Below are 112,059 nucleotides of genomic sequence, written 5' to 3'. Positions count from 1 at the left end.
ACAATTAAAATAGGCCTAACTTATTCGATTTCGAAATTGGACTTCTTTAATTCTATTCCCCCTCCGCCCAAACGATTAAATATAGAATTGGGCTATAGATTTAATTTCATAAGAAAGACATCAATTAACAGCCCAATTGGGAGGCCCAAAACAAGACCTAGCCCATGATATTACTTGTCAGCCCTTCTTCATTCTCCACACTCCATAAATTCACAGCCCAATTCGTAGGCCCAAAATTAGATATCGCATCAATTGTATACTTAACTCCTCCATCATTAGAAGCCATTCAAAATATATGTGTATTGTATTTTCAGCATATGCCATTTTTACAATAATACATAAACTAAATCATCCCTTCTTTTCATAAAAAAAATTCACATCATAGACCATTCGAGTAAATTAAAACTTTTTTCAACATATTTTCTATATTAGGTATTACTCCCTATGTCCCACAAGGGTATGCACTCTTTCCTTTAGTCCGTCCTAGAAGAGTATGCACTTTCTAATTTTGTAATGTATTTTCTCTTTAATAAGGTGAGACTCATTCTCCACTAATGTAGCACCCCGAAAAATTATGACTTTTTTATTATTTTTATTTGATGGCTTATTTTATTTTAAATAATGTGAATGTTTAATGAGAATTTCTTTTTGTGGAAATTGAGTCTCTATGTGTTTGAGTTAATTATGTTAAATTAGTTGTGGTGAGTTATGTGAGTTAATGTGATTAAGCTTCCAATGTGTGAATTAAATTAAATGAGATCATGCATAATCATTCTAGCCATTTATTTGAAATTTTCGGTCCTCCTATTTATTGGAAATAATACTTTTTTTCTTGGATTTAATTAATTGCTTGGGGATATTTATCCAAATTAAATTCAAACCAAATTATCCCAATGCTATTCTACATGATTTTCGACCCCTTGGCCATCCCTTGAGATTTTCGAAATCTCCTATTAATTAGGAGGGAGAATTATTTTTGTAGATTTAATTGGTATCTTGTTTATCTCTTTCCTTGAATTAAGTCCAATTAAATCTTACCATATCTTGCCAAATCTCTCCATATCCTATGTTAATTAGGATTTGATTCTTTCTTTCCTTAAAACCTCATAATTTTCGCTCATATGTCTTTCAATTACTTGTGAGATTAATTTATTTGTTACCTATTTTGTGGGAGTCTTTTCATACAAGAAATTATCAAATTTAAATCCTATTCCTATTTGATTTGAGGATTTAAGTATTTTTCCTTGATTTTTTCCATTATACACGCCCTTTTTTATTTCCCTAATTGGAGATGCTTGAATTATTTTGTTACCTTATTTATGAGATACTCAATATCTTTTTACCTATTTTGTGAGTATCTTTCTTTCCAAGTAAATACCAAATAAATATCTATGCTAATTAAATAGCAATTTTTGAAAATTACTCCCCAACATACTACACGCCTATTTTCCTTTTAATGGTGGGATTTATTCATTGACCTCTATTTTATTATTCCACAATTTTAATTGCTTTATTGTGGGATTTATCCAATACTATAAATTAAAAGAACCATAACCCTAACCCTCATATTTTCGCCTCCCTCTTCTCTCCATACCACACGTCTCTCTCTTCCTCTCCTTCTCCACCAATCCTTCACCAATTCCTTGTTCTTGCATCATTGTGGAGTTAGAAATTCAAGATTCATCGAAGAATCGCATTATTCGTCATTCCTACCGATTGTTTTTCAAGAGAAAGGGTTGTTGTACGTACGTGGGTACCAAGAGCAAAGGGTTGCGTTAAAGTTGTGATTTATGTGGTATAAGCAAGCGAGGTGGGCTTTCTTTACTAAAACTCTTTTACGTTTCAAAATTATGATATTGGAGATATAAATGTGGTTTAAAGTGTTATGTCATGCCATGATTGTTTTGATGTTGAGATTGTTGTCTGATGCCTAGTTCGTTTGAGCTTGCTCCGTTAGGTTATAGGGCTGTAGGCCGCAAACCCTATCAGGCTGTGTACATAGGTGGGATCGGGAGCCGTCCTTGCTAGTCGGCCGGTCTCGTGGGCGAATAGTGTGGCCACACTTTCGTCGCACTATGGTAAGAGGATGTGATTGATTGATTGTGGAGAAAGTGGGGAGATTGTTTTGACTGGCCAGTCTACGAAAATGTTTTGTGATACTCGATGATATTCTTTTCTAAAATGTTAAAACTCGAGTTCACTATGGTATGAATGACATAACTTTTATCAAATATTTTGGCGTGTGTCCACTGAGTATGTCAAGTACTCAGCCATGCATATGTTTTCTTTATGTGCAGGTTGAGCGGTGATGTTGCGGCGGATGTTGAGTCGAGCCTTAAGAAATTCCGGATGCGTCGTGTCTTCATGCATAGGAGTCTCCCTATGACTCTCTAGACACATTTATTCCGCTGCCTTGTTTCTAATCGTTCTTGATAAAGTCTTTCGTTTTGCTCTACACTACTTTATGACATTAATTACCTTGAGATATTAACCCGTTGCTTAATTGTTAACCGATTAAAACTTTTCTTTTGAAGCTTTGTTTAAGATGTTGTCTTTCATTGTTTTTCCCTTCTTCTTCCCCGCTCCTTAGTCCCTTCCATAGTCACGATTTCCCCGTCTTTACTATCCTTAGTAAACAAAACAGATTATACACAGAACAAATTGTCTAAAAAATCAATATTTAGTCAAATTCTGGTCGTGTCCCAACTTTATTAATTACTCCGTTAAAAAAATCATAAAACAAACGACATCGTTTAACTCATCATCGCCGATGATGATTTCTTAATGAACAAACAAAATTGTTTGACTTGCTGGTAATGAAGCATACGATGATTTTCATCACGCGATGATTGAGACAAATCCAAACTTTGGCTAATTTTGGAAATTGTGAGATAAACAAGAATTTCCGCAATTTGCCCTTTATTTATTTATTTGCAGTAGAAGTTTCTATTCTTGATCATAGAAGTTTCTTTAGATTGTATCCATAAGAGCATCCACAATAGCGCCTAGCGCACCACCTAGCCGAGCGCCGGCGCTAGGCGGTCTATTGCAACCACCCAGCCATTTCCGGATTTAAAAACCGCCTAGCGCTCGGCGGTCCCGTGGCGCTAGGCAGTGCGCTGGGCGATCCGCTCGACGCTATTGCAGCGTCCGGATCGCCTAGCGTGATTTTTTTTTGAAACACTATATATACGCGCTTTGCACGTCATTTTCATTCGCACCACTTGTTTTAACGAGTACCCTCTCTATCTTAATTTTTGTACAAGATCAACACCTAGAAATGAGTAACGCCGGTGGTAGTAGTGGTGGGGATGCTGAGGAGTACGAGCGTTTAATGAACAAAGCGCTAGAGACCTATACGAACCGTGAGATTGATCAATGGATGCAGAGGGCCTTGTAGCCGGCGGTATCTTGACCTCGCCCAGTGGTACACCGCCAAGCGGTGATTGATCGTGATCACGTAGCTGCACATCAGCGCCTATACGAAGACTACTTCGCACAAGAGCCGCGGTTCAACGCCAACCTTTTCAGGCGCCGTTTTAGGATGAGCAGGTCCCTGTTTATGCGTATTATTAACGATTTGGAGCAACGATATCTGTATTTCCGCTTCAGGCACGATGCGTCTGGCAGACCCGGCCACACACCTATTCAAAAGTGCACTGCGGCAATCCGGCAATCGGCCTACGGAGGCGCGACAGACATGTGGGACGAGTACCTCCACATCGGTGAGACGACTGCCCTGGATCGTATGAAGTATTTCTGTGTGATTGTTAATTATTTGTTTTATATAATTTTGAGTGATGTGGCTATTGATGTAGTTGGGCTATTTATGATGTGGCTAGGCTATGACTGGGCTATTTATGATATGACAGGAGGATTTTTAGTGTTGATGATGTGGCAGAAGGAGTTTGTGGCTAGGCTATGACTGGGCTATTCCTATTGTGGATGCTCTAAAGTTATGGGTGTTAGATGACGCAAGATACTTTTATACTTTTGACTTCGCTTTTCTCAAATTAAGTTTAGAGAACAAAACACGAGCAAAATAAAGAATAGTTGGTTAAAAAATTTAATAAAATATGAAGTCCACTTTTTTATATTTATTTTATAATAAAATGTGAGGAAAGTGAGATAGTGGAATATGAAACCTACTTTATTTATGTTAAAAAGTGAATTATGGTAAAAAGTGAAATGTGAGATAGGGTAATAAATAAAGACACATATACTAATAAACAAATATTTAAAGAATAATACTCATCATAAGATGCAATGCATATAATGACAAATTATCTTAAATTACAATTTTGAAATAATTGTTTGTGCTTCTTATCACGAAAATAGAGAAATTTATATTATCGTCGAAATTTCAAAGCACACACGGCTTCTCGTGTCCCTCTAATAATATCACCACCTATGTACTTCAATTTGTCGACTGACTTTTGTTCTTAAAACTAATTATTTCGTGATTATGATAAATAATTGTAACTATCATTACTCTATAAAAAAAAGAATTTTGTAGGTGAAATTATACAATCTCTTTCTCTCTATCTCTAAATTATACATGGAGCAAAGTGATGAAATCCCGATACAGTCCACCAATCTTTCAAGAAAAATCGTTGCGATTTATGCTGGAGAAGCACACACTCTCGCTCTAACTGGTCAGCTCTCTCTCTCTCTCTCTCTCTCTCTCTCTCTCTCTCTCTCTCTCTCTCTCTCTCTCTCTCTCTCTCTCTCTCTCTCGTTCTCACGCAGTTGAGTGGGTAAAGTGTGAATTTTGGATATAATGTTGTGTAGGTGATGGAAAGGTGTATTCTTGGGGGAGAGGGACATTCGGCCGGCTCGGCACCGGTTCGGAGGAGGACCGGAACCTTCCGGTTCTGGTCACATTCTTCGGTTCCGCTGATGAAAGGGAAGAGAAGCTCAAGATTGTTGCAATTGCTGCTGGGGCTTATCATAGTCTTGCTCTTGCAGGTTCAATTTCTTTGCTCTTTTTACTTCAATCATAGTATTTGGTTGATGTTTTGGGTGTTATTGATATTTGGGACTCTTTTGATTTGGTAAAGATTAGATTTTTGAGAGTTGGTTTCAGCTGTCAAGAATTAGTGGTGGCAATGGCATTACCATTTAGTGGAACTAATTGAATTTTGTTTTTTTGATGTTTTTTTTTCACTTGGGTTTTTGTTTATGTTGAATGGTTGCTATATTAAGATTCTTTACAACGATAAAACTGGACTATCTGAAACAAGTAACAATCAAGTTGCAGCTATGAAATTTGATTGATTTGTTTAATGATTCTCTTTGTTGCCAATAGTTTTCTAACCTTGAATGAAATTTACCTTGTTTAATTGCAGTAGTTTTGTTGAATTTGGAATTGTTCGTGGTTTGTATTGTGATTAGTAGAATATAGTGGTATGTAAATGTTTGCTTTCCACTAACTTGTTGCTATGGCAGATGATGGATCAGTGTGGGGATGGGGTTATGGCTCATGTATCCTTCATTACAAGTTCTTAATACGTGTTCCGATACTTGTCTATATGTCGTCTTGAATATTTTCATTTCATTCCCAAAGTGTGTTCCTTGACCTCGATACGGATGGCCAAATTGGTGCTTCCGGAGAAAACTCTATGGTGCCTCGCTTATTAGACGGTTTCTTTGGACTGGGGTCCCCGAGTTCTTCAGCACAAGATTATGAAACAAAGAGAGGGAAGCCACTTAAGGTGTGATCTAGGTGTGGTTTTCAATTATCACCGTGCGTTTCTCTGAAGTAATTGTTGAGCTTTTCACTTAACCTTGCAGATTTCATCTGTCAAAGCTGGGGGAATGATGTCACTGGCGATAGACGATATTGGGTCGCTTTGGATGTGGGGGAACTGTCCCCATCCTCCTCAGACTGGATCATCGGAAGGAGACCTTGAACATGAAAGTATCTCAGCGCCAGCTCCGGTCTGGGATTTCCATGGACACACTGTTGTTAAGGTGGCGTGTGGTGACGAGCACGTTGTTGCATTAGTCAGTGCTGGTGAAGCATATGAAGGCGGCGACCTGTTGTGCTACTCATGGGGAAGTAACAGCAACGGCCAATTAGGATTGGGCGATACGGAAAGCAGGTGGCAACCGGCAATGGTGGAAACGTTCAACTTTGAGTCCCCGTGGGAGGTCTACGATATAGCTTGTGGTAAGTCGCATACGGCTCTACTGGCTCAGAGGAAGAGACCTAGTGACACTTTAGAGAGTGTTTGCTGGACGTTCGGCTTGGGGGACAACGGGCAGCTTGGTCACGGAACCACCCAAAATCTAACGTCCCCTGAACTCGTAAAGGGATTGCCGGAGACTGTGTTCCTGGTATCGGTAGATTGTGGCTTGTTCCACACGAGTGTCGTCTCGTCTGCTGGAGAGGTGTGGGCTTGGGGAATGGAGAGGGGCCTAGGTCTATGCCCCGATGCTAGGTATTTTGGGGCGGACGCGGGAGATGCTCTTTCTCCGTTATTGATTCCTTGCAATGGGGTATACGACCCCCGATTCCCGGAGCCTTTGCAGGTTGCGTGCGGTGCGGCCCACACGGTTCTTGTTGCAGACTCCGGGTATAAGCTCTGGTCGTGGGGTAGGGGACGTAGTGGTGTCCTTGGAAATGGTAGGACGGACGATTGCTACGTCCCCACCTTAGCACTATGGCCTCTTCTCTCCGAGGATTTCAAAGAAGAGAAAGCAAACAATGTGGAGCAAACCGAGCCTGTCGGAGAAAAAGCTCCCGAAGGAAGTGTGGAAGCAGATAAAAAACTGTCCGCGGCAATGGCTGATATGCAGCTTCTCCAATCAAAACTTTCGGTAGTGAAAAGATACGCAAGCATGCTTCATGGATCGATTTTTGGGAGGCCTCTCCAAGACCACGAGATAGCCTCTCTCCAGGAGAACACTAAATTTGATATTGCAAAGGAGTGGGAGGCTATGCTGGAATCATCGGATCAGAGGAAACTCGCACACCTAGAAATGTTCTACCGTAACATGCTTGCCGGTGTGAAAGATAAGCTGATGAAGAAAAGGATACAGGAGATCGTGAAGGAGTGCCTTAAATCACAGGCTACCACCCGAACTGAATGAATGCAGTCGTGATTTGCAAATAACGGGTACAGATGCCAACGACTCAGGTTATTACGTTCCAAGTATCTTTGTGTACAACGTGTAGCATTTAATAACTTCGGAGTCAAGTTTGTTCTCACATGCATGCTTGATTAGATCCCACGTTATCGGCTTTGTATTCATGTCGAAAAAGCTATAGTCCAACAGAATGTGATTGTACTAGTTTGTAGTCCCCGTAATTCAATTCGTGGTTTGTTGTCCAGCATTTCTTGCATTAAATTGAATAGGAATGCTTTTCCTTTACTTTTATATAAACATATTTGTCCATTTCCTGTATTGTTTGCTTTCGATTCTTTTTTTATGTCTCGGATTTTTTTATGTGCAAGTAGTGTAGAGTTCCGATCTGATCACTGAAAATAGGAGACGAGTAAGCATAGCTCCGATGGAGGAAAGAAACGGACGTTAAATCCAATATAGAATTTGTTACATTAACAAGATAACTTCTTGTAGCACAGGAACACGGTTAAGCTGGAATCGATCAAAGGAGATCGGATTCAAGGTACATACTTTCTATTAGTTTCACAGATTACACAAATGGGATAAACATGATTTCATGTTATATTATTCATGGGAGTAATAGGATATAAAGCTTATTTTTTGTGGATATGATACTATGTTATTATATTTTTATGGCATGATAACATTTAGTGGCCTCAAATAGTGTCGATGAAACTGACTTATCTCTTGCACACCACTCCACGGCTGTCAAGGCCGTTTGCACAGTTTAAGCTTGCATGCTGAAAATTGTTCGAAGAACTCATGAGCTGCGTCCCCTTGAACCTAGCGACGTCGCAGTCCGTGGAGAAGAGGTTCGAAGATGCGAATTCTCTCTGTCCTCCCAAAACAGGCATGCTGATTCCCATCTTCACCCTGCTGACGTAGTTACTTGCGTATGTCTGTCCCAGGACTCCCTTCACTTCACCGCTCAACGAGTAAAACTTGAACCCGAGATCAAGGTGGGCGAAGCAGTCCTCGTCTGTGATCCCGTAGTTGTGAATCATGGAATCCTTCTTGGTGATGGGAACAACTGCTGCTTTGATCTGGAAGTTGCCTTCCACCTCGATCACCACTGCGTTCGTGTCGAGGGACCTGGTGATGCTTATCCCGGGCGCGAATTCCGGTTGCCATCTTGCGCCCTCGCCCTTGCCGAGGAAGACAGGTGATGCATCAAACGAGAGTTCCAAGCGGTCGACAGCATCGTCCCAGGTAGCTGTCTTCTTGGCGCCAATCGAGATCTGATGGTCGTCGAAGAGGATCCCGAGCGACTGGACCCAGGTGAAGTCCCTTCCCATGTTCTCATTTCTCCTACCGATGAAATGAGCGTTGATGTGCAGGTTGGTGTCGGAGACGATGCAGAAATCTTGGTCCTTTTTGCCGTGGAAGTAGAACGTGATCCCGTCAGCGCCAACGAATCTCGGGTCTTGGCACACTGTTCCCGGCCTGTCACAGCCTATTTAAGTTGCAAAAAAAATGTTAAACACCAACATGAATGTGTTTGTGAGAGAGATGGGAGAGAGAGCTTACTGCAAACCGGGCTGCAAGTGACACAATCAACCTCACAAGTTCCGGGGCAATCTTCTGGACACGGGTGCTCCTGGAGGTAGCAGTCCGGGTAATTCCTGTTTCTGCAACGAGCTCTCTTAACTCCGGCAACAACTGGAGGAGGGCTGGGAGTCACCTCCGGTGGCAAAGGAGTTGGGCTAGGAGGAGTCGCCTCCGGTGGCGGAGGAGTTAGGCTAGGAGGAGTCACCTCCGGTGGCGGAGGAGTTGGGCTAGGAGGAGTCGCCTCCTGTGGGGGAGGAGTTGGGCTAGGAGGAGTCACCACCGGTGGTGATGAAGGAGGTGGGCTAGGAGGAGTCACGGGTGGGGGAGACGGGCTGTAGCCTGGAGTCGGAGGAACTGCGGGGCAAACGGCCTTGCACGAGACACAGTCAGCCACGCACGTGGAGGGACAAGCGTCGGGGCAGAGGAGCTGCTGGCTGCAAGTCTTCTTGTAGTTCTTGTCCTTGCACTTGACTTTGCTCACTTTAGGGGGCGGAATAGGAGGCGAGGGCGGGCAGACGGGCTGGCACGACTTGCAGTCGACGAGGCAGTCGCGAGCACACGTAGTGGGGCAGTAGAGATCCTTGTTGAGACAAGAAGGGTAGTTCTTGTTTTTGCACTTGACCTTCTTGGGCTTTGGCCCGGCAGCGGCTGCCCCCTGCGGAGTAGCGAGCAGGAGGAGGACGACGCCCGACAAGACGAGGCGGAGCATGGCTTCTGGTGTGTGATCCCTCAATGTAGTAGTGTGTGTTGTTGGTGTGTGTGGTGGTGTTGGGGGCATGAGGTTCTTGTTTTATAGAGGTAGAGAAATGGTGGGATCATGTGGCCTTGAATCTAGGCAGGCATTAGCTGTTTCAGATGTAATAATACGTTATCTTGTTTTGTAAATCAAGTTTTCTGCTTTGAGGAATTTGTGGGGAGTTTTGTTTTGTTTTACAAGTTTTTATTTTTACGTAAATATGGGAGAAGTAGAGTTGTTTTTGTTTTATTATCTACTACTATTAGTCTAATACTACTCCCTCCGTTCGCCATTAGAAGTTCTATCTGAGTTCGGTACAGATTTTAATACATATATGTAAAAAAAAGTGGGTGAAAAAAGATAATGGAACGTGAGATCCATTTTTATATATTAGTTTCATCATAAATGTGACTGAAATGAGTTAGTGAAAAGTTGAGTCTACCTACTATTTATAGTCTAAGTGAACCGAGACTCCTAATGGCGGACGGACTAAAATGGTTAATCGGGACTCTTAGTGACGGACGGAGGGAGTAGTATTCTTCAATTTGTGACATTACATGGTTGAATGTAATGTTTTATTTTTCTTTTTTTTAATGAGACGATTACAATTTTTTTGGATCATTTTTCCTATGTTGTCTTTTTCAGTGCCATTTTTTTGTTTAGGTATATTTTCTACCATTTTTTTTATTGTAATGTCAAGAATACATCTGACATATTCTAGCGAAACTAATTAATCCAAAAATATACTCCACAACATTATGGTTATAAATGGATATTAATAAGATATTTTATAGTAGTTTATAATGTTAACATGTTTTCTAGAGATACTTTCTGCATACATGAAATTCACATCAAATATGTATTATTCTGTGCCAAAACAATTTAAAACTTTGATCAACATCATTTTCATTCTTTTGATTGTGTTTACAAATATACTCATTTTTGTAGGAAAAAGAAACAAAAATGGAAATTGTCGATAGTAGTATTTTACTTTTAATAGTAGGTGGAGAGGGAGGTTAAGGTGGCCATAATCAATAGGGAAAGCCGGAAAGGTAAATATACTTGCCTGTAGGTTAAGTAAATCATTAATCTTTGGATAATTTTATATTTTAAAGTAAAAAGTTTAATTCGTTACTAAGGAAAAAAGTCAGCAAAAATAATGTCAACGGCTTAGGTTCAAGGAATTGTAGGTAGTCAAGTCGAAGCAAAGGCGTGAACAAAGCCAAGAATCTAACAATAAATGTGAGTGTAGAAAAATTCAGACTCGTTAATTCAGCGTATAATAATACATCACAAAACACCAATTTCATATATAGACAAACACAAAAAAACAACCATTAAAGAACAAATGAATATAGGTTCAATTCAATCAATCAATATTGCAGTCAATCTAATGCCTAAATATATAATTTCAATAGATATGTAGATGAATACATGCAATCTCACAGCAAACCTTGGAATATTCATCCTTCCAACTTTTTTCTAGGACTCCAAATCTGTACAAGAGAATGATGCAACCTTAGGTATTCGAGTTGCACCAGGGTGAAGGTTGCAGACAACTCAGACACGAACGCGTGCTTGCACCTTTGACCGAGCTGATCTTCAACCCGGTAATGGCAGATTTGATGGTGTCTGTGACAGCTTACAGCTTCTTGGGCAGATTGTAGGTTTTCTTGAGAAACCTTGTTGCAGCTTCGTCGTTCCTGTAGCACAGAACTCGTAGCAAAGTGTTGGGTTCGGTCGGGCTCCATTGCCCCGACGTTGCAGGTAGAGGGAGCCGAGCTTTGGCAGAGGAGCCGTATGCTTCCAAGGTCAGGCGTTTGAACCGATCAATGAGGCTCTCTGTGTCTGTTCGGAGAAGTGGGATGATGCTTCGCACCGTGGCTGAGAATTTATCGATTATATCATCAGGCAAACCATCCCCATCAGCCGAGAAAAGATCTGTGAGGGCCTTGAAATCATCCTCTATTACCGCTGAGTCTTGCTTGGTGAAGGCGCGTGATGGGCCTCCAGCGAGCAGCACCAACAAAAACCCATCGAAGGAAGCTCTCATTACATCGGCTATGATGCGTGTACGGACTCTCTCATTAACAGTGTCAGCCACGATGGTCAGATTCCGCTCAAGTTCGTGAAGGAAAGGCTCGATTCTTGATGATGAAACATCGCCAACATATAAAGAATCCCATAAAACATGGCTTAGATCATGGAAGACGACTTTATAAGCCAGGCCCTCGGACAACTGTTGTACTGCATCAATGCAAGTAGGCGGGGTGAGCTCAAACTTTTTCCCCACCCCGTTCGAGAAATCTTCTACATGGGCTGAATCCGAGTTCCTCAACAGGGTAATTATTCTTTTCTCAACAACTTCCAACTCTGATCTTATTTTATGCAACGAGTTTATACGTACACATAGCTGTGGTACCCCAGTGGAGCTATCTCCGTTGACAGTAGCCACCTGAGGATTTCTCTTCTGCAAGGTGGCCGACTTCTCTTTCTTCTTCCAGTTGAAAGATGATCCTACAGTGCATCTTGTTAAGGCTGGCATTGTAGGGATATACACGTTTCTTGATCCTGCACATGGACAGTTAGTTATATTTCATTCATTGATAGCTAAAAAATACTTTATATATCAGGAAAGAGATTTTCATGTAGATCAAAGCAATGTTACCACAGCCTGATTTTGCTTTAGTTGCATAATATTGAAGACATTTATCGAGGCCAGCCACTAAGTCCGGAAGTATTGCAGGATGCATCGGTATTGGCAGCTCAAAGAACGCCTCCAATGTCTCATCGACTATCCGGAGAACCTCTACTGCTGAAGGAGCAAATCCCTCTTGATTTGCTCGGGGATTCCAATCCTATCAAGAAGAAAAGTAATAGATTCAAATAGTGTTCATATTTGTATCGTACACCTCTAGCTCGATGCATAAACTGGATTTTGAGTTTATACCTCTTGTTGAAGATTTCTATCAACCCATTCCTTTAGCCTGTCTAATCTCGTCTTTATCCATGCTTTTACCAAATTGGCTATCACGGCTTCAGCTTCATAAGGAGGCATCTCACGAATAATGGCCTTCCCACCATCATCACTATCGACCGAGTCTTCAACTGCAATTTGGACCAGATCTTTTTCCAACTTATCTGCAGCTCTCAAAATTTGTACTGCATCAGGTGTCAATTCTGTAATGCCCGAAATGAATTGCTTCAGCTCGTTCCCGTAGCAAACGTGTAGAGTGGCAACAGCAACCCCTGCAGCAAAGGGGTGCCATATCTTCAATATAGGACTAAACGTGTCCTTCTCTTTCACTGCAAGCTCGCCAACATCCTTGGCCAGGATGGCAAGGACAGGAAGGGAATTCAGCTGGTTTCTTGATGCTCTCCTGCTAGAGTCAGCCTTTTCCATCATCTGTACATCAAATATAAAACATGTTAGTGAAGTCACTATCGTGCATAACTAAAGAAACTGGGAAATGAGAACTGCAAAGAAGTATTGAAGTTCAGGTAACATCAGATAAAAGAGATTATCAGTCTTTAGAGCATAATGCATGGTGGTTTTGTATAATGCAGTAATCATTAAGATAGTTTCATGGAAGTGATGATGGTTTGGATTGAATTTCATGCAAACTACACCTCAAATTACTAATCATATCTTCAACTTGCCTGAGCAAATGCAGTGCGAAGGGATGACCTAATGTAAGTGTCAATCCTGCTAAGAGCCACATCCACTTCATTTTTCCTTCTTCGGCGATACTCATTTGAGATGTCTTCAACCAATATTTTAGCAGCCACTACCCCAATGGACACAATGCTTTGCATAGAATCAATATTCCCACTGTCAAATGTTTCATGATAAGCCAAGAGTCTTTTCTCGGCCCAACCCAACATGGCTGTCAATGCAGAACTCAATATCTTAGCATAAGCTGGATCTTTAGTCATTTTGGCATCTTTGGAGACATCAGCAAGTTGACTGTCGGCAGCACATAATAGATCATTTTCGACTTGCCCGGTTGCAACATACCTATTGAACAAAACCCATGTAAAGCATAGATTGTGCAGCATTTGATTCAGCGCTAGGACTCCCCATGTTTTCTTTATGAGCTCCATGAGCTCATCAACTTCCTCTACAAAGGATGTCTCCTCATTAAGATCAAAACATGCTTCTAGAAGCATTTCATAAAGACAGAGATTCAGCGGGAAGCCATCTGCCCAGTGGCTAGATTCAAGTGGGGCACCATCAGACATCCTATTTGCCAGCGCCATTACTGTAGTACGCAGAACTTGCATGGACTCATTGTTTCTCCCAGTTTCTATCGGCCGATCCAAGGCTGCCTGAATTATCTGTCGCAGTCGTTGAGCAGCAGTATTACCCCTTTCAAGCGGCAAGTGAGGGTGCAGCAGAAGACCAGCCTCCAGCATTCTAAGGTTTCTCTTCTGCCATGCTTCGTATTCATCTTGATCAGTAAAATCAGAAGCTTTGAATTGCTGTAATAGCTCCAGTGGAAGAATCATCGACTCATTTCTCCTCCCAACCTACACAATAAGGGCAAATTTTCATTTAAATACATTTCTCAAAATATTGTAGAGAAAAGTTAAGAAAATTCAAATACGACTCCAGATATCAGCCTAACTTCTAGGTCACACTGACATCTAGAACTTTGGCAGGTTCCATGCAGCAGTACATATCATTTAATGCATAGTAAGACATCAGTAAAGGTTAGGTTGAAAGTCAGCATCGCAGAAGTGTAAAAGTTAAGATATGTGTCACTGTTAGAAAGCAATTAGAAATTATTTAATCAGTAGTTAGCAATAATTTGCAATAGTCCAACCAGTAGATAGTAAAAAAACAAATAAAACACCTTCTGCTGCTGCATAATAAAATGCAAGCAATGAGGCTAATTCACCGATCACTTCAAACCCCATAAGTTTACTAAAATCAGGTCTGTGATAAGCTTTGAAACAAAGTTGGATTTTTCCAGCTTAGAATCTCACTTTACAGCAAAAACCCAGCCTCTTCAAAAAACAAAGACTTTGGACTAAACAAACCAAGATTTACACTGCAGAGAAGACAAAATCGAGTAAACATATACCAAAACAGGAAGAATAACAACAAATCAGTAAACATTAACTGAATATCCACTTTATTTCACCAAGCACATTAAGTAGATCGCAGTAGCACACGAATCCAATTCTCACATGCATTAAACACACTGAAATCTCTATTTAACTCCTAAAAAGCAAATTTCTCAATGTTTGGATACTGCACACCCTAGATCGATACACAAAATTCAGTGAAAAACGACAATCACTGCAGTCCAAATAAATAAGTAGTCCAAACGGTAAAATAAAATCTAGTTTCCCCCAATTTGGGAATGAAAACGCGTTTTCCTAACCTGCCCAGCGGAAATCCTCAGCAAACCCCTACGAATCCTCGAATCAGCAGCCTCGGAGATCCTCATCTGAATCCTCATCAGCTCTCCAACAGTCACCGGCTTCTTCACCTTCCCTCCGGAGCCCGAATTCCCCGAATCGGAGCTCCGCTTCGAGCTGGTGGATCTCATCCCCAGCGCCTTCTTCATCTTCGACGCCGCCGCCGACGTGAGCGACCTCTGCAGATTAGCATTCGAGCCGGCGCCGCTGGGGCTGTTGTTGTTGGGGGAATTGGTGTGGCCGTTGCTAGGAGTGTAGGTGAGTGGTCTGGAGGAGGAGGCGCGGTTGGCGGAGACGAAGATCTCGTAGGCTGTGGCGCGGAGGTCGGCATCTGAGAGAGTGGGGGTTAGGTCGCCGAATGGGAAGGGGAGAGCGGTTAGAGCGGTGGAATTGGCGGCGGCGGTGAAGCGGGAGGTGGCGGAGGAAGGAGAGGCGGTGGCGGCGGTGTTGGTAATTGAGGAGGAGGAAGAGAAGGAGTCTCTCTTGGAATGGCCGAAGGTTCGGTCTCTGAAGAGAGAAGCCATTGTCGCTCTGTGTAGAGAGAGAGAAGGTGAGTCACAAAAAGTAAACCAGAGAGAGAGTGAGTGTTTTGGAAGATAGATTTATTTCCCGTTCCAAATAAAACAACCATTTCTTTTTCAGAAAATCAAAATAAGAAGCACCTTCTTTTTTAAAGGTTTAAAAAAGCATTAATTTCTCTATATTTATTTATTTTTATTTTAACGAGTTAATAGTCTAAATTTTAAACAAAATTAACTACTCCTAATTAAGTTTGCATTTTTATTTGGGTTTTGTACTGATTTAATTAAGAAATCATTTAATTATATTTATAGTCATGTCAAAATTATGCTAATAGTTGTATTTTACCAAAATTATACTTGAAATGAGTATCAATTACTATAAACACGAGCCTATATAATTTGTCATTATCAAATTATCAATACTATCAGAATTACAAATACTCTCGGAATCACTGATGTTGTCAGAATCATGATTGTAAGGGTATCAATTTTCACGTACGATTCCAGCTAGTCTACGTTGGTGATTCGATGAAGAGTAATTACTTTTGTATAATTGGTCGTCGTCTTGTGTCTACTTTTAGCAATAAACGACAAATATTATTGCTTTGGCATAATTGTGACTATCATTAAATAATTTTTCAAAATTATGCTATGTACAAATTAAATTAAATTCTATAAACTCTAAATCTGCTAAAAATCATGCTATAAGTAAGTAATTATCATTAATTAATATTTCATGTACGTCTATAAGAATGCTGATTCATGTTATATGAGTATAAAGTATATAGAAAAATATTTAGTGTATTATAGTATACATTTTTATTATAAACTTATTTGCGTCGGTGTGAATCTAGTACAACTAGATTTTACGGTATGATTTATCAAATGTAACAAAATCATTTTGACTGCAAAATGGAGAAATAGACACATTGGTGACACATCCTTATCAACTTACATTGACACAAAATTACTATATTAAAAAAATCACTAATATTATACTAATAAAATTTCAATTATTATTTCTCTTAAATACAGGGCTTGGCCTTGGATAATTGGACATATGCTGCATGACTAAGATCCCATATTTAATTTGTTATAATTATAGTTCCAATTAATATATTACTACTACTTTTTTCTATTGTTACCTGTTTCACCATCAATGTTACATTTTAAATTTGTATCCACCACTAATTTTGACTCAGTATCAAATATTATTCGTGGATTGTAATTAGATATGCTGTCAAATTAAATATACATCTCAATTATTAGCCAAAATAACTAATTGAAGCAACAAAAACGTCGAGCACCCATGTGATAAGACACCGTAATAAAACTGAAATTGTAATTGTATTAAGCTCAGTCCTATAATGTTCTAATTTTTCACCCTAAATTCTAGTAATTTATTTTCACTCTAATTTTATTATAAAATTAATACTGTATAAAAGTATGATACTTATTCCACTAACATTTTCAATTTACTTTTTTATTAAATATCTTAAAATCTGTGTCAAATCAAAGTGGGACATATATTAAGGAATAGAGAGTAATATTATTGGTCTGGATATTAATTATTTTTTATTTCCACCGATAAAATATTCATAGTAAAAATATATATGAAAATATAAATAAAGCCACTCTAAAGTGGCAACGTTCATATTACTTATTAATTATTATGTAGCCAATTAAGATCTAGTTTTGAATGAATTTTCAAATGTGGATACATAGAATTAAGATTTGTGTGAAGTGAAAATATAAAAATGCAATACTTTTAAATTTTAATTACAGTTTCTTAATAAAAAGTCAACCTATTAAACCACTCGATTCTAATTTAATTGCAAAAGTGCATGATTAAAAATTTAGTTAACTAGTACTGTGAGGCACTAAATAAATAAGAAAGAATTGATTTAATGTGTATATGTCTGTTATTTTATTTATTGGGGTGATACATATAATTCATCATATATTTGAAGTTTCTTATTTGAGCACATATTTCATAACATTAATTCATGGAATGTAATTTTTTTGCTTTTCCTCCGTATTTATTAATTCATGGAAGCTGGAAAACATGGGAAATTGGCTGGACTTTAGTTGGCTGATAATATATCAAGTGTGGGGCTCACACCCATTAATAAATCAATAATTGGTTTGTTGGTTTTGCAACATTTTTAATTTGGTTTGTGCGCGTACTTAGTAATAAAAATTTAGTAGTGCGAACACATTATCGCATTGCATATCCAATAATTATAATTGACTGAACACACGTAATAATATATTTAAATCATTAAATTTTTACTTCGTACTCACGCTTAGAGCATCCACTATAAGGTGGACACTTCCAATAGCCCCGCAATTTTTTTTGTCCACAGCCACTTCTTATTTGCCCGCGCCCACAAAAAAAGTGTCCGCAGCAATAGAGGACACTTTTTTTAACCACTTTTGAGAGTGAATGAATGGATGGAGTGTGAAGTGTGCGTGAAGATGTGTGTGAGAAGGAGTGGTATTTATGATAAAATTTTCGAAAATAAAAAAAAGAAGAAAAGTGTCCGGTCACTGCCGGCTCGCCGATGACCGGCGCAGCGAAGCACGCCCGAGCGTCCTCGGCGCCTTCTAGCCGATGGGCCTTCCGCACCAAAAAAATGCGTCTGCCTCTGGGCGGACCCTTCCCACGCTATAGGTAGGCACGACGACGGCAGTTCGGGGGCGGCCGGCGCACCACCCCTATAGTGGATGCTCTTAGCACAACACCGCTCTTTCCTCGTTGTCGATCTTTCTATTGCCGGTCGGGCTAGCAAACATGTGTATTATATGACTCGGAGCTAGTTGGGGGCTTGGGGCTACCAATTACCATACATTCTTGGTTTTATGTTTTATACTATATTTTTATATTATATACCTATTTTGAATATTTATTACGCGTCTCTCTTAGTGATTTATGTATTGAATTTGAATACATCTCTTGACGCTGTAACAGAGTCTACAAACTTAACCTTTTGACAAATTAAAATTATATGTACAGAAGAAGCCACAATTTTTCCAATACTAATGAAACAGAGAGAGTAACTTATTATACTAAGATTTAATCAAAGCCTAAATATTTTCAGCTCAATATTGAAAAGAGGTACAATGATCGTGGTGGGATAAATTTTCACCAATTAAATGCTCGAAATGGGATAAATTTTACGCTACTTTTATTGTAGAATATCCTATTTATATCGCATATATTTTTATTTTGTAGCGGAATATTCATGAATATCATTTGTTTTGGAATATAATAAACCGACACCATAACTTTAAATACGCCCTAATTAATGGAAAAATGAAAAAAAGGAAAAAGAAAAAGCAGAATGGTTTTACGAATAAAAATTGATTGCTCAGGAACAGGAATTTTCACAATGATAAGAATTTTTGGCTTTGATTCTGATGGGGTGCGTACTAAACAAGCCCAACAGCAATGACGGCCCGTCAGCCTAAAGCCCAAGAAAGAGTATCAGTTCGGCATGACTAAAGAGTATCAGTCCGGCATGACTAAAGAGTTCAGTTCGGTCTCAGTAAGAGTTCGGCCTCAGCCTACAGCTCGGTAAAAGCCAACCAATCAAGCTCTGCTCTCAGGTCGGCATCAAGCTCTACTCTCAGATCGGCAACCAAAGCAGTTCGGTCTCAATATTCGACCGAACAAGGAGTTAGTGGACCCATACAGGATTTCCACAACTTCCAACACACCCACTACCTCGTGGTGTCAGCTCAGGCCACGATCGTAGGCCATGACCTACGCTACATGCAGGACCTCCACGACCTCCACGACATCCACAACCATCATTAGTGGTGATGCAAGCCACGATCTTAGTTCAATGTATAAATAGAACTTAGATCAGATAGAAAAGGGTTAAGCTCTCTAGAGATAAAACACCATATAGCAAGTTTGTATTTGTAAGCTGTAGAAAACAGATCAAGCAATACAACTCTGCCCTCTTTTCTTCCCGTGGACGTAGATTTACTTCAGTAAATCGAACCACGTAAATTCTTTGTGTCGTGATCTGTATTTTCCTGCATTCACTAACATCAGAAATTCGCGGATTCATCACTGGCGCCGTCTGTGGGAACCAGAGAACCAAATTTGTGATAAAGCGAATTTTTGACCATTTTTTCCACCAAAAAAATGCATACCAGATCGCAGAGTACCCGTATTCCTGCCCGTGAGAACCAGGAGGAAGCCAATCCATCCCATAGGTCTGGAAAACAGCCTAGGGATAAATCCACCACCAGTTCTCATGGCGGAGGAACAAGCCGCTCCAAAAATCGTCCCACTGAGTCTTCCCAGCAGCCCGATTTGAACGAGGCTGTCAAGCTGTTTTTGGCTGAAAAGCAGGAGGAATTCTTAACCTTCCTGCAAAAAAGCCAAAAGCAGCCGGAGACGAAAACGGCGGATTCTCCCTCTCCCTCCATACGAGACAGTCACTACCGCAGTAGTGTCATGTCTTCCAGGAGAAAGAATCCTCGGTACCGGAATCACAGGAGAACTCCATCTCCTCCATACCGAAGAAATGTCGGGTTCGCCACGTACGGAGCATTGAGGACTCCGTTCTCGGACGATATTACCCGAACTCCCCTACCACAGAACTACCGAACTCCGTCGATAACCTATGACGGACTCGTGGATCCTCATGATTTCTTGGGCCGCTATCAATATAACATGGCGAACCAGGGTCTCAACGAGGTCCACATGTGCAAGCTGTTTCCCGAGCTGCTCATCGGGAACGCAAGAAGGTGGTTCGATAGCCTCCCCCAAAGAAGCATTAGATCTTACCGAGATCTAATGGATGCCTTCCACAGGAGGTTCTTTCAGAAAGCGGAAGCCCGAATCACTTCGGCTCAGCTGCTTTCTATACGTCAAGGTCGCGATGAAAAGATCAGCGACTTTATGACGAGATTCCACAAGGAATGCCTACAAGTAGATGATCTCAATGATCTACTTGTCATTTCGGCATTCCAAAATGGAATCCTGCCCGGAGCTCTCTACAGAAAGCTCGTGGAATGCAGTCCGCAAACAGCTCAAGAGATGTGGGACATTGCGGACCAGTTTTCTCGTGCCGATGAGGCAGACCGTCGAAAACGGTCTTTAGACAGCTCATCTAGAGAAGACAAAAAGAAGCCCGGTCATAGCGATCAGAGGCATCCTCGCCGAACACCTTCCCCACTAAAGGAGGGATAGCGGTCATCCGAGGTGATCAAAAAAGAGCAAGAGTTTGCAGATTGCGCTTAAAAAAGTGCCGAGCAATCAGCTCGGCACCATCAAGCATAGCAATCACAGCAGCCGGAGTCAGAGACAGGCGAAATGACCGAAGTCACTCCAGAGCCGAACTCGATGGCGTACGGCACTGAAGCCGAGATTCCGGTTGAGATCGGCGTACCCAGTCCCCGAACTCAATTTCTCAGCAGAACTGAACGAGGACGGACTGAGAGCCGAGCTAGATCTTGCCGAAGAAAGAAGAGAATTGGCATGCATAAAAGCAGCCAAGTACAAGGAGCAAGTAGCCCGGTATTACAACCAAAGGGTGAAGAAGCTGCAATTTCAAGTGGGAGATCTCGTCTTGAGAAACAACGAAGTAAGCCGAGCAGAAAAGCTGGGCGAACTCGAACCCACATGGGAAGGTCCATATCGGGTGTCAGAAGTCCTCGGCAAAGGGTCTTACAAATCGACTCACGTGTCAGGAGCACAAGTACCCCGAACATGGTACGTTTCCAACCTCAAAAAGTTCCATTTGTAAGAGACAGTCCGGTCAGTCAGTCTTGTGTCCTGTTCGGTCAATGTGCTTTCTTTGGTTTGCTTGGTCTTTGTTCGTCTCTGTGCGTTTTGTCTGTGCGTTTTGTCTGTCTATGTGCGTGTCGTCTCTTACAAATGTTACTGAGGAATCTTGTTCTTCGAAGGCTGATCCCCTTCTTAGAACATATACAAGCCAACGATTGTGAGTCAAAGCTTCTAAAGAGGATACAAGACCACAATTCAGCTTAACAAGCAGTCCGTCTGAAACGAGCTGCAACAAGCCCACGATTGTGAGTCAAAGCTTCTGAAGAGGATACAAGACCACAATTCAGCTTAAACAAGCAGTTCGTCTGAAACGAACTGCAATAAGCCAACGATTGTGAAGTCCAAGCTTCTAAGGAAGATACAAGACCACAATTCGGCTTAAGAAATAAGCACTTCGTCTGAAACGAACTGCAATAAGGGAAAGTCCGATCCACGCGATAAACCTCGCCGAATTAGGACGACCAAGTTCGGTCAAAGAAGTTTACCTCATAAGACCGAGGACGACCATGTCTAGTCAAAGAGGTTTACTGCATAAGACCACTTCGGTTAACTGGGAAAGTCCGATCCACGCGATAAAACTCGCCGAATTAGGACAAGGGAAAGTTCGATCCCGGCGACAAAAATCACCAAATTAGAACACAAACCAAGTCCGGTCAAAGATGTTTATTTCATCAGACCAAAGACGAGTCCGGTCAAAGATGTTTATTTCATCAGACCAAAGACGAGTCCGGTCAAAGATGTTTATTTCATCAGACCAAAGACGAGTCCGGTCAAAGATGTTTATTTCATCAGACCAAAGACGAGTCCGGTCAAAGATGTTTATGTCATCAGACCAAAGACGAGTCCGGTCAAAGATGTTTATTTCATCAGACCAAAGACGAGTCCGGTCAAAGATGTTTATTTCATCAGACCAAAGACGAGTCCGATCAAAGATGTTTATTTCATCAGACCAAAGACGAGTCCGGTCAAAGATGTTTATTTCATCAGACCAAAGACGAGTCCGGTCAAAGATGTTTATTTCATCAGACCAAAGACGAGTCCGGTCAAAGATGTTTATTTCATCAGACCAAAGACGAGTCCGGTCAAAGATGTTTATTTCATCAGACCAAAGACGAGTCCGGTCAAAGATGTTTATTTCATCAGACCAAAGACGAGTCCGGTCAAAGATGTTTATTTCATCAGACCAAAGACGAGTCCGGTCAAAGATGTTTATTTCATCAGACCAAAGACGAGTCCGGTCAAAGATGTTTATTTCATCAGACCAAAGACGAGTCCGGTCAAAGATGTTTATTTCATCAGACCAAAGACAAGTCCGGTCAAAGAAGTTTACTTCATAAGACCGAGGACAAGTACGATGAAATTTTTTCGCTAAGCAGTAAATACAGTGTTAGAAGCGAAAACAAAATTTCATTTTTCAAATCTTGTTCGGCACACAACTCCGCTACCCTACAAGATGGCGTTACGCTATTACAAAGGACTATTCTACTGTCCAGGGTTGCTAAAGTTGAGCCATCTATTCACAAAATCCTCGTGAAGCTGAGTTCGGGCGTTCCAGGCAGCTGCAGAATAAGCAGGTCGACGAGATGCTCTAATCGACCTGCCACCTCTTCTCTGAGCCCGGGAAGCCCTAGCACCTCGGCGGCGAAGAGTCTCTTCACGAAGCATTTGTTGATCTTGCTCACTCATAATCACAGCTCCTCTACGAACTTCAGCCTGTTCTCGTCTTGACGTTTCCGGCTGTTCCAGAGTTCGTTGCTGACTTGGAGTACGGTTTTGAGCAAGTGAATCAAGGGTTTGAGCTGGAGTATGAACATCTGTTGGCGGGAAATGCCTAAGGAATCTCTCGATTGGAGGACGCCGGGAAAGAACGATGTCGTACCGAGAAGCCCAGCGCCGCAATGATTTCACAACTTGTTGGCAAGCCGAGCTCTCCAGCGCATTGTTCCTCCGGAGTACATGATATTCCTCCCACAGTTCGTCAACTCGTTCCTGAACTTCTGAGATGGTCATTCCCCCGCGCCTGCTGATGAAATCCTCATACGCAGTCCTCTCAGCCACGGCGGTATTCAGCTCGGCCTCCAGATCCTTCTTTTCGGACTCTAAGTCCCTATTATCGGCCTCCAGCTTCATTGAACGAGCCAAGAGTTCGTCATTCTTCATCTGGTCAGCTATAGCTCTTTTCTCAGCTTCGTCTAAAGCCGAAGAGTATAGCCGCTTCCAGTGAAGTACCTCCAGCTCCTTGAGAGTCAAGAATACAAAGCAGCTACGTCAGTTCGGCATTTCAGCTTACCGAGCAGGTAGTAAACCACAACAGGAGTAAGAGAGTACGAAAGGCTATACGAAGACACAAGAGCAGAAAGAAGAATTTTTTCATTCATAAGAAAAAAAATTTTCTATACAAGGAGGGCTTCAAGGCCATTTTACATAAAGGAAGAAACTAAACTAAGAGAAGGGAGACGAAATCATACTTCGCTAGCTTCGTCTCCGCCTTCTCGGTGAGGTTCAGCTTCCTTCTCCTTATCTGCTTCAGCTTCAGCCTCTGCCTCCTTGCTCTCCCCAGCCTGCTCGGCGCCACCGTAGCCGATCGGCTGCGCCTCCTGATCGGCCTGCTTATCACCGACCTCCTGCTCCAGCGGCTCGGCCTCACCCTCTCCGTTGTAAGTCGAAGCGGGTGAAAACGGGTCCCACGGAGGCAAAGATAGCCTCCAGGTTCTCGTCCCGATCAGCTCGACAACTCCGGACTCGGTCTGCAGAAAGCAGGACCGAGGATGAAGCGAGCTCCTCAAGGAGCGGCAGATTCTGAAGCCGAGCTGCTATCTCTCGGCTGTACAGAGGCAGCACGACGTCGGCCCCCTGCTCGCCCTTATCGGTAATTAGCCTTACCAGACTACCGACAAAGGCCGAGAACTGGCCGCTCAAAAAGAGTTTCTCCGTGTAAGCACGGAGACCCTCTCCTTGGGCAACCACGGCGGCAGCATCCCTCCGTTTCGTCTGCTCTCGCTGGATGACGAGCTGGTTTTTGGCAAACTGAGCTTCATCCTGGGCCGAAATCCTAGCAGCTCTGGCTTTCTCAAAGTTTGCCTCAGCCTGCTCGGCCCGGTGACAAGCAGCCGCCAATTTCCTCTGCATCTCAGCATAGTCGTTGGACGCTTTGGAGAGTTCGACGGCGACGAGCTTGGAGAGCATATCGTTCCTCTGAAAATGGATAAGCAAAAAAGTCAACAGAGGGCACCAAAAATACAGGACAGAAGCCAAGCCAAAGAATCAAGAAGACAATTCACCTCGGCGAAGTCCGTGGGCCATAAAAATGGCTCACAGATATGCTCCGAAGGAGGCGCCAAGACCACGTCTTTCTCTGGCGCTCTCGGGGGCTTCTGGGTCTTCCCCTTCCTACTTGCTGAAGTCGACTCCGGCTTCTTTGGACCCGAAGAGGTCTTTTGCCTCTTCGGATTCTTCTCGGCATCAGGCGCCGAGCTGGTAGCCTTCTCTTTCTCCGGCTCCTTAAGCTCGGAGGATTTGCGGCTAACCTTATTCAGCATGAACACTGCCAAAAAGCAAGAAAACAAGGTTAGTTTTCTTCGTTAAAGCAGTAGAGCATAAAGATAAAGAGAAATCCTCACCCCCGGCCTCTTCGTCCGAAGACGAGATGTCGAACACGACGTCGCCCTTGACGAGCTCAGACTCCGTGTATTGTTTCCTAACTATGGGAATCTTATTGAGCTCGCCATCGAGCTCGTCCAACGGTTCAGGCCGAGGATGACGGATAACGGACTTCGGCCCTCTCCAGGGAAAACTAGGAGCCGCGGTCCTATTATAAAAAAGAAGCGATTTTGCCATTTCGGCCATTTGGTTTTACAAAAGGCCCTAAAAGGCTGTAAAGGGACCAAGTAAAACCAAGATCCCTTCCTCTTAAACTGGAAAAAATTAAGGATTGCCCTCAGAGACAGATCCTTATCTAGCCTACGCAGTTCGGCAGCAAAAGCCGATAAGTGCCTCCAAGAGTTCGGAGTCACCTGACCTAAAGGGAGTTGAAAAAAATCTAGCAGCTCTACAAAGGCAGGGGGAAGAGGGAAACGAAGCCCGCATTCTAAGCAGGCCTCGTACACGGTGGCGTAACCCTCCGGCGGGGAGTCAGCCCTATGATCACCGTCAGGTACCACCGCCTTCCCCCCAGGAAAAAAGTATTTTTCGGGTAGGGATATCACAGTATCCTTACTCAAAATACTATGGAAATACTCTACGGTCTTCTCCCCGGACTCTTTCCGGCCAGAAGACCCCTTACCGCCTCTCCTACCGCTACCCGACTCCGAAGAAGAAGAAGAAGACATTTTTCTTACTTTTTGAAGGTGAAGAAAGTCTGAAGAGATTCTTGAAAGCGGAGAGAAATTTTTTCGCTAAAAAGAGAGAGTGCAGAAGAAGCAGTCGCAAAAGTGCTTCAATGATGAAGAAAGGAGATATTTATCAGATCCGGCGAAGATTTCAAAATCGTCGCACCGTTTCGAATCCCACCTTTTCAGGATTCAACGGCCGGATTTTACTGTCGCATTTAATGCAGTCACGTGCAAGGCACGTCCCCTGACATCAGCCTCCCCCTTGCCTTTATCCAGAATGCCGAAGTGACTCACTTCGCCGAAGTGATTCACTTCGCCCTTCGGGGGGGGTAGTGATGGGGTGCGTACTAAACAAGCCCAACAGCAATGACGGCCCGTCAGCCTAAAGCCCAAGAAAGAGTATCAGTTCGGCATGACTAAAGAGTATCAGTCCGGCATGACTAAAGAGTTCAGTTCGGTCTCAGTAAGAGTTCGGCCTCAGCCTACAGCTCGGTAAAAGCCAACCAATCAAGCTCTGCTCTCAGGTCGGCATCAAGCTCTACTCTCAGATCGGCAACCAAAGCAGTTCGGTCTCAATATTCGACCGAACAAGGAGTTAGTGGACCCATACAGGATTTCCACAACTTCCAACACACCCACTACCTCGTGGTGTCAGCTCAGGCCACGATCGTAGGCCATGACCTACGCTACATGCAGGACCTCCACGACCTCCACGACATCCACAACCATCATTAGTGGTGATGCAAGCCACGATCTTAGTTCAATGTATAAATAGAACTTAGATCAGATAGAAAAGGGTTAAGCTCTCTAGAGATAAAACACCATATAGCAAGTTTGTATTTGTAAGCTGTAGAAAACAGATCAAGCAATACAACTCTGCCCTCTTTTCTTCCCGTGGACGTAGATTTACTTCAGTAAATCGAACCACGTAAATTCTTTGTGTCGTGATCTGTATTTTCCTGCATTCACTAACATCAGAAATTCGCGGATTCATCAGATTCCACCTGAATATAGAAAAAAAATGTCGTCTTCAGCTGCAATCAGGGGTTTTGGTTCATTACTCACCAGATTTTCCAGTGGGGTTTGTGTTAAACCCCTGAGCTCCCTTAGTCCTCACAGTTAAAACCCTTCCGCTTTCTAGATATCGATTTTGCAGCGTATGTCGTATTTTAATTAACGAATTCAATTTATTATGGCACAGGAAATGGTTATTCGATAAGAAATTTGTCGTCAATTTCTAGGTACTCGTGTTCTGGAGATTGGGCTTCGTTTTTAGGGCTAAATTATGGAAGCTGTGAGAGGAAGATCTCAACTCGCGCGCCGCTGTGTATGGGCAGACGATCGAGTAAAATTGCCGGCAGAAAGGTATTTAATTTAACTCTGTGATTGTGTGTGGCAATGTGATTTTTGTAATTTATCATTTGGGATTAAAGCACATTGATTTCACAGAGCTCGTTCAAACAGACTTTTAGGTTATGATTTTTTATCCTTCAATTAATCTGGAAAAATAAAAGTTAAATGCGTATTTAGGTGAAATGGTCAATTACTCACCAGATTAAGTTTTGGATCTTTGTGAATGAAGGAGAACACTTAAGGTTTGAATATTTTAAACACTAGATTTTACTCTTTGTGAAAATAATTCACCTTATCATGTAGAAGCAGGTCATATTCATAATTGTGTGATGAGATTCGAATCGGTTAGATTGGAATTGGCTGCTCATCATTGCTCGAATGCTGAAATGTGAACCACAAAACATGTTTCAGAAAGGCAGCTGCTGATTCTTAGACTTATTAGAGTTTTGATTGCTATTCTTAGTGGATGTTCGCTGCTACAATATCCCTCTGTAGCAATGCATGATATTTGTGAGATCATAGTTATCAAGTAGGCAGTGCTGTTAAATGTGAACCCTAAACCCTTTGTAGCAATGCATGATAACTGAGGGAGAAGGAACTGACATCTAGAAACGTTTATCTCTGTTGATTTAGATTTGATTCAGTATCATATCATATCTGAAAAATCAAGGACAACTTGGTTCTATGATTGTTTTTCTATTCCTTCAATGTAGACTCAAAATGATCTCAAGAAGGGGAAGCTGTACGCTAGATTTGGGAAGGAAGTTGTATCTGCGTAAGTTTGTTGCTACATTTATCGGGCGACATGATATGGCACTTTTCATAACATATCAGCTATACTTCAAGTGAACTATGAAGAGCACTCATATACCTAGAAATTAACATAAGCTACTTATGCACATTATTTCAAATTTCATGCACAGTGTTTGCCAATTTATTTTCATTCATGTTTGTTGTTGATCATGACTGTTTTCACTGTCTTGTAACTCCCATTCTAACCCATGTACAAGAGCCAAGCCATCACAGCCTCATACTTTTGCATAATAGGCATCGTCTCCTCTATACCTCTTTGCACTTTTTCAAACAACTTCCAAGATTCTTGCTTTTCAGTATTTTAATTTAGACTATGGATTTTCTTTTGTGAATTCTGCAGGGTTAAGAAAGGTGGTGCTAGTCCAGTATCTAATACAGCTTTGGCTGCTCTGTTTGAGAAAGCAAAGGAGCTTGATATACCGAGGGATATATTAGATCGCAACATTAAGAGAGCTTCAGAGAAGGGCCAGGAATCCTACATTGAGAAATTCTATGAGGTGGTCTTGTGTACTACTTGCTGTAGCTGTTTTTCACTCTAGGCATGTCGGAATCATCTCTTACTCACTTTTTTGGAAGATTTGTAATCATAACAAATGAACAAATTTTACTCACAGGTCTATGGCTATGGTGGGGTAGGAATGATTGTTCAAGTGTTAACAGATAAAGTAACTAGATCTGTGGCTGCCATTAGGGAGGTCGCGAAGGACTGTGGTGGAAAGATGGCAGATTCTGGATCGATTATGTTCAAGTTTAGACGAGCTAGAGTTGCGACTGTAAAGGCTTCTGATGTTGAGAAAGACGAGCTTCTTATTATTGCCTTAGATGCTGGTGCGGAGGACATAATTGAGCCCTGGATGGATGTAGATAATTCGGAAGAAGATTCTGAAAGGTTTTAGAAACTTTTCTCTGCATACAATTTATGATCATCAATCTTTACATATTTGCTTTATGTGCCATCATTCCTCCCAGTATTGTTTACACATCACTAGGTATGTATAGTTGTTTCCTGATAGTAACAGATAACAACCAAATGCTCAATATCTTGTTAAACTACACTATTTTGTAGTCATAATTTATCTTTTACTGGTAGCAACGCTTTAGATTCACCCAAGAAGCAAGTCTGTGTCTTTCTCTCTCTCGTGCATTACATTTGAATCGTACTTACTAATTTTCAATGCATATACTGCGAGATTTATTTTAATCCATCTTGCTTTCTTTGTCATAGACACTATAAAATTGTAAGTTCGATGGAGAATTACGCTGCTATATTGGCAAAACTACGCGAGGAAGGAATTGCATTCGAAACTGATGGTGGGTTCGAGCTTATTCCCATAACGCCAGTTGAGGTATGCCAATAAAGGATTCCAAATTTGTAATGTATAAAACCCTCATTCAACATCTAATATTACTACTCTATGATATCTCTGCTGCTCTAGACCTGAAGACTTCTTTCTCGTAGTTTCAAGTGTCCGATCCCAGTGTAGGATAACAGTACTTATCGTTCTTGGTTGCAGGTTGATGATGAGGCTATGGAGTTAAACAAGGAGCTGGCGTCCAAACTGCTCGAGCTGGATGATGTCGATGCAGTATATACAGATCAGAAATGATTTTGACCTTCTAGGTATCTTTGAGCTGGTCCTTTTCTTCTCCTTCAGCTGCTCAGCATTCAAACTGAGATTTTGGGGCTGTGAGTTTTACGGGCTCGTCGTGTTTTCTCTCCGATGTGCAAATTCCGGTGGTTGCCAGATGAGTTTGCTATATCTGCCAGAATATTCAGTGAAGGCTCAATATTTCATGGTGATATTTTTACCGATTTGAGAAAAAAAGAATAAAATAAACAAATAATGGCATAACATTTTTGTTGCATCTTTATTTTTCACATTACTCAAAATTTTTGTTGTACGATAGTAGCTAATTATTATTTTTACTAATTTATCTCTTTTTCTATGAATATCTAATTACTAATTGGGCCTTTTGTGTTGAGAGTTGAAAAAGGCTCATTTTTATGTTGAGAGTTGGAAAATATAAAATGGCAGGAAAAATACGACTACTACTTTAGGAAAGTATTAAAATACCATAGCTACATAATTCTTTTATTTGAGGACTAAAACCAACTAATTAACAAATTCACCGTTTTATTTTGTCACCCTATTACTTTATTTCTTCTTTAACATTTATTCAGAGCCCAAATAGTTTAGATTGTGAAATATAGAACTTTTCAAACAACCAACTAGAAACAATTTCTTTTTCAGATGCTGTTTTTAGCAATAAATTTTACACTCAAAAGATTCCACAATTCCTAAATATTGAGAGCCTAGTTTATGATTTTATATTGAGGGTGTTACAAATCTGATAAGTATGTTGGACCATTTATCTCATTATAGTATTTCACGTATGTAATTAAAATAATTGAGAAAAAAGTGATGAATTACGAATTAAAATCTATAATCATGACTACAACTACAAACCATGATGATTAGTTTCATAAGGCATCAAATTTAAATCCAAGAACAAGTTGTCATATATAAGAGTATTTTTAAAACAAAAATCTATACATATCTCGTTAATATTTTATTATGTCAATACGTGAGTACCTCTCATACCACACAAAAATAATTAAAATAGCAATATCGATTCGACAAGATATTAGAAAAATAATGGACATAGCTCCAAAGAAAGAAAAAGAAGACAAAACCAAACCCATTTCTCTCTCTCTAAAAACAACAACATTATAATGTGCAACTGATCACTTTGAATGGCTTTTCATTTGTCTGCATTCTCAAAAGTCATCATATCTTTGCTGTAGGTTCCATATATCAAATCCAATCTCAAATATAATGGACAAAATTTGAATGCAAATTCAACAAGAAATAAAATTGAAAAAAAATGCAATGCAAATTCAACAAGAAATAAAATTGAAAAAAAATGCATAGATCGACTGTAATGATTCTGATAGATTTTGAGTCAGAAATCAAAAAGTTATGTGGTCCATTTTTTTTGCCACATTAATTCTACAATGATACCACTAAATATGTAAAAAAGTCGATCATAGTTGAATTTCAGTGGTGCATACGCACTATTTCTAGCGTAACACCTTTTTAGTTGAACTTTACACACACAGATTCAAAATCGAATTTGTACGTTTAAAATATGATATCCAAAGTCATGGTGCCGCCTGTAATGGTAACAAATACGCGACTCAATCTTGCTATCACAACAAGATCGATTCCGGAACAAGAAGAACAAACACTCGATATGAAAATGAATAAAGCTAAGAACAACTCTCGGAGAATTAATGGAAATCTTGTATTCAATTTCTTGTGGAAGATTACAAACTGATGGATGAAAAATCTTTTTCTCTCACCCTCCTTGCACAGCTCGGTTATTCACTCTATATAACACTAATCTAACAACCAAAACAAATCCAACGGCTGTCATTTAAGCTAACTAACTAATCGCATCCGACGGCTCACGTTTGTCTATGCATCAGTTAATAACAACGGCCAACACCGAACTCGACTAAGTTCGGCCAACACCGAACTCGACTAAGTTCGGCCAATACCGAGCACCAGCAAGCTCGGCTAATCACCGAGCACGATTAAGCTCGGCTAACACCGAGCTTGACTGATTGTGCAGTTTTGCCCCAATCCTCATAACAAATCTCCACCTTGGGACACAACTGGACAATCCACAGAGCATATCCATCTTCCACAATCACTCCAGCTGAATCAGATTCACCAAATCCATGCAATACTTCAACTTAAGTCCGGGTAACACCTTTGTTAGCATATCAGCAGCATTGTGCTCAGTAGCTACTTTCTCAATCTTTACTGAGCCCTTTTCAACTTCATCCCTCACAAAATGAAGCTTAACATCCACATGCTTGCTCCTCTCATGGAATGTCTGATGTTTTGATAGACATATGGCACTATTTGAATCACATAATACAGTCACAGCTTCTTGATCGACTCCAAAATCCGAGCAGATTCCTTTCAGCCACATGCTCTCCTTTACAGCCTCAGCCATGGAAATATATTCTGCCTCAGTTGTTGAGAGTGCCACCACAGATTGCAAACTCGATTTCCAACTTACAGCAGCTCCATACATGCAGAAAACATAGCCGGATTGGGACTTCCTTGTGTCAATGTTAGTTGCAAAATCAGAATCACAATATCCCAATAGAGGCTGTGTATCAAAATTCTTACTTCCATCAAACAGTATGCCATAATCCCGAGTGCCATTGAGATACCTTAATATCCATTTTAAAGCTTGCCAATGCTGTATACCCGGATCAGCCATGTACCTGCTCACAACACTTATTGCCTGGCTGATATCTGGCCTTGTACACACCATGGTGTACATGATACTCCCCACTATGTTTGCATATGGGACCTTATCCATTTCTCTTCTCTGTTCATCATCTTTAGGGCTTTGATTGCTGCTGAGCTTGAACTGTGAACTCAGGGGCATGCTCACTGGTTTGCTATGATCCATCTGGAATTTCTTGATCACACTACTGATATAATCCCTTTGAGTCAGCCATATCTGCTTGTGATCTCTATCTCTGATAATTTCCATCCCAAGAATCTTCTTGGCATCACCAAGATCTTTCATATCGAATTCAGATTTCAGATCAGCCTTCACTAACTCCACCTCTTCCTTATGCTCTGCAGAGATCAGCATATCATCTACATATAACAGTAGATATGCTACAGCAACTCCACCTCTTCTCTTGATGAACACACAGTGATCATACAAAGATTTTTCAAACCCAATCTTCTGCATGAACACATTGAACCTCAGGTACCACTGCCTTGAGCTTTGTTTGAGACCATAGAGACTTCTTTTTAGCAAACACACTTTCTTTTCATCTCCTGGCTTCACAAAACCAGGTGGTTGCTCCATGTATATTTTTTCTTCAAGTTCACCATGGAGAAAAGCAGTTTTAACATCAAGTTGTTGCAATTCCCAATCTCTTTGAGCAACTATAGCAAGTAATAGCCTGATGGAGCTGTGTTTGACAACAGGTGAGAAAATTTCATTGTAATCCACACCCTCCCTCTGTGTGAACCCCTTAGCCACCAACCTTGCTTTGAACCTGATATGGTTGTTGTTGAAGGCCTCAACCTTCTTTTTGTAAATCCATTTGCACCCTACTGTTTTCTGATCAGTAGGCCTCAGTACCAAGATCCATGTGTGGTTTTTATACAAGCTATCAATCTCCTCTTGCATAGCTAATAACCACTGATCCTTTTCAGGGCTTCTGATTGCTTCTTTATAAGATGAAGGTTCATGGTAATCCATCTGTTCAGCCACTGCCAGTGCATAGTGCATCATGTCATAATCATTAAATCTAGAAGGGAGCTTAATATTCCTCTTTGCTCTGTTTCTAGCAATCACTCTCTCTGGTGTTCTGATTTCAGCTTGCATTCCAGAAGCTCCACCACCACTGACATCAGATGTAGCATTTAGATCAGTCTGAGTTACATCTGTAGTTACTCTCTGGTTCTCCACCTCAAAATGAACTTTCTGATTATCCTTGTTGAGGAAAGGCATTTCAGATTCTTTGAAGATCACATCTCTGCTAACCACCACTTTCTTGTTTCCTTCCTCACAGCACCACAGCCTGTACCCACTGACTCCCATCTGATACCCAATCATTACACACCTGAGAGCTCTAGGTTCCAATTTACCTTGCTTTATGTGAGCATAAGCTCTACACCCAAATGGCCTCAGTTTTGAATAATCCCCATAAGATCCATACCATTTGCTGTCTGGGGTCTGATTTTCAATGGCAGCTGAAGGACATTTATTGATCAAAACAACAGCAGTAGAGGCTGCTTCACCCCAAAATGGTTTAGACATTCCAGACGCTATTAACATGCACCTCACCCTTTCAAGAATGGTTCTATTGATCCTCTCAGCAACCCCATTTTGTTGTGGGTTGTGAGGGACTGTTCTGTGCCTCTTTATCCCCTTATCTTTACAGAATCCATCAAATTCATGGGACAAGAACTCAAGCCCGTTGTCAGTCCTAAGACACCTCAATGGCTTTCCTTTCTCCAACTCAACACCTACACACCATTCTTGAAACCTCTGGAATGTTTCTGACTTGTCTTTCATTATTACTATCCAAACCTTCCTTGAAAAATCATCAACAAAGGATAAGAAATACCTGCCTCCTCCAAGGCTATTCACTGGTGCAGGTCCCCATATGTCACTGTGAACATATTGGAGAGGCTCTTTCGATGTGTGCTTGCCCACTCCATATGGCAGTTTTTTGCTCTTACCAAGTATGCACTCCTCACAAGATCCAATGTGTCTTTGTACATCAGACTCAGACATCTGAATTATGCCTTGTTTCACCAATTGCATCATCCCAGCAACTCCTACATGCCCGAGCCTTGTATGCCAATTGATGGTTTGTTGAGTTGAATTTGCAGAACCATCAATAGGCTCAGCTTGTAGATAATAGAGTACATTACTTCTGATAGCTCTCATAATCGTCTGGCCATCCTTTGTAACAAGCATTTCTCCACCATAAAGGGTCAATCTATAACCTATCTTCTCAAGAAGTCCCAATGAGATCAAATTTCTCTTGATGGATGGGATGTACCTTACATCAGTAAGCTTTCGCAGTGATCCATCTTCCATCCTCAAGCATATGTTCCCAACACCCCTTACATCACACACATGATCATCTCCTAGCAACACCGAGCCTTCAGATTCCTTTAAATCTTGGAACCAGTCAAGGTTGGAGGACATATGGAAACTGCAACCTGAATCCATGATCCACAGCCTTGATAATGGACTATCCTCCACCACATTGAGAGCTCTTGCCTCTTCAATTTCCTCAGTGATAGCTGCTGTACCATCTGCTTTGTGATTTTCAGCTTGTCTTTTCTTCCAAGCAAAGCAATTTTGCTTGATGTGTCCTGGTTTCTTACACCAAAAACAACTTCTTGACTCCTTCTGATCACCTTCCTTCGCACCCCGTGGTCTCCATTTATCAGATGAGGGTTTCTTGAATTTGAATTGTTTCTTTGATGCAGTCTTCACATTAAGGCTTTCAGCAGCTTGATCGATTTGCTTGCTGACAGATTTCTGCATTCCCTTCAGCTTTAATGCAGAATATACCTCCTCTAAAGTCACCTTCGAATCCCTTCCAAGAAGTATTGAGTCTTTGAATTGCTCAAAACTCTGAGGCAGAGCATTCAATAACATCAAAGCTTTATCCTCATCTTTCATGGCATCATCCACACTCTCAAGATCATCTATGCACTTGCGAAAATCTTCTAATTGATCTGCTAAGTTCTTGGAGTCAGAAAACTTGAAATTGAATAACCTTTGTTTGAGATGCAATCTATTTGAGATCGACTTCTCCATATAGATTTTCTCTAACTTCTCCCAAACTCCTGCGGCATCATCTTCCTTTTGAACCTCCCTCAAGACTCTATCGCTGAGGCACAAGACAATCGAGCTATACGCCTTGTATTCCAGTTCTTGAGATTTCGCCGCATCCATTCCTTGAATCTCCTTCTCATCCGCCTTGGATTTGACATAATCCCAGACTCCTTGCTGCATAAGAACAGCTTTCATTTTCAATCTCCACAGGCCGAAATCATTTTCGCCGGTGAACCGCTCAACGTCGAACTTCGTGGTAGACATTGTTGAATGCGTCGTCCTTCTTCGTTTTCCCACAGACGGCGCCAATTTGTAATGGTAACAAATACGCGACTCAATCTTGCTATCACAACAAGATCGATTCCGGAACAAGAAGAACAAACACTCGATATGAAAATGAATAAAGCTAAGAACAACTCTCGGAGAATTAATGGAAATCTTGTATTCAATTTCTTGTGGAAGATTACAAACTGATGGATGAAAAATCTTTTTCTCTCACCCTCCTTGCACAGCTCGGTTATTCACTCTATATAACACTAATCTAACAACCAAAACAAATCCAACGGCTGTCATTTAAGCTAACTAACTAATCGCATCCGACGGCTCACGTTTGTCTATGCATCAGTTAATAACAACGGCCAACACCGAACTCGACTAAGTTCGGCCAACACCGAACTCGACTAAGTTCGGCCAATACCGAGCACCAGCAAGCTCGGCTAATCACCGAGCACGATTAAGCTCGGCTAATCACCGAGCACGATTAAGCTCGGCTAACACCGAGCTTGACTGATTGTGCAGTTTTGCCCCAATCCTCATAACACCGCCGACAAGGGTAGACACAGAAAATTGTTTGTTATGAGCTATGTATTCTGATTTTATATTTGGAATTTTGTGACAATAAATTTATCATGTTTATTATTGTGACGATAGAGGTTTTTTCACTAAGAATATCATAAAATATCAAAAAGTTAAGATTTTAAACAAAGAAAAAATGATTTCTATAGCCAAAATTTTAATGTTGGAGGCCCGAGCCATTGTCAATAGTTGTGGGAGAGTCATAAGACTATCACGAGGGAGATTCGTTACTACAATAGTGTGCACTAATTTTCCAAAATAAATAGTACATAATCCATGCACTAAGACTTTGAGGGGGCTTAAGCCCCCATTAAGCCTCTTTTTTTAAAAAAATTTCTATTAATTATCATCATTTTTAGCATACAACTCTTGCTCAATGATTTTATTTTATCCTATAATGAACTCATACTCGAAAAAATCAAGACAAAACTGTCACATATATCTCTCTCTCAACATGGGCTTCATTTTGCATGTCTCTCTCAAGTTGAAGTTTTTACCCTCTCATTTCCGACAACTTAGCCTTATAGCACTATAACCTAATGTTTTTTTTTCTTGCAGACTGACACCACTCATCTTCAGTTGCTATCATTCATGCTAGTAGACAGTGAAATTTTAAATTTTCTCCAAGTTTTTGTGTTTTTTACCCCCACACATTGATGTTGAAAATTAGGGTTTTTTTTCGTTCACTCATACGCGTTGTCTGAAGACGCGTATTGATGATAGTGAAACGCGAGATGTAACACGATTTGCGTAGGGTTGATGTGTTGGGAAAAATATATTTTAATTTGTGAGGATTTGAATAGTGTGGAAAGATTGGACATTTGGGAAAACACACACATCACACACTGAAAAACAGTGAGAACATTTAATACTTTCATATTTTATGTTATAAGGGTGAAGAAGGGAGAATAGTAATAACTGAAGTTACCTATCTTTAGTAAATATAACTGAGCATGATGGGGATTTTTAATAATTGTGTCGTATTGTGCTGATCATATCAATAGGCTTCAATTCATCTTTGCACATACTATATCAATTTGTATAGTATATCAATATATCGTTCTAGCAATTTATCACTCGACCTATATCTACACTATATATATAGTATGTATGTTTAAAATCTTTAGACCACAAATCAAATTAATGCTATTAGTCTTGGTTATTACTCATATTTGAAATGTGATTATTATCTCAAATATGTAAACTTTCTTTTTACTACACATTTCAGCATTTTATTAAGTAATTTGCATTGCGTTTAGAGTTTCATTTGAAGACTCGAATTAACCCATTTCAAAATTACTATTGTTTTAGTTGAATTTTATTTTTACCGTTGTTGGACTTATTCGGACTTGTTATTTCTTCCAGATTTTTTTGTTTGAGGAAAAGCACGTGCGTGGAAACTGTAGAGTCACGTGCGAGTGTCGTTGAATAAATCATTAAATAAAGCCGCAATCGGGAAAGCGTTAAAATGACTGGGCGTTGCGTGAAAATCATGCGACAGAGATGCCCTACATTAGAAACGTGGCAGCATCACAATCCTCCAAAACCGTGTTACCGTCGTTAGTTTATCATACTCCAATATTTGTTCCTGTGCCGACATGGTTTATAATTTATGAACTAATTTTTGTAGTGTGTAAGTGCAACCCTTTCCATAGTTTTCAATTTCTTCTTTTTTGACTCGACGTTTTATAGTTCTACTATAAAACAAGACAAATTAACTTATAATGATCAAATCACTATTTATTGTATGTTTCTACTATTTATAAGCAGCGGTTATTAGTGATAAAGACAATATTATTTCAGATTTTACTAATCGGATTTTTTTTGATTCCGCATGTAATGTCAGAAGAAAAATAAGGAGTGATCGTCGATGCATAAATATGGAAGTACAATGAGCGGCTTATAGGGAGTGGACGCCGACGCATAGACACAAACAAAAAGCGGCTTAGCTTCTAGGGAGTGAATGTCAATGTATATGCACAGATAAAGAGCGACTCATACTTCCAAATGGAGAAGAACATGACTGAACCAAAACACATGAATGGAAAATTTAATATTGTTTCAGATACCATCAAATGACCCATGTTAGTGGATATAATAAAAACACCTCATAGGTTAATACGCTATCATATTAAAATTTACCAAGAACGAAAAGATTATAACTCAATTATCGAAAAACTATTTTTGCAGTTCACTCTAATATTTTGCATATAATATAGCACATCAACATAAGTCATGTAGATCATGCTCATGCATTTTTACAATTATACCAGTTGCCGATTTCAAAAAAAGCATCCTACCACATGTCATGAACCAAATAAACACAACAAATGATTAATTAAATCGACACTATATATTACTTAAGACACGAATACTAACACTAGACAACTCTATATAATGTATATATGAACACAAATTATACGTATACGAGTCAATCTATTATTTCTCCTTTTTAATTAATTAAAGTATTGAGGTCGGCAATAATATGATAGTAATATATATATAGTACTTTTATTTCGGTACTTTTGTAGTTTGTGGTTTTATATAGATCTGCATTTTATTGGGAAATTGTTCAACTTGTTTGACAATTTTGCACCCTATAAAGATGTCAAAATCGCATTACTACTTAATTGCTTCGACCTTTATGGCTTTATGTATAAATTTGATACAATAAGTTGTAAAGGCTCTTGGTAATGATTCGTTGCAGACGTAGTGGAAAATATCGACTCGACATCAATTTCAAATGAAAGAGAGACCAAAAAAGTAGTAAGAGATTTAAGACAAATGAAATCAATCAAGCAAACTCAATCTAATTGAAACAAAAAAAATAATAAAATCAAACAAAACTTGGCTTATTGCTATCCACAAATTATAAAATAATTAAATATTGGTCGTAGAAAGAATAATACCAGTATATAATAAAATTAAATTAATATTTGTGCAAATGGTGATTAAAATAAAATTAAAATGTCCAACTTGTAATAATACGACATAAAACATTAATTATCATAACCAACCTGTATACTTACATTTAATCGAATGTCGAGTTTGAGATGTATCATATTTTACAGTCAACAATCTCATATATAATCTGATTCTCTAAAGTCTGAACATATATATTAATAAGTTGATAATACATAACAATATATCCACAAAATGGCATGATTAAGCATCCCTAACTTTTCACTTTGAGAATAAATCTCATTAGTTACAACTGAACTAAAATATATTTTCTATTTAATTAGGGGCGTTTGCATGAAATATAATCAATTTTTCTATTCAAATAATCTGAAATTAACCTAATCCAATTGATCAATTACAAAACTTAAAATTCAAATCAAACCTTTTAATTAAAATATCGAGACAAACCCAAAAAAGAAAGGCCAATGTGGGCGAAGTGAAACTGACTCGAATCAAAATAAAGATACGAACAATATTTTTTAAAAATATTAAGTACTTACTATCCAAAATGTTTATGATTGGATAATAGACATTTATATCGCGAATTTGGTTGGCTCCATAACGTTTTATATCACGAAATTTTAATAGATCACCAAAAGATGTCATTTTATACTAAAATGAGACAACTAAGAAAAATTAAAATTTTATAATTGAATATTTAATCTTTAAATGTTTTATCACTTTATAATACTAATCACAATTTTTTCAAATTTCATATACTCCATATAACTATTATCTGGTTGCTGATATACAAAACGTATGTGTGACGTACCAGCATACCTTTAATTACTAGATTAATAGTCACTTGGGACTCTCTAACACTAGATTAGGGTTTTCCCTACAAAATTCCCCTGTTTCCTAATTTAGATAATGCTAATTGCTAGAAAACCCTAACTAGCTAGTGGAGGAATTATTATTTATGTAATAAACCCTACTTAGATTAATTTATAGGCCTACCAGCAATTAATAATTCTATTATTAGTATGGTGGTATTAAAGCGAATCTTAACTGAATCAAATTGGGTCACACATAATCATTTCTTAATTCCACTGTAAACGTAGGATTTTTGTACATATTCCCTAATTACTCATGCAAATACAAGAAATTATTGGGATTAGTTATTAATGTTTTTTTTTGTTAGTTTAAATACTTCATTCGTCTCATGTTACTCGCACTTTTCATTTTAGGCCGTAAATTTGAGATTGATTTTTTAGTGTAATTAAATTAGAATTTAAGTGTAATGAGACATCACTTTATAAAGAAGCTCTTAACTTAATCTAACATATTAATTAAATACATTAATTCTAATTTAAACTATAAATAATCTAAGTAGTTTGTGACGAGCTAAAATGAAAGAGTGCAAATAACATGGGACGGAGGGAGTACAATTTTCATAGCTTGAAGTTTAATAATAGTTTTTACTACACCGATTGGTCCCATTTGTCCTATACCAATTCTTGTTCACGACAATAATAATAATAATAATAATAATAATAATAATAATAATAATAATAATAATAATAATAATAATAAACAAAACATTTCAGTTTCGACGACGTCGGTTCGCATTTGCAATTATTTAACAACCTGTATTTTTTAAATACATTGTTTATTAGTATATTATAAACGTAGTCAATTCTACTAAAATATGTCTTGTTCAAATTTTATTGGCTTCTACCTAATAGTTTAGGGGTTTGTACAAATAATATCTTCAATTTTGTATACTTCTTGCCACGAATAATGTCAAATACATGTATGAATAAGTCACGTTTTGTGAAGGCGGTATAGCTAATTAATTTTTTAATAAAACCATTTAATCATTGAAGAACTTTGTAGATGGTATACATATAATCACTTAAAAACTATACAGTACATTTTTATTTTATTTTGAATAAGTTTTATTGCCGACGTGTGAGAGAGGTGGCATCTTTTTTTTCGGGAAACATTGCAAACTAACTTTTCAGATTAAATTGGCTGAAATAATATTTTGGTCAACTAATAAAATAGAAGAAATTTCGGCTACTCACTCATTAATTTACGAAAGTAAACAGAGAATATTTTTTCAAAAATATTTATAAAATTATTTGGTCAACCTCATGAATTCAATGAAAATCTGATATAGTAATAATATGTTTTCTTGGATTTCGGCTCGAAAAATTAGTCTTTATATTCCGCATTAAATGAAATAAAATGGATGATTTGCAGACAAAAAAGTGTGACATCCATTTTAGTCGGAAAATTTCAAACAAAATCCACTTTCCTCCTTTTTTTGTATACTCAAATAAAAAATAAACATAAAATAAATCATTAAAATATGTGCAGCAAGATTTGAATCTTGCTAAGAAACCCTAATTTTCAACTCATGTCCACGCTAACGACAAAGTGACTGGGCCATCCTTTCCTTTTCTCATAAATAATTTCCGGTGACAATTAATAAAAATATTATACATCTTCCTTTTGTTAATATAAGTATAACATACATATGGATGTAGTCAATAATTGTTTGCATGCCGAAGAAAAAAGGATTACATATGAAACAAAAATAATAATTAGTTGACATATTAAAATTCCTTATATGATTTGAAAATGATTACCGAAGTTATAAACAATTTAAATTAATGATTATGTAAAGTTATGAATACAATTTGAGAAGCGAATAAGACACATACATAGTATGTGTGTATTATCGGTGTCACATAATTTATTCAACCACAATATATAATCTCAATATATTAGTACAATTTAATGGCTCAAACGTCATCGAAATTTCTCCTTTCTTCTTCGTCATTATTAAACCCTTTGTCGTTTATATTACAATAAAAGAATCTAATCATCAAATCATGCATATATATAGAAGTAAAGAATATTATTATTAGAGAAATATTATAAAAACATATGAAAAAATAGGTATTTGTGGCCCCTAGGTAGGGTGGTGGAGTTCAATAATTTGTGTTGAATTAAAACTGACTTTGGAGGTCTCAAATTGCAACCAAAGAATGACCAACTCGTACTATTATTAATCCTAACATCGTCCCATCATTTTCATTTCGTTGTTTCTTCTCAAACAAAATAATATGAAGTCCTTACACAACTCATATAGCATTTAAGGATGCTGCCCCCTCTAAGTTTATTTTTTCAATAATTTATATATATACGGCATATCGTGGATGCTACACCGGGTTCGAATCCTACGAGAGGTGAAAATTCTATTTTCTTAATGTTGTTAATTTCACTTGAAGTGAAATTAAATGACTTCATATAATCAGTGCAATATATAAAACAATTCAAAATTTTAATATAGCAACAAAGAGTAACGAAATCAAAGAAATAAAAAAGTAACAGAGTAAGCGTTCTGTCTAAAATCACACAGAAACTAGAAAAGCAGAAGTAAATGAACAACACATATTTGGCTCATATCCGCATCATGAGGGCATATATGTGTATATGATGTAACATCATATCAAACACCAACCATATTTGAGAGTATATCTTTGATATTGAGTTGTCCAATTTTAATTATTGTAGTGCTTCTTGAAAATGAAAATATATTGAGATGGAAAATAAAATTGATGGGCAGTTTTCGTCCACCTCTCTTCCCCTCATCACTATTTCTTCTGCACATTATCGACAATTCTGTTCACTGTTGTCGGAAACATAATACATGCTCGATTTTGGCAGCCAAAAAAAAAAGGAAAATACTACTAGAAACGAAAAGAAAGAAAATGGGCTAAAGAAAAAAATACTAGTATTTCTTATAGAAAAAATAAGTAATATTGTAACAGAGCATATTACCTTTAGTAAAATGAATATAAATTAATAAAATTAATATACTGTATAGAGTTTTTCTTTTACCGTCTGGAAAAATTTAAAGGTCCACTGTAATACTAGTCATGACAACAATGACACCATTGGAATTAATCAATTAAAGTCTTCCACGTTTCAAGAAATTCAAGCCTTTTATTTCAGCATACATCCAAGCATTTTGGAAAACACATCAAATTTAATTAAGGTTTCCTAATTACAAGGATTTTCATCATTTTAACGAAAATATATCCTTCTAACAACCCTTTGATTACAAGACTTGCCCATTATTCATTTTATCATGTTATTCCAGTTTTCTTTTATCAAAACCAAAAGTTCCATTGTACGAATATTACAATATAATGGATAAATTACCATTAATTAATCATAGCCCAATATTAGTTTAATGAGAAAATTGTCAGTGTAATTTGATTAAATTCTCGTTTGTCCAGCAATTTTAAAATTTTGTCAAAAAAATTATGAAATTTGACTTTGTTCGCAATCCGACGACATAAAAAATTAGTTGCCTACGTGTAATATATTGTTTATGGTTTTCTAACTACAACGCCATTTCCTTTATAAATAGACGACATCGTTTAAATGATTGCCAATGATGTTTATGTATGATTTTTTAACAGTCATATCAATTGCAATTTTACCAAAGTTTAACACAACACCATAAATTTTATAGTTGATTTTTTTAAATTGCAGGACTAATTAAGATTTGATCAATTTTTATGATTTTTTAGCAACCTGTGCAATTATAATTGTGGGAATCCATGCAAAATATCACCTTTCGTGCTTTCACTATATCTAGTCAACATTTTATGCTCGGCAAACTCACGTGCTTGAGATTAAACTAATTAAACATAATTATTGCAAATAGCACATTGCTTTAGTGACAATTAAAATAATAAATTAATACTAATATTCTTTTGTCAACACAGCAATTGGTCGTTTACTAATCCTTTTTAAGTCACTTCTTGAAATAGATATTTGTGGATCAATGATTAGTTGGTTCATTCAATCGACTAATAGGATCTTATTATAAGAAATAATATATATTGAAGTATTAATCACGTGACTAACCCTAAATTAGTATCAGAAGCGTGTGAGAATGCCACCTTATTGGTTGCTTCCCCATGATTAACTAGAAAATAATACTATTAATCTGTCTTCGGAAATTTTCTATTCTATTTAACGGTGACTGTTAAGTACTATACGTAATTACTTAATTAACCGTATCTATAGCTCATTAAATAATTATATCATCTTTTTGTGTCATTTATTTCTTCTTATTGTTCTTTTCTTTTCATTCTATGTTTTATTTTTTATTTTTTATTTTTGTTAGCTTTCTCTTTTTTTTGTAAAGTTTTGTGATTAGCTAGCTAACAACTTCAAATGTGTGCAGAAGATAAATTACTAAGAAATTAATAAAAATAATAAATTAAACAGGTGGATCATGTCAAGTACTACTCTGAAAAAGATATGTCAATAATATTCTAATACTATCTATCTATATTATACTAATTTATTTATAACTTTTATTTAACATCCATGGACAAGCATATTGGTAGGTGTATAAAAGTATATATTTGCTGTTACACCATGAAAATCTGGGGGCCCCCTTTTTTACATAAATAATGTTAGTATTTCAGATTCAGATTATTTACCAGTTCGAATTTAATGATAAATGAAAGTATAAAACGTTCCTCATTGACGTATAGCAAAATACGACTATAGATTACTCCTTTTTATAGGTATTGGATAGTAAAAAGTAATAAAAATGAATTCCTGCAAAAAGGAAAAAATGTTTTATAAAAAGTGTAATTAATATCCGTCCCACTAATTATTGGGAAATAGTAATTTGTTTAATTCAAGGATTTTGGGATCGATATAAATAGTGGCTTCTAATTATATTTCTTACTAAAAAAACATGTTATCTAATTAATTACTATGTAGCTTGCTTTTTTAAGAATCTAAATATGTTCTATTTTGTGTCTATTGACATCTACTAAAAAATTTAATAACGGAGATGATTTAACTTGTATCTATGACGATGCATAAGATCGAGTTATTATCATATCTAATAGTGCGTTTTCTTCAAATTGGACCATAAAAAAAGGAGAAAATAACAAGACAAAAAAATTTATTACTACTAGTCTTATAAATAAGCCCTTTCAATTCGTGTGTTGAAGAGTTACAGTTGGCAGAGGCAGAATAGGCGCATATATACTTAAAATCAATTTTAGTTGTTTTGAAAGAGATATGCAATTAGCAATTAGGTGTATTTCATAATTTAATTCAACAAAACAGATACAGTATATAATAGATCTTATTTTAATAGTGACGTGTAGAGTTTTAATCATCATGTCATATATATAGAAAATTAAAATTTACAAGAAAAGGGTTGGTTTTTTTAATTTTTTTTTAATTTATAAAAAGGAGAACTAGAAATTATAACCATAAGTAAACAACTGTTATATTTTTCTACAAGCTAGGATTTAATTATTAGAATAACAAGCCAAAAAGATCCCTTTTCCTACAAGAAATTAATTGAATTGGGGCAACAAGAATCACACTCAACTATTATTATTATTATTATTGTTATTTTTTGGGCTGGATATTTTCTCTAAATAATTTTTCTCGAAACCTTAATTAAATGTGAAGTCACATACGTGAAAGTAGATGATTTGGGTGACTTGTTTCCTTCCCATAAATGGAAAGCTTGATTGATGACAGTGGTCAAATTAATTAACTAATAAATAAGAATATCGATATGCATTTGCTAGCTTTAAATATGTTAGGCGTAACGCTTTCAACTCTGTGCCTACTCAATAACAGAATTAATGAAACATCAGAACATGTATATATTATAGAAATAATAAATTATCTAGTACAAAAGACATAATTAATTTTCCCGGATTAATAACACAAAAAACATTTTCACAAATAAATGAGATTTAATTGTGAACAACTCTAGGCTTGTAGCTATATATACAACATTGAATTGCAATTGAATTTATATATGCTTAAAGTAGTACTAGTGTTTTTCAGGTTTCACTTAGTCAAGTAATCGAATTAATTTTTTGATTCACTCAACCTCTATAAATAATAATATAATTACTTTAATTACAACAATATATATGTGAATTGATCTTTTGAATTAACAAAAGAATATACTCCTACAAGACTATTCATGTAAAATTAGTCTCAATTAAACCAATGATTCAAATTTAATACAAGAATTAGTTAAGTTTCTGGGGTTGGGGCAATAGTAAAAGTGCAAAGAATTAAATTTATTGTTTTTTAATTTTCCCAAATTAAAATGCTAATTTTACCCTTTGCACATGGGAATCATATATTCAACAACTACCTAACAAAACAAGAATAAAACCAGTTAAATAGCATAGTTAGATCGAACTGTTTCTAAAATTTTCATTTAATTTATTTTTTGTGCATTTTTACCTAATAAAACAGACAAACACTACTGAACGGTTTTATTGCATGCGTCTAACTAATCACATTTTAATACACGTGATGTCATTTATTTATTTTCTCTATAACTAATACAAATAAAAAAACCAATATTCTCTGTAAAACATGTACTCCAATTTATCAAAAGGAATATTGCCAGCAGCGAGTTACATTGTTCTTGAACTGGCTAAGATGCCTACAATAAGCAATATTACTGCATAAAATAAACAAATAGTACTAGCAAGAAACAAAGATATTTTAAGTGTATCCAATTTCAAGAACAATAGCACGAGTTAAGAAAAGGTATTTTCAATTATTTAATTAATAAAGATGTCAAAATACAAAGAATGTGACAGAGAGGATTCGAAGGACTCGGTGGTTTCATTTAATTAATTAATAATGATGGTCAAAATAGAAATTATATGTACGTATCGATCAGCTAAGAAAGTGTAAATAGCTAGTCATGAGATGATTTAAATGATGGAGTATACTTTTTTTATATAATTGAGGTCTTGATTTTGTGGGTTTCAAGAGAACCCCAAAAAATAATTTATTTTTTATTTAATCTATAAAATTAGTAATGTCAATAATTTTTTTTAAAATTTAAAATTAAAGTAAATACATAAAAAAAATAATGCTAAATGTGGACTAAAAAAGAGTGATGTTCATGAAAATAACACTTGAACTATATCACTCGAGTATGATTAATGACAAAAGCCCTTTTCTCATAAATAAAAAACGTGTAGACACCTTTATTTTCCCAAAACAAAACCTACGCTATCTCAAACTAATTGAAAATCACATAATTCTAAAAAGTCATTCTCCTTTTTCCGTTAGAGCATCCGCAGCGGTGCTCGCTGGGACGGACGGCGTCCGTGCCGCTGGCGCGGTATTGCTGTCGCCACTGGTACGGCGCTGCTCGATGCATCGAGCACGTCCATGCCGCTGAGCTGGCTACGTGACGCGTTTCTATTGGCCAACGGATTATCCGTTGGAAATTCATTTTTTTTTAAAAATCGAAAATAATACCAAAACTTAAAAAAATATTTTCAGATTCCCAAAAATATGGCCGTTTTATTACCGTTTTTCTGATTTTTTTTTGATTTTTTAATAATTTTTTTATTCCCAAAATCATCTATAAATACACACATTCATCATCCATTTTTCACATCAAATCATCTCCCATTCATCTCTCATTCATATTTTTTCATACAACTCATCTACATCTTCTTTTCTCACTCAAACCCTCTCAAATGGATTTCACCGATATCATGGCGGAAGCGGAGCGCGAAGAACAAGAATACTATGAACAATATCGTGTCGCCTATGAAGCCTATGTCGCCGCCACTACCTCCGCCCCTCCTCCTCGACCATATAGATCAATTTGCCGCTACATCCCTCGTGACCGGGAGGGAGCCAATGAAAGGCTCATTGCCGACTATTTTTTCGACCAGCCGCAGTTTCCGGAAGATTACTTTCAGCGCCGTTTTCGCATATCAAAACGGTTGTTTATGAGTATTGTCAACACATTGTCCGCCCGTGTTGAATACTTTCAATCAAGTAGAGACGCAACCGGTTGGCAAAGTCTCTCGGCATTGCAGAAGTGTACTTGTGCCATCCGACAACTTGCTACTGGGCAAACAGCTGACCTCTTCGACGAGTATTTGCATGTCGGTGAGTCAACTGGAATCCTATGCCTTAAAATTTTTTGCGACGACGTTCGTTTAGCTTTCGGTGAGGAATTCGTTCGGGCACCCACCACCGATGATTGTCAACAGTTGCTTCGTCTTCCCGAAACAGTCCACGGTTTTCCCGGTATGCTTGGCAGCATTGACAGCATGCATTGGAAGTGGAAGAATTGCCCGACTGCTTGGAGAGGGCAACACTTATCCTTGAAGCGGTTGCTGACTACCACCTATGGATTTGGCATGCATATTTCGGTATTGCCGGATCTAACAACGACTTGAATGTGCTCTATTCTTCACCACTCTTCAATGATGTTTTGAATGGTGTAGCACCGGCGATCGACTTCACCGTCAAACGGAAATGCATACCACATTGGTTACTATCTCGCTGATGGTATCTACCCAAGGTGGTCGACTTTCGTGAAGACGTTCAGCAATCCGCAAGACCCGAGACATGTTCTTTTTGCGCAGGTCAAGAGTCTGCTCGGAAAGACATCGAAAGAGCTTTTGGGGTCATTCAAGGCCGATTCAACATTGTGAAGGCCCCGTCTCGGCTGTGGTACGTTAAGAATATCACCGACATCATGTACACATGTATTATCTTGCACAACATGATTATAGCTGACGAAGGACCGAGGGCGGCTAACTTTTACGACGAGGATGAAGCCGGAAGCTCAACCGCGAGGTCTCCCCCACGCCGAGGTGTGCATACGGCGGTGGGCGAGAGGATCGAAACAAGAAACACAATGCGCGATACCCGAGCCCACACTGAGCTACAAGAAGACCATCAAACACATTTAGGCGAAATTCGGCCACGAGTAGTGGTTTTTTTTAATTTTATGAATTTAATTATGTAATTTTTAAATTTTAGGATTTTAATTATGTAATTTTTTTTGTAATTTGTAATAGTATTCTGGGTATTTTTAATGCATTTTAATATTGTGACAATGTTTTTATTTAAATTGAATAATAGAATGGTGGGACCCTTGAGCATGTCCTTGCGGAAAAGCATGGATGTTGGTGTTGTGCTTTTGTCTAAGAGTAAAAAGTAATAAAAGTGGATCTAGACTCACATCCGTATTTTTTGGTAGGAACACGGATGGGGATGCTCTAGTAATATTTAAAAGGGACACCAGCTAAATTCCATTTCTATTTATAGAACGTGTAACGTTTGATACAATAGTGGCAAATAAGTCTCAATTTCCACAACGGCTCAAGAAATTTCCAAATCCGCTGTATATAAATCCAAAAATAAAAAAGCTACAAGGGGAAAAATTATCATAATTTCGGAATGTCGAAAGCTTGCTCTTTTTTTATGTGTATTTATGTTAGTGTGTAAAATTACAAATATGGTAATAGAAATCGAAGATAACGAAAGGAATACTGTTTGCCGTTATTGGAAAACTTGTCAGTTTCTTAGATTCTCTTTATCATCAATCTCCAACCAGTCAAAAAAGAAGAATATTAAAAAAACAGATAAATTTAACTCCCAACCAACCACCTCTGATAAGATGGAAATGCTTACTGTCCATAAATATTTATTGGCGCCGTAAATTTCACACCTGACCAATTTTATTGCTTGCAACTATTTCGATTTTTTTACTATTTAATAATTCATCCTATTTTTTTTTACTATGGTTGATCATATTTCTACTTTAATTTTTATCCATCGCAGTTTGCATTTACCGCATATAGAAACATTGAAGAATGAGTCTAATTTCTATTGTGAGCGGATTATTAAATAATTTTTATTTGTTTTGTTATGTTTGTGATTAATTATAGTGTTTATTTTCTGAAAAGTGAAGAAGAGTTGAGGAATTTTAATGAGGTGAAATTTGTACAAGATGGGATGAAAAAAGGGAAACTACACATGAATTTTAAAAATAAACCGCAAAAAAAAGGGAAAAGGAAAAAAAAAACACTTAAAATTGCGTCTCAGTAATTCCACAACGAAAAGAGTCCAGAAACCCCACCGTCGTCAGCGGCGCCGCAGCTCCAGGGCGGCGGCGGATCCAGCCACCCTTCGATCACGGCGTTATCGGCGTACACAAAATCACTCCCCATCTCCACCGAATCGAAGCACGATCCCAAGCTCGGCAGCTCCACGATCTCGCCCAGCTCCTCCGACGCCGCGGAGATATCGATCGACGACACCAGCGACGCCAGCGACGGCGGCGACGAAATCGACGACGAGGACGAGGACGGAGACGACGTCGCCGGCGATAGAATCTCGAATTTATCCATCGCCGCCGCCTTCGCCGCCGCTGCCTGGACGTCGCGGGGGCTGAGGGAGGCGGGGCGGGGCAGCGCCGCCGCGAGCTCGGGGAAATTGAGCGTGGCGGAGGCGCCCTTGATGCTCAGCGCGGCGACGTCGTGCGCACGCGCCGCCATCTCCGGCGTCGGGAACGTCCCGAGCCAGATCCTCGATTTCTTCCGCGGCTCCCTGATTTCCGACACCCATTTCCCCCAATTCCGCATCCGCACGCCGCGGTAGACCGGGTGCTTGCTGCTCCCCTCCCGAATCCGCTTCGCCTTCGGCGGAGGAGCAGACTGCTCCTCCGCCGCCAAAGTGTGTTGTTTTGGTGAAGCCATGATTTTTATCCTTTTTTAGTAATTTTAGTGAGTGTGTGGGATTTGGCAATTCAAATTCACTTTCCTAGTTAAGAAAATGTACAAATTATGAGATGAAGGAGGAGAGGGAATTTGATTTGAAGAGAGAAAAATGGAATGAATATATATGCAATAGAAAAAGGAGTGACACCCTATTTTATTTTATTTTATTTTATTTTTAATTTTGTTCACAAATGGGTGATTCTGGTGGATGACCCGACCCTGTTTGTGAAGTGGGGCCCCATTCAATGATAAACCACGCAACCATTTTGATTGTTTATTCAATTTCAATGTGTTACTGATTTTCACCTATGTTGACACTGTGGATTTAATCATTTAATACTGCTATAATGATCAAACACGTATTGTAAATATATGTCATCAATCATCCACAAGATTATGGAGAGAGATCTCTATCAAATTCGTACATAAAGCCTTTCTCTCACATGCATGGCTTCACGTACTCTCTCTCCCTTTCCATCCTTCAAAAGTAAATTTAGTTACCAAGAGACATGCCTCGTGAAATTGTTGTAATTTGGTAACTTGACATATGAGAGCGATCGATATGTGAAAAAGGAAGAATACTAACATGTTTTATGTTTTGTGTGATAATCTTTTGCGGACGTAATGAAAGATTTTATCCCATAACACTACTTACACTACCATTTATTTCTCTTTGATCTTAACTTACCAATTACGGAGTATACATTAAAATCTGTGCTGAACCTAACGCATGTTCATACTTTTTAGGGACGGAGTAAGCATTAAAATTAACATGTACTACTATATACTAGTGACAAACCAAAACTGAATTTCAATTTCATGGAAATAATATTTATATTGTGAGATATTATATATTGTGGCCTATGTTTGCTTTGGTCCCTAGCAAATATGACAAGTTGAAGATTTCAGCAAATGGGTCCATTTCCATGGAGGGGGGAAAATTGTAAAAGTCCTAACTTTTTAATAAAAGAATTTAATATATCTTTTTTGGTTGCTTGTATATATCTTCCCCTTTGAGACACGATATGTTTTGTCTTTCTGTGTAAAAAAAACCAAAATGAATAAAAAAAATAATTATTGATATTTTCGATAACTACCCATTTTAGACATCAGATTTCAGACATGAAGCAGTCTTGTGAGAGATTGAGGTTCTACAGTTTAAACTATTTAGCATAATTTAATTATACATGTATATAGTTTGCTAAATAAATAAGAAAGTTTGTTTTGACCATCAATTAGTCAATTAATATCAATACAACCTGTCAACACACACTAATCCATCATAAGTAAAATAGCTTCATTCAATGTTTTTGTATTTCCAAATTGATTTCTTGTACAAATTTTAGGTTGTCTATAACCTAATTTGGTTGATGAAAAACAAGAACATATAGCTGTTTGTTTTGCTGAATTATACCCTAATACAGTAATACTACTTACTATAGTGTAGTGGCAAAATCAAATATGGCATGATAATCAAAACAACGTCGTTTCAATCAAAACTGTGTCTCTTTATATTTTGATTAATCAAAACGAGACAATTATTTAACATTTGGTTAACCAAATGCCTAACTATAAATAAATTTTAGTCATTTTCAATTTGTAAATTCATGGGATATTCATCACACTATTAGTCTATTACTTAGTGCACTCCCATAACCAATCCAAAATAGTGACAGAACGTTGCATATTTTCTTGCATACAAAAGAACGTTGTATATTTATTGTTCAATAAATTGTAACTTTAAATGAGTGACCAATCACTATGTAACGGTGGATACACAATTTCATTAAAAAATCATATATTTTCCATACCAATTTATTTGGACCTCATATTCTTTGTTATTTTGTTTTGGGGTGGGAGGTAGGGGTCCTAGGGTTTGGTTTGGTAGCAGTTGCATTGATCTTAATTAGTCACATCTCAATTGGGTCAAGTCCCCTACCCTTTCATTTGTGCACCCCAATTTAACATTTTGTGGACCAACTATTTCCCCTTCCCTATGTGCATAATTATTATCTACTTTTATTGCTCCATTTTTTTGATATAATGAATATATACATATATTAAAACGTTGGAAATTATATATGGATGCAGTTAGAATTGATGGATTTTTTTGAACTCGAACCCTGTCCAAGTATTTTGGAATGAAGTATCAAGCTAGGACCTTACTTAATTAGTTGTGAAAACTCAGTCATGGCAAATTATACTTAGATCTTTGATTATTTTCTTGCTCATAAAAAAAATATATGGCAAAAATTACTTTGATTTTTTTAGATTAAACATGTGTACAAATGAAATTATATATAAAAAGAAGTGAAAAACATGATACCTAATAAAAATTATGTTAAGAGTTATCTTCATTTAATTCCAATAAAAAAGATAAAACGAATGTGATAGTAACTTTCATTTATAATAAGATTGGAGTTGAGCAGTAGTGTAGATTAATGCAACTTCAACAACATGCCGAAAATCACTTTCAATTACAAAAATATAAACTTGAGGGCCCCCTAACTTATGTTCTTTTAAATCATATCATTGCAAATATATGTAAATGGTGTCATTATCAATGTGTATTAATTGAGATTTGAGAACGATATGATTTTTAATCATTATACTAAGACAAATGACAAATAAGTTAATTAATTCCTGTTTTGTCGATCAAGCTTAGATTAATAGATCCACTCAAAAACTTTTTTTTATATAATAGATTTAATCTCACGATTATATTTGTCTTAATTTTTGCACTCAAATCAAATCTAGTCCCGGCCCATAAAAATATCTGACCGTGATACTTTTGGCATCAATAATGCATCAATATAATAGTATACTTATATTTGATTAAATAATTAATATTATCAGTCCATTTATCTTTGCTTCCCCATTTAAAGAACCCATGTGTAACACCTATGGACACGATTAATGTTCTTAGAATATCGAGATGAACGAAATTAATTGGTGGGATATTTTCGTTTTGATTAATTAATAGTAAGAGTTACTACTAGTTATTTTGGGTCTTAATTATGTGGTGAATATTACATAAAAGAAATTAAGTATAAAAAATCCACATTTCATTTTTGGGCCAACTTAGACAACCCCTTAACTATCTTATAAAGATAAATATGGCTATTTGAAACTAACCTTATTGAAAAAGACTATGATGTAGTGTAGTTATCAAATCTCAACTTCCGATATTATTATCGTCTTTATTTAGCACACTTTGTTTTTTTCTTCTTTTCTCCATTATATTATGAAGTGTGCTTCCAAACATGGTTTTGTCATATGACAAGTGACTCATTGTGTGAAAAAAAAAACTTAGTAATATGAAAACTAAGTTCTTAGAAACAAAATTCATTATATTCATAAGAATTTTGTATATATTGTTAAAAAGTCGGGATCGGTAAAGAAGGGCTTCTATTATTCGATGATATATTCATTATACATTAGGCACTATTATATAGGACTAAGATAGATTATACAAGGAAAAAGCTCATTAATTACATTGATTGATATCTCCAATGTTTGGTAGGATATTATATCGCATATATTCCATGATCTTCTCCAACACTCCCCCTCAAGTTAAGTAACAGGATTCCCGATACTCAACTTGCACAATACTTCTCGAAATGACTTCGAGTCCACTGCCTTTGTCAATATGTCCGCCAGCTGGTCTTCGGATTTGACATAAGGCATCTCAACTATCTTTGCTTCAATATTGTCCATTGGAGTTTCCTTCAAGAATCTCCGACGAATCGCCTTGTTCTTCGCTTCTACCGATTGGTTTTTGTCAAAGGAAGGTATAATTGCTCACTTCTACTCCTCTTCCGTTTTGAACCATGTTTTGAGTCCTACATGCATGTAGAGAGCGTAGGTTCGATAGATCGAAAGTTTTAACGGGAGGGAATTGTATGTTCGTATGAACTTGTTTGGTTTTGCGTTGTTGGTTGAATTCACATGTGATTGGATCGAAATAACTGTGAAAAATATGAGTTGGTATGCAAATATGTGTTTGAGGAATGTGTAAGCATGATGATGTGTTTTCGAGCATGAAGAATCGGTGTTTTCGTTGTGGAAATTTAAAAACCCTATTTTCGGATTTGAACCAGAATTCTGTGATGCTCGACCAGTGACTTATGATCTGTAGTCGACGCATCAAACGAACGAATTTTGCTACGAAATTTTTACTGAGTAAACTTCAAGATGTTTTCGGTGTCTCGTGTGAATTTCAGCCTGTTTTATCGAAAAATGAATTTTTAATAAATGTTTGAAGTCGACTGCGCAAATCTGCCAGAAACGCGAGTTCTCGTCATGAATGTTTCGTATTCTGTTTGACTAACCAAATGAACTCCGATTGATGTAATTCTTGAACGTTATGAATATTTGATGTGTCTTCTGTATTGTGTAAAATTTTCAGCCTTTTTGGGCATCGTATGAATTTATGGTGAATTTTTCAAATGAACTGCGAAATACTGTCAGAGATTGTATGTTCTGACCAGAGAGTTCAATATGTGATATGACTGACTAAATGACGTGATTTCGATATGAAAATTTTCATGGATTAACTTGAATGTGTCTTCTGTATCGTGACCAAAATTTAGCATGTTTTGAGGTCGGGTGAATTTAAAGTGATTTTTACAAAACGGTCGCGCATTTCTGCCAGTTTTCTGCCTTGATTAAATGACACTTAGTTTCAAGTTTAAAAGTGCTATATGATGCATGTATGTGCAAGGAACGTGTTTAAATGTTGAAATCACTTGCGATAAGTTGAAATGTGTTACGTGTGTTTTATACCCTTGTGATGTATGTTGGGCTTTGGGATTGATGAGAACAATGAGAGTGAAGCGATAGGACATGCATAGTAGTATGTTTTTGTGTGAGGCTGACTTGTGTTGTCGTTGACAAGGGTGTTGTGTTTTCGTGAACTCGAGGATCGAGAGTTGCTAAGTTGGGTTGTGATTTTGCTAAGAGAACGAGGTGGGCTTTCTTTCAAACCTCTTTACTTTTCTGAAAATATTATGTGGAGATATAAGGGTGGTTTAACTGTTATGTCATGCCATGGACTGTTTTGTTATGAGATTGTGTGCCTGATGCCTAGTTCGTATGAGTTTACTCCGTTAGGCTATATGGCTGTATATGTGAAACGAATTCGGGTCCGAGTAGGGCCGTAAACCCTATCGGGCTGTGTACACTGGTGGGATCGTGAGCCGTCCTTGCAAGTCGGCCGGTCTCGTGGGCGAATAGTGTGGCCACACTTTCGTCGCACTGTGATTGTGATTGTTGGATTGATGTGAAAAGTGGGGAGATTATTTGACTGGCCAGTCTATGAAACTTTTTGTGTTCTCGTGATATTTTTCTTTACTGCGTATAAAACTCGAGATCACTGGTATGGATGACATAACTTGATAAATATTTTCGGCATGAGCCCATTGAGTACAACAAGTACTCAGCCCTGCAATTTCTTTTTAAAATTTTGCAGGTTGAGCGGGATGTTGCGGTGGATGTTGAGCTGGCTAGAGAACTTAGGATACGTTGTGTCGTCATACATAGGCGTGATCCTTGACTCTCCTTGAACCCTTTTATCCGCTGCTATGTTTTAATTTATGTCTTAAGATCTTAAGCTTTTCGTTTTGGTGTTGGAACATGTATGGTGGTGTTAGGTTTTAAACATGCATCTACGTTGTCTTTTGAAAATGGTTTTCTCTGAGATTTAAGTTTAATGCGGGTTTTACTTAAACTTTTAATTGATGTATTTCTTAAGTCTAACTTTTCCGTTGTCCTCTTTTTTTAAAAGTATTCTTTTATCTTATGTCCTTTCAAAAAAATAATAACGTTAAAATCTTTAAACTAAGTTGTTTTCCTTTCTTCAAAATTAATTAAGTTTTTTTTTTAATTGAAATCCATGCATGTCGGTCACGATCGCCGCGTTTGTGGTACCCCTTGTATGGGCGGTCGTGACAGAGTGGTATCAGAGCTTTGTTCTTTCGCTCTGGTCCGAGAGTCTTCTTTCACTTTAAGTCTAAGTTAGTGAACCCTTATTTGACTAGAAGTGTCATGAAGGCTCAACATCCAGGCATCACGCTCAACCGATGAAAGTGAGGTGTGTTTAAATTGTTGGAAGTATGGAAGAGTAGTGCATGAAAATGTATGATGATATGATATGACATTGACAAGTTTATGCATGGGAGTGAATGATATGCATGAGGATGAGTTGTAATGGAATGGTTATACGAGCATGATTGACATAATACCTTGAGCATGTGCTATGTTTATGATTATGATGTTGTAATAGCATGGTTTCGTGGAAGTACAAGTATGATTGGCATGATAATTGAGACATGTATTTTATGTGCAAAGGTGATACCGATATGGCATGAATACTTGTGTGTATGAACTAAGTGATGTTGCTAAATGTGTTTTATGCGCGAAAATACTACAACGATAGCATGCAAAGATATGAAACGTTAAGACAACGACAAACTTTCGAACTACGCGACAAACTTAACAACTTTTTCAAACAATTATACAATTTGGTGTTTTAAAAGAAATTTTCGTCTCCGCGTAGATGGTACGAACGAAACAAACCGCGCTTAAGAGCAGTCAGTATAGTGCTAGAATGCGACAAGCGATTTACGATTACGACCACTATGAGAGAGAGGAAGGCAAGGCTTTGAGAGAGGTTGTCGCCCGTTTTGAGACCCTATGGCGAGATGTCTACGGGTACCATGTAACGGCTTATGGTGGCATAAGAAGACTAATTGAGTTGATGCCCGACAATTGGGAGTCTTGGTTGGAAACAACAGCCAGTCGGTTCACGTGGTACGAACCAAGAAACCAGATGATGGCCGGCGACATGAAAGGTTTTCTAAAGGCCTTAACCTGTGCTTTGATTGACTCATGTTCCGAGCGACCACCATCGACAGAGAAAGAAGAAGATGAGACCTTTTGGGAAGACAAAGATGTGATCGAGGTTAAACCAACGGCAGTAAGAGAAGCCGTACCACAAGAAGGCATGGTCCCGGGTTTTGAAGATGACTACGTGGATGTTAACACGGATGATAGTATGGATGACGAAGAAGATCTCCGTATGATTGATGAGTACCACGTAGAAGAGGAAGAGGACCCGGAAGAGGAAGAAGACCCGGAAGAGGATATTAGCACTAGATAGATGTGTGATGTTGTTTTCTTTTCCTTAAGTTGTTAAGACAGTGGAAGTAGCACCTTTTTGTTTTCCGAACGAATGCTTTTGTTTTTCCTTTCCACGTTGTTTATGGAAGTTTCCCTCTTCACGTGCTTTTAAGTAATTGTGTTTTATCGTATCGTACGCGTGCATGAAAGCGATGATGTTTTAATAACGATGTACTCACAACGGTGCTAACCTGTGTTTTAGATCAACATGCCCCCGAGACGTAGACGTGGTCCGCGTGTGGAGAACAATGTGGGGGAGCAGACGGAAGGAAGTGTCGGCAATCCACCCCCGCCTCCACCACCACCTCTACCCCAACCAAACGAAAGGGAGTACATCAAAGCCTTTCGGAAAGAGAACCCACCTAAGTTTGATGGATTGGGAGAGCCCCCGAAGGCGGAGGCATGGGTGCGCGATATTGAGCGTATCTTTGAGTTCATGGGATGCACGGACAGAGAACGCCTGGCCTGCGTGACTTATCAGCTGACAGGACCCGCTGACTTTTGGTGGGAAACAAAGAAGAGAACCATGGACCCCGCTCGCCGTGAGGCGCTTACTTGGGAGGATTTTAAGGAAGAGGTGTACAACAAGTATGTTCCGGAAAGTTATCGGCGGGCGAAGGTAGTGGAGTTCCACACGTTGAAGCAAGGAAGTATGACGGTCACAGAGTACGACCGCGCCCTATGTGAGATGACTCGCTATGCGCCAGAATTGGTGGATACAGACGAGAAGATGGCCGCGAAGTTCCGTTCTGGCCTTAGGACAGAGATAAGGGTCGCAGTGGCTAGTCGGAGGGGAATTCCTTATTCCGAGGTGCTGGGCTGTGCCTTAGATGTGGAGGAAGCACTGCCCAAGAATGAGAGGACAACAAACCCTACCCCATCTGCACCCCAAGCGAACTTTAGAGAAAAGAGGAAATGGGAGGGAAACCGAGCTTCTTTTGACAACAAGAGGCGTTTCTCCACTTTTCGGCAACCACAGAATCATGGGCGCCAAATTGTGCCACAACAGAGGGGAAACCCACAGAGAACACCCTACTGTAATCGGTGCTCCAAGCATCATGTTGGGGAGTGCCGAGTTGGAGGCATTCGGTGTTATGCCTGCGGTGGAAACGGGCACATGTCTCGAGAATGCCCAAACAATAACAAAAGTGGAGTGAAGAATGGGCAAGGACAGAGACCACCACAGCAGCCTCAACCAATCCGACAAGTGACCCCACGGCAAGCAAGGGCATATGCACTCAAAGGGAATCAAGGACAGGAACCCCAAGCCAGCAAGGGCAAAGAGAATTTGGCAGGTATGGGAAAGCTCCAACAACTGCCTATTATTGTGCTGTTTGATACGGGTGCTTCGCATTCTTTTATTTCCATGTCATGTGTGAATGCCTTAGAACTCCCTACTGCTATGCTTGAATCGAGTTTGAATGTGTCCTCACCGGTTGGAGGATTGATTGATATTGTGAGAACTTGCCCGAACATAGAGTTTGTGTTAGGAGAACTAGAAGTAGTGGCTCAACTCTTGCACGTTATGCCTTTGGAGAACGTAGACATAATCTTGGGAATGGATTGGCTTACCGAGAACCACGCAACGATTTACTGTAAAGAGAGACAGATTTCCTTTCAAGCCCCGGGCGAAGAGCCGACTATCTTGTATGGGATCTCCATGAACCGACGAACCTCCATAATCTCCGCATTGCAAGCAACTACGATGATAAGGAAAGGACGTCCGGCGTATCTGGTATACTTGAATGGGGAAGAAAAGAAAGAATTGAGGGTGGAAGACGTGGCAGTGGTGCGAGATTTTCCCGAGGTGTTCCCCGAAGCTTTACCAGGACCGCCACCCGACAGACAGGTGGAGTTCATCATTGATTTAGAACCAGGATCAGCGCCAGTATCAAAGGCGCCATACCGAATGGCCCCTAAGGAGTTGGCCGAGTTGAAGGTCCAGTTGCAGGAACTGTTGGACTTGGGTTTCATTCGACCCAGTGTGTCACCATGGGGAGCGCCAGTTCTGTTCGTTAAGAAGAAGGACGGAACGATGAGAATGTGCATCGACTATCGTGAACTAAACAAGATGACTTTGAAGAATAAGTACCCACTGCCAAGGATTGACGACTTGTTTGACCAACTTCGAGGAGCGGGCGTATTCTCGAAAATGGATTTGAGATCAGGGTATCATCAACTAAAGGTCCGACGAGAGGATGTGCCTAAGACTGCTTTTCGCACTCGTTATGGCCATTATGAGTTCGTCGTGATGCCGTTTGGTCTGACCAACGCCCCAGCCGTTTTTATGGACTTGATGAACCGAGTTTTCCACGAGTATCTTGACAAGTTTGTGTTAGTCTTCATCGACGACGTGTTGGTATACTCGAAGAACGAGGAGGAGCATGGACAGCACCTACGAACAGTGTTGGAAACGTTGCAAAGAGAGAAACTTTATGCCAAGTTTAGTAAGTGTGAGTTTTGGCTGACTCGAGTGAACTTCCTTGGCCATATTGTGACGGCAAATGGGATTCAAGTAGACCCAGCAAAGGTCGAGGCCGTACAGAATTGGAAATCGCCGAAAACGCCAAGTGAAATCCGCAGTTTCTTGGGATTGGCGGGATATTATCGACGCTTCATTGAAGGATTCTCTAAGATTGCGAGACCGATGACGCAACTACTAAAGAAGGGAATCAAGGTAGTTTGGACGCCAGAGTGCGAGGCGAGTTTCCAACTGTTGAAGGAGAAATTGACTACAGCACCAGTCCTAGCGGTACCAGAACCCGACAAGGACTTCGCCGTCTACACGGACGCGTCAAAAGTAGGACTAGGATGCGTGTTGATGCAGGATGGGAAGGTGATAGCATATGCTTCCCGACAGTTGAGACCAAATGAGTTGAATTTTCCGACGCATGATTTGGAGTTAGCAGCAGTGGTGCACGCGCTGAAAATTTGGAGACATCATCTCTATGGAGTGAGATGCGAAATCTATACGGATCACAAGAGTCTCAAGTACTTCTTCGAGCAGAAGGAGCTAAACATGCGACAACGGCGTTGGTTAGAGGTCGTGAAGGACTATGACTGCGGTATTAATTACCATCCGGGCAAGGCGAACGTGGTCGCCGATGCCTTGAGTAGGAAGAACCAACCTCAACTAGCTTATTTCCTAACGCAAGAGGAAGCGTTGATTCACGAGTTCGACAAGATGAGTTTGGAGATAGTAAAAGCGCCCGAGACAGTAGGTGCAAGTTTGGCGACGCTAGTGATTGAGCCAGATTTGAGGACCAAGCTCATAGAAGCCCAGCGACGTGATGGAAAGTTGGAGGAGTTACGTGCGAAGGTGCGAGCCGAGGAGCTTGATCATTACCGTGAGGAGGCGGATAATGCCTTGACGTACGATGGACGATTGTGTGTGCCGAGCGATGAGGTGCTAAAAGAGGAGATTTTGAGTGAAGCGCACGACACGCCTTACACCGCACACCCCGGAAGCACGAAGATGTATCGGGATTTGAAACAACGGTTTTGGTGGAATGGAATGAAAGGAGACGTAGCGTCTTTTGTGGAACGATGTCTAGCATGCCAACAAGTGAAGGCCTTACACCAACGGCCATATGGGAAGTTGCAACCGCTCGAAATTCCTGAATGGAAGTGGGAGCATCTAGCTATGGATTTCGTGACGGGTTTGCCAAGGTCACCGAAGGGCAACACTGCGATCTGGGTGATCATTGATCGACTTACTAAAAGCGCGCACTTCTTACCGATTAAGATTACTTATGGCGCGGACAAACTAGCAAAGCTCTACGTGAACGAGATTGTGCGATTGCATGGAGTGCCAAAGACCATTGTATCCGACCGCGATACGAAGTTCACATCAAAGTTTTGGATGAGTTTGCAACGCGAATTGGGCACACAGTTGAATTTTAGTACTGCTTATCACCCGCAATCGGACGGGCAATCAGAGAGGACGATTCAGACACTTGAAGATATGTTGCGAGCTGTCGTCTTAGATCGAGGGGAAAGTTGGGAAACGGTTCTACCTTTGGTTGAATTCGCCTACAACAATAGCTATCAAGCGACGATCGATATGGCCCCGTACGAAGCCTTGTATGGCAGGAAGTGTCAATCCCCACTTTACTGGGATGAAGTCGGCGAGAGAAAGATGTTAGGGCCCGATGCTATAAAGGAGATGACTGAAATTGTGCATCAAATCCGCGCAAGGATCAAGGAAGCTCAAGATAGACAGAAGTCGTATGTGGACGTACGTCGAACGGAAATCAAATTCGACGTTGGTGACAAAGTGTTCTTGAAAGTGTCCCCGACGAGAGGAGTTGTGAGATTTGGAGTGAAGGGCAAGCTGAAACCGCGTTTTGTGGGACCGTACGAGATCATCGACGAAGTAGGTCCTGTAGCGTATCGTTTGGCGTTACCTCCCAGCTTTGGAAACGTGCATAACGTGTTCCACGTGTCGCAGTTGCGCAAGTACGTGTTTGACCCCAAACATGTGATTCACCAAGAGGAAGTGATCCTAACCCCCGACATGAGCTACGAGGAAAGGCCCGAAGCAATCCTAGATCGAAAGGTACAAGAGCTACGAAACAAGTCGATAGCGTCCGTGAAGGTGTTGTGGAAGCACCATGGCCCCGAAGAAGCTACGTGGGAGTTAGAAGATAAGATGAAAGAAAAGTTTCCCGAGCTGTTTATGTGAGACGATTAAATTTCGGGACGAAATTTCTGTTTAGAGGGGAAGGATGTAACATCCCAAACTTTTGTGACCCTTTTTATTATGTTATTGGAATTTTGGAATTTTGAAACGTTTGATTTTATGTGATTAGGTGCTTTGCGTGAAATAAATTGTCGTGGTTAATGTGAATGATGAGCTTGAGACTTTATGTCATTCCAATATGGGGAAATAATTAATAGGATCATGCATTTATTCTTTCTCAAGTCAATTTATTGAAATATTCGGCCCTTCCTAATTATTGAGATAGTACTTCTTTTGTGGATTTAATTAAATTATTTTGGGACTTTAATCCAAATTAAATCCAAACCCATGGACCGTAAATTATACTACAAGAAATTCGAACTCCATTTTATTTTTCCTTGGGAGTTTTCGAAAATCTCCTATAGGAGAATGAATTAATCCCTTGATTAATTGGTGCTTTATTGACTCCCTTCCTTTGAATTTAATCCAATTAAATCATGGGATAATTTATTTCTTCACCCAAAATAAATAGAGAGTTGGGATATTTCCTTGGCTATTTGAGCCTAGCAATTTTCGGCCCCTCCACTAAATTTTGGGGGATATTTTATTTGTTTCCTAATTTGTGGGATCCCCTTTTTATTCAAATAAATTCCTATGTCATTTTAATTGGGGATGTGAATATTTTTCTACTACTTCCCTTCCAAGTCACACGTCCCATACTATTATTTTCCTTGTGGGAATTTAATTAATTGATGCCTATTTTATGGGAGCCTTTTTCCATAAAGAAATTACCTAATTTAAATCCTATTCTATTTAATTGGGGATTTAAATAATTTTTGTACAAATTCCTCTTGAAATTTTCGGCCCCCAATATATTAATTCCTACTTGGAGATTTAATTTATTTTTGTTCCCTTGTTTATGGAATATTCACCTTTATTTCCTAATTTATGAATATTCTCTCCAAGTAAATAATTGCTATATTTCCTTATTAAATTTTCAGCCAATTTTCGAAAATGTGGCTCTTTAAAATTGTGGGATTCTTATTCATTGGTCTATATATTTAATTCCCCACAATTTATTCATTTAATTCATGGATTTTAACCTAAACTATAAATATTAAAAGCTAAAACCCTAGCCCCCATTCTTCAAAAAAAAACGCCACCCTTTCTTCTCTCCTCTCCCACACGGTTTCTCCCATTCTCCCACTCTCCCATCTCCAAAAACCTCCATTCAAGCTTATTCTTGCATCCATTGGAGTTTCCTTCAAGAATCTCCGACGAATCGCCTTGTTCTTCGCTTCTACCGATTGGTTTTTGTCAAAGGAAGGTATAATTGCTCACTTCTACTCCTCTTCCGTTTTTGAACCATGTTTTGAGTCCTACATGCATGTAGAGAGCGTAGGTTCGATAGATCGAAAGTTTTAACGGGAGGGAATTGTATGTTCGTATGAACTTGTTTGGTTTTGCGTTGTTGGTTGAATTCACATGTGATTGGATCGAAATAACTGTGAAAAATATGAGTTGGTATGCAAATATGTGTTTGAGGAATGTGTAAGCATGATGATGTGTTTTCGAGCATGAAGAATCGGTGTTTTCGTTGTGGAAATTTAAAAACCCTATTTTCGGATTTGAACCAGAATTCTGTGATGCTCGACCAGTGACTTATGATCTGTAGTCGACGCATCAAACGAACGAATTTTGCTACGAAATTTTTACTGAGTAAACTTCAAGATGTTTTCGGTGTCTCGTGTGAATTTCAGCCTGTTTTATCGAAAAATGAATTTTTAATAAATGTTTGAAGTCGACTGCGCAAATCTGCCAGAAACGCGAGTTCTCGTCATGAATGTTTCGTATTCTGTTTGACTAACCAAATGAACTCCGATTGATGTAATTCTTGAACTTTATGAATATTTGATGTGTCTTCTGTATTGTGTAAAATTTTCAGCCTTTTTGGGCATCGTATGAATTTATGGTGAATTTTTCAAATGAACTGCGAAATACTGTCAGAGATTGTATGTTCTGACCAGAGAGTTCAATATGTGATATGACTGACTAAATGACGTGATTTCGATATGAAAATTTTCATGGATTAACTTGAATGTGTCTTCTGTATCGTGACCAAAATTTAGCATGTTTTGAGGTCGGGTGAATTTAAAGTGATTTTTACAAAACGGTCGCGCATTTCTGCCAGTTTTCTGCCTTGATTAAATGACACTTAGTTTCAAGTTTAAAAGTGCTATATGATGCATGTATGTGCAAGGAACGTGTTTAAATGTTGAAATCACTTGCGATAAGTTGAAATGTGTTACGTGTGTTTTATACCCTTGTGATGTATGTTGGGCTTTGGGATTGATGAGAACAATGAGAGTGAAGCGATAGGACATGCATAGTAGTATGTTTTTGTGTGAGGCTGACTTGTGTTGTCGTTGACAAGGGTGTTGTGTTTTCGTGAACTCGAGGATCGAGAGTTGCTAAGTTGGGTTGTGATTTTGCTAAGAGAACGAGGTGGGCTTTCTTTCAAACCTCTTTACTTTTCTGAAAATATTATGTGGAGATATAAGGGTGGTTTAACTGTTATGTCATGCCATGGACTGTTTTGTTATGAGATTGTGTGCCTGATGCCTAGTTCGTATGAGTTTACTCCGTTAGGCTATATGGCTGTATATGTGAAACGAATTCGGGTCCGAGTAGGGCCGTAAACCCTATCGGGCTGTGTACACTGGTGGGATCGTGAGCCGTCCTTGCAAGTCGGCCGGTCTCGTGGGCGAATAGTGTGGCCACACTTTCGTCGCACTGTGATTGTGATTGTTGGATTGATGTGAAAAGTGGGGAGATTATTTGACTGGCCAGTCTATGAAACTTTTTGTGTTCTCGTGATATTTTTCTTTACTGCGTATAAAACTCGAGATCACTGGTATGGATGACATAACTTGATAAATATTTTCGGCATGAGCCCATTGAGTACAACAAGTACTCAGCCCTGCAATTTCTTTTTAAAATTTTGCAGGTTGAGCGGGATGTTGCGGTGGATGTTGAGCTGGCTAGAGAACTTAGGATACGTTGTGTCGTCATACATAGGCGTGATCCTTGACTCTCCTTGAACCCTTTTATCCGCTGCTATGTTTTAATTTATGTCTTAAGATCTTAAGCTTTTCGTTTTGGTGTTGGAACATGTATGGTGGTGTTAGGTTTTAAACGTGCATCTACGTTGTCTTTTGAAAATGGTTTTCTCTGAGATTTAAGTTTAATGCGGGTTTTACTTAAACTTTTAATTGATGTATTTCTTAAGTCTAACTTTTCCGTTGTCCTTTTTTTTTAAAAGTATTCTTTTATCTTATGTCCTTTCAAAAAAATAATAACGTTAAAATCTTTAAACTAAGTTGTTTTCCTTTCTTCAAAATTAATTAAGTTTTTTTTTTTAATTGAAATCCATGCATGTCGGTCACGATCGCCGCGTTTGTGGTACCCCTTGTATGGGCGGTCGTGACAGCATTGGAATAAAATAAATGCAACGCCAACGTACTGGACTAATTTTTGTGACTTTTAATGGCGCAGATTAATTACTTATATTTGTTGGATCCTTTAAAACTATCAAATTCTTTTTAATGGTATTTGGTTGTTTGTACATCTTTTATGTAACCTGTCAGCACAAAATAAATTACAAGATGAAATAAAGAATCCGTATGCATATATATAATTAATATAACACCTTGATCTCTCTAGCTAGCTAGCTCTCTCTCCCACATTTGTTCTTTTAAATAATAATTATTGCTACTATTATTTTAAATCCAGGGAGCCTTGTAACTACTGATGTACAAGATTAGTAATGAAAAATTAAATCTGAAAAATACATATGAACGGGATAACTTGATATCTCTTTGTTAAATACTATATTTATTTCATGTCAGAAATTAGTACAACAATGTGTCACATGTGTTAAACATATGAAACTGAACTATCACATTTCTTAAAAATATCAATGCAACTTGAAAAACGAAATCAGTTTAAATATTCATTTTTTAAAATGAAATTATTTTTAAAAATAGTACTATATAATTAAAATTATTTTAGTTCTGTGATTTTTTTTAAAACATTGATAATATAAAAAGAATTAGAAAATGAAAAAAGAGAAAAAAGATTTGGGACAGGAATTGAACTCTCCTCTCTCTCTCTCTCTAGTATTCTAAGGTAAGGTTCTAGATTTCTATCAACATTGTTTCTTGAATTATTGGTCCTCTCTCCTCTATTTGAATAGTAAATGGAAAATTGTTTCCGTATTTAATTTGTAACAAATGGTGAAAATAAATTTACATAAACTTCATTATAACAAGTCCCGAGAGTTCTGCAAAAGAATTATTGAATGATTATTTGTCGTAATATTAATATGTTTGTATGTTGACTTTCCAAAGGAGGAATGAATCTTTGGATTTTTTTTTAAAAATGTAGTGAAAAATAGAAAAACGATCGGCAAACAAAAAAGGAAAATGAACACAAAATTTGAGGCGTTTAAAAATTCATTTTACAATTGTTTTTTTGATTGGTCTTCTTAGTGACGTCATGCACATGTTAAACTTTCGTCAGTAACTTGGAGTTTTTACAGCAGATTTAATTCTTAGTTCAAAATTCTATAAGGCACGGTGAACAACTCAGCAATAGCCCAGCCATAGCCATAGCCTAGCCACAAACTCCTCCTCCCATATCATCAACACTAAAAATCCTCTTGCTACGTCATCAAAACAAGCAAATAGCCCAGCCATAGCCTAGCCACATCACTGAAAATTATATTAAACAAATAATTAACAACCACACAAAATACGGAATTAAATTTATTACACAGATACGGGAAAATTCAATAATAATATTAAAATTTTAAAAAGTACATTAATTAAAAAAACACACTTTATTAAAATTAAAATAACATTACAACATCCTCATTAATGAGTTTGTCCCACATCGAAAGTGGAACATAAAACATTCAAGAATGTCTCTATAAAAGAGAAACAACCAAGAATGAGTTTGTCTCACATCGAAAGTGGAACATAAAACATTCAAGGATGTCTCTATAAAAGAGAAACAACCAAGAATGAGTTTGTCTCACATCGAAAGTGGAACATAAAACATTCAAGGATGTCTCTATAAAAGAGAAACCACCAAGAATGAGTTTGTCCCACATCGAAAGTGGAACATAAAACATTCAAGGATGTCTTTATAAAAGAGAAACAACCAAGAATGAGTTTGTCCCACGTCGAAAGTGGAATATAAAACATTCACGATTGTCTCTATAAAAGAGAAACAACCAAGAATGAGTTTCATAAAAAAATTAAATAAAAAAAAATTAAAAAATCCTCTGGGCGATGCGCTCGGCGATCCGGAGCGCTACAATAGCGCCGAGCGGATCGCCCAGCGCACCGCCTAGCGCCGCGAAACTGCCGAGCGCTCGGCGGTTTTTAATTCCGAAATCCGTTGGGCGGTTGCAATGGACCGCCTAGCGCCGGCGCTCGGCTAGGCGGTGCGCTAGGCGCCATTGCGGATGGCCTAATAGGATATTAAACTTGTAGTAGTAAATTTACTCAGATTAATTAGAAATTTATTTATATTTTGAAGTTCAGTGTATAACTACGTAAAATTTAAATTGTTAAATGAGTAAGTTGATATTCCACACTTTTAGATATTTTAGCCTAAAAATCTCCCTTAATTAAAATAGTTTCAAGATTAACTTTCTAGATCACGTCAATAAATAATCTAGAGAAAGCGCCAATTCGGAAAAAATAATTTAACTAATTACTTAGATATTCAGTTTCTGTAAGAATAAAGTCCTTTTCAAAAAAAATTCGAACGATAATTTTCTTGACATGATAAATTCCTGACATAAACTCTGACTATATTTATTAAATGCACCAATATTATGTCATGAATAAGCAGAAAACCTTTAGTTTGACCACTCTGTCACAAAATTTCCACCACTTTTGACTATCGTATAATTTTAATTAGAGGGAACATTTTTTTAGGTCCACGAACTTTGCCAAAATATCATTTTAGGTCCGTCAATTAAAAGTTAATATCATTTGAGGTATTTTGAATTTTTTCTGGACGAAAATGCCCTTAAGGTCTTCAAAGAGCAATTTGGACAATTCTTTCGCCACTCATCTTGCGCCAGAAGCCTATAGTCTAACAATTTTTAACGACAAATTTTTATAATTAAATTCAATTTGGATGGTAATTGATCTCCATTCTGAAATTCATATAAATAATACTCCGAATGACCATCCAAATTAATAGTTATCTAATTTCAAGACAAATAAACTAAATATAATTCACAAATCACCTATATTAGTAAGTTCTTAAAATGCAGTTTAGATTGAAAAAATAAAATAAAGTATCAAGTCTCAATTCACTATCCCTATATAATTGGTCATCTAATAATTGAAAAATTAACACATAGTACTATTTTTTACGACAAATTTTAATTATATTTAAATTCAATTTGGATGGTAATTGAATTAAATAGTCGTAAAAAAAATTGCTAGACTCTAGGTGTTTGACGCAAGATGAGTGACGAAAGAATTGTCCAAATTGACCTTTGAAGGCCTTAAGGGCATTTTCGTCCGGAAAAAGTTTAAAATACCTCATATGATATTAACTTGTAGTTAACGGACCTAAAATGATATTTTTAAAGTTTACGGACCTAAAATGATACTTTGACAAGTTGGTGGACCTAAAAAGATGTTCCCTCTTTTAATTAATCACGGATAGTAATAAATGCACACGACATTTTTTCCCCAAATATGACAAAATTACAACACAAAACACTGTTACACTAAAGCGTGCAAAATTAATTGTATGGAAAATGGATATAAATTCAATTGTGGATAAGGGATGAAAGTTTTTTCCTAATGCTGTTGGTTTGAGATCAAATGTTTCACTTTTATCATGTCAAAATCTCACCCTCAGTGTGTGTTGCCACATCAGAGAAAGCTGTGGTTTGTCCTATTCCATCTATTGCTTAAACAGTGATGGCCCCTACACTTCAATGCTCACCATCCATCAACTCTCCCTCTCTCTCCAATCAATGAGCTGCCAAACTCCACTCTCCAATTCAGGCAACAACAAATCCATCCACCCAATGCAAACTGGACCAGTTGTTCAAGCCCATAAAATTTTGGGGGGAGATTCATGTTAGGACCATGTTTGCACCATAACAAGTTTCAAGATCAATTTTTTTATTTTATCTAAGTTCAATGTGTGTGTGTGTATTTATTGAGCAATGTAGATATTTTTTTCTGTGTTTGTGTCACATGTAGAGCCATGTGTGTATTTATGAATCCTAAATTTGGTTTTCTGACCTGGATCATGCTTCTTCTGCATCTTTCTCTTAGCTTCCTTTAACATTTGGGGAGGTTTTTAATGATTTTTTCCCTCTGTTGATGTTCCATAACACGGTCACGTTGCAGCATCTCCGTGGCAGAGGCTATCCTCGGCCTTGGCAACGAGCATTTATAGACCAATAAGACAAATCAGGCTATCAAGATTTAGCATTCAATCTGTCTGTCAAGTCAAGACTCTGCATTTGCATAGAATCATAGATGGCACACGAGAAGTCGAATGTAAAGTATAGTAGTATATGATAAATTCAAGATCAAGATCCATAAACAGGCACAAATTTGGTTTATAATCGGATTACAATTTGAAATGTGAAAGGCTGCTACAAGTTACAACAACTTTATTGTTTGATCCAGAAGTGAAAGAATGTGTCAAATTCGTCCTTTTCGCATAGTTTAGAATGGTTGTCAAGTGTACCTGGAGGCTGGAGCTGTAATTGTTGTACACAAAGTACAAACTGATGGTTTTTTTAGTATGGTTTGCTTAAGTTTTTCTCCTCTTGTGGCTTAGCACGAAATCATCATCATCGTCGCTGTCTTCCATTATCCGCTTCTTTGCTTTTACGTCACCATTCTTGGGAACTAGCTGAGGCTTCTTGGAGCTATCAGGTCTACTTGATGTGGAGGGCGGTGGAGATTTTATGGGAGTGCCCGAACGTAGCTGCTTTTGCTTCCTCTGCTTCTTCTCATGAGCTTTTCTTGCCCTCTCAGGTGACAGCATGCCGTGTTCCATCAACCTACGAGAATAGTATTATTCATCTAAACCATATGATACAATGCAACGAAATAACAAGATCGACAGTAGAATCATAAGCTAATTAATGCAAGCAACCACGAGTTCTGTATCGACTATTAACGAATACATATAGCTAGCGTTTTGTAAATAAAATTATACCCCGTGTCACAAAGTTGCATATTTATCCACATAATTCATGATGTGTCCCGGTTTTTCTTACCACAACATCAAGATTCAATTTTTACCCGAATCCTCATTTACGCATCCAAGTAAGGGAAATGGTCAGAAGCACAGCAAGCTATTCAAGACTATCATCAAACAACAAAAACTACCTTTTAAAGCTCTCAAAAGATGGAGTGTAATCACGAGAACGCAGTCTGAAACTATAAAAAGCCGTTGGAAAACAGACAAAGTGATCATTTTTTAAGAGACAACAAGTTTATGTAGATATCCATTATTAAATGAATAATCTAATAACAACATTTTCGTCACATCACAAAAATGGCCTATCTTATCTCACATATTAGCCAAGGGAGTATCTTATTGTTCTAAACAATTTGAGTCATCCTAAAGAATAGAAAATGCAGCAAGTTATATCAACTCCAAACATTCACACAAAATTGCTGAGAAAAAAACTCACCAAAACTCAGCCATTTCACTAGAAGGAATCTGCTTAGACAACGATTCGTAAAATATTCTCAATGGCTCCCGCTGCAGATCAGACAAGAAACAAGACAGAGTTAAGCCAGCACTCGTTCTAACGGGAACATAACAATATGAAGCGAAGGGCTACGGATACAAAACCTCTTCAGGAACATCAAATTTCTGGCCAGCCAAAGAATACACTTTCTTCTCTCTGGTTCTACTCACAGTTTTTTTATCATCTTTCGTTTGAGTAGACGTTTTCTTCATCTTCGCTTGATCAATATATATATATATATATATATATATATACCCTATATATATATATATATATATATATATATCAGAATTCAATTAGAGGCAACATCACAATCACCACACATGATCAAATCCAACAGGTTTCAAGTGGAATTTCATCAAATTTGAGTAATTCAAGTGATGAATTAGGAGGATAAACATCATGCTTAGGGCTAAACAGCTACATCAACAGTGCATAAAAGGCAATTGATTGGATAGATCAGCTATAATCACCCAATTTCTCCACAAAAGAACAATTTATTAACACAAATCAAGTTGAATAATGAAAATTAGTCTCAATTCAACAATTAATAAATGAAACACAACACAATGGGAACCTCAATTTCAGCCCAGAAAAAGGAAAAAAATACAAAAAATTTTGGAAATTTCAGTTACCATTTTAGAGCCAGAGCTGAAAATGGATCTATTTTTGGAATCAGCTGCAGAATTCCTGATTGATCCCCCAATAATTTTCTTTTTTGATGCAGATGAATCGATTCTGGGTTTTGAAGAAGAAGGGCCATCTCCAACTCCGGGCTTCAGTTTCGATAAATTACTCGATTTAGTATATGTGGCCATCGCTGTTTCTTCGGTAATTGATTCCCTCCTTCTCTCTAAAACCCTACACAAAGCCCAATTTAAGCCTTATTCCTCTTTCTCTGCAATATCCATCGCCGAAAAATTGTTTTTTGGAAGAAACAGAGGAAAGGAGAAAAGATGAAAAATGATCGAATTGATTGAAAAGTAGTTAGTTTTTAACCGTTCTTACATTTAACCAAAAAAATATTTATGAAATTGAATTTACTGTTTCTGAAAATCTATGTGAATCTGGTTTTATTGTTGAATTGTTTGATTCAAGTGATTTATTGATGAAATAAGGTCGTAACAGAATAATTAATGCTTTGGATTGTAAGTTTTCAGCTTTTTACAAATTTTGTGTAGAGAATATGAGACTAAGAAAGTAATTAATTTTTTAACTAAAGTATGATACCTTACCGAAAGATTTCGGTAAGGTAACGGAATGAATTTTCATATACCGCGGTATACCGCTTTATACCGAAATTCGGTATATACCGTAAATTAAAGTATATACCATAAAATATAAATATAATTATATATAAAATATATTTTATATATTTTTAAATAATAAATTTTATTGTGAAATATAAATATAATTATGAATAAAATATATTTAATATATATATATTTAATTATAAAATAGAAATAATATTCTAAAAACTCAAATTATTTATTTTCATTGATGTTGAAAGTATGGTATACCACAAACGTACGGTATACCGAACTTTGGTACGGTATATCGTAAATGAGGTATGATATCGGTATGGAAATTGGTCATACCGAAAATAAGGTATACCGAAGTTTGGTATACCGAAAATTTTGATAAGGTAAATGTATGATTTTTTCAGATATCGAATTTACGGTAAGGTATACGGTATGGTGGTTTCGGTAAGGTATACCGTACCTACCCACCCTATTAACTACAAAAACAAACAAGCCTGCGTAGTCGTTACTCTTTCAATACGCTTAATTTTGTTATCTATATGGTAATTGAACTAATCTAATAATGATTAAATATTAAGTATTTTGAAATAATCATTATTTAATTAAATTAATCAATAGCACATATAAACATATGGCTTCCTCTTAGAAAAATCAAGGGAAAGGATCATGATCCTAGCTAATATTTAAAATAAGAAAGATGAACACCATCCATTGCGTGAGATTTCACCCACAATTCTGATAATGAGAAAAAGTATGATATGAATCATGATGGTTAGCACATATCTATCTTGAAGCAATTAAAGACTTCGGTTACAAGATGAAAGGATAATAAATAAAATGTTATACTACAAACTAAGAAGAACTGCAATTTACAATAACTATCTAATTATAGGCGTTTGGTGCAGTTCAATAAATATATTATGTAATAACTGCAATTTACAATAACTCTCTAATTAAGGCGTTTGGTGAAGTTCAATAATATATAATAACTGCAATTTATTGTTAGTCTACACAAAAAATTGTGAAAATTTATGACCCAAAATTTCCCATTGTTTGTTTTCTCAAAAATATTTCAACGGCCTCTCATATGCTACAACATATTTTGTTGTATCTATTCATTTTAATTGGATGTTGCTAGGTAAGTAGTAGTACAGAAAATTTTGTTAAATGTGTGTCCAACCAATCTTCTTCACTCGATACTAAAACCTCCCAATATGTGTATACACCCCAATGCCCATCATATTCCAATCTCTTGAACTCTTCGGTGCACAATCCAAGATGGATAAATTCTGTTAATCAAAGGCCCAAATTCATCGTCGCACCAACTAACAACGACCAAATCCAAGCCGCCATAACATGTGCCCGGGCCCACGGCTTCGGAATAAGGGTCCTAAGCGGGGGCCACGACTACGAGGGCCGGTTTTATAGGTCAAAGAGCCGATTTGTGCTCATTGACCTAGTCAACCTCAATTCCATCACCATCAACATAGACGACGAGACGGCCTGGGTCCAGGCCGGGGCCACAGTTGGCGAATTGTACTACAACATCGCCAACAAGAGCAAAACCCACGCCTTCCCCGCGGGGCTATACCCTAGCGTGGGCGTGGGGGGCCAGTTTAGCGGCGGCGGCATTGGGACGCTAATGCGTAAATACGGCCTAGCGTCCGACAACATCTTGGACGCAAAAATCATGAATGTAGAAGGCGAGGTTCTGGATCGGGAATCGATGGGCAAGGATCTTTTCTGGGCCATCCGAGGAGGGGCGGGGCCAGCTTCGGCGTCATACTTGCGTGGCGGATCCGGCTCGTCCGAGTTCCTCCCGTGACGACGGTTTTCACCATGAGGAAAGACCTAGACGACGCGGGGATCGAGGTCGTCGACAAGTGGCAGAAAATAGCATACAAGCTACCTAATGATGTATTCATTCGAGTACTTCTCCAAAACATAGCCGGAAAGAACACCCCAAAGCCTAAATTCGCCCGTGCCAATTTCAATTCCCTCTTTCTCGGAAATGCAAAAGATTTATTAGCATTGGTGGAAACAGAATTCCCAGAATTAGGGTTACAAGAGGCAGATTGCAAGGAGATGAGCTGGATCAACACAACACTCTACTTCCCTGGAAAAACAGACCAACCCTATGAGGTTCTCCTGGAACGGGCTGCGAAGGCAACCAGAGGCGGCAATAAGGGGAAGTCGGACTTCGCCACGAGGGCTAACCCGAAATCCGCGTACCGGGGGATCAACCAACTGCTACTGAAGGAGGACTTAGCGTTCGTGATCATGGATCCTTTTGGTGGGAAAATAGACGAGATTGGGGAAAATGAGACACCATTTCCTCATAGGAAGAGGAATTTGTTCAATTTGCAGCACTTGAATAGATGGGGTGAGGGGGAAGGGGAGAAGAAGCATTTGGAGTGGAGTAGAGAGGTGTATGAGTTCATGGAGCCTTACGTTTCGTCGTCGCCGCGAGGGGCTTACTTGAATTATAGGGATCTTGATTTAGGGTTTCAGAAGAGGGGAGAACAAAGCTACTCGCAAGCTAGGGTTTGGGGAGAGAGGTATTTTAAGGGGAATTTTGAGAGATTGGCTAAGGTCAAGAAGAGGGTTGATCCAGATAATTTCTTTGGGGATGAACAAAGTGTGCCTCCAATTTCTTGATTGTATTTGGATGAATATATAAAATATTTAAATATAATTACTGACTGAATATTTCTATCATTAATTAATAATTTAATACTGTATTAAACTTGAAAAATTATTGACATAGAAAATAAAAAATTTTAAACATATATACCGACACAATATGTCTGTCACTAATAAATAAACCCTATAAGAATTAAAAACGGACATATATCGCCAATAAACTGAAATTAAAAATTTCGAACTGATTTACTGACCGAATATTTCTATCAGCAATTAATAAAACCTGAAAAAACTATTGACATACTCCTAGAAAATACAAAATTTTGAACATAAATGAATTCATTTAATTATGAAAAAAATACTACAAAAACAAGAAAAATGAAATTGCTAATGCTGAAGAATGTCAAGAGTGAATGTAATTAATCGATGAAAAATCTAAACTAGATCCTAAAAAACTTTGGTCATGTAATAACCCGACACCCACACTATGATAATACATATCAACAAATATATTTTCAACTTGTTTTGTCATTACCATTTCAAATTTCAAGTAACAACAAACAAACTATGTATAGCACAAAATCTCTAGCAAAATCTAAACTAAGAATTCAGCACTACGTGTCCATGAATCATCCATATCCGCAAAGCTGATATCTTGAAAGCTAGATTCAACAAGTGATGGATTCTCATCATTACTTCCAATGCTCTCCAACTCCATCACCACTTCCCTAATCTTTGGCCTTTTCTTCCCATTCAAGCTCAAACACCTCTTTGCCACGTCAGCAACGACCGCAAGCTCGTCCATAGCACTGGGACCAAGGTCCGCTATCCTATGATCGAGAATCGCCCTCAGGCGATTCTCTTCCATAGCCGCGAGAAACCGCGTCACTAAACTCATCTCCTCTTCCTCACCCAATCCCATCTCTATAGGCTTTTGACCAGTCAAAAGCTCGACCAGAACTACTCCAAAGCTGTAAACATCGCTCTTCTCAGTCAACTTCCCTGTTTGGAAGTACTCTGGGTCCAAGTACCCGAAAGTCCCCTGGACTTTCGTCGTCACCTGGGCCCGGTCCACGGCAGGCGACCTCGAGATCCCAAAATCCGAGAGCTTAGCCCTGTACCTCTCGTCGAGAAGGATATTACTGGACTTCATGTCCCTGTGGTATATCGGGACGGAGGTGGCACAGTGGATGTACGCGAGTGCATTTGCCACCTCCGTCGCGATCCTCAGCCGGATCTCCCAGGTGAAGGGGATTCCGGTGTGGCGGTCGTGGATGAGGTCGTAGAGCGTCCCGTTGGGGACGAATTCGTAGACGAGGAGAGGGACCTCGGTTTCGAGGCAGCAGCCGAGCAGCTTCACCACGTTGCGGTGGTTGATCTCGGATTGGAGGGCGAGCTCGTTGATGAAGTCTTTGAGGTGGTGGTGGGAGGCTTGCTTGGACTTTTTGACGGCGACGAGGCGGCCGTCGGAGAGCATGCCTTTGTAGACGGTGCCTTGGCCGCCGCAGCCGAGGATGCGGCTGGAGTTGAAGCGGTCCGTGGCCTTGTCGAGCTCTTTGCTTGTGTAGGTGCGGAGCTTGTCGTGGGCGTGGCCGTGGCCGGGGATATTTTGTTGGTGGAGGAGAAGGGAGGTGTTGCGTTTGAATAGGCTGTGTTTTTTTTGCTTAATGCTTCTCTTTTTGAGGAGTTTGTATGACCAGAAGATGAAGAAGGGTGTGATGAATAGGAGCAAGCCGGCGCCGGAAGCTGCGTAGACGGCGAGTTTTGGCGGAGGCGAGACGTATATGCAACCGGTGCCGGGGTTTTTGCCGTCGCCGACGTAGTGAAGAGGGCAAGAACAGTTGAAGGAACCTTCTAGGTTTGTACATGTGGCATATTTGTGGCATGGTTTGCTATTCTCACATTCGTTTATATCTGTTGCATTTGAAACATAAAAAATTCAAGTATCCATCTAACGTTTTCACTTCAAAAAATTGATTTATGTCTTACTATATCTCTGAATACAGAGGTGATTGTAAGCGGTTTTTGAGCACGTTGTGCTCGCATGCTAGACCGTTTAAGAGCATACAACATGGTTTTGGTAAATTTTTTTGGTTTATCAAAGAATTTTTTATTACTCTTATTTTTCATCTACAAATATACCATTCCCCAATTTTAGTTTAACTTTTATTTTTATTTTAGAATATAATTTTGTAGTTTTTTTTTTGTTTTGTTTTAGTTATTATAATAAAATTGTAGTAGTATAGTTTTTTTGTTTTTCATAAATCAATTTAATTGGTAATTATAAATATAAAAGAGTTTAAAAACTAAGAAATGAGAAAATTAGTTTAAATAGTCTAAATGTTTAATTTCACAATCCTCATAATACTTAGAAGTGCGTAAATATTTCTATGCTCAAGAGTTGTAGATAACGTCCCATGGTCTTCAAAAAATAAAAACGATGAAAATTTAGGACACAAACCTCGGCAACCAGGGGAAAGATACGGATTCCCCTGGTATCCAGGGGAGCAGCTACAACGATACCCTCCAAGACTGGACCCGGAGTCCACACACACACTATTCCCCTGGCACACGGTCTCTCCTACCCGAGCGCAGCTCCGTTCCCCGATAACCCAGTCGACGACGACCGGCACGCTCTCCACCACTCTCCCAACAAACAACGGATCCCACACATCCGTCACATTGAAACCATACCCTCCCGCCTCCGCCAGAAACGCATAACCACACGAACTAAAATTCCGAACCTTATCATGCTCGTTTATCGTCTCCATCGACACGTACACCGACTGCAGCCCCTCGGGAACGGCCGCCTCGCAGCATCCGATCCCAGAGCACGACCCGCCGTGAAGCTCTCCCGGCTTGGAGCAGATGGCGACGCACGAGCTGATCATGTCGCTCCAATCGTCAAAGTCTCTGGAGAGGAACGCCACGTCGTCGCAGCCGACGGCGGTGATCTTGTTGGAGCTGGAGAAGGAGAAGGGGGAGGCGGAGAGGTTCATGAAGGACTGGATTACGCGCGGGGGCTCGGAGGGGTCGGTGTAGCAGTTGACGGCGACTCTGTTCTTGAGATGCATTGTGGAGTCGGAGATGTGGGCGATTTGTAAGGAGTCGACGGTGAGGAAGGGTTTTGGGGGGGAGAAGGAGGAGTCGCAGTGGACGGAGAAGAAGGGGTTGAGGGAGCAGGAGGAGTTGATGCCGAAGGGGTATGGGATGGGAACGTCGCCGCATTTGCTCGGGCAGCCGGGCTTGCTGATGTCGGCCGCGGCGGCGTGGAGGAAGAAGAAGGAGAAGATGAGGAAGAGCATGTTTGGGGTTTGGAGGTTTCAGGTGAATTAATGAAGTGTTAATTGTGATGGATGGATTCTTGTTTTGGCCGTCATTTTTTTTTTACTTTGTACTCAACGAAGGCCAGCAGATATTTGGTGTGAATATAAAATTGGTTAAACAAATTTATTTTGTTAGAGATTTTGGCTATGATTGGAGAAAAAAAGCCTGCATTTTTGTGTCTTCAAACCTTAATGTTGCAAAAGGTTGTGCGCGTGGAGAATAAGAATTACTACTACAATGTACAGTCAACATTTTTGTTACTCTTAGCATGGAAAATTGGAATAACGATGAAATTTGTCAAATTATGCTCTACAAATAGTTAGAAAATTTATACTCCTAGAAAAATTTAATTTGGTTTGTAGTGGGCGTAATATATTGTTGATTCGAGACGTACAGTTTTTCAAATTGATAGTATCACGTTAACTGAATTGTACAATTTTCTCAAATTGATTACTCCCTCCGTGTCTCACTTTGATCGGACACGAGTTTTAAGAAATGTAATGAAACGTGAGTTGAAAAAGTTAGTGGCATGTGGGTCCTACTTTTATATAATTTTATAATAAAATGTGACTAGAAATGAGTTAGTGGAGTATGAGGTCCACTGCAAAGAATAGTAAAAAGTGAAATTGGACAAATTTTGTGGGACGGACGGAAATGAAAAAATGGGACAATCTTTGTGGGACGGAGGGAGTATATTGTTACGTCTGCTTATTCGGCCGGTTCCGGTTCTAACTGGACCGATTGACCGGTTAAACGGTTTTAAATTTTCATAAATCCTAGGACCGGTTTGGAATCGGCCGGTTAAGAACCGGTCGATTCCGGTTCCGAACCGGAACCGATGTGTAATTTTAATCCGAATTTATTTATAATTTTCAATAGTTCAATACTAAAAAAATAATAATCCAACATCTAGAAATATAACAAATAATACCTAAAAATCAAATAAATACACAAAAAATACAAACCAACAACAAAATAATATTCATACATGGATAAGAGTGATGCCAAGTGTAGTAGGCCAGACTAGTTTATGTTAGCAATTTTTTGATAAAAAAAAGGAGTTATAAAAAAATAGGAGTTGCTAAATAAACTTTAGCAATTTTTTTAAAAATAAGTTTTAAAATTGAATTCCATTTTTCCTTTTTTAGCTACATAAATATTCAATGGAATTTCTAATACTAATTGATGTTGTTGTGACTAGTACATATGAATTTTTTGGTTAAATCTTGAATTTTGAGAGAGAGAAGCTTAAGAAAACAAAATTGAACTTCAATATGTGCTTTGAAAAATATTAGAGAGAGAGAGAGAGAGTATTATCGATGGATACAGAGAGAGCAATCGAGTGTTGTGGCGACGTCCTCAGCCACGCCCATGGCTCCGCTAGGTGTTCTCAAGGTACAACATTATGTAGTATGGCTCAATTTCAAAAATTAAATCATCTAGAATAAAGCTAGCTCAATGTATTTCAAATTTGTGTTTCTGGTATAGTGGTATTACATTAGAATTTTATTGTTTTCTTTTATGTGCTTTTTTGTATTTTGTTTAAGTGCTACTTATAGTTGATATTTGCTAGGAAGGAGCTTGAGATGATCTTGAAGAGAACATTGCAAAATACTATAATACCACCATATGAAATTATTAAGACAGCATGATTCCTACTGGTTTTTCTATTTCAACTCATTTTTTATTTTTTCTCTCATAAATCAATATGCCTGGTGAAATTTATATTGTGTATGAAAAAAAAATTTATATTATCACACAGCTACATCTGCAGAGTCTTCGTTTTTTCAACATGATGAAATTTAAGAATTCAATAATCAGAGTTGACAAAGAATGCTCTACAAATAAGAACATGGTTTTTGTGGTCAATTTCCAAATAAAATATGAAAAAAAAACTCCTTTTGAAAATAACATCTTGGCTTCTTGTTGTAACAAGATTATGCACCAGCAAGCTTTCAAAGATGCTTTCTTTAAAATAAATTAAAACAGAAAGATCCCAGAGAGAAATACAAAGCATCATTATCCATTAACTAAATTTGAGTTATAACATAATCTCTTCATCTCATGATCAAGAAAGATTGCATCTAAATGGATCATTTGATGCAGCTGGTTGCTGTCATCTGTTTGCTGGTGTGTGCCGAAGCTCGAAACATGACCAACGAGCACGACATTCACGACGTAGATCCACTCCATCCGAGCATGGCAGTGATGCTAGGAGTCCTATCCATCATGTTCTGCCTCACTTTCCTCATTCTAGCCTATGCCAAGTTCTGTCACAGAATCAGATCCCAGCCGCCCGATATTCTCCACAATGCTAACCGTGTCGTTGGATCAATACCCCGCTCCTCGGGCGTAGACAAAACCATCATAGAGTCACTCCCATTCTTCAGATTCTCCTCACTCAGAGGCTCAAAAGAAGGCCTTGAGTGTGCTGTGTGTCTGTCAAGATTCGAGGACACGGAGCTCCTCCGTCTCCTGCCCAAATGCCGGCACGCCTTCCACATAAGCTGCATCGACACATGGCTGGAGAATCATTCCAGCTGCCCCCTCTGCAGGTACAAGTTCGATGCAGGAGACATCAAGAGCCTGAGGTACAGCAGCAGCTTCAGATGCCCGAGCAGCTCGAGGGAGGAGCCTAATCTCGAGTTCTTCATACAAAGAGAGCAGAACCAAGGGAGGTCATCAAGGTTCAACCTTGCCAACGCATTACAGAAGCTTTCTAGAGGGGTTGGGAGAGACAACCTGCTGATTCAAGAATTCAAGAATCAGAGCAATGGAACACAGATTCTGCACAATGTCAAGCATAGGATCATTGTATCAGATGTCATACACAAGAGCAGATGGAGTGATGTCAACTCCTCGGACCTGATCTCTCTCAGCTCCGAGATGCTGAGAGACATCAAGCATAAAGGGCTTCCCACGAGCGGGAGGTTCAACGAAGAGGCAGCAGCCAAAGAGCAAATCTTGAAGATCAAGGAGGATATGGAGAGGAAAAGGCTGTTTGAGTCCAAGATTGCTGCAAGAACTGAGACTAGCATTGATTTGGAGTCTAGCACGATGTCTAAATCATTGGATCCGTCCCAGAAAAGATCGATGTCTGAAATCACAAACGTGTCGAGGTTCACAGAATTAAACTCAAGCAGTAGAAGGATCACTGGATTCTCAACTTCAGTGAGCTCAGAAAGAGAAGAGCAAGTTAGAAGTATGTGGTTACCTATAGCTAGGAGAACCATTCAGTGGGTTTCTCATCAAGAAACGAGCTCCGGTGCCAGACAACATGTCTGAATCCATATTATCAAACCAGATTGTTATACTTCTCTAGCTTTCATTCTTGTGACACTATCTTGATGTTATAATATAATTGCATTTGACTACTGAAATCCTGGCTATCACACTCTACACTAACTACATTACTCAAACAACTAAAATCAAGCACTTTTCTTTCAAAAATCAGAAAATATAGTACAAGTGATAGCCTTGAGTCTTGACCTGACTTATCTACATCTGAGTTAGGTACTGCTTTCATGTGTATTCCTTCCCATTCAACCACTTCACCTCAATCTCAATTTTAAGCAGATATATAACCATTAAACAACAAGAAAAAGATTCAATTTGAGTAATAACTGTAACCACACAATGATAAAAAAAAATTAAGGTTCAATTCAAGCTTGGTGATATATAAAAAAGATTCAATTTGAGCCACTCCAATAACTATAAAATGACCAAAAATTTAAAGACTTTCATCACTTTCTTGCATATATTAGAAACCATAGTAATGCTTGCTTTCATCAGTCATATTAATGCTTGCTTTACCACTATAGAAACCATATTAGAAAAGAAGAAATTGACAATATGGGCCCAAGCCCAACATAGAGCCCATTAGAGACTCCAACATAGACATATCCATCATCACTAATATTACACTTCATATTTTATTAATTGCTCGACCATCATAATAATCTTAAAAAAAACAAAATTACATGAGAAAAACTAGCAACAATTCAAATGAAGATTACACCAAAAAAAAACAAGGAAAAGTCTACAAATAAAATCAACCACGATAACAACACTGACATGAACAACTCTTTGATCAAAATGGTTCATCTCTAGCCAGAGGAACGTGCGTCCTAACAATGAAAAAGTTCTCATATACAAATCCGGCGAGACCACCCCCAATAAGGGGCCCAACCCAATAGACCCAGTGGTCGGTCCAGTCCCCCGACACAAGGGCCGGACCAAATGACCTAGCCGGGTTCATGGAGGCGCCGGAGAAGGGGCCACCGGCCATGATGTTGGCCCCAACGACGAGCCCAGTTAGGAGTGGGCCTAGGCCCTCTAGGTTCCCCTTCTTTGGATCCACAATTGTTGCATAAACGGTGAAGAGCAATGAGAATGTCAACACAATCTCCATTAGTATACCTTGGATGGACCCCACTCCACTTGCTAATGAATGAATTGGTGTCGTCTGCATCATTTTTATTTTATTAGTAAATAAATTGTTATCAATATAAATTAATAGTATGTGACAACCTATTATTGAAGGATCATATTCATAGGATATTCCTTGAATCTCGACTTTGTGACAACTCATTTACATACTTTTATATTATTTTATTTTGTTTTAATTATATCTTTTTGAAGTGGATGTACAAAAATAAGTCTTACCATCCCGCCGGTCATATAGTTGAGCAAAGCGCAAGCGGCGACCGAAGCCAACAATTGATCAATCCAATAAAGAATGGACCTCACCACCGTGATGTGGCCGCCGACGAGGAGGCCGAGGGTGACGGCAGGGTTGAGGTGGCCGCCGGAGATGCGAAAGCCGGCCGAAATCATCACCGCCACCACTAGAGCATGAGCCATCGCCACGAAAAATAGTCCCACAAGTGGATCCCCATTCAACTTATCTAATTATCCAATGAAAATTGCAATATAGTGCCACGTCACTATCATTCTCAAAATCACAAAATATGGAGTCCTATTAAGTGAAGGAGATTTATGAAAAATAAATTATCAATTGAACTGCACTTCATCATCGTTGTTAAATTTATTACAAAGAAAAGGTGCGAGGGGAAACTCACTGGTGGCCATGGCGGAGCCGACACCGGCGAATACGAAAAGGAAGGTGACAATGAACTCCACCACCAATGCTCGAAGGGTCTCCGGCTGGTAAGCCTCGGCGGCGTTTCCAATGGCAATCTTCGCCATCACAAAATAAAATAAATTACTTAGTTAGAGAGGAATTATAGAAATGTAGTGTTATTTGGCTACACATATGGCAATAGGATTTCTCAAAATTGATATATTTATAGGAGAATGCACATGCATGAACATGCGCGTGACTCCATAACTAAGATTCCATGATACATAGTAGTATTAAAAAAAAATAAGTAATTTATTATTCGTATTATTATTATTGTTATTATTATATATCATCTTGATATGGCTAGAGGTTTTAGGCATGTGATGTGAGAATTATTGGTGAGGGGTAATGACAAATATGCCAGTTGACTTGTCTAGAAATATTGAAATTGCCATTCTCAATTATTGTTGACTACTTTTGTGGGTTTAATATGTGGTTTTTTTTTAATATTTCAATTAAGAGTTTTTATAAATTTATATGTAAATTTTAAGGTAATATGTATAAGTATCAAACCAGAATATATGTTCTACATTTTATTAACTAAAAGCCTTGGTAGTGCATATTGCATCACACACATTTTTCTTGATTCTGTGTTAATCAAAACCACCATTTATATATTCACTTATATAAATAAACACCTTTGTTGGGGCATAATATGGAAAATTAAGGTTGACACTTTTATATCATAAGGCATAACCACTTATTATTAATTTAATAGAGTTCGAAAGTAACTGGGAGTTTATAGATTATGAAGATGGTGATCATGAGAAACAAAACTAATTAATCAAAAAAGAGAACTTGTTGCAATCATGAACTCAAAAACTTTTCCTCCACGAATTAAAAGTTGAATTGCTATTGATCAGATAAATTGCTCTATGCAATGAGTATGTTTGTATGATTGTTGTGTTCTTCTTCATACATTTTCTTTTATTAAATCTTTCACACTACAGAAAAGTTGGTAAAATAAAGATTACATTTTTATTATATGAGGAATAGCTGTCAAATGAAAACAATGTCTCCATTTCCTAATTCCCTTCAATTTCTATATATTTTGAATTATTGGAGTTGAAATTTTGGAGCATGCTGAATCACATCATGCTTATTATTAAATCTAACCGATTAAAATATTGCATACCATGTTCTACAAATTGATGATATTTAAGCAACTTTGTTTTCATTGCAGAATTGTTTGTACTATTTCCTCATTCGACGAAACAAAATTAATTGTTTGTGATTTATCATATTATTCTCAAAGAGTGAGGGATAATGTATTCCCAAAAAGTTTAGAAAACACAATTTGGTACTAAACATTGTGTTTGCCCACAATTAACAATATTGTTCTAAAATGTAGCATCAAAAATTTCAGCTGATTTTGATGGTGGTTTTTTATATACATCGTGAGTGAAATCCAACTCATCTTGAATTATTGTTAAAGATAACTGAGTCACCACTTTTGTCATCTACTTCAGTTTTCACTGTTTCTTTTTTTCCCTTTTGAATCAAAGAACTAAATGTGGTCGATGAATCATTTCACATAATAGTGAGTCAATGCTTTTTTTTGTTTTTTTTATTCTTCACACTTAGTAATGAATGGTGAGTTTTGTTAGAATAATGACGTAAGGTGTATATTTAAATAATAATAATATAAACTACAAATAATTAAAAATGTCAAGGCTTATACCATCAATATGAGGTCACTCCTACTTCTTATTTTAATCGCTTAAAATTATTACCAAATTATCTACTTGCTAAAAAATAAAATTATAGTATAATAAAATACGAATTTAGATTCTAAGTACAATAATAATGGGCCGCGGAAGGCGACTTAAAAATAGTTGGCCCAAATATGTAACTTTTTATATTGGGCTTAGAGAATGAAGCCCAATAACGACTACTAAGTTTAATAGATCATTTAAATTTTGTCACTTTCACATCATATAGACCTAAATAACGTGACAAGAAAATAGTGATCACATATTTAGACTTTGCCATTCCCTCTCCATACTAGCCAATATCCTAACGAACTCCACCACCACTGCAACCGAGTTGTTCGCCGCGAGCGATGCGAAGACGGAAGCCTCGTTCGACTCGGCTGAGCCACCCCCAGCGAGGTCGGAAAGTGCCCGGAAAACGACATAAGGAACCCTCTGCTGTTGGCACACCAATGCCACGGCGGCACTCTCCATGTCCACGAGGCTAATTCCAAATTTATTATACAAAAAATCTCTATATGAAGCATTGTCCAAGAAAATATTGGCACTTGCACCCTTTGAAACAATCGCCACTTTTGGAGTTATAGACAAACACGTTGTTGAATTCACACATTTCTCCAATTCTAGACCCTAATCATTTTATAAAAATTAGGAAATTCAAGAAAACACACATATATACACTCATATTAAAAATTATTCTTCAAATGAGAATATGTGAGAATGCTTGTATTGTATGCATATTGTACAAAGTAATTGCATTTGCAATTAAAATCAACTATACTACATTAGAATTAAAATTTTGAAATGACCTTTTTTGTCCCTCGGCTATATATTCGATATGGAATATGCATTTATTTACAAAAAGATGCATCCAACGTGATCTTTGTCATCTAATAGATGAAAATGATTTTCAAATATTAATGTTGTATGTAATCATCACTGTTTTTTTTTTGGATGAGTCAAAATTCATAGAAACTAAATGTGTTTTCAAATATATGCATCGCAACTAATGATATGAATATACTATAAACAATTTAATTTTAAAAAAATACTTTTTTTAAATGAACAACGTAGATAATGCTAGTAATATTTTAAAGGTCGGATTATAATTTAAGAATAACACTAAAATAATATTAATACGATACCTCTAACTTCTTGGAGATTTCGAGGTAGTACGAATCTATAGGGACCCAAAATGCATGTTGCCGTTGCTCCGGCACCCCGTCGACCGGAAAAATTTCTTCCGGTTGATACCAGACATTGTTTAAAAGATTGTCGCCGGAGCTGCAATTACCAACATTTGTGGAATAATTTGCAAAATTTAAGTACCCAATATTTCTTGTGTAGTCTCCATTGAGTTCGAGGGCTAGTTCATCATCTGGCCCATCTCCATATCTCTAAAAAATAAAATAAAATTAGGATTAATAACCTTGGTCTATATTAATAAAATTATGTCCGTTAATTTATAGAAAAATAAAATTATGAAAATTGATATGTACACACCTGCCAATTCCAGAGGGCTGTATGTGCCAAAAATTGAGGAATTGTGACATCTCCTATATTCATAGATGAATTTGCATTCCCAGCTATGCCATAGTGCACCACTCCTTTTGTGTTGAACAAGCTTAACAGTAGCTGTGTCGTCACGCCAGCGTTTATCTGTCCGCGTACAACTATTAAGTATGATTAATATCTATCGTCTATTTGTACACGAGAGACAGATACGAGTACCATGGCTAGGCCAGTCATGACTAGTACAACTTGTTGTTCATGTATGGTTCCAAATCGGAATCTCTTACCTATTGAAATAGAAATTAATTAGAAAGGACTAGAACATATAATTTCATACACATGAAAATATACCTGCAAAATCAATGGTATTAGTGGATTGGAAATGGGAGTGTTGAAGAAGAGGATTCATCTCAAACATGTTTGGAATCACAATTCCAAGATAAGGCCCATCTTTGTTAACCTTATTGATCAATCTTTGTGTTGTTGAAGGTATTGCTGCATAATTTGGGATTAACGTAAACAAACCCAAAATTACTATAAGAAAAATCCTTTGAACTACCATCTCCATTTGCTAAACATGTATGATGGAGTATATGTGTTATGAGGGGGTGATTTCATTTATAGATACAAATCAAAATTTGAGAATCTATAGTTGAAATTTTGAAATGAGATGATGCCTTCATGTATTGGAATAGTATCAAAATAATTTTGCCCAAAAAGAAGGATATCCTTAGTCAAGTCCTAGGATGATGAATTGAGGATAGCTTGGTTATAAAATGTTGCATATTGTAAAAAAAAAATTGACTTTTCAATATTATACAAATCAAGGATTCATATTAGCACATAATACATGCGGTGAAACATGATAAATTATACTACTATTTATATCCTTAAGGGCACTCATGAGTCGCGACCACACCGGATTTTTGGTACGGACTCGAGGTTGTGGGTGATGGTTGGGCCGCAGTTATGGTCCGATTCCGGGCCCAGACCACAACTTTTTCTTTCATTTGTTTTCAGTTTTTAATTTGTTTCTTTTTTTCCCTTTTTTTGTTAGCACTTTTGTTTCATTAATTTTATTTTGTCATAAAACATTTGCATAATTCTTGATGGAGAAATGAGTTTGTTTGTTGTTACTTCATAAATTTTAGTTGCCATAAACGTAAACTAATTATAAATTACAACTAAAACTAAACAACTACTAAGTACAGAACGTTTTTATTTAGTTATTTAATTTTTTAAATTGGGAGTAACAACTAAGAATAGTTAACTAATCCGAAGGCTTATGGAATTTGCACATTAAACATTGACTTAATAGGGAAAATGCGATGCCTAATATTTTGAGCTACTAATTTTAAATATGACCAAAATAAATTGAGAATGGTCAATTTGGAAAATTATCACCAAATCCGACTTAGTCTTGAATCTAGATGAAGAAAAAAATGCACATTACATTACTACACGTCTTTTCTTGTACTAATTTTTTTCTTTACTTCAACTTCAATGTAGTTATACAGATAGTTACTGATAATGCTAAAGTAAATATATTTATCAAGCTGCAAAAACCATCAAATATTATTATATTACTACTCCCTATTGAAGCAATAGTACACGTTATTGAAATGTCAACCAATCAAAAAATTACAATACTCAGTCATTAACCACCACAACCTAACTTCGTGAAAATATATTGAAGCATTTGTGTGAGAATACGAGGACTAAATCATATTTTTTTTCGTCCATCCTATTTAGTTTATATTTATTCGTGGTAATTTTTTTCTCTTTCTTTCCACTACACAATTTCAACTATTTTTTTTTCATTCTTGCGTCAATCCCAAATGACCTATTTTTTCATTCAGTTTCATTATAATACCTTAAAAATGATGATTGACGCCATTAATTTCAAAAATAACATAATAAAAATCAAAGCTCGATTTATTCTTGTATTCATTTTATGAAAGTTACAAAGAAAATGGACGATCAAGCTTTGCTTTATGTAAGATTAATTATATCAATGAATTATGACTTTTAAGGTTTAATATCAAACGGATAAAACGAAAAGATCAATACTTACATGAACAAAATGAGAACGATTTTCACGAATAATACTCACATAAAGTATAAGGTATATAGCATAACATTTCTCGTAGTATGTTATACATATACGCAGGTATATAGCATAACATTTCTCGTAGTATGTTATACATATACGCATGCGTAACGTACAATAATACAATAGTATCAATTGAAAGATGATAACTACAGCTAAGGAATTCGTAATTTGCAGCATGAATGTATATTTACTATGTTTCTTTGTCTAAGCAAGTGATCATCGATGCAGCTACTTACAGGCCAGGGGGTTTGAGGAAAGGAGCCAAGCTGAAAAGCCCCTCTACGTCAACGGGAAGCCCAATAACATTAGTGACAAGGTCTGGCATTCTGGTCTTGCCTCTCCATGTAGAGAACCACGGTCCTCCTCCGACCTCTGCAGCTGCCATGTCGCTTGTAACATCCAAAATAACCTAACCACGGAAGGGGAATCGAATGTTCTAGTGAAATCTATTCATGGCAAGCACATTTGTAGTAAAATTTCAATATGATCAAGTAAATGGGGGGTGAAGGGAGGCTGAAGTATACCTTTCCTGCAGTTCCATCATAACGCTTTTCCCACAGTCGCATTGTTAAATCACCAAAACAAGTGTCCTTGCAGGCTGGACTAAAGCCAGATTCCGTGGTGGGAGCGCGCAATGGTGTACCAGGATCTTTTGTAATGACCTCTAATTCCACCTGCTCAATAAACTGCTTATTATAAAAGGTTCGACATAATCAATGTGCAAGGTCTCTCAGGACACTCGAGAAGAAGCATAGTTGGATTTAGTCTGTTTCTTTCGTCTTAAGCTCCACACCTAGTAAAACTATAGTAGCATTTGGAGCTTCATCGGATACATCAAAGTAGAGGCGAACATATGAATGTGATTACCGCATATGCTTCATTCTCTGCAGAGAAGAACCAATGGCCCCATGGATCAACTTCCCAGCTGACCACTCCATTCCATGGTACAAACTCGTAGAAAACCCCACCATAATGAACTCCAATCTGCATAACATAAAAAGCTTGAGTTTCTTCTTTTGTTATAATCATAGATTTCGCAAGCAATGTCACCAAAACAGGTACTATTTCCTTACAAATTTCTTTCACAAAAGCATTTTACTATGATCATATTCTTCACATGTTTTAAACAAGGTGTGAAACAGACATAAGAATTCACATAATAGATGCTTACCAGTGCAGCATTTTCAAAAGTATCACCCAGTCCCGGCAGCTGTCTCAATCCACCACCAGCAGTCAAAGCAACTTCACCATCTGCTCCTTTAAAGACATTGCATTGCACCTATAGAAAAGAGTAGGCAACATATTTAGATGCATGTGTGCCACCAACTGATAAACTCTATCAAGAGATCCTACCCACTGCATGAGAATTCAACCCAAAAATAACAAGCAAAAGTTGTATTTACATTGATACTGAAAGTTTTCCAATTCCATACGGAGAGTATATTCAGGAGAAGAAAAGAATAATCAATGCAAGAAGATATTCCACATACCCAGAACCACTTTCTAGGGAAGCCACCACCCCAGTTCTTTTCAGAATATGATGGAGCATTTTTAAATTCGTATCTTTTATCATCCCACTCAATCCAACCTGCAGCAAGAAATCATAGACAAAGGTAAGCTTGTGCAAACAAATGATACTGAGAATTACATCCTCCGACATTCTAAACCAAAGTAGTTGATAAAGAAATACCTGTTGAAAGTCCGCCTGCCATACATATTTGCCAGTGAGGTTCAAATACAGGAAAAGCAGCAAGCCATCCTGCTGTTGGCTTCTGTTTTGAACCAACATTTCCCCATCCATAAACAGGGCGTGTGCTGTAGGCCCAGCGTGCAGTCTTTACAATTTCTGCAAAATCATTCCTGTCAAGCTAATCGTGTCAATGCAAGCTTCAAACAATCTAACTGGTTTCACTTTAGTCCAAAGAATCACAATCTATAAATTTATGAACAATCTGAGGTGCAGCTCATTGTAAAAACCACACTTGCTAAAGTAAATAGAGAATGCTTTGTGCAATCCATGTAAATTGAAAAAAACAAAAACTTTAAGAAGAAGATTTACCTTCCATCATCGCGGATAGAACCCTGGTGCCAAAGTGGGGTAACTTGGAAGCCCTCCAAAACCCTGCTGTTGAACTCCTGAATAAAATATTTTGCTGAGTTACAATGGAAACTACCATGTCCCAATCCATATATAAAAGCTGAAAGGTCATTAACTTAGTACTAGAAGTGAAGGTATGGACATGAAGATAAAGCTCTTTCTAAATAACAGCCACTTCCTGGTTTTGCTTGTAATGTACACAGTATTGGAGCGTACCAAAAAATAGTGCCCTTGGTGTGACAAGGATTTTAATGATTAGGTGATGTATTTTGTGAGTGGAGAAAGGACCCCACTTTGTATTTTTTTTATGTTAGTTAATGAGGGTAAAGTATAAATGAAATATGTCCAAAAAATGGAAGTAAAGAAGTGTGCATTATTTTGTGGGACATCCCAATATGAAAAATGTGCACTATTTTCTTGTATGGAGGAAGTATAAACTAATCAGCGTTCAGTAGCATTTCAGCAGAATTCCTAGTAGACGTGCTAACCTGCGGAGGGATCTCTCTCTTTGGGGGTTTCATATTCTTTTGTGGCGCAAAAGTACTCCCAAGCATGAACTCATCCCTGTCTATCAAAAGCAAAATTATCAATTTGACGACCACTGCCTAATTTCATGTAAGACAATGAGGGAAAGGATGTTCAATTCTAAATTTTCAGTGACAAAACAATGCAATGGATGAGATTCCACTAAAAAAGAGGCAAATTCCCCCTCATTTAGAAAGAGAAAACTGTTTCAAACTGAATGTAGTGATCAAGAAGCTCCAAAATGATATGCTGAAAATCATCTTATTGACTAGTTATAATGGTCATCCTGGTAATGTCAAAAGCATCTCTCAGATAAATGACAGGTACAAACTGGTTCCTTGACTTCCTTCATTAAGTAAGCATGCTCTACCAGTGACATAGCTAAAAATAAACTGTAGCAGGTCTCCAACATTATTGTAAAGATATGTATGGCTTAATGTGCAATAAACCATTATAATATTCTGAATCATAGAAACTGAGTTGCTAAAGATATTTCAGAAAATAAGATAGTAACTCAAAGCTGACTAATGGTCATGGACAGATCTACTTTTCTAACCAGGCTCTACCTCCCCCAGCCCCAGGGATATATTTACCACTATGAATATACATAAAGCCATTGTGATGGGAAAGAGAAGCAAATATAGACAGATACACACACACAAGTAACAAACAAACATACCTCCCCAAAAGTTCTTTGATTCTTCAGAGAACTGGCAGATGAACTTGTCGTCAGCCCCTAAAATTTGAGCGCCAAATCCAGTTGATCGCGACCCATACTGTGCCTCCTCCAGTCTGCTCAACTTCTTAGAGAATGCTGGGTTCTCTAAAGAATACATGAAGCAAAAACTCTGCCTGCATTCTGGAATAGAAACCTTGAAATACCAGCCCTCAAAAAACTTCCGGGCCGTTCCATCAAAGTGAAACCTGAAAAAGAAATCGATAACTCATTCATTCCATCTAATACAATCATTGCTACATAAACTGTTTGCAAATTACATCAAGATGGAAAACAATTATATTTTGGGCATTCAATTCAATTTAAGCTGACTCTAATCTCAGACGTGCTTAAGCCTTCCCTGCTGCAGCATGTCTTTATCTCAGCTTAAGCTGCAAAGAACATCCCCATGCCCTCCTCAACTAGAGTCTAGAGATTGCAGCTTACAGTTTTATACAGACATCGACAAAATATAGCAAACAAATTCATAAGAGTTCATTTCAATCACACAGTAAAAAGTTTAACTGTTATTCAACAAATTTAGAGCGGAGTCATCATAATCACATGCGCAGAAATCAGATTCTCGAATTCACAAGACAGAAAATTTACCCGCTGTGAGGGGTTCGGAGGGGGCGATTGCGAGGCGTGCGTTCGTAAATAGGTTCGGCAATAACAACCCCATCGCCATTCTTATTAACGGCTGGGGAATTAATTGTATTGGAGTTCAACGCAGCTTTCACCGAAAAATCTCGCCGCGAATTTTTCCTGATCGGCAGCTCCGCCGGAGAAAACGGAAGTGCTGTGGCGGTTTTGGGACGAAGAGGCGACGAATTAAGGCATGGATTTCTGGAAATTGCAGAGAGATTCTCCATTGATGGAGCTCACCGAGCGTAGTGAATGAGTATGTGTGGTGGTTTTAGGGCGCGGCGGCGACACTTGTAGTCGGTTGCTGGAATGTGGTGACGTGGCCGAATAAATCTTCGATCACATAATTCAGATTTATTTAATTATTTAATTGTTTGTTTTATTTTTCTGTAAAATATACCCAGCAAATCAAACTCAAATTGGAAAGTTTTTTTTTCTTTTTTTTAAGAAACCGACATTTTATATGGTCTTTCCTTTTCCATTTGTTATTTTTTGTGTTATAAACATATGTTATTTTTTTCCATTAGACTCTTTCATATTTAAAAAAAAAAAGAACATTCAAATCACAAATTGAACACAAAATTTAAATAGATTAAATCATAGTTACATATCAAACCATTATCAAGAACTACATTTCTTTTTTCATCCTCACTTTCTTCTTAGCATTTCCATTTTCTCTTCCACAATGGATCTTCAAACCTAATGTTGTAAGTATCCATGACCAATCTTATCAAGATGACAAGAGAGAGCTGTACAGAAATAATATCCAACCTTGAACCAGGAATCCGGGAAAATTCTTCAACGAATCTGTTGGATTGTCTCCAATCTCCATAACCAGGACAATAAATCGCTGCATAAGCTCGTTCGTACACTGGGGACTGCAAATGGAAAATAATACGCGCTCAGAAGAAGGGAAACGGACAAAGGAAATGGTTAAACAGGATCCATCTCTTACACGAATCAAAGTTGCAAAGCATCAGTAAGTGGAGAGATGGTGCTCCAGATACTTGTAAACCAGTTATGAGGGTAGGAATGTGTGTCAGTTGTGTGATGCCAAACCATGATCCCTGAAGAGGCCATCGAGAAGCACTCCATTTGGCTCTCATCCTCCACGAGCTGCTCAATAAACGTGCTTGCCTGCAATGGAGTAAACATGTTAGCATGATGCATTGACAAAATTAACATGGACCAACATGAATGATTTCAAGTATACGATCTGATGCATGCTGGCAGTTGGAGGGAAACTCACTTGTATGTCTGGCTTCACCGTCTCCATCTGCCTGATTGGCTCGATTGTGGGCAAGTGCCATCTCTTCTGATCCCAAATCACGGTGCTATTGAAAGCTAAACCTGACATCTCATCATGGAATCTCTGAGATCGTCTCTTCCTGTCATCAACGTGCCACCCTAGAGAGCTGTTACAAATCGGACCCTCAATGAGAATTTTGTCTCTGCTCTGAACCAGTTTGGCCGTTGTCCATGTCCCTATTCGACTGCATCAATAAAAAAAAGTTGAGTATCATCACAGTCATTTGCACTTTATCACATCCTAATTTGGGTAGGTTACTGATTCACTAATTAACTACATACATTTAAGTTGCTCGAAGATATGAGTAAGTTAGACCTTAAAATTGGTTCCTTATCGAAAATTCATGTATGTAATACAAGGACACATAAATTCTGAGCAAATATATCTCGAGCAGATTAAATTTCCAATATATGAGTTCGAGGTGGATGCAATACCTAATGTTTCTCATCTGGTCAAACAGGGCAGTCAAGTATATCCTATCATCGTCTGCAAAGTAAGCAATCCCATCAAGACGGTGTGTCTCAATGTGCGAGAGCGCCACATTCCTAAGGAGTGCGCTTCTATCTGTTATCCCAGTTTCATTCTTGATACTGCATATGAGATGTCTGTACATGACTCCAGAGTTCCTCAAAAGTTCAGCCGTCTCCATGGACTGATAATTCATCTCCACGACTATCCAAAGAAGAGGGTGTCGGATCAGTCTCAACGTGTGTGCCAAGCGATTGAGGAAGTAGGCCTGGAGCGGCTTAGCATGTGTTGAAGTAATGATGATCAGAAGCTTATCAATATTAAACACCACAGCACGAGACAGATTCATCGAGTTATTTAAAAGGGTAAGGTCAGAACGAGGATTGCTCACTTCAACATTGACCTTCTCTCTCCCCCACGTAGAGTTCTCTTGCAGAGAAACTTTGCCTACTTTAGACATCTCACTTTTCAACCCAATCAACTCGAAATCAAAAGCTTCTTGTTTAGGCAAGGAATTTGTGGACATACTCAATGGTATATATGGTGTAAGCCCAACAAAGATACCAACAACAGCACATCAAGATATGTAAGTAAACCCTCCGCCAATTCTGCCCCTTCATCCTCAACCTATCAACATCCCTAGAAGCTCGTTGTGAGAAAAGGCCAAGAACGAAGCTCTGGATTCTGTACAATGCATAGTCCAAGGAGCCCAGCCAGGAAGACAACAGCCCCCCTTGTGGAGGGTAGTTCTGACTGTTTGAAGACGACTTGGACAAAGGCGACGCCACTTGACAAGCCTCCCCATTGCCTACACCTCCTGGTCGAGGAACGGGAGACAATGTTCTTCTGATTGATGCCATCACAAATCCCTACTAGGAAGATCCAATTTCCCCAAACACACACTGTTTCTATCGATTTTCGCCCCAACAAAGATCCCTCCAACCACACAATACCTGCTTATCATACCAACAAATGCAGTTTCCTAGTATCTGATATCAAAGTAGATAATCATCTCTTCTTCATCCCATTTATAAAACTTGAAACAAAGATTTCAATCTTTTTATGGAAGATGCTGCATTCTGCAAAACACTCCATTTTCAGGCACCATAATCAATCTTCAAAGCCTTAACATACATCAAATTCCTCAATTTCCTCCTCAAACAAATCCTGTTAAACGCCTCAACAGAATAACCGCATAACTTATTAAAATTATTATTATTACTAAAAAATTCATTTCAATCATAGATGCAGGGTTTGGAGCGAAGTACGCTTTCAAAAACTAAAAACGAATATCAACAGCTATAACCCCAGCAAAAATTCATCTCAATCCTACACAAAACTAGATTTCAAGCTTAGATAATGAAGGCCCTTGCAATAATCAGTTACCTTGTTTTCTTCCCAAACGAATTAAGCCTCCAATTTTTGCACCAATCTCAAAGCGCAGTGGCAACCAAAACTAAAAAAATCAGCTCAATTTACTATATATTGTGAAATTGCAAAACAAATTGCCTCCTTTGAGATGAGTAGTCAGTGAATCCGGACAAGATTTATCTGGACATGTGAAAAGGGGCGAAATTCCATGAAAGTACCTCATGGGAGCTCTTATCCGCCATTTATACCCGGAAAAAAAAATTCCAATGAATGGAAAGACGCGAGCGTCTCTCGCGTGTTTAAATGAAGCACGCGTCTCTCTCTCGCGTGTATAAACAAAGACGCATCACCGTCTCGCGTGTTTTAAGAAACACGCATGAGTCTCATGCGTGTTTGCCTTTGATACAGATCCGATCGACACTGCTTTTGTCTTACTCCCACCTCGCGAACCACTCTCACTCCCACCGCTTCCCTTGCTCACTGTGAAGAACGAACCTACGGTTGTGATGATCGAAATGCAAAATTAATGAAATGACAACATGCAAGGAAGAACACAAGCGAATTACGTGGTTCGGCGTAAGCCTACATCCACGGGCAGAATCTGGTGTGTTTCTTTATTGATCACTCGAGAAATTACAAACATAAGAGCACTCAAAACTCTCAAGAATTTACAAGATGGAAAACCCTCAACTCGCCCGAAAACTTCTTGCTTCGAGAGCTAAAAACGCACAGCTGAAAGATAACACTTCCTCTCTTGAATTCTCTCTCTATCACTTTTGATTTCTGTTGTTGTTAGTTCCGGAATGAATCGCAACTCCCTTAAGAAGTATCGATCAAGAAAACCGCCGAACAGCTTCCTTTGCCGAACAGCTTCCAATTGCCGAACAGCTTCCAATTGCTGAACAGCTTCCAATTGCCGAACAGCTTCCAATTGCCGAACAGCTTCCAATTGCTGAACAGCTTCCTTTGGCCGAACAGCTCCTTTTGCCGAACACGGTTATAACCGTTTCCAACGGCTAGTTCCTGTTTTGGTTCCCAACGGCTATTTCCTGACTTGATTCTTCCACCAGCTCAATCCGATCTTGATGAGCTCAAACACTAACAAATCCTCCACCTTTGAGCAATCTAAGATCCATCACCACCAGTTCCACCTTCCTTCCCATACTTACAAATTTCGGACCACCCCAACCAAATCCAAGCAATGTCGGAACTTGGATCTTGGTAGGGCTTTAGTAAGTGCATCAGCCGCATTGTGCTCGGTGCTGACCTTCTCAATCTTCACCGCACCCTTCTCAACCTCATCTCGAATGAAATGCAGCCTCACGTCTATATGTTTGCTGCGTTCATGATATGTCTGATGTTTCGAGAGACAAATCGCGCTATTGCTGTCGCACTTGATCACAACATTCTCTTGCTTCACCCCAAAATCACCAACTATACCCCTAAGCCAGAAGCTTTCCTTTACTGCCTCAGCAAGAGCTATATACTCTGCCTCCGTCGTCGATAGAGCCACCACGGATTGGAGATTAGACTTCCAGCTCACCGCGGAGCCGAACAAGGTAAATATGTACCCAGATTGTGAGCGCCTATTATCAAGGTTAGCTGCATAATCTGAATCGCAAAACCCAATAATGCTATCCTTATCTCCTTCATTCTCTGATTTGAACATTATTCCCAGATCACTACTTCCTTTGAGATACTTGAGAATCCCTTTCAAAGCCAACCAGTGCTCTCTTCCCGGACAGGACATGTATCTGCTCACCACGCTTACCGCATGAGAAATATCAGGCCTTGTGCATATCATCATATACATCACACTCCCAACTATGTTGGAATAAGGTATCTGGCTCATCTCTCTTTCTTCTTGCTGATTTCTGGGACATTGTGATTTGGACAGCTTAGTCTGTTGTGATAGTGGCACTGAGGTTGTTCTACTCTTGTCAATCTGATATTTGCGCAGTACTTTCTGAATGTAGCCTTCTTGGGACAACCACAACACCCTCTTATCTGCATTTCTGAATATATCCATTCCCAAAATCTTGCTAGCACTCCCCAGATCCTTGATTTCAAATCCCTTTTTCAATAAGGCTTTCACCCTATCTAGCTCCTGTCTATCTGGTCCAGCAAGCAAGATGTCGTCTACATATAATAGCAAATACACAGCAGGTCCCTCAGACTTTGATTTGAAGTAGACACAACTATCATATCTGGAATTTATAAATCCCATACTCTGCATATGTTCATCAAACTTGATATGCCATTGTCTACTTGCTTGCTTCAAACCGTATAGACTTTTCTTTAGTAGACAAACCTTATCTTCACTCCCATGTATCACAAATCCCTCTGGCTGATTCATGTATATAGTTTCCTCAAGCTCTCCATGAAGAAAGGCTGTCTTCACATCAAGTTGGTCCAAAAACCAACTTCTTTGAGCAACTATAGCTAGCAAAATTCTGATTGAGGCATGCTTTACCACTGGAGAAAATACTTCATTATAGTCTATTCCCTCCTCTTGTGTGAACCCCCGAGCTACAAGCCTAGCCTTGAACCTAATCTTGTTCCCAACCTCCAACTTTTTCTTGTATATCCACTTACAACTCACTGGTTTTTGTGTGGAAGGTCTCTTCACAAGCACCCATGTCTTGTTCTTGATCAGGGACTGTATTTCATCTATCATAGCCTCCATCCACTGCTTGCTCTCCTTAGAACTCATAGCTTCCTTGAAGCTTGAAGGCTCTGCATACTCTATGTTTTCTGCAACACATAGTGCATATAGCAAGTATTCTTCTTCACTGTATCTTGTAGATGGTTTAGGGATTCTTCTGACCCTATCTCTGGCTAGAACATAGTCACCCAAATCCTGCTGCTCTTCTTCAGGGTTCAAGACATCAGCATCTGCTTCTTCTTGTTCACTATGATTTCCCATCTGCTGTTCAGGCTCAGCAATTCTATCTGCTCCAGAAACCTCCACCTGAACTGATTCCTCAGCCTCCTCAGGTTCTGGAACACCCATCTCCACCATCCTCTCAGGCTCTGGTTCTTTCTCAGAATGAGATGGCCTCTTGCTCTCTTGAGCCTTTTCTAGAAATGGCATCCTACTTTCTTCAAATTGCACATCTCTAGAGATAATAACTTTCTGATTTCCTGGCTCTATGCACCACAGTCTGTAGCCCTTCACTCCCTTTTGGTATCCAATCATCACACATCTCAAGGCCCTTGGCTCCAACTTACTTTGCTTGATGTGTGCATAAGCCATACAACCAAAAATCTTCATATTCGAATAATCCATGGCCTTTCCATACCATCTCTGATCAGGAGTGTCAAAAGCTATAGCTGAAGAAGGACTTCTATTGATGAGAACTGCTGCCATACTCACAGCCTCACCCCAGAATCTCTTAGCCATTCCAGAGCCAAAGAGCATACATCTAACTCGCTCTAGGATGGTTCTATTCATGCGCTCAGCAACTCCATTCTGTTGGGGATTAGATGGAGATGTCCTATGCCTCTTCATACCTTTCTGCTTGCAGAAAGAATCAAACTCCCCACTCAGAAATTCCAGCCCATTATCAGTTCTTAAACACTTCAAAGAACACCCTTTCTCCACCTCCACTTCCCTACACCACTCCTGGAATTTCATGAATGTCTCTGATTTTTCCTTCAAGATAAACACCCATAATTTTCTAGAAAAATCATCAATAATGGATAGAAAGTATCTACCTCCACCCAATGAAGCTGGTGTAGCTGGGCCCCACAGGTCACTGTGGGCATAGTCTAGTGGTGACTTTGAGCTGTGAATTCCTCTTCCATAGGGCAGTTTCTTACTCTTTCCGAGCACACATTGCTCACACAAACCCAACTGCTCATTGGGATTTTCCAGCTTAATCAGCTCCTTCTTGGCCAATTCTTTAATTCCAGTTTCTCCCAAGTGTCCGAGTCTGAGATGCCACATTCTTAAGTCTAATACCTGCACCAGATTCACAGATCCAGTAACCACACTTGCCTTTAGATAGTATAGGCTTCTCTTTCTCTCAGCCATCATAACAACATCACCATTCTTGACGATGTTCATAATCCCATCAGATAATATGCAATTATATCCTGCTGCATCCAACACTCCAATAGAGATCAAGTTCCTCTTAATCTCTGGAATAAACCTCACACCAGTGAGTAACCTGATGGAGCCATTATGAAGTCTAAGCCTGATGGACCCAATTCCTCTGATTCTGCATATCTGGTCATTTCCTAACAAAACTGATCCAGCTGCATTCTTGATTTCCTCAAAATGACTTCTAGTTGGACACATGTGGAAGCTACATCCAGAATCCATGATCCATGGAAGTTCTTCCATGTCCTCAGTCACACACAGAGCCTCCGGGACCACCAACTCTTCTGCAATATCAGCATTGTTCTTGCCATTCTCTTCCTCGGCCTGCTTCTTCTTCCAAACCCAACAATTCTTCTTTATGTGGCCTGGTTTCTTGCAGTGATGGCATGATCTGGTCTCTTTCCAGTCAGCTGTCTTGTTTTTCCATGGCTTCTTCTGTGACTTTCTTTTCACATTCTTCTTGTGATCAGCAACACTCAGACTCTCAGACACCATTTCAGTGGACTTTGGATTAGATTTCTGGATTTCCTTGAGCTTTAGAGCAGAGTACACCTCTTCATATCCAATCTTGGACTCTCTACCAAGAAGTATAGCATCCTTGAAATGCTCATAACTTGGTGGCAAGGAATTCAACAACATCAGAGCCTTGTCCTCATCTTTAATCTCTTCATCAATGTTCTCAAGATCATCGATGCATTTCCCAAATTCTTCGAGCTGTTCCAACACACCTTTTCCATCAGCAATCTTGAAAGTGAGAAGTTTCTGCTTCAGGTGCAGCCGATTTGCCAAGGATTTGGCCATGTATAATGACTCCAACTTGGACCAAACTCCAGCCGCTGTCTCCTCCTTTGAAACTTCTCTGAGGACTCTGTCATTGAGGTTGAGTATCAAGGTACTATATGCCTTGTACTCTCTGTCTTGAGCCTTTGCCTTCTCCTTTTCATCAGGCTCGGGCTTCTCCTCCTCATTACTGCCTCCACCATTTAGGGTTTCCCATAAACCCTGTTGCATCAAGATTGCTTTCATCTTCAGCCTCCATAGGCCAAAATCATTTCGGCCTGTGAACTTTTCAACATCAAACCTTGCTGCAGCCATTATTCAAACAGGTTGAGCGCCTTCTTGATGAAACAAAGAAAGAACTCCCAAAACTTTATGCCTTCTCGATCAATTCAGTGGACGAATTTCCCACAGACGGCGCCACGTTGTGAAGAACGAACCTACGGTTGTGATGATCGAAATGCAAAATTAATGAAATGACAACATGCAAGGAAGAACACAAGCGAATTACGTGGTTCGGCGTAAGCCTACATCCACGGGCAGAATCTGGTGTGTTTCTTTATTGATCACTCGAGAAATTACAAACATAAGAGCACTCAAAACTCTCAAGAATTTACAAGATGGAAAACCCTCAACTCGCCCGAAAACTTCTTGCTTCGAGAGCTAAAAACGCACAGCTGAAAGATAACACTTCCTCTCTTGAATTCTCTCTCTATCACTTTTGATTTCTGTTGTTGTTAGTTCCGGAATGAATCGCAACTCCCTTAAGAAGTATCGATCAAGAAAACCGCCGAACAGCTTCCTTTGCCGAACAGCTTCCAATTGCCGAACAGCTTCCAATTGCTGAACAGCTTCCAATTGCCGAACAGCTTCCAATTGCTGAACAGCTTCCTTTTGCCGAACAGCTTCCTTTGGCCGAACAGCTCCTTTTGCCGAACACGGTTATAACCGTTTCCAACGGCTAGTTCCTGTTTTGGTTCCCAACGGCTATTTCCTGACTTGATTCTTCCACCAGCTCAATCCGATCTTGATGAGCTCAAACACTAACACTCACAACATCTCCAACCAGCGAAAATCGACTTGAATCCAACATCTCCAATCGCGGTGGGAGTGAGAGTGGTTCGCGAGGTGGGAGTAAGACAGAAGCAGTGTCGACCGGATCTGTATCAAAGGCAAACACGCATGAGACTCATGCGTGTTTCTTAAAAGACGCGAGACAGTAATGCGTCTTTGTTTATACACGCGAGAGAGACGCGTGTTTCATTGTTTATACACGCGAGAGAGGCGTGTTCATTTAAACACGCGAGAGGCGCTCGCGTCTTTCCCTTCATTGGAATTTTTTTTTGCGGGTACAAATGGCGGATAAGAGCTCCCATTAGGTACTTCAATGGAATTCCGCCTGTGAAAAGGAGTGGAAGAAAGAGAGGAATGATTGTGTGTAGTGTGTTTTTTTATTTTGATAGCAAAACTAACTAAATCAATTGAAAGTGAGAGATTCAACATAAATTCAAACAATTGTATTTCAATATGGTATGTAATGAAATAAGATCTTACAAACATTCGCCACAATAAATATATATATATATATATATATATAGATATATATATATATATATATATATATATATATATATATATATATATATATATATATAACATGTGTCTGTTTCAAAATATGACCAAATATTTAGTACTGTACTAAATATTAATTTGGTCATATTTTATCAAGGCTAGTATAATCGATTACATTTTATATCCGACGTGTAGATGCACAAATGAATAATTGACTTTATAGTTGAATTACACGAGCTAATTACATATGGAGTATTGGATTCAAAGTCATGGACTCATTGTTTAAAAATAATAAAAAATTCCAAGATTAATCAAGATAATGGAACACTAAACCTCGCCTAAAAATAACTACTATAAAAATAAATTAAACTTCTTTTATTTGGTACAAAATGGTAAAGCCAAAAAATTGGCAAACTAACAGTATACCGAATCAATGTTTAAATTACTAAAATATCCTTTTAAATGGAAACTAATACTATCATAATGAGAATCACTAGCTTCCCAAATCATAAGATAAATACGGATTCTTATTTATCAAAATGAGTTTCTCATTTGATCACACTCTCTTTCTGCGAGGCTTTCTTCCTCTCTTCCTGCCATCGACATTGCCTAGCCGCGATTTTCCCTTGAAACCATTCGTCTTCTTTCCTCGCTTCAAATCATTTGAGGTTATGGTGAATTCGTTTCCTACTTGAGGAATGCTGAAGTCTGCAGGATTCCTGTTGAGAGTGCACTCACCTAATGCTTCTTCATTACCTTTTGAGCTCCTTGCCTCATCTTGAGTTACTGAAGGAAACAATATATGTATGTTGTCATGAAAACAAGAAAAAAGGAAGAGTTTCAGTAGCGAATGGTCTTATCTTACATACCTCTTAACGAAGAGCTGCTGCCATTTTCAGGGAAGTGGAGGAAGCTCATGAGGTTCTCCTTTCCATTTAGACGCGGGTGGTACTTGCAGGGAGACAAGGGCTGACCTACTTTGTATGAAGGATCAGATTTCTTAACTCTCTGCTCCATCAAGGATAACAGCTGCATTGCAGGAATCTTGTCGCTTTGGGAAGGATCTGATGACCCTATATCCTCTCTGAGCTCAGCCACATCAGTTGCGACTTTCTTTCCCTTGCCATCGGCACTTCTCCATTTGTCTAAGAATGAGACTGGACTCGGGAGAATGGGGCGCTTCTGGGCGCGGGAATCTAGCATTTCTTCCCATGTAGTGGACTTTGCTCCTGCCATTATAGAGGGACACTCTGGTTGCCTAAGTTTTCTCATATCCATCTGATATTTATTTGGTTGGACTCCCATGTTTCCATTTGAAACATTTATGCTGCTGGGAAGAGGAAATGCGGCTGCAGAAGGATGTCTTTCCGTTGTATCACGTCTCCTCGGATTTCCACGTTCTCTTTCATGCAGGCTTTTGGCCAACAGCTCAACTATTTCTATCGGTATGTCATCTGATGCTCCGAGTTCTGCATTGTTATCTTTGTTTCCCGGATCAGTTATTCGTTTGCCAGTCTTGTAACTGCGGAAGGCAGAGGCAGAGGCAGAGGCATTCTAGAGAATGAACAGCAGAGGGATTCAATTAGTCACACCTAAAGAAAACAGTTTTGAACTAATACCATTGATTGATTGATAGACATGAAATATCAAGATAATGAATATGAGAAGTTAATTTTGTTGTACCACATGAGTTTTTTGCAGAGGAAAACTCCTCTCCTTGGAAAGAGTAGTAAATTGCTGCTCTTCTTCCATATCAGCCATCTCCGGTATTTCCACATTCAGATCGGGAATGTACCTACGCTTCCTGGAAGAACTTTGGACATTGTGATCACCTACAGGATCCTTAAAACTATTGAGTGAAAGGCCCAACTCCATGGTTCCTCCGCCATTGGAATTTCCGAAGATGCTTTTTCTGGGATGCAATAAAGGATCATCCACAGCTCCAATTTTCTGTGTTTGTTCCTGTAAACTTGCAGAGGACATGTTATTTGGATGGAGAGGCTCACCCATTTGGGCCATTTCATTGTCTCTACGGGTGTGTCTCATCTTTTTGTTGGCATCTATAGCTTTAACCTTTTTCGGGTCAAGCACAATGCCCTTAGTTCTCTTAGCAAAAGCCCTTGGAAAAATTGACAGCAGAGGCTCTGTATCTTCTCTCAGCGAGATCTTTCTTTTCCTCTCAGCTTCTGCAAGACTGGCAGGGACGTCTACCTGATGCTGAGGAACTAAAACTGATTCCATCTCAGTTGATGCAACCTTCATTCCACTTGATGAGGCAGATCTTGTCCTTGGAATACTGCTAGTTTGGGTCCTTTCTTCCACCAATATATCAGCCAAAGAACGTAGCTTCGGCTTTCTCCTGCTTGCCAATGCACTCAAAGGACCATCCCTTCCATATGATACAGTACCTGGCTCTTCAACTGCACACAAAGGTTGGTCAGCGAAACATGCTATATATATAGTTATCCTTATCATTAGTAGGAAATAATCAGTGAGAAACTCTTTCACATTTTCAGTATACCTGGAGTGTTATTAAGCCTCTTGAAAACCTGCTGCAGATTTACTTCAGACATATGCAATGAATTTCTGGCTTCTATATCCCTGATATCTGCTTTACCTTTGCTACCTGAGGAGATATTCTTGATGTTACATATGGGGAAAAAACGGTGTTGTGCTCTATGCCAACTAGCAAATGATTTAAATCTGACTGAGATTCTAGCTTGGGACTACACACATGACTCTTTAATCAATACCTGACTTATGTAACAAAACTTACATGTGAAATCGCTGCTGCATAAATTAAGTGTCTTGTTAATTTTACTTTGATCACTGTCTTCCCCTTCTGCAACTATAACCAAAGTTTATCACCTCAAATTATTGTAAGGATATAACAAAACATACAACAAAAAGTTCTTGCTAACTGTATTTATAGACGCGCAGTTCATAAATTTTGCACATAAATCAATTTACCTACTTTTGTCACAACTATCTTGATGACAATGTAATCTTTAATTTCAGCATTTACCTGTGTTATCTCTCCCGTGTGTGGTCGCCACCACCATTTCTTTTGTAGTTGTCTTTGTCTCAGCATTTGGTATGCAGCTCGAACACTGCCACCATCGAAATTCAGGAACAGATAGAGGAGGCAGCTGATAGTTAACCGGATCAACATCATTGCCTTGAGGTGCAAATGGATAACATGTCTTCAAATCCTTTTTTCTCATATCAGCAACAAAACCACTGCACCAATATTTGAGAAATTAAAATACAGCACACTTCACATTGTTAGAAGGAAGCACTCAATATTGCACATACACTGTGCAGTAAAAAAGATGTCAAATTAATCAACTGGCACTCACCGTATCGAAAAATGCTCGTGTTTTGGTGGCTCGCTTGCTTCCATGGCACTACTAATGTCAATAGCTATTGAGTTGATCTGAACGAACTCCTAACTTCGATGTAGAATCCTCAAAATCACTATCTCCCATAACAACAATATCCAATTCAGTAACATAAACCCAAGAACCGGTCACTGAAATGAAGCTATTAGTACACAATTGCAAAAGTTGGGGCATAAAATCATGGTATGAAATGTATGTAACCTAAGAATTAAAAAGATAAATACACAAGCAGTAATTAACAGTAATTAAAAGTAAAAGAAGCATTCATCAATTGCAAGATAGTAGTATGAATTTATTACAAGCCTTGTCCTAACTCCTAAGCAACAGTTGAAACCCTAGTTAAGAATCCCAGCAAAGACAAAGCTGGATACAGCAAAATCTTACAGATGTCAGCATGAGATATAATATTCTAATAGATAAATGAACTAAACAAATAGCAAAATGAGTAATTAAAAGAACAATAGCCCAATTTCAATTTTAGGGTTTTCCTGTTGAAGAAATTCAATTCGGAACTTTGAATCAGATCGGAAAATTCAACTGGCACCAAAAATTAAATCAAAACCCCCACACAGCTCACGCTATCGCCAAACTGTAAACCGTGATTTCATGTGTTGATTTCATTAGCTCAAATTAGGGTTTGTGAAGTCATAACGTTATTTTAATATACCAACTTCACCAGCTATACATGGAAAAAAAAACAGTAAAGAATAAGCAATAAAAAGTGCCATAAAATGATGAGAACGTGAAAACAAAAACACACCAAAAAAGGACAGCTAAAAATAAGATACCGTGGTAAATTTTGAAATCCACTTGGGATAAAAATAGATGCACGATATATCAGGTAAAACTCAGCTGAAACTCAGCTAAAACCTAGTAATTTTGTAAAAAATGAATAAAATTCATATAAATAAAAACGTAAATAGTACTGTAAGAAAGAAGAGAAGAAGAAAAAAGTAGGAACCTTTTTTCTCGGATCGCGAAATCAGATCAATAATCTCCACTCATCGACAGCTCAGATATCATTTCTCCACAAATCACTCCGAAACACTCTCCATTCATCTCTCGAAAACCAATCTCCACCGATTCCACGGCTGCGCCGGCGAATTCTCGCCGGAATCCACCGCGTGCCCTAGCGTAATCAGCTCTGAAATCCGATAGCAAAAGAGAGGGAAAAAAATTGTTTTAGAGAGAGAAACATAAAAATGAAGAGATATATATATAGAGAGATAGATAGAGTTGAGTTGATATTTCTTTTTCTTTGATTTTGAGTTTACTGTCGCCCTATACGTACAGATTTTTGGCGTGTATACTTACAATATACAAACCCATGTGTTTGCATAGAGAGAGAGAAAGATCCAGCCAATCAGAAAGCGCCAGCGCAGCATTTAAGAGTAATGTTATCACAACCAACGATGCCCGAAACCCTAGTCAAACGAGAGTCCAACCGTGACCCACACGCGCTGAACGGCGAGGATCGTTAAACGGTCGCTGTCTGGTGAAAAATATGGTCCAGGCACTTAAGTCGCGTCTCATTGGTGCGTGGGTATCACTGCGAGAAAGTGAGAGTGGGATGGGTTTTTGGGCTGCTAGAGAAAAAGAGAACCCTAAAGTCTTTGAGAAAATAAAGAAGGAAGGTATCAAAATACAAAATGGAAAAGAAGGAAAAGAGCATTAAATAATCATACTCATTAGAAAAATGAGGTAGGTAGGGATAAGATGGGCTAGGGTTTCATTTTCTCTTTTCAATCTGTATTTTGCAATTAGTAAATTTACATTAATAAGATAGATTCCGTCCAAACATCGTAAAATATATAGGCCTAAAGTATAATGAATGTGAAATCATATGTACAGTGCTTGTTATTAAATGCATAATTATGTGGCGGCGATAAATGTTGTATTATGAACGGTAGGGCATCAATAGTATTTTGGGCTGTCGATATTCATAAAAATATGTTACGATATTTAGCCCAATACACATTACTCCCTCCGTCCCCTAATAGGAGTCGTTGTTTGACCGGGCACGAGTTTTAAGAAATGTAGAGAAAAATTGGTTGAAAAAGTTAGTGGAATGTGAGACCCACTTTTTTATATTGGTTTTATAATAAAATGTGAGTGGAGTGAGTTAGTGGAATGTGGGGCCTACTACCATTTATGGTAAAAAATGAAGAGTGACTCTTAATGGGGGACGGCCCAAAATGGAAATTAGCGACTCTTATTCGGAGACGGAGGGAGTATTATTTATGTGGTCATTAAATGCATAATTCGTAGCAGCGTTTTATTGTGAACTGACCGTTGAGACTGATATAGATATTTTAGGGTATTTAGCCCAATGTGCACACTATTATTTATGTAGTCATTGAATGCATATTTTGTGGCGGTGTTTAACGTTTTATTATAAACTGTAAGATACCAATATTACTACAGGCTGTCGAGACTGATATAGATATTTTAGGGTATTTGGCCCAATGCACAAAATTGCACGCAATGTTAATGGCCGCCTCCTTACATCTTCTTTGCATCCAAACATCGAAAAATATAGTTATAAAGTAAAATGGATGTGAAATTATATGTACTTGTTATTAAATGCATAATTTTGTGGCGGCGATAAATGTTGTATTATGAACGGTAGGGCATCAATAGTATTTTGGGCCGTCAAGATTCATAAAAATATTTTACGGTATTTAGCCCAATACACGTACAATTATTTATGTGGTCATTAAATTCATAATTCGTTTTGTCATTTAACATTTTATTATGAAATGCAAGATACCAATAGTGTATTGGGCTGTCGAGGCTAATATAGATATTTTGGGGTATTTGCCCCAATGCACAAAAATGCACGCATTGTTAATGGCGGCCTCCTTACATCTTCCTTGCGTCCAAGCATCGAAAAATATAGTTATCAAGTAAAATGAATGTGAAATTATATGTACTTGTTATTAAATGCAGAATTTTGTGGCGGCAATAAATGTTATATTATGAACGGTAGGGCATCAATAGTATTTTGGATCGTCGAGATTCATAAAAATATTTTACGGTATTTATCCCAATACATATACTATTATTTATGTGGTCATTAAATGTGTAATTCATGGTGGCGTTTAACGTTTTATTATGCATTGCAAGATACCAATAATATTTTGGGCCGTTGAGACTAATCTAGATATTTTAGGAAATTTAGCCCAATGCACGCTATATTGTTAATGCAGTCATTAAATGCATATTTTGTAGCGGCGTTTAATGTTTTATTATAAAATGTAAGATACCAATTGTGTTTTGGGCCGTCGAGACTGATATAGATATATTAGGGTATTTGGCCCAATGCACAAATGAGCACGCAATGTTAATGGCCGCCTCCCTACATCTTCTCCTCCCCATCCTTCTTCCTCCTTCTCCGTTGCCTTCCCCCTACTCCACCCAAATCCCACCTTATCGTCCTCCACCGACTCCTCCCTCACCTTTTTTGAGTTCACCGTGCGTGCACCATGCGCATGCGCACACGGGAGCCTGTCCAAATTTAAGTCTCGAAATTTACATTTAATACGCATTTGGAATTCAAAACGTGAGAAGTAAGAAAATCGAGTTTTTATAATTTATATTATAAGGGTACACATTGACTCTAATCATATAAGGTAGGATACATCTTTTTCAGTACCATATTTACAGAAGGATGGGTTTCAGTATATTAAATTTCATGATTGAAACAATACAATAATAGACAAAGATATTATAAAAGACGAATTGACAGTTTCAAGTCGTAATTTCTCTCTCAAAAACGAATATTGTATTTGAAAATTGATTATTTTTATGGCTTGTGAAAAATTAACGAGGGCACATGAGGGTTTGATTATCTGTCATTTGCCATTTATACGTTATCGCGTATAGTTTGGTGGCTTAATTAATAATGTCATAGTATATTCATTTTTTTTAATTGTTACATGTAAATTTATTTAAAGATAAATTTTGTAATAAAAATGAAACTAACTCGGTAGTTATAAAATGTCGCAATCACGAAAGAAAAACCCTACCTATAACCAATTATGAGATACACAAATTTTCCAATTATCTCATCAGAAAGAGAAAACAAAAGGATAAAAAAATAAGTATTTATTAAAAGTACATGGGGGTATTTTTTTTAACACTTTTGAGACTAAATACTGTACAAAAGCAAAGATCATGTTTCTGTCGAGGTGACAATTATTATCTTTTACTATTAACGTACCATGATTCATGAGATAATATTTTTCTGTCTAAAATTTGAAATGGGAAAAGTAGAGTGATCACTTTATATATCACTCAACCCTGAGAATTAATCCTCACTGAAATATTATTGAATATATTAGGTAATCATATTTGGCTATGGTACGTATTTTATTTAAAATTAATAAAAATAACTTAGAGATAGTGTTTAAGTATACTCTATACCGTATACCTTATTTATTTCATTTTTCTATAACTGTTAATTTGTTAATCCATATAGTGTAATGTATGTTCGCGCGTGTCGGTCCGAAATTGAAAAAATCAATATAACAATAAAGAGTGGATTACATATCTTTATATACTTCACATATTGTGAAAATAAAATTGGTAGTCAAATACTATTAATTTTGATACACAAAAGAGCCATTTCCCACCATTGGCAACAGTATAGTTATATATCATCATCATCATGAATATTGCATAATTATAACATTCCAACCACTGGCGGATCTAGGGGGGTTAGGGGGCCCTCCCGGCCATTTGGAAAGCCTAAACTTTCCCTTGAATTGAGCCGAAAATAGTATATCCACTCCATCTGTGGAGTGTAGAAATGTATTTGTTTTCAATAAATGTCATGTAAAATGTAGTAGTCCAATAGATAGGTTTTTGGGTTTTTAGCTAAGAGGTCTAGGGTTCAGCACTCAACAAGAACATATTTTTTCCATTCTTTACTTTTTTATGTTATCAATTTATATTTCTTCATATTATCAAAATAATACCTTTAAATATTTATGAAATCTAAACTTTTACTAATTTGCATATATTATGTTGTTATATTTATTCTTTAGTTAAAATCATTTTTATTGTTGTGTTAATATTTTTTTCCTAAAGTATTTGTAATTTGTGATCCATGCCTATATGTAACAAAATAAACATTTTAAATATTTTTGAAATCAAAATATTTACTACTTTACGTACACTTTTGTATATAATATTTACGATGATTATGTATATAATATTTATAATAATTTTATATTTTTAAATGAATAATACATATTTGCAAGCTAATGCATGTTTATATTTTATTAACAAAGCTGGTGCTACTTAAATATTAATATAATATTATTTATTTTATTATAAAAAATAATATTAAATTAAATATTTAATATTTAAATATTATATTCTGCCCCGCCATTTCTGGGTCTGGATCCGCCACTATTTCCAACTTTTGAGTGGCCAATACCTACAGTGTTTATTTATACATAAAATCAAATACGGGTAGTATAGATGTATGATTCCTCTGTCAACTATAGTTTCTTACTGTATTTGATATCGAATAATTGAAAATTGGTAGAATATGTCAATTCAAACTGCACTAAGAAGAAGACATAGGTGCACTTACATTTTTTCAAATAGCTAAATATTTGAAGTCACATCAAACATAATTTAGTAGTACTATAATTAATACGTAAATATCTACTATATTAGTTAAAAATATGTAAAAATTTTTTGTTTATCTTATACTTCTATTATCTATAAAAATATAAATTACTAGTAATTCATAATGACAGTTATCATTACACTTAATATATAGATACATAATGTTTTAAATGTGACATCCGCACATAGTTCATAGTAATACGTTAATAGCCCTATATTTTAATTTAGTTGAATAAATATATAGGCAATTGAATTTTTGAAATCTTGTAATAACGATAGCTGTCTTCGTAAGAAGAAACTGCTACTCCTACATCTTTGTATTATTCAAACAATATACAACAAAAATATGTTAATTAGTGAGGGTGTAGTGCATATTTCTTTTTAAAATGGTACGATTTAATAGAGGAGAATCTAGACAACAAATCTCTATATATTTCTAAACAAATATCGTACCCCTTCAAAGTGATACATACACACATGTTCACTACTTCCATATTAATATGTAGTTAACTAATGAACATCGAAATTAAATAGGCAAAACAAACAATTTAAGAATGAGTATAAATGTTAAACCCAATATTTTA

General features: G+C 38.2%; 13 protein-coding genes and 1 pseudogene across 20 annotated transcripts; 4 read left to right on the top strand and 10 right to left on the bottom strand.

Moving 5' to 3' along the window:
• Nucleotides 1–4,452: 4,452 nt before the first annotated feature.
• Nucleotides 4,453–7,389, top strand: LOC121784693 (ultraviolet-B receptor UVR8-like). Its single transcript, XM_042182891.1, has 5 exons — nt 4,453–4,655; nt 4,792–4,968; nt 5,449–5,484; nt 5,590–5,714; nt 5,794–7,389. Exons 1-5 carry the CDS (start codon nt 4,559–4,561, stop codon nt 7,093–7,095), a joined length of 1,737 nt encoding a protein of 578 aa, XP_042038825.1. The 5' UTR covers nt 4,453–4,558; the 3' UTR covers nt 7,096–7,389.
• Nucleotides 7,390–7,521: 132 nt separating this feature from the next.
• LOC121784694 lies at nt 7,522–9,665 on the bottom strand. The gene is made up of 3 exons (XM_042182893.1): nt 8,659–9,665; nt 7,771–8,584; nt 7,522–7,633 (listed from the first exon to the last, which is right to left on the bottom strand). The coding sequence occupies exons 1-2, from the start codon at nt 9,455–9,457 to the stop codon at nt 7,812–7,814; spliced, it is 1,572 nt and encodes a 523-aa protein (XP_042038827.1). The 5' UTR covers nt 9,458–9,665; the 3' UTR covers nt 7,522–7,633; nt 7,771–7,811.
• Nucleotides 9,666–10,752: 1,087 nt separating this feature from the next.
• On the bottom strand, nt 10,753–15,446 carry LOC121784823 (protein unc-13 homolog). The gene is made up of 5 exons (XM_042183064.1): nt 14,806–15,446; nt 13,076–13,945; nt 12,366–12,821; nt 12,084–12,273; nt 10,753–11,986 (listed from the first exon to the last, which is right to left on the bottom strand). Exons 1-5 carry the CDS (start codon nt 15,364–15,366, stop codon nt 11,058–11,060), a joined length of 3,006 nt encoding a protein of 1,001 aa, XP_042038998.1. The 5' UTR covers nt 15,367–15,446; the 3' UTR covers nt 10,753–11,057.
• A 3,227-nt stretch (nt 15,447–18,673) lies between these two features.
• Nucleotides 18,674–29,624, top strand: LOC121783311 (probable transcriptional regulatory protein At2g25830). The gene is made up of 8 exons (XM_042181343.1): nt 18,674–18,777; nt 26,498–26,618; nt 26,702–26,865; nt 27,567–27,628; nt 28,007–28,163; nt 28,281–28,555; nt 28,892–29,012; nt 29,181–29,624. Exons 2-8 carry the CDS (start codon nt 26,522–26,524, stop codon nt 29,271–29,273), a joined length of 969 nt encoding a protein of 322 aa, XP_042037277.1. The 5' UTR covers nt 18,674–18,777; nt 26,498–26,521; the 3' UTR covers nt 29,274–29,624.
• A 20,009-nt stretch (nt 29,625–49,633) lies between these two features.
• LOC121783265 (dehydration-responsive element-binding protein 3-like) lies at nt 49,634–50,574 on the bottom strand. The gene has a single exon (XM_042181293.1). The coding sequence runs from the start codon at nt 50,439–50,441 to the stop codon at nt 49,785–49,787; it is 657 nt and encodes a 218-aa protein (XP_042037227.1). The 5' UTR covers nt 50,442–50,574; the 3' UTR covers nt 49,634–49,784.
• Nucleotides 50,575–69,032: 18,458 nt separating this feature from the next.
• LOC121784024 lies at nt 69,033–72,179 on the bottom strand. Of its 6 annotated transcripts, none has more exons than XR_006046696.1 (6): nt 71,773–72,179; nt 71,242–71,349; nt 71,078–71,148; nt 70,120–70,438; nt 69,666–69,841; nt 69,033–69,452 (listed from the first exon to the last, which is right to left on the bottom strand). XR_006046696.1 is itself a non-coding variant. In XM_042182203.1 (4 exons), the coding sequence occupies exons 1-4, from the start codon at nt 71,953–71,955 to the stop codon at nt 70,186–70,188; spliced, it is 615 nt and encodes a 204-aa protein (XP_042038137.1). In that variant the 5' UTR covers nt 71,956–72,177; the 3' UTR covers nt 69,921–70,185. The 6 variants fall into 6 exon arrangements, 4 of the variants coding, with proteins under 4 accessions (XP_042038137.1, XP_042038139.1, XP_042038140.1 ...); XR_006046695.1 differs by having other exon boundaries at nt 69,666–69,801; XM_042182203.1 differs by lacking the exons at nt 69,033–69,452; nt 69,666–69,841 and having other exon boundaries at nt 69,921–70,438; nt 71,773–72,177.
• A 521-nt stretch (nt 72,180–72,700) lies between these two features.
• LOC121784425 (berberine bridge enzyme-like 27) lies at nt 72,701–74,224 on the top strand. The gene is made up of 3 exons (XM_042182563.1): nt 72,701–72,705; nt 72,804–72,822; nt 73,538–74,224. Exons 1-3 carry the CDS (start codon nt 72,701–72,703, stop codon nt 74,222–74,224), a joined length of 711 nt encoding a protein of 236 aa, XP_042038497.1.
• Nucleotides 74,225–74,238: 14 nt separating this feature from the next.
• On the top strand, nt 74,239–75,057 carry LOC121784424 (berberine bridge enzyme-like 22). The gene has a single exon (XM_042182561.1). The coding sequence runs from the start codon at nt 74,239–74,241 to the stop codon at nt 75,055–75,057; it is 819 nt and encodes a 272-aa protein (XP_042038495.1).
• Nucleotides 75,058–75,637: 580 nt separating this feature from the next.
• LOC121784423 (wall-associated receptor kinase-like 8) lies at nt 75,638–81,659 on the bottom strand. Its single transcript, XM_042182560.1, has 4 exons — nt 81,584–81,659; nt 81,235–81,466; nt 77,504–78,291; nt 75,638–76,956 (listed from the first exon to the last, which is right to left on the bottom strand). Exons 1-4 carry the CDS (start codon nt 81,600–81,602, stop codon nt 75,638–75,640), a joined length of 2,358 nt encoding a protein of 785 aa, XP_042038494.1. The 5' UTR covers nt 81,603–81,659.
• Nucleotides 81,660–82,271: 612 nt separating this feature from the next.
• Nucleotides 82,272–83,661, bottom strand: LOC121783273 (aquaporin TIP4-1). Its single transcript, XM_042181301.1, has 3 exons — nt 83,451–83,661; nt 83,035–83,276; nt 82,272–82,834 (listed from the first exon to the last, which is right to left on the bottom strand). The coding sequence occupies exons 1-3, from the start codon at nt 83,575–83,577 to the stop codon at nt 82,460–82,462; spliced, it is 744 nt and encodes a 247-aa protein (XP_042037235.1). The 5' UTR covers nt 83,578–83,661; the 3' UTR covers nt 82,272–82,459.
• A 1,695-nt stretch (nt 83,662–85,356) lies between these two features.
• Nucleotides 85,357–87,378, bottom strand: LOC121784027 (bark storage protein A-like). Its single transcript, XM_042182210.1, has 5 exons — nt 87,088–87,378; nt 86,956–87,023; nt 86,728–86,883; nt 86,370–86,621; nt 85,357–85,854 (listed from the first exon to the last, which is right to left on the bottom strand). Exons 1-5 carry the CDS (start codon nt 87,302–87,304, stop codon nt 85,483–85,485), a joined length of 1,065 nt encoding a protein of 354 aa, XP_042038144.1. The 5' UTR covers nt 87,305–87,378; the 3' UTR covers nt 85,357–85,482.
• A 1,451-nt stretch (nt 87,379–88,829) lies between these two features.
• On the bottom strand, nt 88,830–93,162 carry LOC121785062 (probable tocopherol cyclase, chloroplastic). Its single transcript, XM_042183403.1, has 10 exons — nt 92,797–93,162; nt 92,152–92,396; nt 91,436–91,515; nt 90,909–90,985; nt 90,540–90,709; nt 90,340–90,437; nt 90,021–90,128; nt 89,717–89,833; nt 89,374–89,523; nt 88,830–89,258 (listed from the first exon to the last, which is right to left on the bottom strand). Exons 1-10 carry the CDS (start codon nt 93,057–93,059, stop codon nt 89,082–89,084), a joined length of 1,485 nt encoding a protein of 494 aa, XP_042039337.1. The 5' UTR covers nt 93,060–93,162; the 3' UTR covers nt 88,830–89,081.
• Nucleotides 93,163–93,395: 233 nt separating this feature from the next.
• Nucleotides 93,396–96,173, bottom strand: LOC121785471 (annotated as a pseudogene).
• A 6,600-nt stretch (nt 96,174–102,773) lies between these two features.
• Nucleotides 102,774–107,092, bottom strand: LOC121783404. Of its 3 annotated transcripts, none has more exons than XM_042181462.1 (8): nt 106,797–107,092; nt 105,794–105,966; nt 105,460–105,674; nt 105,211–105,282; nt 104,956–105,060; nt 104,118–104,854; nt 103,304–103,988; nt 102,774–103,220 (listed from the first exon to the last, which is right to left on the bottom strand). In XM_042181462.1, exons 2-8 carry the CDS (start codon nt 105,835–105,837, stop codon nt 102,991–102,993), a joined length of 2,088 nt encoding a protein of 695 aa, XP_042037396.1. In that variant the 5' UTR covers nt 105,838–105,966; nt 106,797–107,092; the 3' UTR covers nt 102,774–102,990. The 3 variants fall into 3 exon arrangements, with proteins under 3 accessions (XP_042037396.1, XP_042037395.1, XP_042037397.1); XM_042181461.1 differs by having other exon boundaries at nt 105,794–105,911; XM_042181463.1 differs by having other exon boundaries at nt 105,211–105,276; nt 105,794–105,911.
• Between the last annotated feature and the right edge of the window lie 4,967 nt (nt 107,093–112,059).

This window comes from Salvia splendens, chromosome 21 (assembly GCF_004379255.2).
Source record: "Salvia splendens isolate huo1 chromosome 21, SspV2, whole genome shotgun sequence".
Taxonomy (NCBI): Eukaryota; Viridiplantae; Streptophyta; class Magnoliopsida; order Lamiales; family Lamiaceae; genus Salvia; species Salvia splendens.
The sequence above is the reverse complement of the archived record's forward strand: the minus strand, read 5'-3'. Positions and strand labels throughout refer to the sequence as shown.

Excerpts from the sequence above, each read along its gene's own strand:
- LOC121783273 (XM_042181301.1), bottom strand. The coding sequence starts at position 83,577 with ATGGCGAAGATTGCCATTGGAAACGCCGCCGAGGCTTACCAGCCGGAG. Across the intron at positions 83,277-83,450 it reads CGGCTCCGCCATGGCCACCA|ATAAGTTGAATGGGGATCCA; the intron begins GTGAGTTTCCCC and ends TTGGATAATTAG. Across the intron at positions 82,835-83,034 it reads ACTATATGACCGGCGGGATG|ACGACACCAATTCATTCATT; the intron begins GTAAGACTTATT and ends AAAATGATGCAG.
- LOC121783404 (XM_042181462.1), bottom strand. The coding sequence starts at position 105,837 with ATGGAAGCAAGCGAGCCACCAAAACACGAGCATTTTTCGATACG. Across the intron at positions 105,061-105,210 it reads ATGCAGCAGCGATTTCACAT|GTAGCAAAGGTAAAGCAGAT; the intron begins GTAAGTTTTGTT and ends ATATCTCCTCAG. Across the intron at positions 104,855-104,955 it reads GAGGCTTAATAACACTCCAG|TTGAAGAGCCAGGTACTGTA; the intron begins GTATACTGAAAA and ends CTTTGTGTGCAG.
- LOC121784823 (XM_042183064.1), bottom strand. The coding sequence starts at position 15,366 with ATGGCTTCTCTCTTCAGAGACCGAACCTTCGGCCATTCCAAGAGAGAC. Across the intron at positions 12,822-13,075 it reads TTCGCACTGCATTTGCTCAG|ATGATGGAAAAGGCTGACTC; the intron begins GCAAGTTGAAGA and ends TTTGATGTACAG. Across the intron at positions 11,987-12,083 it reads TAAAGCAAAATCAGGCTGTG|GATCAAGAAACGTGTATATC; the intron begins GTAACATTGCTT and ends GTCCATGTGCAG.
- LOC121784424 (XM_042182561.1), top strand. The coding sequence starts at position 74,239 with ATGAGGAAAGACCTAGACGACGCGGGGATCGAGGTCGTCGACAAGTGG.
- LOC121783311 (XM_042181343.1), top strand. The coding sequence starts at position 26,522 with ATGTCGTCTTCAGCTGCAATCAGGGGTTTTGGTTCATTACTCACCAGA. Across the intron at positions 28,164-28,280 it reads ACATTGAGAAATTCTATGAG|GTCTATGGCTATGGTGGGGT; the intron begins GTGGTCTTGTGT and ends TTTTACTCACAG. Across the intron at positions 28,556-28,891 it reads TCGGAAGAAGATTCTGAAAG|ACACTATAAAATTGTAAGTT; the intron begins GTTTTAGAAACT and ends TCTTTGTCATAG.
- LOC121785062 (XM_042183403.1), bottom strand. The coding sequence starts at position 93,059 with ATGGAGAATCTCTCTGCAATTTCCAGAAATCCATGCCTTAATTCGTCG. Across the intron at positions 92,397-92,796 it reads CTCCGAACCCCTCACAGCGG|GTTTCACTTTGATGGAACGG; the intron begins GTAAATTTTCTG and ends TTTCTTTTTCAG. Across the intron at positions 90,710-90,908 it reads TCTATCCGCGATGATGGAAG|GAATGATTTTGCAGAAATTG; the intron begins GTAAATCTTCTT and ends TTAGCTTGACAG.
- LOC121784024 (XM_042182203.1), bottom strand. The coding sequence starts at position 71,955 with ATGGCCACATATACTAAATCGAGTAATTTATCGAAACTGAAGCCCGGA. Across the intron at positions 71,149-71,241 it reads AATTTGATGTTCCTGAAGAG|CGGGAGCCATTGAGAATATT; the intron begins GTTTTGTATCCG and ends TCTGATCTGCAG. Across the intron at positions 70,439-71,077 it reads AGTGAAATGGCTGAGTTTTG|GTTGATGGAACACGGCATGC; the intron begins GTGAGTTTTTTT and ends CTATTCTCGTAG.
- LOC121784694 (XM_042182893.1), bottom strand. The coding sequence starts at position 9,457 with ATGCCCCCAACACCACCACACACACCAACAACACACACTACTACATTG. Across the intron at positions 8,585-8,658 it reads CACTTGCAGCCCGGTTTGCA|GCTGTGACAGGCCGGGAACA; the intron begins GTAAGCTCTCTC and ends CAACTTAAATAG.
- LOC121783265 (XM_042181293.1), bottom strand. The coding sequence starts at position 50,441 with ATGGCTTCACCAAAACAACACACTTTGGCGGCGGAGGAGCAGTCTGCT.
- LOC121784027 (XM_042182210.1), bottom strand. The coding sequence starts at position 87,304 with ATGGAGATGGTAGTTCAAAGGATTTTTCTTATAGTAATTTTGGGTTTG. Across the intron at positions 87,024-87,087 it reads TAATACCATTGATTTTGCAG|GTAAGAGATTCCGATTTGGA; the intron begins GTATATTTTCAT and ends CTATTTCAATAG. Across the intron at positions 85,855-86,369 it reads AAATCTCCAAGAAGTTAGAG|GGTCTAGAATTGGAGAAATG; the intron begins GTATCGTATTAA and ends TAAAATGATTAG.
- LOC121784693 (XM_042182891.1), top strand. The coding sequence starts at position 4,559 with ATGGAGCAAAGTGATGAAATCCCGATACAGTCCACCAATCTTTCAAGA. Across the intron at positions 4,656-4,791 it reads ACACACTCTCGCTCTAACTG|GTGATGGAAAGGTGTATTCT; the intron begins GTCAGCTCTCTC and ends AATGTTGTGTAG. Across the intron at positions 5,485-5,589 it reads GGGATGGGGTTATGGCTCAT|ATGGCCAAATTGGTGCTTCC; the intron begins GTATCCTTCATT and ends ACCTCGATACGG.
- LOC121784423 (XM_042182560.1), bottom strand. Across the intron at positions 78,292-81,234 it reads TCGGAGCTGAGAGAGATCAG|CAAGCCCGGCTGCCCGAGCA; the intron begins GTCCGAGGAGTT and ends GGCCGACATCAG. Across the intron at positions 76,957-77,503 it reads TCTTTCCCCTGGTTGCCGAG|ATATAAACGAATGTGAGAAT; the intron begins GTTTGTGTCCTA and ends CAAATGCAACAG.